The 144,179-nt window shown below is 43.6% G+C and overlaps 1 protein-coding gene and 1 non-coding gene across 3 annotated transcripts; one reads left to right on the forward strand and one right to left on the reverse strand.

Annotated features, from left to right (window-relative positions):
• The first annotated feature begins 7,751 nt into the window (after window positions 1-7,751).
• Window positions 7,752-81,323, forward strand: LOC124789736 (proton-coupled amino acid transporter-like protein pathetic). Of its 2 annotated transcripts, none has more exons than XM_047257188.1 (10): window positions 7,752-7,980; window positions 51,748-51,812; window positions 51,961-52,050; window positions 54,168-54,318; window positions 65,117-65,241; window positions 68,163-68,247; window positions 69,677-69,958; window positions 75,149-75,327; window positions 77,971-78,140; window positions 80,502-81,323. In XM_047257188.1, exons 2-10 carry the CDS (start codon window positions 51,748-51,750, stop codon window positions 80,744-80,746), a joined length of 1,392 nt encoding a protein of 463 aa, XP_047113144.1. In that variant the 5' UTR covers window positions 7,752-7,980; the 3' UTR covers window positions 80,747-81,323. The 2 variants fall into 2 exon arrangements, with proteins under 2 accessions (XP_047113144.1, XP_047113143.1); XM_047257187.1 differs by lacking the exon at window positions 7,752-7,980 and adding an exon at window positions 38,501-38,613.
• Window positions 60,139-60,213, reverse strand: Trnas-cga. Its single transcript has one exon. It is a non-coding gene; the product is annotated as a tRNA-Ser (tRNA).
• Window positions 81,324-144,179: the final 62,856 nt, after the last annotated feature.

The following is a 144,179-nucleotide window of genomic DNA, read 5'->3' on the forward strand; positions in this document are numbered from 1 at the left end:
AACTGGTTGCAACAAAATAAATAATATCATAAGGATGGCTGTAGGCGTTTCATTTTCTTCCAACAAAATATTTTCGCATGTGGAGGAGAAAGTAGGAGACTGAAATTTCATGATAAGATCTTGTGGCAACGAAAAAGCCTTTGTTCTCATGAGTGTCACCCCAATTCCTCTATCTCTCTCTCCCCTGTTACCCGATAATAGAAAACTAGCTGCCCTTCTTTGAACTTTTTCGATCTCTTCCGTGAATCCTACCTGATACTGATTCCACACCACTCAGCGGTACTCCAGAAGCGGATGGACAAGCATAGTGTATGTAGTCTCCTTAGTTGGCTCAAATGGCTCTGAGCACTATGGGACTTAACTACTGTGGTCATCAGTCCCCTAGAACTTAGAACTACTTAAACCTAACTAACCTAAGGACATCACACACATCCATGCCCGAGGCTGGATTCGAACCTGCGACCGTAGCAGCGGCGCGGTTCCGGACTGCGCGCCTAGAACCGCTAGACCACCGCGGCCGGCAGTCTCCTTAGTTGACCTATCGCATTTTGTAAGTGTTCTGCCAATAAATCGCACTCTTTGGTTCGCTTTCCAAAAATATAATCCATGTGATCTTTCCAATTTAAGTTACTCGTAACTGTAATCACTAAGTATTTAGTTGAATTCACAGCATTTAGATTTGTGTGATTTATCATATGCCCGAAATTTAGCGGATTCTTTTAGGTACTCAGTTGACGACTTCACACTTTTCATTATTTACAGTCAATTGCCACATTTTGCACCATACTGATATCATGTCTAAATAATTTTGCAGTTTGTTTTGATCATCTGATAGTTTTACAAGACGTTAAACGACAACAGTATCTGGAACACTATAATAGGACTGCTCAGGTTATGTCTTAAATGATTTATATGTATCAGAAACAGCAGAGCTCCTGTAACAAGTCTTCAGGGGAATGCCAGATATTACTTCTGTTCTTACTCGATAAGTTTACAGTGACAGGAAATCACTAATCCAGTCACACAACTCAGAAGGTAGTCCATATGAACGCTGTCCGATTAGAAGTCGCCTTTGAGTAAAGGTGTCACGAACAGTCAAGAAATCTGAAAGTATGTAATCAATTTGGTATTTCCTGTCTAAAAGATTGATTACTTAATGAAAATAAAGAGCTGGTTGTGTTTCACAAAAACGATATTTTTTGAATCCGCTTTGGCTATCTCTCAATACATCGTTTTCTTCGAGGTTATTCGTCGTGTTCTAACACACTGTATCACCCCGAATCCTACTGAGAATCAGCGTTGGTGATATCGGTCTGTAATTCAGTGGATTGTTACTATTTCCTTTCTTAGGTATTGATAGCGTGAGGGTACTGGTGTGTAGTATCTGTAAGTGGTTGCTCTTTGGAGGGCGACAATGCCCAGTGGCACGCAGAGTCACAAGCAGAGGCAGTTGTTGAGAGGCTGTGGAAGGCGTAGGCTGCGTAAGCCAAAGGCGGTTGCGTCGCGAAGGATTTATCTCTATGTTTAATAGGACTAGTAGTGCACACAGTATGAATAATAGTGTGTTTATGTTTGTGCAGTGTGATAAAGTCTCCATCAGTTAGTACCACACCATTGCAATTAACAATGAACGAAGTCTCGATATACAAGGTCAACTTCAACAAGAGGATTGTAACATAATAATCATTAATTAACCCATATAATCTCCAAGGAGACGGGAGCTTATAGTAGTCCGGATCATTCGACGAGAGAGTGGTAGTATATGATTGCTAAGTACGGAGCTATTTATCAGCATATTTGCAAAGGAACCTAACTGGTATACCACCTGGACCGGTGGCCTTGCCTTTATAAGTAGTTTAAACTGCTCCACTGCACCCATGATACCTACTTCTAAGTTAGTAAATGAAATGATTGTATGTCATTGAAGGCCGGGAGGCCCCATTCGGGAAAGTTCGGCCGCCGAGTGCAAGTCTTATTTCAGATGATGCCACATGATGATGAGGACAGCACAACATCCGGTCCACGAACGGAGACCATCTGCTGCCCGGCTGGGAATCGAACCCGGGCCCACTGTATGGAAGGCAAACACGTAACCAATCAGCTAACTAGGCGGACATTCTAAGTAAATGTGGAAATATAGGAAAATGTTTTACATCACTGTGACCTGGGTGTAGATTGGCAACGGTTCGGAGGCGATGTTCGTTTGTATCAACTTGACAGTGCATCCTGTTATGAAACATAATCTGTGAAGCAACGATTCTTTTACGGTAACATCCTGAAATGAACTGGCCTGAACCCAATGGAAAAAACTTTAGGCTGAAGAGCGTCGACTGCGCTCCTGATATCAGTATCAAACTTAAATACCTTTCCTGCTTTCGGTTTTTGAAGTAAGATGTCCTCCACACATTCAGACACATCATTGAATATGTTCTCAGGATAGTTCAAGCCTTCATAAACGCTAAGTTTGGGCGCACTCCCTGTTACTATCCACTGAGTTTTTGTCATCGGAAATGTGAGGCTCCTACCAGCAGAGTAGGCCTATACCACTAGTAGTCTACGAGCGTCTCATGTATTGTGGTACTCGATTTATTAAGTTGCACCATTAGGACAAAGTTCACTCTATGGGCTACTTAGGACTGTCAAATAGAAATCGTTAGACACAAAAAATATCATAATCCAGTGTTTACTGTAGAAAACTACACTGATAAGAGTTCTCTGCAGTCCTTAGCGCTTACAATGATCATGGCTAGTAAAGCACTGTGGGTTTTCAAAGAAACCCGTTGCTCGAGTGAGAGTTAATGCTGCCGCAGTCACAACTTCAAAGATAGAGCGTTGTAAGCTCATGAAATTCCCCTTTCTCCCGACAGATAAACATGCTCAGTGAAGCACATAAGTAACCAGCTCGCTATTCGTGGTTTTCTTTTTTCGGCAGTGTGGGCGCTGTACTGACACTTACATCACTCTCTGCGTAAGACACCGAGTGTTCCCCGCGTGGCTCGCGCTAAACATTGTGGCTGAGCGCCAGCCGGGTAGGAGGAAAGGAACTGACCGGTCGCCGGCGGAGCGGGTTGTCCGGCGCCGTGAGTCAGCGGCCGCGTGGCACTGTGCCAAAGCGCCTCTTTACAAGGGCAGGCAGCACCAGGCCGCACGTGCGCGCCGGTGTGGGCGGCCCACGGCGGCTCACGTGACGTGGCGGAAGACCGCTTCCGAGACGGACCGCAACTGTCAGCGCGCTCTCAAGGAAATTGTCTGCTCGTGTAATTAGGGAGTAGCGGGAGAGCAGGCTGCGTACACGCGTTGTGTGTCGTCTGGAATCGGACGTTTATTCTTAGAGCTCTGGCCCTAATTAGTGTTCAGCAGCCCTCATTTCGACCAGCTGCGTGACCGAGGCCGTCCGAAAGCGACGTCGCTCGACTTGGCAGTAGCCGGCTCGATTCCTGGAATTTCAGGAACTCCTCACCGCCAGCATTAGTCTGCAATGTCTACTAATCACAGTATTTTGATTCAACTTCCTGAGGGAACTCCGAATCTTTCTACGGTGGTCCATATGAGCGGCAGTCAAATGAAAACCGAACACCCACCGCATCGGTACCATGGAATGGTTCCATTCAAAAGCAATCACCCCACTGGGAGAAGAGACGATAAATTCCTGTTTGCAGAACGCTATCGACATCTGACGGATCGACAACCGCACTCACTCTTGCACTTCCTTGCTCGATTGGAAGTGACGTTCACGCATGTCTTTCTTTAGATCGCCGAAGACTTGGGAACCACATGAAGTATACGAGCTGCAGTGTTTCCCATCCAAATCGCTGAAGCTTAGCCTTCGTCAGCGGGCAACAGGGCGATTCTGTCCGACAGCAGCCAGCCAGCGCTAGGGCTGACGGCAGAGCCGACAGGGTAAACATTCCACATCTCCCCGCCAAAGCTGTTCACACGAGTCCCGGTAACGTCGTGATAACCTTCTTCTTTGACTGCAGAGGCGCTCTGCACATAGTTTCTCGAGCACGAAACCACAATCAATGCTGAGATCTATAAAGACACTATGTACAAGTCACGACGCGCCATAAAATCAAAACGCCAGAGAATGCAGTCGGATGGAATCATCCTGTTGCACTTTAACGCCTGCCGCTACACTGCCAATCGGACGAAGGCTACGCTTCAGCGATTCGGTTGGATTATACTGCAACAGCATCCGTATAGCCGGGATCATTCAAGGTATGATTTTCACCTGACGAAATACATGCGTGGGTGTCGGCTCCAGTCGGACGAGGAACTGCAGGAATGGGTGCAGTTGTGGATCCGTTAGCTGCCGACGGCATTCTACGAAACAGGAATTGATCACCTCGTCCCCCAGTCGGATAAATGTCTGAACAGATGTGATGATTACTTTTGAACGCAGCCATTGCATGGGCCCACTGTGGCGGGTATTCGATTTTCGTTTGACTGCCCGTGTGTGATGCAAATGCCCTATCGGATGGTGTGATATTGTCTGAAGGAAGCAAGTTAAGGCTTAAATATTTAACGGACTGAAACGTAAATACAAAAAGAAGACATCTATGTTGTTGATGATATCTCTCTACCTTCTAAATACTTATGTCTTTATGATTACCGTAAGACTGGGAAATGACAAACATCATCGAAACTAATGCCATGCTGATTTTTCTCGAAAAGAAACCATAAAGAAAACAGTGCATTAAAAAACAGGCTGGTATTTATGTTGCTCAGAGGATGGAAGGAGAGGTAAGACGAACGGAAAACGTAATGCTGTATTGAGGGGATTAATCCTCCATTTGATTTATGTGATGTCAGAAAAGCACGGAAAATAAAGACCTGGATGCGAATCTGAGCTCAGTTCCTACCTGATTCGAGTCTAATGCCTCAGCCATTGCTTCAACGTGTTTGTTGGCAATATAACTTAACGTACCGTTGGCTATAACTGAGTTCAGAAGTCTGTAGCTCAACACATGACTTCATCTTCTTTTTTGTTGTGGAATGCTTATCTAAGGGTGGGACACATTCCTCCCCTGTATTACCTTTGATTTAGGGCATTCAAACCTAGCTGACAGCAAACATAGTCATCAAACGAGGCGCCTGTTGATGGTGGAAGCGTTAAAAACAGACTGTTGGTCGCAACACGCGAAGACTTGGTCTAAGCAATAATTGACCAGATATGTATTCGCCCTCAGAGTGTATGCACAAGTCCCATAGTGCTCAGAGCCATTTGAACCATTTTTGAAGTTGAACTACTGTCCGTTGATAACAGCTCCAGTCTGTTATCAGTCTTCCTTGGATACAAAGTCCGAAAGCAGACATTGATCGTAGATGATAACGGGTGACACGTCACATTAATAATTCAGCTGAGTTTACACACACACACACACACACACACACACACACACACACACACACAAACGATGAGCACCAGATTATGTTCTTAACGATCAGATCGAAATGGCAAACAGCTTTTCCTGCTGAACTTCCGTGAATAAGCAATCAAACCACCTGATTATTTCTCCCGCTCTTTTTCTTAAATACACGAATAACATAATTAAAACTTGGAAGAATTTGTCTGGCGCTCTTAGCTAACAAGATTTCAAATAATGAAGCCTCTTGTTTACATAAGTGGTCTTAACATTCAATCGTAATACACACGTAGACATCACATATTCTGATCCTATCACGTATAAGGTACGTTCTTTCAACATTTTAACCCTCACAGCTATTACACGCTCTATATTCAGTCAAAACGTTGTATTTAAAGGTAGTTCTTTTTAGTTCACGTAAGTGTACAGGACATGTTCCATGCTTCCCCAACGCGACATTGTTTTATAAAACAGTAAATGTGATTTTCGACGAAATACATGATGCCTAGCTCTTTGACGAAGAGGCCATGCCAATGAAAGCTGTTAGTCAGATATTAGCATAAATGTCTTTCTCAGTAAGTATTTAACTTAAATATTTGTCAAACTTTTCACAGTAACAACCACTCAGGGTGAAACATTTGTCACGGTAAAGCAACGGTCACTACACTTTGAGAAACTATACGTAAACCTTCTGTATGCAAGATGTGAAGCTGACGATCCTAAGACGGTTCAAAACCGGTGATGAAAATCACGAAATATTCTAATAAAGTATTTTAATATTTGTAGTTATTATTCAGATTCAGACAATCATGAACAAAGGTATAGAGAAAAAAGGAGAAGTACTACAAATACAGTCAGGTAGCATAAAAAAAAACTTGGAACAACGATAGTCATGGTAAGTAAAATTTCGCCTCTCGAATTCTGAAACTTACGAGAAATAGTGACAAGGCTATTTCATGGACAGATTTGATAATTAACATTTTACTGTGCTGGTCTCGTATACAGCTGTCATTAATTGTAGACTACCTGAAATGTTTTTTTTTTTTCTTCTTTAGGCTATAATTCGTGTGCACAAAGAGGTGGCTGGCATTTGAAAACATTGTTGGGTTTATTAGACTTTCTACTTTAACAGCACATACTTTCGTATTGCTGGTGTTACATCTTGAATATGCAGATGAAACTTCAATTTAACAGTAACCATCACAAAAAAAAAAATTGAGAAGCAGTTCTAGCAAAAACAAATTATCTTTCAGTTTATATTTCTTTTACAGGCAGTCTAAATCTAAAGAAACACACAAAACACAAGATCAAAGCAAAATTTTGCATTCACAATGGAATACAATGTGATGCAAACTGAAACTTGGAGTGGTACACAGTCCAACTTCACATTCACTGGACTGTTATGCTCTCTTTCATTTCCTGATATATCTGAAGACGAATCCTCCATAACAACACAACCTGTGAAATTAATACGATAAATGTGTAATCTTAAACTTCATCAAATACTTAGTTTTATTCCCTGTAGAATTGTCAAGGGCTTTGTAAATCATTTTCTCCAAACGTTTCCCTCTTCGCTTCACATTTTGAACACGATATCAACACAAAAGCACACAAAACGCACGAAGCAGAGAGACATCGAATGTCACCTAATACCTGCGAAGTAAGAGACAATAACAAGGGTTTCAAAACCGATAAAATGTTGAGCTGATATCGCTACTTTCATCTATGAAGCCTGCAGACCTCACAGATGATCCCGGGAGCCGTAAAAATACTTTAGACACCTCGGAAGATCATCTTAACTTGCGTGGCGTACTAATATGAACATGACTGCAGCAAATACCCATTTCCCGCAAGTACCCTTAATATTACGTCAGCATCATTTGTTCTAACAAAATCCAACGGTGAAGCACTTCGAACAAAGGCAATGCGTGCCGAGAGAGACCTTTCAGAAGAGGGAAACAATGAACCGACAGCTTTAATACAGAAAGTATGGTTCTACAATTCCTTCCGGGACACGCTTATCTTCCCGGGAGCATATCACGCGACTCGCCAGAGACTTTGTTCGCGGAAACTCCTGTAACGCGGTGTGAATGGGAGCGCACAGCGCTGAGCAGCTGCGGGGAGTCACCGTGCCCCTGACACCATTGAACTGTCACCTGTCCCCGGCCAATGGCCTGCGAGCGTCGCCTGCTTTCGCTTGTAGCTGTGCGGCGTCACGGGCAGACGACGCGCCGTGCGTAGCCACTCTCCCCTCCGCCCCCCCCCCCCCCCGGGCCTACCCCCTCTACAACTTACTATCCGAAGGCTCCCCACTCCTCCGTGACCTACGTCACAGTCTCGCCTGCAAACCTGCGTGCACGCCGGTGGTGGGAGGAAGTTTGCTATAAAGCGCGCGGTCTGTGAGGTTTTCGTTATTGTTACCACAGACTCAGCAGTGGGAAAGGCTGGCGTACTCTGCTACTGGAATTGGTTGATGGCTGACTTGGGCCAACACAGCAGAGAAACCGTGCCAATTTCAGCACGCTAAAGTGACACACAGTAGCCGCCGTACTTCAAGGAGCTTCATCTGTCCATCTGCTGCTTTAGTTTGTGGAAGACATCAGCGAAAGCAAAGGTAGGACCTGCCAGCAAAACTCCACGAATAAATTTCTTAGCGTTCGCATAACTTGTGCTTATGTGCTCCAAAATTACGTCTTTCACTGAACGTCCACACTGACTTCATTAACGAATCTTCTTGCCTGTTTCTTTGTAAAAACTTATCCATAGTGTGAGGACAGATTTTGTCGAGGCGCACTGTATAATAATAATCGTTGGCTGGATAACATGAAATGGCCGAATATGTTGAAATTCTTAGTCTTGGAAATTACAGTTGAACCAACAACGTACTAAAATTTCAAAATTATTGGAATCGAAGAATTACGAAGAACGGATTGTTACCATTATGTACACTGCTCTCTTGTAATGGACATGGTCTGGCATCTGTTTTCTTCATAGTTCTTCTCAGTCGCTTGCCTCAGAGTGATTTTGAGAAAATAGTCTGCAGTAAATAACCTATAATTACGACTGCATAATTTTACATGTAAATCACACATAAATACTTCGGATGATAGTGCATCATATCAGTAGCATAATTTACTACGCTTGAGTCCAAAATAAATGCCCATTGATATGAACTATATATCAGAATCTAATCTCTGTCCACCCACAGGCAACAGCTGTCGTGTTCACGCTGTAGATACCGATTATCAGTTCCCGTGGTGGAAGTATAAACACAATGTTTTCCTCTGTAGATGCTTCTTTCCTATCACTGTGCATATATATCTGACATCCAAAGGCAGCGTCCTCAAAGTGGGGCATATTATACGAAGTTGAAAGCGGCACGATGAAAAACGACCGTACGAGACACAACTGTTGACAAGCCTGATAATCTACTCGGCTCTTGACACAGGTATGAGATTTCTGATGGATTTTCCAGCAAAGGAAACGAAATAGAAGTTCTACTCTGTCCAGTGATAGACAGTGCTAGAAACTGACGTAACTGAAGAAATCAGTAGCTAGACGTACCACAATCCCAAAAGGGGTATGAATTACTAAGGTGTACCGTAAATAAAAATGATTTTATCCCTTAAGGTGAATACTAAAAATTTGGTGTCAATCATTATACGAAAGCTAGAAGAAAATATCCACTACGCTGTAATCCTGTGTTTCATTTACGGAACGTTCAAAATGGTTCAAATGGCTCTGAGCACTATGGGACTTAACATCTGAGGTCATCAGTTCCCTAGAACTTAGGAACTACTTAAACCTAACTAACCTAAGGACATCACACACATCCATGCCCGATGCAGGATTCGAACCTGCGACCGTAGCAGTCACGCGGTTCCGGACCAAAGCGCCTAGAACCGCTCTGCCACCACGGCCGGCATTTACGGGACGTGAACGACTGTCCAAATATTAGAGTATTTATAGTCGTATGTCTTGTTTAAAGTGAAAAGGGCATTCATTAATATTGTCATGTGCCTTTTACGTTGCGTTTGCACCTTACTTACCCGAATTCCTGTAGAAATACTTCCACGTAAAACACATTTGTTTGGTGATAAAGGTATCAATTTCAAGGCTGCTGCAAATGTTCAAACTTGATTTCAGGATCGAGAGACTGGCAGGGATATGCTGTCTTCCAAAAACTGAAATCTACCATGAGTAGTTAGTTAATCTTGTAAACTGGTCATACCATCGTTTGAAAAATGCAAAAACAAACTAAAAAAAATACTGGATATTTCCCTACTGACTGCATTAATATGATGTAAAAATCTGAGACGCTGTGCAGACAGGCAAATGCTTCACGTCTTCTTCTTGATGCAGACGTCAAAATTCTGGCATGAAATCTGAGCGGTAACGGCAATAGGGAAAATTCGCCATATTAGAATTACTTATGCACTAGAGATTTATTGTACGATAAACCACTAGGGCTGCCATACTGCGATTAGCTGAACAATATCCTGTTGTTAGCTCACTGTCGTATCGACGATAAGCTGGCAAACATTCGCCGGTATTAGTGCAGAATTCCAGCGATAACAAAGCCCGGCGGCCGCTGATAGCGTCGAGATTCCCATGTCAAATCAGTTGGTGTAGTTACACTAATAAATCCAATAAGACTGCGTTCATAAGCAGACAAAAAAAGCCGACCTAGTATTGCATTCATAATTTTGGCACACAGTACGCGGCTCTTGAACAACAGATATGACAGCAGGTGCCCTCCTGACGAACGAGAGGTAGCGTAGTGACGCCTGTTTACTCACTCGGTTATTTTTCTGTGTGTTTCCTATAGTTACATGGGCTACTGTTGAGATATGGTTTTCACATTCAGGTGAAATCAATTTCAACCTAATTCGTCGTTTTCTTTGTGTTCATCGCAATTTCTTTCGCCAAATTTTGGCGAATGAGTACGTAAAGCCCACAACAGCCGTGTCCTTGCTTCGATCGGCGCAAAAAATAAAAAATAAATACAAAATAACTAGGAAAATGTACCGAAACAATCTTGGAAGAGAGTGGACCATGTAAATTAACAGGAAACGAACAGCTCCTGACATAAACCAATCCACCGGACGCGGTGGTTGGTGCACTGGCTGCACTATTCCAAGGAAGTGGATTTTTAAATCCCTGTCTAGCCTCCACACATTCTGCTTCTGTTTTATCCCCAATTTTCCAAAGATGGTTACTAGGTTGGCTCTCTCCATAAAACCAAGAACTTCTTCGACTAAGCTGGTGTTTGTTTCTAAAGATCTCCTTGTCAACCATATATTAATTCTAACTTTTCTTCATTCCAGTTACATACGCGTGTAACAGTGTTAACCACTTTTCCTTTTCTGTTATCTCGAATAAGGATACTAATATTTCTCTGAACTTTGTAGTACACAAACTCGTCGAAAACTGGGTACCTAAATGAATGAGGTGAGTCACGAAGTGCATCAATTCGAATGTAAAATGTAGCAAGTGTATAAATGAAATTTGCATTCAGCTGTCGTGGAAATTCGAACCTTACTCAAACAGGACGTTATTCAATCTTTCTCTCATTGAATAAAGAATCGTATTTACGCTACTGAAAAAACATCAAAATTTCCAATACCTGAAAATAAATTTGGTTCTTCACACCCCATTGCTGCATGTTAGATTTCATTGTCCATTTACTTCACTAAACGCTTCTATCGAGTTACCTCCCAGAAAGATAGCTGCACAACAGCCAGGTCGCGAATGACTACAAAGCCAACAAAATAATAATTCTTATTAACAAAAAAAAAAAAAAAAAAAAAAAAATTCTCGCAGGTACATGGCTGACCAGTGACGTCATAGACCTGATCATTACACAAAATACAAGAGGCACATACGGATACAAGGCAATGGCTTTGCCGCCGTGGATACACCGGTTCCAGTGAGATCACCGAAGTTAAGCGCTGTTGGGCGTGGTCGGCACTTGGATGGGTGACCAACCAGGCCGCCATGCACTGTTGCCATTTTTTCGGGGTGCACTCAGCCTCGTGATGTCAATTGAGGACCTACTCGACCGAATAGTAGCGGCTTCGGTCAAGAATACCATCATAACGACCAATAGAGTGGTGCGCTGACCACACGCCCCTCCTATCCGCATCCTCGACTGAGGATGACACGGCGGTCGGATGGTCCCGATGGGCAACTTGCGGCCAGAAGACGTATTACATACGGATACAGTACTTTGGGTTATTTCAGTACAGCCGTCAGATATCATATGTTAGTCAGTAATTTGTGGTTGCAAGAATCTTCGTGAAGAGTTTAATTCTGAAACTGTATCATGCTACAGAATAACTAACAGATGTGTAGGTTTCCTTTAACTTAAATATCTGCGCTTGCTCAAGAAGAAGTGGCCGTTTCATGAAAACATTTACAGCTTCACTTATCAGTTGACGACTTAACGATTGTTAATCCGTACTGGTTGTAAACATTGTACCTCACGTACATTCAGGGGTTACTCAACAGTTAAAACAACAACAAAAAAACAGAAATTATAATTATTTAATATTTTTACCTTGCTTACATGAAGACTTCTGCTTCCATGTTCAACAATATTGACATACCTAACTTAATCTAATTACTGGTTGCTTCACACGGCACACCACAAAAACTGCCTACTCAATCGTCTTTCCCTCACAGACAGCTACCTACGACTGTGAGGCCAGCGCTCTCTTACTCCAACAAAGCAGTACCTTTGGCTCTGCGGTCGCGCACAGTCAGCGGTACGCATTGTGGAGCCTCTCAGATACATTGATCGTTTTTAGTATCCTAGTTTCATTTTGATTTATTCATATTCTTATCTTATTCTGGTGTCACATACAAGTGTGCCCCAGTAGACGCCTTTCAACCATACACCAGAAAATGTCCCGCAGACGGCTCTTTTAAGGATACATGGGTTGAAACACTTTTAATTCTAGTACAGGATACTTTCGCCGGAGTTAGACTTTGCTATTAATTATGATACATCCTGTAAAAAGTGAAATGAAATGAGCGTGTGGCATTGATGGCCGGGAGGCACCAACCGGGGAAGTTCGAACGGCAGGTGTTATTTCAGGTGACGCCGTATTGGCGACTTGCGCTTCGGTGACGATGAGATGATGATGGGAACAACACAATAGCCAGTCCACGAGCAGAGAATCGAAGCGGGGCCGGCTGTATGGTAGGCAAATACGTTACCACTCAGCTAAGCAGAAAGACATATAACCTGTGTGTCTCGCCAAATGATCATGACAGGGTAATTAGATTCGAGCTGTCAGATACCGCTGTACGTCCCCAAACGCAACAGCAGGGAAAGAAAAAACCCCGGTTCACTGCAGAAACGCTGCCTTTCATCGAAGTCTAGTTTGCGAAGTACGAGAGTAGGTGCAGTATACCTGAAGTCTCAGAATAGATTTTCACTGTTTAAAATAAATCGGTAACAATTCTGGCCACGAGATGAAAGCTCGCCGCGCGTGGATGGACGCTTTCTTTCCACCGGTGCGCCCCCAGTAATTGTCTATCGCAGAACGCCTCCGCCTCCGCGCCGGTGTGCGCACGCCCGGCGTCAGGTTACCTCGGCCCGCCGCTCTTAAAGATCGGCGCCGCGAATAGTTGGCAGCGGGTGGCGCGCCCAAGTGCCAGGGCCCTGTCCGGCCGGGCGCCGCCGCAGGCTGCCTGCCACGGGCGGCTGTTACGACACGGCGCCGCCGGGCTCAGCGGCCGAGCGCCGGAGTTGCATCAGCCGCGGGGAGGCGGCGGCGCTCGCCGCCACGCCTTGCACCCGTCGCCGGAACTGCTGCCGCGGAAAGCCAGGTTCAGTTGAAGTTTACGGCGAAGTGACGTCAGAACGACGTGTGCTCGTCCAGCACATTTTTCCTCTGCTGTAGAGTTTCGTGATTGGATCGAGTGTTACCGGAGTAAGGTGTGTGAAGGACGGAAGTAAAGTTGGTTGAAGTGTGGGGGTCCTCCTCGAAGTAGACTCAGTAACGACGAGGTAGGTACTATGATCGTGTCGATACAGCCCCAGCACGCAACGAACTTTCTTCCAAAGTACGAAGGGCGCTTCAATAAGTAATGCAACATATTTTCTCTGCCTATCTCGGTTGAAAAATTCGAAATTTGTTGTGGGGGACATCGTGGAATATTCCCGCTTTGGACCCTGTATGTTTACTGCAAAGCAGAGAGCTGTCATTGACTTTTTTTTTTTGTTGCGGTAAACCAGCGCATCACAGATATTCATAGGCACTTGCAGAATGCCTACGGAGACCTGGCAGTGAGCAAAAGGCACGGTGAGTCGCAGGGCGAGCCGTTTCTCACTATAGCAACAAACTCGCCCAAACCTGTCCGGTCTCCCCTCTGCTGGCCTGTGGCACACAGTTGCGACTCCTACATCTTTGGAACGTACAGACACTCTCTCTCGAGGTGATCGTGCCTTTCTACACAAAGACGATGGACCGCCGATGGTATCCACAGGAGATGAGCTACCAACACCCCTTCTTCTGCATCAGAGCGGGAATATTAGCCCATGACTATGGCCCACCAATGGCAGCCATATGAATTTTAACCAATACTGTCACTTCTCCAGCGCGAACGCTAGAAAACTCCCCCTTTGTAAGTGGACGCGACACTCGTCTCAGACAGTGTTCTAGCAGTTCTGGACACCAAAAGATCCTGAGGAAGATCCCAGCAGAGGGGTCGAAACGTTGAACATTTTAGAAGGAACATGGCGTGGCCTAATAACCCAGAAGATTTTAACGTCACAAACACCTAGCTGCTCAGCTGGACGTCTGTTGGCGGTGCTGACACACTCGTTCACCAGCTGTGGTACTCAAAGGTGCGTGCCTGCTGGACTCCTCGCCGCCTAAGAAAAGACTACAAACAGCAACGAAGGACCGTGTACGCAAAATCGCTTGCGCGTTACGAGGCTGACTTTTTGTCTTACATCGTCAAAGGCGTTAAATCGTGGGTTCATCACTTCGAACCGGAAACAAAACGGTAATCCATATAATGGCGCCACACGACCTTTCCTCGGAAGAAAAAGTTCAAAGCCGCACTCACAGCCGGTAAAGTCATGAGACGGTCTTTGGGACTCTGAAGGGGTTAATTTGTTTGATGTCCTCCCTTATGCTGCAACTATTATCCCTGAAGTGCACAGAGTTTCTCTCAGGAAACTGAAGAAACGACTTCAGCATGTTCGTCATCACAGAATTGTAAACTTTTCATTCTCCATGACAACGCAAGGCCTCACAGAAGTCCGCGCCCGAGCGAGGTGGCACAGTGGTTAGCACACTGGACTCGCATTCGGGAGGACCACGGTTCAGTCCCGCCGCGTCCGGCCATTTTGATTTAGGTTTTCCGTGATTTTCCTAAATCGCTCCAGGCAAATGCCAGGATGGTCCCTTTGAAAGGGCATGGCCGGCTTCCTTCCCCGTCCTTCCCTAATCCATTGAGACCGATAACCTCGCAGTTTGATCTCTTCCACCAACACAACCCAACAAGTCTGCGCATCCGAGAGAAGCTCACAAGACTTCATTACACTTTTCTTTTTCATTCACCTTTCGATTTCTACCTGTTTAGACCAATGAAGGATGCACTCCATGACAAGCAGTACGTGGATGATGGGGAGGTTACTGATGCAACAAGACATTGGCTCCAACGTAGACTTGTAGAATGGTGCAATATGGGCATACAGACCCAGTAAGTTGGTACAAGGCCGTCGCATAGAACGGAGACTGTGTTGAAAGACAGGGTTTTCTAGCCAGAAGAGTGGGGAATAATATGGTGTACTGGAATTCTGAATAAAACAAACCTTATTTCAGAAAAAAAGATGCGTTGCGTTGTTTATGGAAAGCTCCTCGTATCAGTTAGTCCCACCTAAATTGACAGTTTATGACAAATCGGGTGCAAAATCCGTGACGAGATCTTAAGACGAATGACAATGGTCATAAGTTGTATGAATACACATGCTTCACTTTTAAGTCGAATCGGAAAGGAAAACGTCTAGTTAATACGTGGATGGAAAATTTACTCTTGTCGTATCCGTATTAATTACACTTTTTCTGATTCATTCGTGGTATAAAATCAATTTTATGAATGTCTTCACAGAATATTACGCGCCCTCCATACCCGAGAACTGAAATGTACTATTAGTACGCGTACCCTAGATACAGTGCATACAGAATCCAGAAACGCATGTAATTGCTTTGGTAGAAAAAAGGAACACGGCAATTTGTTACAAAAAATACTCTTCAATCTGATTAAGAAACCTAAGCTATTAGACATTTCTACTAGGTAAACGGACCCTACCAACCACATATCTGTAGTGCTTTATATGCACTGTGAGAAAAACGACCCACCATGAAGGAATTACCCGAATGTAACGGAAATTGGGAGATGAGATGTTCATGTACAGGCAAAGGAATGATTACAGTTCCAGAAAAATTGGATGCTACATTCAGGTGGAAGCGCTCCACGACTGAGGAAGTCAATAATGCGTTGGCCATCCTCTGGTGCCTTGGGCTTGGCGTAAATTGATAGAGTTGTTGGGTGTCTTCCTTAGGGTTATTGTGTCAAATTCTGTACAATCGCCGTGTTGAATCGTAAAAATCGCGAACTGGTCACAGGATCCTGCCCATAACACCACAAACTTTCTCAGCTGGTGAGAGATCTGGAGACCTTGCTGGCTGAGATAGGCTCTGGCAAGCACAAAATTAAGTAGTTAAAAGTCTGGCAGTATGTGGGCGGACATTATCTTGTTGAAACGAAAGCCCGGGATGGCTCGCCACGAAGGGCAATAAAACTGGGCCAAGAACACAGTCGACATACCACTGTACCGCAAAGGTGTAGCGGACGATAAATAAAAGGGCCCTGCTACGAGATGAAATGGCACCCCAGGCCATCACTCCTGGTCTTCTGGTTCTATGTTGGACAAGCGTCTTGTCCCACCGCTGCCGGGCCATCTCCAGTCACGTCTTCGGCCTGGAGTCTCATTGACTGGTGTAGAATTGTCTTTAGTAACGAGATCCGCTTCGAACTAAGCCCCGACGACCAACAAAGACATGTCTGGAGGCGCCCCAACAGCTAAGGGATACCAACCTGACCGTAGCCCGTCATACGGGTCGACAACCAGCAGTGATGGTCGTCAGTGCCATTTGTTTTCATAGCAGCACCAGTTTAATAGTCATACTCGGCACCTTGCAGGACAGTGGCACGTCCACTATGTTCTACTCATTCTACGCCCCGTTTTGTTGCCCTTCATGGCAAGGCACCCTGCGCTTACATTTCAACAAGATAATGCCCTACCCGCACACGGAGACGAGTTTTTACTGCTTATTTCCGTGCTTGCTAATGCCATCGGCAACAAGGTCACCGTATCTCTCGTCAATTAAGAGCATAAGGAGCATTACAGGCAAGGTCTCCCAGCCAGCTCGGGATTTTGACGCGCCAATTGGGCAGAATTTGGCATGATACCCGTCTGGAGGACACAAAACAACTGTTAGTCATCGCCAAGCCGAATTACTGTTCGGGTAAGGACCAGAGGTGGACCAACGCATTATTGACTTGTTCAGTTTGTGAAAACCTTTCTCTTGAATGAATCATCCAGTTTTTCTGAAATCTACCGACTTCCGTCCCATTCGGATAATTCCTTTGTCGTAAGTCTTTTTTTTCGTAATGTGTAAATTGGCAAGTAAATATATGACATTACTTGTATCAGCACGTGAAACTCATTCCTGACAGGGCTCTTTCACGTATGTAGTATAGGATATTACAGAACATAGTTCTATTAAAGAAATAAGAAAGTCGCAGCATCTTTAGCAAACGCGAAGAATTCTAAAGAATACAGTAGGACACGAACATTCTCATTCATAACGGCACATTTCTATCCAGTTCATTACAGTATACTCGTGGAAATTTCGAATTTCTTCTTTGATCTTACACTTTATCGTAGGATCTCCTAATACTTTTACCACCAATGTGTCATTAACTACCATTTAATTATAACAAATCGTGACAAGAGTGACGTTTTTGAGGCAGCATGTGTTCATAGGGCGTAAATGAAAACGATGAAATTGAATAAGACGTCTCGAAATTTCTTCCTTTATGGACTGGTATAGAGTTTCGCGGTCACATCGACACGTCATTTTGACTGCGTCCTTTCGCGAAAATGGCACACACGATTTTCCTGCTGTCTTTGTATATGCTAGTAGCAGCGGAAACTGCAAACACCGTACTGGGATTCCCAAGGACAAGAAACCACTGCAGTCCCGAAATACTGGTTACTGACGTCATCACTGCGATTGACGGCACACATGCAGATGTCCAAGTAAAAGTAGCACATTCTATCGTCCTGTGAAGTTGTGCACTAGTGTTGAGTTGTGAGAGAGTTGCTGAGCAGAAAACGCTAAATGAAAGTATGTCCTGTTCTTAACAATTTCCGATGAAACTAATGGAAACAATGGAGAACAGGACAAATGCACTTGATAGTAAATAAAACCTTGCGACCTTATTTTTTGTTTAATTGTGTACATTTCCTCACAAAAGCTTTTCGGAAAGACTACCATCAACTTCAGTACATTTTGCACAGTTTGTGTGCATCTGTTGCTGATCTGAGCTCATTCGTACGGTCTATTACCTGAGGACTGTACTACTTTTACGGGCGGGAAGTTGCTCCATTGAGTCCACTTTGCGCTTGTAGAATTCGCTCTTAACTCAAGTCCACGAACAGTAATCTAATGAAATAAGATCAGGTTACTTCGGTGGCGAAGAAATGACTCCACTGCGACTGATCCCACACCCAGGATATGTTTCAGTGAGTTAGTGTGTCATTGGCCATACGGAATGCGCTTTGACCTCAGTCGTGCTGAATGTACATAAGACATTTTGTTGCCAAAGGAATGTCCTCCAAGTATTCTATTAACACATTTTGAAGGAAATCGAGATAACGTACTCCATTAAGACGGTTATCTAAAACAACTGAACCTATGAGGTGGTCATCAGTAATACCGCACCACACGTTCGCTGAGAAACGTCGTTGAAAATTTGTGTCCAAGGTAGCGCATGGAGTTTCGTGTCCACACAGTTCAGAGTTGAGCGTGTTATTGATGCGGATGTAGGTAAATGTTGACTCATCAGTGAACAGAACACGTGGAATACAGCGTTCATTGGCAATGACTCATTGACAGAATTCCTTTCCTTTGGCATCATCTTCTATGAGCAGATGTTGCACACTCTGCCGACAATAGGGGTGCAGACCCTGCTCTGTACTGTGAGCATCACTCTTGTTTGTGGAATACCAAGCTGTGCAGCAGTTCTTCTGGAGATGTTTAATTGGGTTGCATTCTACCGTTTCAGGAATGTTCTCAACTTCTCTAAGGTCTTTACTGGACGGAACATTCAGATACAACATATGCGCTGTGAAGCGTATCGGACCCACGCATCTGTCAAACACTTTTTAGATACCCCAATATCCAGAACTCTGCGATTAGGAAATCTTCGTTCTCGAATAGCGGCTCCGGTATTCCCACTGCAAAACCCGTAGGCGAAGATCAGGCCAACCCCATTCCACATAAACCAAGGCCTCACTGTAGTAGTGAGACGTGAGACATGGAAAGAGTACAGTTGCAGGACCCGTGGCCCCACCAACCTCAAGTCAAGTGTGCATTGAAATGGTCAGCTAAGACACCACTAGGGATCCTAACGTCGCTTTAGTTGTATTCGGATGTGAGTGCTGTTGAAGGAGGACATGCAGTCGCACCCATGTTTTTCAAATAGCTGTTTATTTAATACGGTTAAGAAAGGGACATGTGTTCATTTAAAGGTTTTTTTTTTCAGAATCGCCAATATTATCACCCCTCAAAGCATGTGCCTCTCCTCTTGAGTCACCATGTACAGGACATGTCCTAAGTTGCAAAACAGTATGTCATTCAACCTTGGTACCCTTACCCGGTTGAATTAACGAAAGAAGATCCAATGGAGAAGCCTAAGGTTCGTTGTGGACTCGTTCAGTAAGTGCGAGAGCATTACGGAGACGCTGAACGAAATCGAACCGCAGACGCTGCAAGAGAGGCGTTGTGCGTCACGGAGAGGTGTACTGCTGAAATGCGAGAGCGCACGTTTCAAGAAGAGTGAAATAACATTTTACTTGCTCCCACATACGTCACGTGAAATTATTACGACGGTAAGTTCAAAGAGACTAGTGCTGGCACGAAGGTATCGACATTCATTGTCCTAGTAAACCATTCGTGACTGCATCAGGGAAGACGGTATTATTATAGTTGTAGTCAGAAGTACCCTCTACCACACACCTTGTGATCGCAAACGAAATGAGGATTTTGATGGAGGTTAGATCTATTTGTCGGACTAGGACTCGAACAAATATCTTTGTACTCCGCGCCGATCGCTTTTATTATTAAGAGCTAATAGAGCACGCGTCATTGTCCGAGTCGATCATACTGCACGCCCGTACCTCTCTCCCACTTTTACGATACTGCACAAAACCTACCTTGAGCTTGTTTGTGGACTAGCGCTCTTGGAAGACAAAGTGTGACAGATAAATGCTTTTACCTACAGCGTAGAGTTTGTTCCCAGATTGTAGCTTATATCCTCTATCTGAGTCAGTTAATAATGCTTCTGGCTATATTATTTGCTCCTCTGGGAGAGGGAATGCAGAGGAGAGTGCGTAAGCCCTTGACTGTTCCCGGAATGTGACAGTCTGCAGTCCTATGGTCTACAATGTACAATGCTCTCATTGTATTTTTTTTGTACGTATCTTCCGAAGAAGGATGACACAGTAAACTGAAATATGCCGCTGCTTCCAGTTTATTGTTGTAGTTGTTCTCCACAACAGAAAAACGGACGAAACGTGATTTTTTTGTTCTTCTCTTTTTTAAATTAAACAATGCAGATTTTTTCTGAATAAATCATTCAGAGTTTCCAAACTCGTGTTAGAATTCGTGACGACCAGGAAAGCCATAGCAACCAACCACATGTAAGAATGAAATGTATCAATTTAATCATTTAATTTTAATTATCAAGTACTGTTAGTATTTAAATTGGCTACTTGCATCTGTTGTCATTATCTTTATTACTGCGCTAAAAAAGCCACAGCGATTACATTATGCCAATAAATTTGCACCAGATGATCAGCATCAAGTCATTATTTTACTGTTATAAAGCCAACTGAAAATGAACACAGTGTGAAGATTCATTTGGAAATTCACGAGGCGATTCCCAAGTAATTTCCACGTTTGTAGTCGCATACGTTGTATTGAAATCAGCTAAATGCCTCATCGGATGGTTCGAATAAGACGTACAAGTACCTTATCGCTATTTTGAGATCTCCAATGAATAACTGCCATTTAATTGTGAACCTTGGGCATTACCTCAGTTGGAAAACCACAAAATCCCAATCAGATTATAAGCAACTGGTCATCATAGTGAACTACAAAGCGTGGGAGAAACGGGTTTCTGAAGTGTTGCTATCGCACGCGGTATCTTAAGAGTGTAACAGACGTCATCTCGTCATGGCAAACTGTATTAATATGTCAATTCGACAGTTCCGACGTAAACTTATCGTCGTCGGTTTAAGAGGATTAAAACGCACAACAGAGATATTTTCATCTAATCACGGTATTCGTTAGTAAGGCAACGAATTGTTAGTAATGAGGAATTTTAGTCACAAGTGGATTTTCCGAGGTTCTGAAGGATCTAATGATTCCAAGACGGTTGACCAGTTGTCATGAGTTTTGTTGTGACCCCAGATGAATGGTGCTATTGACAGCGACTGTTCTGTTCACTACATCTCGAGAAGTATCCACTTTCAGAATAGTGGAGTTTTTCTTTATTGACTGAGTCTGATGCGTTACTTTACAGTTTTCTTGTATTAGACGTTTCGAACTATGTAAGGTATAATTATTAGTAAACCAACGTTACTGTTCATACCACAGTTTGAAACTGAGGTGATAATCGAGAAAACCTCTTGTTAGCTACGATCATAAATTTCCGTTGATGGTCGTGTACACAGATGCGAAGGGCAGAGTGGAACTTAATAGGATTAACTGAAAACCATTCTAAGAATTCTGTAAACTGCGTTAATGTTAGAAACGCTAAACGATGTTTAGGCAGAGAAGAGAACTCGGGCCATTTCTCCATTACGTATGTCTGTTGACACTCTAACTTCACTGCACTCGAGATGTTGTTTTATTTGTTCATAGTATTGTGCACATTCTCTCGCGATCCACTGAGTGATGTTTTACCAGTGTCGGTCTCCGCCCTACAGAAACGTGCTTTCTTCTTTGCCCCTGAGTTCTTTACTGATTGACAGTACTCAGACTGCAGTTCTTCCATTCTTCTCGTTTTGGCGATATCTATACCTGTTTTGAGCTAGAAATCCTTTCCAAACCACTGAATTTTTTTAACATAACTGCTCACCAAGTGTCTCCCCGTATTTTAAGCTGTGCCTAGCAACAGTGCCGTCTTTAATGTCACGCAAAATATATTTTTCCTTTAGAGTACTGTGCAAGCATTTGTATAAGGAACGGAGGCTAGTGGTCGTTGAAAAAAGGAAGAAGAAAAAAAAAAAAACCCTGGGAATTTCAGAATTCAGACAGAGAGAGCAGTCAACTGATGGTAACCATAATACTTCTTCATTCATATTCAGACACCTGTTTGCTATGTGAGCCGGCGTACAGCCCTCACGGGCCGTGTGCCAGCCTTCTTTCGTAAGGTGTACCGACGATAAGTAAGGTGACTTCATATGCGAAACCCGTTTTTCGCGAAGCGGCCTTGTCACAGTGACCGCCTCAAAACTACTGCTGCAGTCTCGTTCACCTTAGCTAGCTAAATGGACGTAAGCTGCAGAATGACAAATAGATAAAAATAAACTCGTTTTCTACGAACGTGTGAACAAACTTAAGCCAAAGGAGGTTGCGCTGCTCCTCGTCGATGACTTTCAGACTGTTCACAGATACTGAAGACCGAAGAAGTCGGAGATAACTGATAACCTCAACTCTTTATTTGATTTCCCTTTCTTGAACAAAACATCCACTTTCAGAAATTTATGTAGGACAAAAGCCGCTCGGCGTCAACTATCCTAATGTACTAAAAGGTGATGTAACAAGGGACACTCCTTCTGAAGAAGATATTTTTAGAAATATCGAAACCTAGGTCAAGCGCTAGGAAATCTATGTTTTGCAACTGTTTTTTCAACCCTCTTTCAGAAATGAATTATCTTGTGTTTACTCTACAAAGCCGGCCGGTGTGACCGAACGGTTCTAGGCGCTACAGTCTGGAACCTCGCGACCGCAACGGTCGCAAGTTCGAATCCTGCCTCGGGCATGGATGTGTGTGATGTCCTTAGCTTAGTTAGGTTTAAGTAATTCTAAGTTCCAGGGACTGATGACCTCAGCAGTTAAGTCCCATAGTGCTCAGAGCCAGGGGACTGATGACCTCAGATGTTAAGTCCCATAGTGCTACAGAGCCATTTGAACCTCTTTTTTTTTTTTTTTTTTTTTTTCTCAGAGCCATTTGAACCATACTCTATAAAGCAGGCGACCAGAAACAGTGTGTTGGCCTTAAATTATGTTCGCAGGTATCACTGGAAAACGTCGTTTCCCCGTTTCCCATCAACGTAACATAACTGTGCGTAACATAACTGTCTTCCTGTTTGTAAAACTCTAGTAGCTATTCACATGGATATATTGCACAACCCTTAACAATCTGGTTAGTAAGATATGCTTCTGTAGATGATTGAAGACTAAAAGCTTCTGTACTTCAGGAATCATTAAAATGCAATTAATGATTTGAAGACGTAAACAATCTTGGCTGAAAAGCGGGCTTAATTATTTTATAATTTGCCAGTAACACTTTTCGCATCTTCAGATTGATTTATGCAACAGATGTTAAACGCAAAGGCTGCCGTACAAGCGAATGCCTTAGCAAGCAGGGGCAGACATGTACAACGACACTTCTTACATGTTTACATTTTACATTTTGTGATGCCCTTGTGCAGGGCTGATTCCATTTTTGGTGTATTTTGGACTGCGTTATATACTCTACAAGGGCACTGCGCGAAGTCTCTTAAAACTCGCTATGGGCAGCTATCTACTGAGGTCTTTAGTGCATTCGATACGTGACTTCCGGTGTACTCAACACTATTTTACATCAGGGCACCACGCAATGTACTTAAAATACTGATAGCGATGTTTGCCTGCTAAGACATTTGCATAGACGGTAGCCTATGTGTTTAACAACTGTTGTGCCAGCCAATCTGAAGATACCTTAAACTAGGCAAAAAGCGATATTGACATGTAATTAAGGTTTACAGCAGGATGTTAAACCTGGTGAGTCACAGACAACATTCTCCATACCAACTGTGACTATAGCAAAAATTTTGAAAATCGTTATGCTTTTAAAATGGTAAAAGAACTCTGTGTAGTTCCTTGCGTCACTGGGTAAGTGATGGACTACTAGGTTCAAAGTCCGGATTCAAGCCCCATTCGGTCCTAGGATTTTGTCTGTCATTTGGTGTCTGTTTCACTTCTAGTAATTTTATATATATATATATATATATATATATATATATATATATATATATATATATATATATATATATATGGAAACATCAAGTTCAGGCGTGGTTCGGAGTGCACGATAATTTGTAGGTCCCCATACAACTGGGTGCAAAAAGTTGGAGGAAGCCAACAGCCTAATTCCGCCTCAAGACAATACTTACTAAAACTGTGGTATTCTAACCAAGCATCAGGTTGATGACGACTTTTTCGTTATTAACAGAATGCAAACTAGAGCTCGACTTGCGTCTAGCTATCAGGAACGGTATAAAACACGAAAAATTTCTCGATTCTCTGAAATGACATGGGAGGAACTCAGATGATTTCTTCATTAAGGTAATAGCTGTTTTCTTTCCCTACGTCTTCCAAGAGTGGATTAATTCTAAATAGCTAAAGAAGTCGCTGTTGACTATCTCTACATGTAACGAAAATTCACCGAGTCAGTTTAGACATTACACAGGGGAAGAAGAATGGATTTTTCTTCGCAACAACGAAGATAGGTTTGTTCCGCTCAAGAAATGAACGTATTATTGACATTGTTTGAAAGAGGAAACTAGGCTGCTCGAATGAGTGCAGCAATGAAAGTGTTTCGGAGCGCAGGAGAATACTCGCCCAAACGCTGAAACCGAAAGGATACAGTGTGTGTGTGGGTGCGTCACGCGTGATTAGCACACAAGACCACTTAGCCAATACACACGAAGTGACAAAGGTATTTCGGGCAGGCTTCTGGCATAACGGAAGCTGCCAGGCGTTCCAAACTTACACGCCGCGTGGCAAATTCCTGCGAGCCACATGCAACAGCCCCACAGTTCACGCGCAGCCAACAGTTACCGTACCGGTTGTGCGCGTTACTGACTCATTCGTGGAAGTGCAGCGGTGACGCTGCCATGTGTACTTTAAAGCGATAGTGGGAGCTTGTTGTTACCTGAGTGCAGAACTTCGTTGAGAAATATGTCAAAGTCACTACAGTCACATCATTTAAAATGTCTATTTTGGGAAGAATCAGTAGCAACACACCTTCTCTTAACTGAGGAAACAAGACTAATTCTATGATAAAGTCATTCTCTTTTCTGCAAATAGTTATTCCAACAGTGGATGTCAGGTCGCTACACGCTGAAAACTTCAGACGGACCTTTAGATGCCCTAAGATGGATCATTTATTAAAATATGGCTAGCGTAATGCACTATCGTAGTCCTGCCAGCGACATAACTCTTGTCCACCACGAAAATTGAATTTTACTCTGATAAATAAGGAATTTTTGCTAGTTCATGTGATCTTAATAGAAATTTATTTTGAACTCAAATTAGTAATTTAACTGAATGTTTGTGACATGTAACTAAATAATGGGCCGAGCGCCAAAATACTTATTTAAAGATAATCAGCAAAATGTGTATAGCACTTCAACAAAAGCAGTGTAAAAGTTGGGGATCACTATGCAAACACACAAACTATACAGGTTTCTTGTCACATAGGTGTCTTTATTGTAATGGATTTAAGAACAAAATGATACAAAATTTGAAGAAAACGAAACGTTTGTTTGCAATGGGTTTAATATAAATAACGATACAAGTGCCATCATGTCCATTTTCACTCATTTCACAAGTTTCTCGTAAAGTCACTTATTCTCCTCTTTTACAAATGGTATCACTTTAGCTAAATCCCTTCTCTTTTCTTCAGACTCAGTGTAGTGTTTCCAGCCTCACTTGTTGAAGATCAGAAGGCTTCACATTTTTCTTCATGAGGTAATATTCCTTGTACGCTTCAATTTCACTAAGAGTTGACCGAACTTGCCGTACCCCAGGCCGTTCAGTAGTCAGTGTGATCCACTGTACTTTTGAAATATGCACATTGGTGAGAGTCATGTATTTTTCAGCAGCTGACTGAAAATCGTAAAAATCTGTTTCTTGCATAATAGTCGCTATGAATGGTGTTGTGTGCGTAGCTTCAGTGATGCGGGAACTACATCTTTTGGAACTTCACACACAGTTGGCCTCTTTCGTTTCTCAATGTGAGCAAAATCACGATCGTAAGACATAAAAGGGTGTCCTTTCACCAAAAACTTGTGTTCTGTTTCCGTAAAGTAATCCTTTGCTGTAAAGTAAGCCCACGGAAACATCGTCATCTTGTTTTTGTTCTGCCCACAGCAGTTGTCACACAAGTGTAGAAATAAAAGCTTTGTGCACACGGGAAGTAATTTCATTGCCACTCCTGCCACATACGGTCTCATGCCAGAGAAACATGTGATTATGACCAACATGAATGTAAAAGTTGTAATTTGAGAGCTGTCAATGAAGGAAGAGTAGTCACTTTTTACAAATCCATTGCCGCTGTACATAATTCCGAGTTGGGCCCTTGAGTCTTGATTGTGTAAGCTTTCATGGAATCCATAGCTTTCCTTGCTTTTCGGTGATGTGTTTCTAGCTGCAGTTTATTGTCTTTATTATTGGGATCACACCTCAATTTGGCTTTAAGAAGGTCACATGTAGAACAAGTGTCACTTGACAAAAGATGATATTTTAGCTTGGAGAATTTGTCTGTAAAGACTTTTGCATAGAATCTGTATGTGATATTGGTGTCTTCATGTTGCCTTTGAAATTCCTTAAATAAACGATAAACAGTCAGGTCTTCTCTTAAGTATTGTCCCCCTATTTTTCCCTTGAATAGTGGATTTCTTGTCTTGGTATGGCCTTAATATGAGCAACAACCAGCGCTTCATCTCCTTCTATATATTTCAGGTGTTTTGTCTTATTTCCTCGCTTTTCTTCATGTAAAATCTCACCACTCTGCTTCAACTGTGCTAATGCCTGAACTCTTCTTTTGGTCAAAGCGATAACCTCAATAAATGTTCCTTTACATACTCTTATTACATCTCCCTCTCATCATCAGGAAATGTGTAAAACATAGTTTCGTTTTCCTTCTTGGGTATGACCAGTTGTCCTGCACCTTCCTCAGTAGACAGCTGAGCAATTTCGTTACTATCATCATATATTTTTGACCTTCGCCTCTTCACTTTGCAAACATGTGAGACATTGTACAGTTATTTTGCTTCGTTGTATCGTTTAGTGAGTAGAATTCCTTAAACAACTTAAGTTTGTGGTCATATGAAAGATGCCTGCATTTAAACTGACATTCACAGGATACCTGAAAGAGTGAAGCAGTATATATAATAAGTTTAAATCAACATGCCTAGGTATTTGCAGGTAAGTAAATGATTTCATTGAAGTAGTTAACTGTAACCTCATAATCAGAACGATGATTTCTGTCGACACGGAATTCGTTTCAATAACAAATTAAACGCATTAAAGTACTAGAACATAACTTATGCAAATTCCAACCCTTGTAATAAAAATTAAAACGGCAATCAAGGCCTACCTGGTGCTTGGGATCCTCTTTAGCTGGAACCATAGTGCTGACTTTTCGGGAATTCCTATCCTTCGCTGTGTAATTTCTTTCTTTCACTTTGAGCACTACCTTCACCTCTCTTCCTCCGTTTTGGTGCAGTTTTCCTTTCCATTTTTCAATATCGTGTATTATGTGTCTGTAATAATTACTTCAGCAGTATCGTATTGTTGCAAACAAACCATAGAGCTACTTAAATTGTCAAAAATTCAGACAAGTACCGCCAAGACAATAACAAATAACAGAGGGGCATGGCTCGTTAATTGAACATCCATCTTGTAATTTGAGAGTGCCATCTTGTGACAGCTGCAAATACTGTTTCGCGCTGTTCTGGCGCTTGTACCGTTATATATGTTAGCGTTGGTGGTTACAGCGGAATTTCACCTATAACAAATTTTCTTTCTTTGGCTTGACCCGTTATTTACTTACATGCCTCATTTATTATAGCGCACTACTGAAAATGTATTCGCCCAGACATGAAGCCAACCGTTCAACATAAATTGCAGGCGCTTTATGCTTCAAGGAGCGATCAAAAAGTTTCCGTCTGAGGGCGTTGCTGCGGCGTGTATGCAACGTAGCGCGATTCCGACGCACCACATGTAGGCAAAAAATTAGGGTAGTGTTTACCTGCGTAGCTGACTGGTAACATAATTGCCTCCCATGCAGCGGGCCCGGGTTCGATTCCCGGCCGGTTCGGGGGTTTTCTCCGCTCGTGGACTGGGTGTTTTGTTGTCCTCATCATCATTCCATTCCATCACTGGCACCCAAGTCGACCAATGTGGCGTCGACTGAAATAATACTTGCACTCGGCGGCCGAACTTCCCCGGATGGGGCCTCCCGGTCAACAATACTACACACTAATTTCATTGGCGTTCGTGTCTTTCTGACGCGCGTGGGTAAATACGGAAACGTGAACTATGATAACGTTATATCGAAAACGTCCAAACAGGACCAACGCGCTGTTATTCGTTTCTTGGCTGCCGAAGGACAAACAGCGGGGAACGAAGAATGTGTATGGGGCTGCCTGTCTGTCGAAAATCATGAATGTGGAACGGTGCGCACAAGGGGTACTGTTCCTTCATGATAACGCACGTCCCCATATGGCAAACGTCCGTAACGCAGAAGTTACCCCAACTCAAGCAGCCGCTCTTTAGTTCTGATCTCTCCCCGTGCTGTTATCATGCCTCCGGTTCCTGAAAAAAGGCTTGTCGAACGAGAAGTCGCAGCAGGCAGTTACGGAATTCTTCACGCAACAGGACACGGTGCTTTACCTAGCGGGTATCTTCAACGTAGAGCGCCGGTGGGATTATTGCCTCAAAGCCCACGGGGATTTTGCCTGATTGGCATACTATTTCTCCACTGCACGGTCTTCGAACGGAAACATTTTGATCGCTCACTATACAAGAAATTTTACCAAACCATTGCTTCTTACTGCAGCACAGCGTTAATCACTTAAAATTTAAATCTTCAGTTTCATTCCGTGGGTTTAGAAGAAGGATACAGGGTACACCAAACATTTAGGGTTAAAAATACGAGTAAACACACGGTAGAAGATCCTTCAATGACTGTTTCGGGCTTAGAAACCAATAGCTGGAAATGAATGTTTCATGCGATGCGAGACACTGATTACTAATGTTCGTTGACATATTACTGACTGTTGCGTCGAAAACAGTGGCGCTATTTTCAGCAGAAATACAATCGCCTCTGCTGTTTCAGGGTGGAATTTACCATTGTTTCTGGTTCGTGCCTGGTTAGCACTATTCGTTACAGGAACATCCAGACGCTCATTTAATGTATGATGTAATAGGGAGTAGTGGCCAGAACGCCGAAGTAATGCCCATAACAGAGTTTCACTGTAGGAGTCACTATAGTTACAAGAATTTCATTACTGTGGAAAGAAATTGGATCATTCAAACGGCAAAGAGCTAGCCGAGGTTCTCAACAAAGTATAGATCGCACAACAGAATTTCTCGAGGTGGCGTCCAAGCGAGTGGAAGAAATTTCACCTTAAAGAAGTGGAGATTCGTGTAAAATTTTCCGAAGATGATTGAAAGATTAAAACCAGATCCAGATCTCGATTAGACGTTAGTGCTTGGCAAATTATATGTTTACGTGAAGTGAACTGTTACGCAACAGAGGACTAGAATATCTTTCCCGTCTCGAAGAGTAAACGGTATCGCATTAATCCCATTTATCCTTCAGAGATGGATATGAGTGTGCTGATTGTGCACTTGCCGAGTGATAGTGACGGTAGAAGACGTATACTGGAGGATCACGACAGTAAGTGGGGACACGAATCTTCCACAGTGAAAGAGGATCGGTGCGGTGAGTGTTTTCACAGCGAACAGCTGGCATCGAGTAACAGAGTGTAGAGCGGGGAGGGCAGCGGCCGGTTCGGCGCATAACTCGTGAAGTAGGCCGCTTTCTCTCTGCGTGGGACGCAGCAGTGTCACCGTAGCTGCTCACACAATCGCGAAAGGACCTAGTAGGACGGGTCGTTGACCATCTAATGTTTGCTAGTTCCATACCAATAACGGGCCGAGTAATCGAACTATTTTCTTTATGGTAGCCCGAGTCCCTGTGAATCTGTCGACTTTCAGATATCTTACTGCTTGCTATTCGTCTGGCAGAGAGTCTTTCTACCCGTGTTTAACGTCTTTCCGATGCGTAAAATAGTTATTTGCTTTTACTTTCCGTTTATATTTTTATGTAATTGATTTCATAATTGTAACAATGAATAGAAAGTTCTTTGTTTTCAAGTTGCGTCAAGTGATGAAAATTACACGATCTGTCGGTCAAGCACTCCTCGGCCTTTGCCAAGTTGTATGGCTGCATGTGGACCGCCGGTACGCCCCTATATATACTAGCTGCCCACTGTGACGCCACTGGTGATCGCCCCCTATTATGATTCTTGACTGAAATCACTTCATTTATTTGATGAACGTTATACCTGTTTCTTCCCGAAAAGACAATGCATTGCCCTTCCTCGGCGTCTTCATGCGCGGCAAACGAAATGGATGTCTTAGCCACAGCGTCTATAGAAAACGTACCCACACCAATCTGTACGCGCACGTAATCGGCCATCGTAAACGGCACAGTAGCGTACTGTGTTACAAACACTGGTGGATCGTGCATGAATGATATCAGACGCTGACAATCTGATCCGCGAGACAAACTACCTAAGCAAGGTCTTCAGCAACAACGGCAATAACGTTCATCAAACAAACTGAGAGATTTCAAGCAAGAATCACAAGACCACCGACGAACAGCAACAAAAAAACTCGCCTTCTTGTCGTTCTGTGGCTCCGTGTCGGGCAAGATAGCCGCCTGCTGAAAAGACAAAAGATCAAATTGATCTTCAGGCCTTCGACAAAAATTCGCCAACTACTGAGACCAGTTAAAAACGCAGCAGGCCTCAGGACACCTGCGTTCTACGAAGCACCTCGAGAACTGTCGCAGGTCTTAGGTTAGCAAACAGTTCTCACTTGGAACAACGCAGGAAGGAGCATGAGATGTTTTGTCGCATACGCTTCCTTGAGAATCGGCTTTCACTTGGTGTCCTTTAGAAAACAGTAGCCAGTTAAATTTGACGAAACCTGAGTCGTGTTTCGCACTAACGGCTTCTGAGACTGTGTAATTTAAAAAAAAAGCCATTCAAATAGAAATAATAGATAACACCTTTAATGGAGACGGCGGCCTGCATCTCAACGCGGCATGGGATGTAGCGATCGCAAAGTTAAAGCACGTACACTCCTGGAAATGGAAAAAAGAACACATTGACACCGGTGTGTCAGACCCACCATACTTGCTCCGGACACTGCGAGAGGGCTGTACAAGCAATGATCACACGCACGGCACAGCGGACACACCAGGAACCGCGGTGTTGGCCGTCGAATGGCGCTAGCTGCGCAGCATTTGTGCACCGCCGCCGTCAGTGTCAGCCAGTTTGCCGTGGCATACGGAGCTCCATCGCAGTCTTTAACACTGGTAGCATGCCGCGACAGCGTGGACGTGAACCGTATGTGCAGTTGACGGACTTTGAGCGAGGGCGTATAGTGGGCATGCGGGAGGCCGGGTGGACGTACCGCCGAATTGCTCAACACGTGGGGCGTGAGGTCTCCACAGTACATCGATGTTGTCGCCAGTGGTCGGCGGAAGGTGCACGTGCCCGTCGACCTGGGACCGGACCGCAGCGATGCACGGATGCACGCCAAGACCGTAGGATCCTACGCAGTGCCGTAGGGGACCGCACCGCCACTTCCCAGCAAATTAGGGACACTGTTGCTCCTGGGGTATCGGCGAGGACCATTCGCAACCATCTCCATGAAGCTGGGCTACGGTCCCGCACACCGTTAGGCCGTCTTCCGCTGATGCCCCAACATCGTGCAGCCCGCCTCCAGTGGTGTCGCGACAGGCGTGAATGGAGGGACGAATGGAGACGTGCCGTCTTCAGCGATGAGAGTCGCTTCTGCCTTGGTGCCAATGATGGTCGTATGCGTGTTTGGCGCCGTGCAGGTGAGCGCCACAATCAGGAATGCATACGGCCGAGGCACACAGGGCCAACACCCGGCATCATGGTGTGGGGAGCGATCTCCCACACTGGCCGTACACCACTGGTGATCGTCGAGGGGACACTGAATAGTGCACGGTACATCCAAACCGTCATCGAACCCATCGTTCTACCATTCCTAGACCGGCAAGGGAACTTGCTGTTCCAACAGGACAATGCACGTCCGCATGTATCCCGTGCCACTCAACGTGCTCTAGAAGGTGTAAGTCAACTACCCTGGCCAGCAAGATCTCCGGATCTGTCCCCCATTGAGCATGTTTGGGACTGGATGAAGCGTCGTCTCACGCGGTCTGCACGTCCAGCACGAACGCTGGTCCAACTGAGGCGCCAGGTGGAAATGGCATGGCAAGCCGTTCCACAGGACTACATCCAGCATCTCTACGATCGTCTCCATGGGAGAATAGCAGCCTGCATTGCTGCGAAAGGTGGATATACACTGTACTAGTGCCGACATTGTGCATGCTCTGTTGCCTGTGTCTATGTGCCTGTGGTTCTGTCAGTGTGATCATGTGATGTATCTGACCCCAGGAATGTGTCAATAAAGTTTCCCCTTCCTGGGACAATGAATTCACGGTGTTCTTTTTTCTATTTCCAGGAGTGTATTTCGAACGCAGGAACTAGTACTATAAGATAGTGGAATATGCTTGAGAGATTTGGTCATATTATAGTAATATATTAGCATTTTGTGCCGGAGGAACTCTCTTGTCCAAAGTTACCTATTTAAGATGACGAATCTTCCTTACTATACGGCGATGCCGCGAGCATCATTGAAGTCACAGCCGACAGCTAGTTTGCATAGGGGGCGTACCAGCAGCCCACTGGCAGTCATACCACTTTATAATGTCCAAGGTGTGTTTGGCAGAAATCTCGTGTAATTTTAATCACATGACGCGGCTGGAAACTCGACGACATTTTATTCACTGATTTCTTAATTGATTTTAAAAATATAAGCCTCTTTGACGTCTTTATGGAAGGAAAGCACCACGAATGAGGTTAACGGAAATACGGACGGTATATTAATTAATTAGTAAAATAGGACTACAAGAAAGTGGAAAATATGGAGAGATTTTCACAATACCACGTGAAAACAGCAGATAGGTTGACCAGAAGTAAAATACGTACCGTGATTCTAAATGCATGATTTTACAGATCTGCATAGGTCATGTTTTACAACAATAATTTATCCAAAACATTAGCTGCAACCACAACTTATAAAGAGGGTACTCTACTTGGATCTGTTTACTGTCATAAATTACCATGAAAAATTCTCAGGATGAGTCGTAGTTACTTTTCTAATATGACGCAGTTAATACCCTGGTTTGCTACCTACACCAGGCTGCAGTCGTACTCTAATGCTCGTTCACTTCCGAAAATCAGCTACTAAGTATATAAATCATTTAAGAAAACCTGTGATTTAGCTTGGGAAGTCATAGGAGTAACTTTTGACTGCATGATTGCTATTGAATTCAGCAACATCTTAGAAAATTCTAGATAAAAACATGCACGCAAATCAAATTAATAGTAAAAGATACTGAAGTTGATGCATATGCCGATGAAGGTAGTTTCCAATCCTGGTTTACCTGTTAGAAACACGAAAACACCTGTTTCTGTGCGACGGAAATGTTTACAGAACGCTTGTGTGGCGGTTGCTGGACTGTTTCACCCTACAGTAACGACTTAGCCGAAGTAATTTAACTTGCCCAGAAAAGGATGCTTGTACTGCCTCTCTTGTCTGCCATGCGCCTCACAAGTCTAGCCGCCATTTTACCTCCCGACTCTATCACACGAGGTAACGTTGCGTATTTACCATGACACAAATGAAGTATATAAAACAATTTATCTTACTATAACTTCCGAGACAAACAATATTTGAACTTTAGCTTCGTAATTTAGTCAAGAATATGTGCCGCACCTTTAAATAGTCAGTGCCCGCAGAGAATAGTAGAAAGATCTTAGCTGTCATGAAAAACCTTGGATTAGGAATTTTAACGAGGTAAATACGCCCGCTCATAAAGCTAGATGAACTATTACTGTAAGATAGTGGAATATGCTTGAGAGATTTGGTCATATTATAGTAATATATTAGCATTTTGTGCCGGAGGAGTTTTCTTGTCCAAAGTTACCTATTTAGCATGACGAATCTTCCTTACTATTAGAATTCATTTTTGAAGAAATCATATAGCTTTCAGGACTTCATTTGAATAAGCAGATAATAGGAATGTGGAGCATGCAGGTATTCCTTTACCGAGGAAGCTAGAGCTTTAATTTAAATGACGGGTGTGTATTCAACTGTGATGAAAGGCTCACATGTTCGTCCTGATTTATTTCTGTGGTGCGACACCCATATTCATGAACGATGTCAAGCCAGCCGTTTTATGGAAAACAAATTAAAACTCTAGTAGTTTCCAAGCGCTCACAATAGTATCTAAAGAAATCCAGTAGTGTGCCTCTGCATTAAATCATGACGGATAACCCCACAGCTCCTGGTGCCTGTCTGTACGACGGTGAGCTTCGTATCAGAGCCCATTGTCTGCAGACTAGCCTCTGCACATGTAAACATTCTCACATTATTATCCCTGCAGGTCTCGCATTTTGTCTCGGCTTTCGAGAGAAAGAAAGCGCATGTGCACAGACGTCTGACAACGGCTTTGTGTCATAAATCTTTCACACGATAATGAATGTTTGTAAGATAGTGCACCGTTTTCAGTGACGTAGAACATGTGTGCCTTTAAGACAGGATAATTTGTCGACCACCTATTCATTCGTTTATCAGAGGTTTACGGGAACACTTCTCCATATTTCGAAGAATTATTTTCGCGTTTAATAAGCATCTGAAATTAAAATGATCCTGATTAACCGTAGTTAATGTTAATAACATACTTTTATTTTGCTTTGTGATTCTTTCTTGAACAGTCTACATACGCTTTAGTAACTGTCTTTAAATAAAAACCGAAGGTTTGGAAGACTGGTTGATATATCCTCGTTTTTACCACACTTTGTTCCCTTACTTTGAAGACTTGCCATATTGTGTAACATGTCTCACCTGATTTTCAGCTATTGATCCTGTTACTGTTATTTCTGCAAGTATTCGCTAACTTGTCAGCTGCAATAACTCCTATTTAGCAAACTGAAATAACAGCTTATTGTTATTGCCGCTCTTCTCTACCTCACTTATTTTTACCTTTGCTATAATGAGCAAACCATATTTAGGGTTATGAAACCACTGCATTTCGTTTCACAACCCTTATACATCTCCTTTGCTTTTAACCACAAGACAAATGCATTGCTTTGTCACAACAATTGCATTTTTTATGTAGCTCTATGCCTAACAGACTAGTAACACTGAAGCATGTGGCTTTGGACGAATGAGATGTATAATGTTTTTATTATGGTGCTAATGGACACTAACAACTCAAATGTTTCTCCGCTTTATAAGTACATTAATAACACAATAAAAAGTCTTAAGATGAAATTCATTCTCGCCACTGCCTGTCGTCTATGAATATCTTTTGTAAAATTACTGTAATCAAATATTCGTATCAAAGCATATTAATCCTCTTGAAATTATTAAGGTTGACAACTACTGGGCACTTAAAAAGCAGGAAGTAACGTAAAACTGATACTATAGGTATCAAATACAACCAAGATCTTCCCGAGGATTTATTATAAAGTGCGTTCTGTAAAACAATATAGACTGCTCTGACTGACTGCACTTGAAAAATGATATTACCGCTCACAAATATAAGTATAATATAATACTTACAGTCACGAGACTCCTGGTGTACTTTTGTTATACTTTACTGCGATAACAGCGCTCCAAACGGATATAAAGCTACTTTTCTGAACACGATACCGGATGAGCGCGAGTAGTACTATCTATGTTGATTTATAGCACACTGACCAAAATAATGACACCACATTTCTCTCTCTTTAATTTCCTAAGAATTCTGAGAGGTATTCTCTTGTAACCTACAGATATTTGCTGAAGAATGTCGTTTCCTTTTAAGAACAAAAAAAGCTAGTAGACAGCAGAAGACCTGACCTGTTGCAGGAAGACGTCGTATTATCTACTCAACAACGTGAAGTGAATGTGGTACGTAGAAAACTTGTGTGGTGCGCAATACCTACATTTTTGAAGTACCAAACAAGCCACTACAACTGCAGCCGATGGGAAAACCACGCAGATGTGATGTAATACATCGAAGTCAGCAAAACTATTTCGCAACACAGAAGAAATCAGTTACACAATTGTCCCTACATTGGAGCCGGAAACGACAAGATTCCTTAACACATTCGCTTTTGAAGTAAAAGTAATTACATTTACAAAAATAGTCGTGTATTGGGGAGTCGAATGAAGCGTAAGAATGAAGGAACCATTAGACTCCATACAATTCGTTACATGTCAACAAAACTGCTTATCACAACAAGAACAGACAACAACGGAACTAAATGATTCTCTTGCATGAAATATGTGTTTAGATGCTCTTGTCTTCAGCGAAATAATCTGCAGTTATATACTAAAGAATAAGTTGTAGCTTATGTCACTGAATCAGGGAGACATGGCTGTTTTTAAACACACTTCAAAAGAAGTTTTCGATCACCTCGGTTCCGAGAGTTCCGGAACTTGTACAGAAAATTGGAATAGGGATCAACATAAACATCATTTCCGCCATTTTTATTGCTTTTGAAAACCACACATTGCATGTTGTACCACCATACAGCGAGACCATGAGAGGTGGTGGTGCTGTAGACACTGGTACCTCTAAAACGCAGTAGCACGTCCTCTTGCATGTGTACTATCCACAAGGCACTGTTGATCCAGATTGTCCCACTCCTCAACGGCGATTCAGCTTAGATCCCTCAGAGTGGTTGGTGGGTCACGTCGTCCATAAACAGCCCTTTTCATTCTATCCCAGGCATGTGATTCTTCAGTTTCTCCTGGTGTATTTCTTGTTCGAACAGTCCACGGGTGTACTGCTGGTCCATAGTATCCAATGGACACAATATTTCGGCGATCAGACATGTCGCCATCGTCAGATGCGCTGATGAACTGAGCTCCTGAGGGCGGGCTGCGCTCTTAAATCCCGTCCCACCTGGGAGGCGTTCTCTCCGCGGTCCGCGCCCGCGGCCGCGCGTTGGCGGGCGCTGAGACGCTTCTCACTTGGCACTATCACACCCGCTTGTTCAGAGAAGCTGCAGAAATAAAAAAAAAACCACGGGAACAGCTTCAACAAGAAAGAGGAAAGCATTAAGGTAACGGATCCTGGCTTCCCGTACTGCAGCGAACGACCGTCGCAGCTAGCAAGAGGAGAACCGCAGCGTAAATGACCGCGGAGAAGCCCTCGGACGTCGGCGCGCCAGGTACATAATATAATCTGCGGCCGCGAGCTCGGCTCCAGTTCACCACCAACAATGGAGGGTAAAGCTTTGATAATGCCAGCCACTCGTGCTGGCGAAACGTCAGTAAAATCATCAGATGAATGTCGCCCAAAGAACCCGAGACAGAAGCCAATAGGCAGTTTGTCAACAAGTGGCCACGAAAGCCTTAACAATTTTACACTGTTTGCTATCTTTTTACGAGTGTAGTAAATGGAATGAGAAGACAAAGGAAACAAGATACAAACAAAATGCCTTAATTCAACTCCAAAGTACTCTACATTTCTAACTGTATACTTTTGGGAAACCTATAAACTCGCTGTAAACTGTTAGCAGTGACTTATTTTACTATCCATCGCGACACTGATGCCACACGTACATGACCACACATTTTATACATCTTTTCACTTCTGCTATACTTTGGTTTCTTTGTCCTACTGCAGATCGACATGCAAGCAATAGGCATCATTCCCTAACGTGACGGTTTGCAGGAAAGGTGGATTTCGGTGACATATATCAATTAAATTATTTCCAACGTCATTAATTATCATCTCCTATCTATCGTTGTGTGATACAAATAGAGAATAGAACTATATTATACCAAATTATGCCTACGTTTAAATGACAGCGTCAGCAATATCCTTCACTATCGTCAATCCCTTCTATATCAACAACAGGGACATACTCCGATTTTAAATCAATGTCTGTTGCAGTTATCTCGATATCGCCGATCGTTATAAATCATTTCCTTGAGAAAACCTCTTGGACTTATCATAAACATATTTTTCCACTCATGCGCTATGTTCTTTACGCTTACACTTAAAACCCGTATGTCTCAGTCACCGTCAGAACCCTTCACACCTAGTACGTACCAAATGTGGTTCAGTGCCATGTGTTTGAAGTTTCTCTACCATTTTTTGTGATTTACGATCGAACCATTCATATAATCTTAGAGGCACCTTGCAGGTGGGAAATGTGTCCACTTTGGGGTTTTTCCATCCGAGAACAGATACCACTTAACATTCTTCGCTAAGCAATCCAGTGAAATCCGTAGAATTCATAATGACGGACGGAGTGCGTCACCGATGACGTGGTGGGGAGAGGGAGGAGGATGCGCGCAGAACCGGCTGTTGGACTGGTCGTCCTCCGGTAATAACCCGCCAGTGACTTTCACCGCTCGGCAGTCAGTCCCCAGGCATCGCGAGCGACGGTTCTTCTGCACACCTGCTGGCGCCTGCAGGAGACAACGTCCACATGTCGCCCTCCGCTCGCTCGTCGTCCCGGCACGCCGATAGTCCTTTACCTCTGGAGGTAGGAACCGCTCAGCAGAGTTAAGTCACTGTCGAAAGATAATTTAGAGCCACTCTCTCTCATATATTTTTAATACACTGCCGAAGTGGATTGAAGAGTCGTAGAACTCTTGCAGTACGTAAATCCAGCACTGCAATAGAAATTTGAGTTGAAGTACACGGTGTTTCATAAAAAGTACTTCTAACACATACATTTAATAAACTCTAGGACATAAAATTATGTAACTTGCGGCACATATTTAGGAATATATCAAGTTTAGGTTACAGATATTCAATATATCCTACACAAGCGACACGAGTCATATGACATCGATAATCGAATTCCTGCCATACTCGGGTACGCATGTCCACCGTTACTGATGGTATGGCAGTAGATCCGGTATTTCATATCTTGTAGTTTCTATGGTAGTGTTGGTGCATAAATGTTATCCTTAATAAAACTCCACAAGAAGAGATCACAGATGTCAAATCCATTGACCGTGAAGACCAACTGACAAGGGAATCTCCCCATCGCACTCCCTCAGATTTAGTTATAAGTTGGCACACTGGATAGGCCTTGAAAAACTGAACACAGATCAATCGAGAAAACAGGAAGAAGTTGTGAGGAACTATAAAAAAAAATAAGCAAAATATACAAACTGAGTAGTTCATGCGCAAGATAGCAACATCAAGGATAGCCTGAGTTCAGGAACGCCGTGGTCCCGTGGTTAGCGTGAACGGATGCGGAACGAAAGGTCCTTCGTTCAAGTCTTCCATCGAGTAAGAAGTTTATTTTATTTTATTTTATTTATGATTATCACATCCACAAGAAAACATAAATCGGACAAGGTAGAAGAATCTTTTTACCCATTCGCCAAGTGTACAAGTTAGGTGGGTCGACAACATGTTCCTGTCATGTGATGCACATGCCGTCACCAGTGTCGCATAGAATATATCAGACGTGTTTTCCTGTGGAGGAATCGGTTGACCTATGACCTTGCGATCAAATATTTTCGGTTCCCATTGGAGAGGCACGTCCTTTCGTTTACTAATCGCACGGTTTGGCGGTGCGGTCGCAAAACACAGACACTAAACTTATTACAGTGAACAGAGACGTCAATGAACGAACGGACACATCATAACTTTGCGAAAATAAAGAAAGTAAACTTTTCACTCAAGGGAAGATTTAACCAAGGACCTCTCCTTGCGCAGCTGCTCACGCTAACCACAGGACCACGGCACTCCTGAGTTCACATTATCCTTGATGTTGCCTATCTTGCGCATTGACTACTCAGTTTGTATATTTTTTTCGTAGTTCCACACAACTTCTTCCTGTTTTCTCGATTGATCTGTGTTCAGTTTTTCAAGGCCTATCCACTGTGCCAACTTATAACTAAATCTGAGGGGGTGCGATGGGGAGGTTCCCTTGTGAGAAGTGCCAAATCACTGGCTGTTTGACGACCAGTCCAACGGTTGGGTAGACTTTCAATCAGATATTCAAGCACTGGGCGACTCTCGCGAGGGAGTGCGCCATATTGTTGAAAAATAAAGTCGTCCCCGTTCAGCCCCGGGAACAACCAGTTTTCTAACATAGCAAAATATTACAGGCGGTTAACCGTGTTTCCATCAAAGGAGATGCGCCATAAATAAATGAGTGGGATACTACAAAACAAAACCAAAAATGACCTTTGGGTTTATCTCGTGCATCTTCAGTGTGTGCATCTGGGTTCCCTGCGCCCCAAATTCAAACTTTGTGTTTGTTTACTTACCCACTCATGTTGAAGGTCGCTTCATCACTGAACACGATATGTTGTTCGAAAGTGCTGTCAATAATTTTCTGAAGCACGTCCAAAAATTCCACACGTTTGCTTTTGTCGTCATGGCGTAGAGTCTGTAACAGCTCTGACTTGTACGACTTCATAACCGACCAATGTTTCAAAACAAGCCAAACCGTTGTTGTAGGCAGTTGTAACTCCAGATTGGCACGACGAGTTGATTTTGTGGGACTACCCTGAAAGTGGTTAGAATTCGTGCGACAGTGGCCGTGCGGTTAAAGGCGCTGCAGTCTGGAACCGCAAGACCGCTACGGTCGCAGGTTCGAATCCTGCCTCGGGCATGGATGTTTGTGATGTCCTTAGGTTAGTTAGGTTTAACTAGTTCTAAGTTCTAGGGGACTAATGACCTCAACAGTTGAGTCCCATAGTGCTCAGAGCCATTTGAACCATTTGAACCAATTCGTGCGACATTTTCGTCGGAAACATGAGTGCGGTCAGGACTCCTTGTTTCACATACACATCGTGTGTTTACAAGCTCCCTATACCAACTGCGAATGTTCCAACCATTCGGGGAATCGTTTCGACCTCAGTCTGAAACGTCTTTGCACTGTGATCAGGAAATAACACTTCACAAACTCGAGAACACAAAATGATTTTGGCTGTGGAGTAGCCACTTTGCGATATGTGATGCTAACCAAGAAAACAGAAGGTAACCACCATCCAGCGGTAATGAGTATAGACTACACTATGTATCCGTTCCTTTAACATAATCGAGCCATGGCGCAGCGATCGGTAGCTTGGCAACATAATACTTTACAATAAGCACCTAACTGTACTTCTACTATTGTTGTATAACTGTAATCATTTAACAATAAGGAAACCTGTAAGTACCTCTTCATTTGTGATATATTACTAGACAGCATACACTTAATACTCAAGTGTTTACTTTAAATGAAGATATTATGCTTTTTAGGGCCAAAGAGCTTATCCACATAAATGGCTGTGTGTGAATATTGTTACTGCACGATTTTTGTTGCAGTGATCGAAAATAAGGAAACTAATTATTTAACAACCCATCGACGACAAGATCACTAGATCGAAATGAATTAATCAAGCACACAGTCACTGATGAAACTGTAATAATGTAGATAGAGAGGTACAAATTGACACACTTGCTTTGAATGACATGGGGTTTTATTAGAACCAAAAAAATACAAACGTTCAAAAAATTTCCGACAGGTGGCACTTCATCTGATCAGAATAGCAATAAATAGCATAACAAAGTAAGACAAAGCAAAGATGATGTTCTTTACAGGAAATGCTCAATATGTCCACCATCATTCCTCAACAATAGCTGTAGTCGAGGAATAATGTTGTGAACAGCACTGTAAAGCATGTCCAGAGTTATGGTGAGGCACTGGCGTCGGATGTTGTCTTTCAGCATCCCTAGAGATGTCGGTCGATCACGACACTCTTGCGACTTCAGGTAACCCCAAAGCCAATAATCGCACGGACTGAGGCCTGGCGACTTGGGAGGCCAAGCATGACGAAAGTGGCGGCAGAGCACACGATCATCACCAAACGACGCGCGCAAGAGATCTTTCACGCGTCTATCAATACTTTTTTTTTTGTTCTAATAAAACCCCATGTCATTCCAAGGATGTGTGTCAATTTTTACCTCTCTATCTGCATTATTCGGTGGTTTATTAAGTGTTCAAATTTATACTGACTTTTTGATCACCCGGTATGTATGTCAGTTGTTTTGCGTAAATGCACATTTTAAAGCATGACGTAATACATGTGTTACATTGTCAAACAACAATGAGCCTTCCAGCGTGACTACAGACAGCCACGGTGCTCCTCTAACAATCAAGGGATTTGTTGAATAACGCAGTATGAAGCAGGATTTATAGTTAGATGAGCATAGGGTAATATCAGCAGCAGCAGAAAATGGTATAATGGCAGTAGGATTCGTCATGAATAAGAAGGTAGGGCAGAGGGTGTGTTACTGTGAACAGTTGAGTTCTTATCAGGATCGACAGCAAACGAACACCGACGACGATAGTTCAGGTATACATGCCGACGTCGCAAGAAGAACATGAAAAGAAAGAGAAAGTGTGTGTGGATACTGAAAGGCTAATTCAATACGTAAAGGAAGATGAAAATCTAAGTCATGGGGGACTGGGATGTGGTTGTAGGGCAAGGAGCAGAAGAAACGATCACAGGAGAATATGGACTTGGTAGTAGGAATGAGTTCTGTAATAAACTTCAGCTAGTAACAGACAATACTCTCTTCATGAATCATAAAAAAAATGTTCAAATGTGTGTGAAATCTTATGGGACTTAACTGCTAAGGTCATCAGTCTCTAAGCTTACACACTACTTAACCTAAATTATTTTATGGACAAACACACACACACACATCCCCAAGAGAGGACTCGAACCTCCGCCGGGACCATTAATCATAAAAGGAGGGGCTAAACTTGGAGTAGGTCGGGAGATACGACAAGATTTCAGTTAGATTACACCGTAGGCAAAGATACCAAAATCAGATGTTTGATTGTAAGCCGTACCCAGGAGCAGATATAGACTCAGATCACAATGTTAATGTGACAAAGAGTAGGTTGAAGTTTAAGAGACTAGTCAGGAAGGATGAATACGCAAAAAGTGGAATGCGGAAGTACTACGGAATGAAGAAATATGCTTGAAGTTCTCTAAAACTATGGAGTGTGCGATAATGAATTGCTCACTAGGAAGTTCAGTTGAAGAGGAATGGATATCTCTAAAAAGAGAAATCACGAAGCTTGGAAAGAAATAAATAAATACAAAGAAGGAACCTGCAAACAAATTATGGGTAACAGAAGAAATAGTTCAGCTGATCGATGAAAGAAAGATGTAAAAAAATTTTCATAGAAATTCAGGAATTCACAAATAGAAGTCGCTTAGGAACGAAGTAAATAGGAAGTGCGGAGAAGGTAACGAGAAATGGCTGCAACGAAAATGTGAAGAAATTGAAAAAGAAAATACTGTCGGAAGGTCTGACTTAGCATATAGAAAAGCCAAAACAACCTTCGCTGAAATTAAAAGCAAGGGTGGTAACATTAAGAGTGCAACCGGAATTCTGCTGTTAAATGCAAAGGAGAGAGCGGATAGGTGGAAAGAGTACACTGAAGGTCTCTATGAGTGGGAAGATTTGTCTGTCTCGTGTGATAGAAGAAGAAACAGGAGACGATACAGAAGAGATAGAGGATCCAGTATTAGAATCAGAATTTAAGAGATCTTTGGAGGACTTAAGGCAGAAGGGACAGATAACATTCCATCAGAATCATTAGGGGAAGTGGATACATGACGACTGTTCGCGATGGTATGTAGAATGTATGAGTATGGCGATATACTATCTGACTTTCGAAACAATGTCATCACAATTTCAAAGACTGCAAGAGCTGGTAAGTGCGATAATTATCGTACAATCAGCTTAACAGCTCATGCATCCAAGTTGCTGACAAGAATAATGTACAGAAGAATGGGAAAGAAAGTTGAAGATGTGTTAGATGTGATCAGTTTGGTTTTAGGATAGGTAAAGGCAACAGAGAGGCAGTTCTGACACCGATAATGGAGGCAGGACTAAAGAAAAATCGCCACGAAGGGTAGCCGCGTGGTCTAGGGCGCCTTGCCACCGTTCGCGCGGTTGCCCCAGTCGGAGGTGGGCGTGTGTGTGTTGTCCTTAACCTAAATTAGTTTAAGTTAGATTCAGTAGTGTGTAAGCCTAGGGATCAATGATTTCAGCAGTTTGGTCCCCTAGGAACTTACGACAAATTTACAAATTTTACCGCTAAAGAAAAATCAGAACACCTTTATAGGATTTGTCGACCTGCAAAAAGCATTCGACAATGTCAAATGGGGAAAGTTGTTCGAAATTCTGAGGAAAATATATATATTGGCCACGACATCTTGGTAGATGATTGTTGCAGTGTCTGTGTGTTTATGGGTTGCATTTTTTCATATGACTTGTCAAGCCAATGGCAGCATGGCATCTCTTGCCGCAATTGTCACAAGTGTATCTGACTGCTGAGGCAGGAGCAGTGGTAGCATTGCGAAGCTTTTTCTGCCTTAATCTGTCTGTCAAGCCTTCATCATGCTTCGACATTCCAGATGATATACATCATCACGCCACTCTGGTCTCATGCTAGCCCGTGCCTCCCATCTGTTTGTGTCAATTCCAGAGCTCTCCATATCTCGTTTACAGGAGTCCTTGAACCTCAGTACAGGACGTCCTACATGTCTTTTGGCTATAGAGATCTCTCCAAGCAACCCCTCACGTGGTAATCTGTCAGGATCCACCCGGTGGACGTGTCCCAGCCAGCGGAGTCGTCTCTGCTTCAAGATAGCTGAAATACTGTTGCAGTTCGTTTTAGATAGCACTGCTTCGTTGTTTACTCGATGATATAGATCTTGTACGAGAAACAGGAAGAAATAGTAAGATTGGAAGACAAAGACCGAAGTGCTCGGATTAAAAAGGGTGTAAGGCCCTATTGTTCAATTTACACAGCGAAGAAGTAATGACGAAAATAAAAGCAAGGTTAAAGTGTGGAATTAAGATTCAAGGTGAAATGATATTAGTGACAAGATTAGCTGATGATATTGCTATTCTCAGAGAAAGTGAAGAATTACAAAATCTGCTGAATGGAGTGAACAGTCCAATGAGTATAGAATATGGCTTGAGATTAAACAGAAGAAGACGCAACTAACGAGAAGCAAAAGGAATGAAAACTGTGAGAAATTTGACATCAAGATTGATGGTCACGAAGTAGATGAAGTTCAGGAACTCTGCTACTTAGGCCGCAAAATAACCCATGACTGGTGGAGTAAAGAGAAGTTCAAAAGCAAACTATCACTGCCAAGAGTGGCATTCCTGGCCAAGAGATGTCTACTGTTATCAGATATTTGTCTTAATTAGGGAAAGAAATTTCTGAGAATGTACGTTTGGAGCACAGAACTATACGGTAGTGAAACACGGACTGTGGGAAAACTGGAACAGAAGAGAATCTAAGCAATTCAGATGTGATGCTACGGATGAATGTTCAAAATTAGGTGGACTGATGAAGTAAGGAATGAGGAGATTCCGCGCAGAATCGGCGAGGAAAGGAATATATGGAAAACAAAACTGACAAGAAGAAGGGACGGGATTATGTTACTTTGTTAATACATCAGGGAATAACTTCCGAGGTACTAGAGGGAGCTGTAGAGGGTATAAACTGTAGAGGAAGACAGATATTGGGTTACATCCAGCGAATAATTGAGGACGTCAGTTGTAATTGCTACTCTGAGATGAAAAAGTTGGCACAGGAGACGAATTCGTGGCGGGCGTGTGGAACCAGTCAGAAGACGGATGAATCAATTAATGATAAGAGAGACAGTGTTTGGTACTGCAATATTATTTATTGGTTTTTAATCTCCGGCTATAATGTACAGATTACCATTACGTCTCAGAGATGATGAGATGATCTCGCTGGAGGCCCACCCCGTTTGCATACAGAGAACCTGAGGTAATGAAGCTAAACGAAACAAAATATGAAGTTCACTCCTCAAAAATACGTATCTGGAATGTTGGTCATAGTCGAATAGGCTGTCGTTAAAGAAGTACTCTATTAACAACTAGAAAACGTTGTGCTGTCTGAATGAAAGGGCCAACGAAATATTACAAAGGGTGAAACAGCTGTTAACTTTGTTTCACTGAAATCTAATATGCACTGTCATTAAATGATTACAGACCAACTTACCAGAGATCTGTACTAATCCGAATAGTTGCCTACAGAACAGGCCCTTACCAGAAATGCCCATCTAGAAACTACAATTTTAGTTTTCTGTGGGTTCCCTACATCACGTTAACCGAATGGCTGGATGGTTTCTTAAAAATGTCACGTTCACTTTTTTGTCCCTTTCTCGTTCAGTTGAGTCGTAACCACGTCCTTAACTAAGTGACGGAGCGATAGGAGGCGGTTTGTAAGAAGCTGGACTCGCATTCGGGAAAAGGCCAGTTCAAAACCCCGTCCAGCCATTCAGATTTAGCTTTCTCCTCGTTTCTCTGAATCACTCGAGGCAAATGTAGAGATTCCTCTGAAAGTGACGCGGTCGATTTCCCCCCCCCCCCCCCCTCCCCCGCCTACTCTGAGCGGCTTCTCCCTTTTAATACATAATCTTCCTACCCTCCGCATAGAGAAAGCCAGCATTGATGAAAAAAAGATCCAATCGCCTTCCTACATAAATTTATGAAGTCTGGTGATGCGACCAGGTTCTGTTTCATAGAATGATCATTCGGTTCATACGTCTCGTACTTTTAGCGAGTAGTATGTTTGCCGGTTAAAAGGAAGGACTGTGGAAGTGTCACATTTTGCCTACCTCTCTTTCGGATTGTAGTAACTACTACTTGATACAGCACATAGCCAGTAGGGTAAACAGTGCAAAGTTACACTACCACTGAAATGCACGAAAGAGAGAGACAGAGAGAAAGAGAGAGAGTTGTAATATTTTGATAGTACCACAAACTTTCCTCTTACTATTCTAACAGCCGCTACTGCCTCCACACTGTAGGTAAGTTGTGATATTGTCTCCATATAATTTGTCATATGTTGTCCCGGGTAACCGAACATTCACAGTGTACACGTAGGCAACACGTTCCCGCTTTGCAAGATTCACCAGTCACCTGAAAGGATCGCTCCCCTTCCCAATTATCAGCATCCCGCTTCATTTCTTGTGTCTATAATTTTATCTGGTCCTTTTCTACTACTGATCTTTACAGCTCTCGAAAAAAAAAGACCAAGTGCATCTCTTATAAATCAAAAATATAAATCAAAAATAAATTAGTCCTGCATTCAGACAGATGTCGTCTTTCTTCGTGCACTGGCATTAGTGTTTAGTCTTCAGTACTAGAACACAGCGCTGAGTTCGTTAACAACAAGAAACTGGTGCCGACATCTACCGTATGTCGATCACGTGTCGGCTGTTATGAAGCGAGCACAGCATTGAGCGTCGGACAAGTTCAGTGGCATCCGGCTGTTGGAACAGGTTCTCGCAGTGACGTAATGCGGAAGAGCTGATGACTTCTTGTAGCTGTACGCGGTTCCAAGTGTTCTGATGAGATTCCTCTGCAATTGTGGTTGCACGCTGATCTCTTTTCAGCACAGCGTCTTGATGTACATTTAAGCAGTGTGCGCAACGAAGTCGTAAGCTGGTGTGACAGTTACGTCTCTTCGCGAAGCAAGTAAACAGACATATGGATCCTTGAGTGAAAATGCACAAAATGTCTTCGACGAAAATGGAAAACGTTAATTTGTTCTGTTAATACTAGGATAGGCCTTTCCGTCCTTGCTTTCCCTCAATTGTAGGTGATCTACTACCACCTGCTTAATCGCTGGCGACAGAGTAAATACGTCACGACTATATAGTTATTTATTTATGCCATCGACGTGTCTCCCATTGCGACAGTTTGGGCCAGATATAATAGTCCTGAACCCATATAAGAGCGATGTTGGAAATTCCAGTACTGAAAAACTGAACATCAATGTTCCGCCAATACCGAGGTTATTACAGACGGAGCGTGAGCTTAGGAACGTAGAGATTTGGAATGGGAACGGTTGTGGGGTTGCTGGCGTACCAATATTTGAAGTAGTTTCAAGAAACAACAGAACAGAATGCATCATGAGATGAGCTGTTACTTTAAATACTTATTGTGCAGAAGTAAATACGCCGGAAGACGACGCAAACATGTACAGAGGGGAAGTTGATCATGTTAACGAAACTTCACAATCTTTAACAGGAGAGAGATGATACAAATAATAAGGAAAAAAAACACAGAGAAAAAAATAATTTCTTCATATTCCTAAGAAGCTGTCTGTTATGATGGAAGATGCGAACAATCATACCAAACTAAGGTGGAGTGCAATGCGATAATACTCTCATTGCATCAGCAAAATCATGGTACATTGACTGTCTAATAATTGAATCAACGCTGACACTAGATAATTTTTTATGCATACCACAGTGTTAGAGAATGTTGCCTCCACTGCGCGAATTTCATAATTAGCAGTCATTTCCTTAGAAGCTCTACGCAAACCAAATGAGAAGGTGATGTCACTTGCGTATTCGACCACTGTCTGATTTCATTATTTACTGTTCTCGCCACCTCATCGAAAGCCAGTGCCTTATTTGTTTTCCAAAAGACATCGTTCATAAAAAATGGTTCAAATGGTTCTGAGCACTATGGGACTTAACATCTGTGGTCATCAGTCCCCTAGAACTTAGAACTACTTAAACCTAACTAACCGAAGGACATCACACACATCCATGCCCGAGGCAGGATTCGAACCTGCGACCGTAGCAGTCGCGCGGTACATCGTTCATAGATAGGCAGCAAACACACGTTATCTGTTTTTCTGGTTTTCACAAGACCACCCCCAGGTAATTATCATGATATTCGTGTACAAAGTTCTCACAGGAGATAGCTTCCTTCATCCTAATCAAAAAGTGTGTACCTTTGGTCTTATAAACGTCGGTACACAATGGTATTACAGGCTGGAAGCACTCATGTCGTATCACGTTAACCGTGTCAGAAGATACAAATGGTTTGATTTGTCTATGTAAGCTGCATGTAATTTTCATTTCTTGATTCGATATGAACCACGAGACTGTTAAACAATGTATACCTAGTCACGCTAAATAACAACGTGTATGATAGAGAACTCATTCTTGCACCTTCAGCCAGAAGAAAGTGAATTTGTGGGAGTGATCAGCAGAAAGTGAAACAGAAAGACCAGAAAGGGGTACGAAGCGAGGTTGCAAACGTATTGTCACAAAATGTTCATGATTTAGTGGAACGAAACTATATTCATTTAACATATTCTTGTTACTAATAAAAGGTTTCTTGTGGTTGCATTAAAACAAGGGAGCTAAGTCTCCGAAAAATAACTCATCGCGTGTGTGGTCTGGTTAAAATTTTGTCATGAATTTCCTTCCTGTAACTCTTAAACGCCGTCTCGGTCGAGAATATTCGGAAATAGTTAAGAAGCTGGCTATATAGTTCCCTGAAGGTTATATTTACCTGCGTGTTCAAAGGAATGCTGTCAAAGAACCCAACAGAACTCGTAGCAAGCTTCCGATAAAGTCCAGAGTGTTGACCAAACAAGGCAGATAACGTACACTTCCACCATTGTGCACACAGCTGTGATCGCCGCGTGAAATGAAGAGGGCAATGGAGGGAGACGAACAATATTGGGACGTTGATAATGCAATTAAAGTAAGAATGCTGAGTAACGTACAGAGTTTGTCACCAGATTTGTAGGTAATACACATTCCACTGATAGCAAAGTAAGTATCCTACTTCTACAAACTGAGCTGATAGTGACACAGTTGTAGTTACGCAACAAATCAAAAATTTGCAATTGTTTTTCATTTCTGCAGATCACATGACACCTATGACGGAACTACACTTTCGCAAGACAATCGAGATAAGAAGCAGAACTAAATGGTCAAAACCAAAACTTGCGGGACCGGGAAATGAGCAATAGCTATCTAATTCGTTCTCTAGATTAGCAGACGCATTCTGGTATTCTGGACAGGCTATCAGTGATTTCGAGATTCTCTCCCTTACCTTACTGAGTGAATGAAGAGGAACAAGGGGTAGCAATATGATATGTATAGGAACAATTCATGGGCAAAATACGGACATATTGGTTTCTGAAAGCTCAGACTAAATGCTTTCGTCTCAAATCACAAGAACAAATGGATGTAGGTACGTATTCTGTTATTTCAGGGTAAATTATACTTCCCTTTTCAGTTTACTTTCTTTCTCCCTTCTTTATTGCACGTTGCCAGCCAGGAAACGTATAAAGCGACGGAGGTTGAACAGACTGTGTCATTCTTCGGATCATCTCCATTCAGTGTCCCACTTATTGATTAAGACAATTACGGTTACTCCAAGCACTAAGAAAATTTCGGATTTATAATTACACTGTTTGGAAAAGAACTTCTATAACAGGGCACTTCCCCATTCATCTGGCAATGAAACGATACACAGTTTTTGTAAAACTTCCTGGCAGTTTTTGTAACTAAGGAAATTGAGAGTCATTAGTCAGATGGATCCAGAAAGATGAAGAAATTTCCATCATCAGAAGTTCTCCGACAGTGAGAAACACTACTAACATACAAATCCAGATTACTACATTGTTAGTGTGTACCAAGGGATAAAATGGAATGAGGCCAATGACATTGCTGATAATGATTCTTACTCTTGATGACATTGTAAAGCTCGGATGGCGTCTTGGCGCTATTATAGGGGAGTAAACTGTCTGTATGAACAGTGTGCTATTCCTTACCACTCTTTTGTTCGGGAGTTCGTCAATAATAATGTACGACAACACATCACAGGTCAGGCACTCATTGTGCTATTGCTCAAGAGAGACTATTGTTCAGGAGAGAAGAAGGATACCCACCTCACAATGTCAAATATTAAGAACACCCATATAAGTCGGTCCAAAAGAAATATGTACTCGGATATGACGCTGTCCTATCTTAGTGGGAAGGTGTGAACTCCTTTCTGAGACGTAGCAAGGCGTTGGTATGCCCTTCTACAGTGGGAAATATGCTGTTTACTGTAAGCCAGAAAAATATCTCCAAACTTAAGACCTTACTTTTTTTTACTTGTTCTTTGTGTTGCAGGATTTGTACATGATGGACATTCAGTCATCCTCGATTTGGACATTTATGTACATGGCGCGCTTGTATACTTTGTGATTCAGGATCTTAACTGGAAATATCTTAAATGTCTAATCTCCGTTTCCATGTTGGGGAAATAAGGTAAACCACAGAACGAATCCAATTATTGCTAGTCTGGCCAGAGAACCACGCAGATTGGAGTGGTACCTAATTTGGTTCCATACGTCAGAAGCAAACGGCGTATGTGCTGTGCTGCATTATATAATAAAGATTGTCAAGCTGTACCCAAAAGTTAACGATCTAATTATTATGACGTACGAATAAATCGAGATAATTCGGTGATACCGAGAGATGGTGACCCAAAAACCCCACGCTCTACACGATTATCAATGTGGAATGTCGTGCTACATCTCGGAAAAATTGCGATTAAACAGGTACCGTTTTGGCATTTTCAGGTGTACTTGGACCAGAAGACCGCGTTAGAGATGGTGTGAATGATATGTAACCTTCTATTATGAATTTTGTACGATTTAATGTAATCTTGTCTTGGAGTGCTGCAGTACTGCGCGACGCTCAGTGATTAGAGAAATAAACCTTTCGGCTGATACATTTGTTCTACTTTCACAGTTATCCTTTAGAATTGCTAACCAAATTATGTTTCATTTTTGCAGATGACAGTGGAAAGGAAAGTACCCCTGGGTGATTCCATTATCACAATCAGCACCGTTTCTTCTACGTAAGCTACAATCCTTTTCGTTTCCACTGCAGTCTAATAAATTAAGCATAGCTATTCTAGGAAATGAAATATATGTATTCACTGAATGTAGTTACTTGCAATTCCACGCACTGAACCAAATTACTTAAGTAGCATTTCTATTTTTCAGAGCCAAACTCGCAGAAGACAAGAAGAAGGAAAAGAGCTTCGGCGACGAGTACGATCCTTTCGCCGAAAGAAATCTCGACAATGCCTACTCGTAAGTAGACAATCTTTCCATCTGTTTGTAAGATTGTAGGCCGTTAGCGGATATACAATACAAACTCACTATTTGAACAAAAGAAATGCCAAGTCTACATATTACCTATGGTAAATGGATAGAAACTTAACAGGAACTGGAAACGCAGTTACGAAAACAAAACTCATTTCACCAAACCGCTTTCAGGTTTGCTGCTCATGTTCACTCCCTTACACTGTTAGTTTTATAAGGTGCTATCAAAGAGTTCCTGTTTCACGGTGGTTCTGCAGCGTACATGCAACGCAGCGTGACTCCGCTGCGTGTATACAAGCACCGACGTGTAGGCAACGGATTAATATGGCATTCATGTCTTTCCGATGTGCATGTTATAAATGCGGGAATGTGAACTATGGCGAAGTTACTACCAACGAGCTGATATTCTTTTCTTGGCTCCCGAAAGATAGACACTGGTAGACATCCATCGGAGAATGAAGAATGCGTGTGGGGCAGCAAATCCGTCAGAATCCGCCCTTGCGGAATGGTGTGCCAAGGGGTGCTGCTGCTTCTTGATGGCGTACGCTCCCGTATCGCAAATGTCGTTATACAGAAGTTATGCCAACTCAACTGGGAGACATTCTTGGCAAGCACTCTGTAGTCCTGATCTCTCCCCATGCGACTATCACGCCATCTGTCCCTTGAAGGGCTGTCGGACGAGGATGTGCATCAGGCGGTTACAGACCTCTCAAAGCAGCAGCACACGGTTTTTTACCAAACGGGTATTGGTGCGTCGGTGGCATTATTGCCTCAATGCTTACGGCGATTTTGCCTGATTCGCCTACCGATTCTAGACTACACGGCCTTCGAACGGTAACATTTTGATGACACCCTTTATAGTAGACATTTCAGACCGTTGTTGTACGTTTAACAGTTTTCACAAATGTAAAAGGAAAAAAGGGAAAGAAAAACTTTGTAAGTGCCTGATGATCGGTTGCAAAGGTTTGGCGACGTGAAATCGCTAATAATAATTTTGTATTGCTCAAGATTCTGGTGCTGATCTTTCAGTTGGACTCCGGCGACTCGCCTTCTCCTGAGGCAAACGGCAGCCGATGTTCGCGGGCGGCCACCCTTCCTAGTCCATTAATGACTGGTTTCTGTCACCATAAAATGACCAAACATAGACCTTAAATACCCGTTAATGTCCTCAACAAATTTTAAGATTGATTCAAAGCTCTTGGGGCCGCCATTCGAGTGGAAGTATTTAACGGTCGCGACGTTTCAGTGATAACCATACTCGTCGTATCATGGCGAAGTCGCCAGAAGATGATAGTACGACACTTGCTGAGTCGTCGCTTCTTTCCAACACTGCCACACGGCAGGAGACACGAGAACTTTTCGTCATCTGTACACGCCGGGAACACATACTAACAAAACTTTTAGTTGCTGATACCGAGCAAGGTGGTACACTGGTCAGCACAAGCGATTCGATTCTGGTGTACGATGGTCGGCGTCCGACCATCCTGGTCTAGAGTTTCTGCCATTACCGTAAATCTCTCCGGGAAAATGCTGGGCTGGTCATTTTCCTTCCCCATCCTTGAAACAATTAAAGTTTATGCTCCGTCTATAAAGACCTTAATGTGGACGTGACGTTAAACTCTCGTTCTCCTCCTTTTTTATGTTACGCTATCGCATTACTTCTCCACCGCATGACATCCTTGCTTTCCTTAAAATTTATCATCCCCTAACCTTTCAATGTGCACCTAAAGTACTTGATCACATACCTCCCAACTAAATTGCTGAAATAGTACTGTAGATACAAAAGGATGTTATATACGGAGACTTGGTGAATAAACTCCCAGGGTTCTTTTGCAGGGTTTTATTTTGTTCCCCCAGACGTCTGAATGGTAATTCCGATTATATTTAACTACCTCAGCAATGTTTGCCGCAAAAGCTTCTCTCACAGCACGGAATAAGCGCGCTGCAGACGCCAAATAGTAAAGATAGATCAAAGCTGTGAATTTTTACCAGAGCCGTCATAAAACCGGTACTGAGGGATTCTCCGAAGCAGCTCTCGCGCGGGGCACATGACGAAACGTGAGGTGGCCAGCTGACGTCATCGTCTTTGTCTTCCTGTGTTGCAGCGACGTGGGCGCGCTGGCGCACCTGCTCAAGAGCAGCCTGGGCAGCGGCATCCTGGCCATGCCGAACGCCTTCCGGAATGCGGGGCTCGCCTTCGGGATGGTCGCGACCCTCTTCGTCGGGCTCATCTGCACGCACACCGTCCAGATACTGGTAAGACTTTCAGACACGACGTCACAGGGGGCGTCCATGCGTCGTCTGGTAGGTACTGGATGTCGGTGGCACCAAATGTGCAGTTATTGCGCTATTCTAAGGGTTCTATCCTCTAAAAAACTTGTTTTGGCAAATTTTTAAGCAACGTTACTTCTCGTTAATGCTGGAATGCCTCCCTAAACAAGACCACTGCAGCTGGTTCCTGAGCCGTGCGTTCGCTGCACTGAGCTCATTGTCGAGTACACGCGGCGTTTTGCATATTGGCCATTTGTTCATCAGGAGCAGGGTCCACCCATCCAGCGATTTTCCTGAATTATTCAGGCGAAGGCTGGACAGCTCCTTCAATAAGGCCACTGCCCATACATACCTCAGCCTTGTTCACTATGGGCCGCTCTGTTTTAAAGTTCCTTTCGAAGGGATGTTCAGTTATTATTCATCTCTACATTCAAGTGCTGTTTGTCAACCTAAATTTGTGAATTAAGGGAATAACTGCAAACTTTGAGCTCTACTTGTTTAATCTGTTTGTTGGAATAATAGCGAGGCAAATGGCCATAGTACCGTAAAATTATACTTTTTGTGCATGATCATCTGTTTCAAGCCGAAGAAGCGTAGTTTAAATCTCCTTCAAACGAAAATCAGTACCCAAATTTGTACGACCATTACGTAATTGGCACCAGTCGCTTTGCTGCTCTTCTCTGCTCTCAGGCTTAGTATGCTCCTCCATTTCAGTGTCTGGCGAACAGCTCGAATCCATCAAATTTTTGCACCCTCACTACATACGCTCGTCTTTTCGCCATGCTGTCTTTGATTTTCTACGCATGACTTTTCTGCAACTATATCAAACTATCTTACCATTCCTGTGTGGTTGCCTTGAATTCTTGACAAGATTTTTCTCAGCCATTTTAGTTGGCAGTCCATGCATTTTACTTTTATTCCTGTTTCTTCTCTGCCGCACAATGCGAAGTGGCGCGATTGTTAAGAGGAAGTATTTGAGAAGAGTGGAATTGAGATCTACGTCTGCAATTTTGGTTGGTTTTCATGGTTTTTCTGAGCAAGGCTAATCCTGGAATTATGCTAGGCCACAGCCGAGTTCCTTCTGGACCGAAGTCCACCTGACCTCCACACTCTGGGATGTTAAACTCGAACTTTTGTTTTTCTTATTTTCTACTTTATTGTTACGGATTTTGTTGAGATGTTTACGAAAGCTCAGTCGCGAATAGATTTCTTTTGGAGTCTCAGTCGTATATTAGCTTTTAACACATCGATTACATAAAACAGTGCTGCCTGTCATCAAGTCATATTGTGAGTTTGGCTTAAATATTACAGTGCGTTCTCAAGGACTTACAACAAAACAAACAACTCATCCAGTGAGGAGACATCTGCAACATGTTATGATTCTGAATTAAGGTGTGACTAGCCATTTTTCCAGTAAATGATTGTTGCCTTTCAAGTTCCGTTAAATACAAGAGGACCATCAAAGGTCGAGCACCTGCTTGAAGTTGTTGATCTGGCGTTGCATAGTTTTATTATCATTTATGAAGTCATAACGCTCTTATTTAGTTTTACAAACGTACACGATCGTAATAGTTGTTTTAACGGAATTAAGAGGGCATTCTTTCCATTAGACCTGTGTTAATCATCATCATCATCATCATCATCATCATCACCATCAGCCAATTCAATCAATAGAGGGTGTGGCCTCTTCGAGTCGTGGATTCAAGTAGGCGTTCAGAAGTCTTCTCCATGTGGGACGGTCTTGGGCAGTTCTCTGCCAGGTGTTGCTAGCGATCTTCTTGATGTCTTTGTCCCATCTGTCTGGTGGTCTTCCTCTAGGTCTCCGGTGCTCTCTTGGACTCCATTCCAGTACTAGCTTCGTCCATCTGTTGTCTTTTCTTCTTGCGACGTGGCCAGCCCACTGCCATTTCAAGGAACCTACTCTCTCTAACATGTCATTAACCTTCGTCACAGACCGGATGTCATCTGCCCTTTTCCTGTCCTTTCTTGTATAGCCCAGCATTGATCTCTGCATGGCTCTCTGTGCTGTCCTAAGTTTCCCTTTTGTAAATGAGTTCAGTGTCCATGTCTCGCAACCATACGTCATCACAGGAAGAATGCATTGATCAAATACTGCTTTCTTCAGATTTACTGGCATTATTGATCTGAATACTTTTGAATTCTTCCCAAATGCTTGCCAGCCAACCTTGATGCGTCGATAGATTTCTGACCTTATGTCTCCCTTCATATTTATAATCTGGCCAAGGTAGACATATTCACTGACCTCTTCTAGTAGACTGTCCTTGACTTTCACATCTCCAGCTGCGACCCATTTGTTGGATATTACTTTTGTTTTGGAAAGGTTCATGTTCCAGCCAACCAGCTGACATTCCAATGCAAGATCTGTAACTAAGTTTTGGAGCTCTGCGAAGTCTTTGGCCAGTAAGGCAATATCATCAGCTAATCTCAAGTTGGTAAGCCTTCTTCCATTAACTCTAATATTCTGTGTTAATATTGTCAGCCAAATGCAGAACACGCCCTTACACTGAGCGCAACAGAGGATTCGTGTTAAGTCATGCAGCGAGATACCATCTGTACAACCTTGTGCTCATAGCCGGGTGATATTTCCTTGAAATTCGAGCTAGCTGCAGAAATTTGGACCACAACGAATAAAAGGCTGCACACGTAATTTTCTTCAAAACTCTACTTAACTAGAGCATAAAAGAACACTTAACAGTCTGCATTTATCACCCAAAACATTGAACTGTATGCATTCCCAAGTAAATAGTCCTTTAATAAATATTTCACACAATACATCCAGATCATTTTAGTACACAACGAAATCAAAAGAGACAAGCCCAAGAAACGTTAAAAGGGGTGAAAATGACTATTCAAACTCTATGAGAAATAATGCTACTAGTGAAACATTGGAAGAAACCTTCGTAAATATAAATCTTTTTTTTTTTTAAATTCGACATTAATTAACACTTATTGTTCTAGTATCATTACTCTGAAAATGCGGAAGTTTGCTGTTGAACGTCCTATAATTGACATGTTGGAGAACGATGATAAGAATAGGAAAAAAAATCTGTCTTGTCATAAATAACCGACGAATCAGTAAACTTAGGTCTCAGGCAAATATAGAATTGGTAGATATTTCATAGATTTTTTACCCAGACGACATAAACAGCTGCATTTCTTCAGACCCAGGACCTACATACAGTTAAGCTACAGGGTGAATATAAACACTAAAGGCAAGATTTCAAAGATTATCAGGTGATGTATTTTTAGTGCTTTGGTATGAGGCGCCTATATAGCCACTAGCGTTAAGTAACCTGGGGATTTGTGAGCCATGTTACGTCTCTTGGAGTGTGATAAACATATTTCGGTATACCAAGTGGAATCAACCAAACCTCTTTAAGTTTTAACGATACAATGTGCATAAGTGTGTGTGTGTGTGTGTGTGTGTGTGTGTGGTTGGGGTAGGGGGTTGCGGGGGGGAGGGGGCGTGTTTTGCGGTGAGCAGGATTGGCGGGGGAGGGGGTTGGGTGGTGGGGATAGAAGGGGGCGCCGTTAGGGACGCTCGACAACTAATAGCGCCATTACGAATATTAGTAGAGACGAATGCGGTAACAGAAATCAAAAGCGATCTGAGATAAAATCGCACTCTCTCTCAATCTCACCTATGATCCTCCGAACACTCACACTAGTTCACATTAAAAATGGTCAGATGTTCTAAAACTGTTAATTAAAATCAAATAAGACCAGAGGAAAGTAAAATGGATTCACGAGATTATATGGCTGGCTGTTCAATTACAAGGAAAAGATTGAGCCAGCCATCCTGATAACACATTAAAAGTGTAGCCCTAAATTTTAGGAAACAAGTCGGGCATTGCACAAAAATTCGAAATACATACAACATTTATGTCATTGTCCTTTAAATAGAGGACAAAGTGGTGGACAAATGAGCTGATGCCCTCTTGCCTGAATACAAAATACAGTCTACTACAATGCGGCGTACCGTGATCTGCAAGTTACAAGGAAGACGGAGCAAGAAGGCATGCTATGCGAAGGCAAGTGAGTAGGACTTCATGCCCCCTGCGTGGCTAGAAGGAGAAACGCCACGGCCACGTTGTGGACTTCACTACACGTAGCTTATTGTCTGACACTTCCGCCACTCCTCTTCCAATATGCACATTAATCTGAACCTCAATAGCAATAGCTTGCAGGGGGATGGCACACTCTAGTATCCGAGGATCACGGCATGCCTCCTAGGCTGCTACATCCGGCATTTAGTTCCCCTTAATGCCCAGGTGCTCAGGCTTCCAGCGAAAGAACAACTCCTTCCCCTACCTTTGTAGATGGAGGAGGGCTTCCTGGATATTATGGATTTATCTGCTGGGCACAAGCGTTGGAGAGAAGATGGGCACTTAGCGAATCGGAAAAGACGAGGTATTCAGCACTCGCAAAACTTCCGTTCCGGTGCCCGCACGATTGCGTATAATTCCGTGGCGAAAATAATTAAGTCTTGAGGTACTCGGATCTTGACGACACGATACGGGAAAACGACAGAGCAATCCATATTTACATCGAACTGTAAACACAGCAACATAGTAGTGGTGCTCAGTTAAAACGCCAGCAAACAGATGCAGAAATGCAGCGTGTCCCGTACTGCACTAAATCTAAAGTCTCTCTGTGCCTCTGCAGTATCCAGAGCCACCCTCTGTTAAAACCCTAGATTTGGTCTTGTACTCGCCCCACGCAAAGTGAGAGGAGATTAGACGAATACTGCAACAGTTCTTAGGAGTAAAGGTGTAAACTCATGACCAGTTGAATCAGAGATGACAGCTGTGATGAAGAAAGAGGGATCCTTTCGATACGACATGAGGAATAGTTCGGTAAGCCGCGTGGCAGGCAATGTACTCGCTGTCAGTGTGACAGCTGACCAAAAAATGGATGATATGCATGGTATATTTCCATCTGATCGATGTCACATTGGTCATTCCGGATGCATGGAATAGTTCATCTCCAAAACAGTGCAGGCACTGGTTACCTCACTACCACACTGTCAAGTGTGTAGAGCGATTACATCGGTTCGTGGAACACCGCCGGAACAAGAGTGAAATCCTGAGTACAGCAACGCTATGACGCCAGAGATGGCAGTCAATATTCGAGGATAGTAAGAACCAATAAGAAAGCTACAGTGCGGCAGAACAGTCATTAGGCCATTGCTGCACATCTGCATTAGATGATCTGTCATACAAACACGTCTTAGCTACTTTTATAAGTGTACAAGATCCACTGCCCCACACCTGAACCTATGCTCACTACACTTCAGTCGGCACAGATTTTAGCATGGGCGCAACAACACCAGTACGTGCCCGAAACATGAAAAAAAGAACCGTCGATAGAGATGCGTCGCAATACTGGTTGGTGCACACCAATGGCAGGGTACGAACACCTGAAAACCGTCGTAATGCGATATGTTCCGCCGAATAAAGTGGCATATTTCCGGGTGATTGCAAAACTACTTTCATTTGGAGGATGTTTACATCGGACAGAAATGGGACTTCTAGTACATGCACTAATGCCCAACATAGGTGAATGACATGTGAATCTACCGCTTGTTCGCTGTGGTCCTGCTTGCCAACGGAACATCTTTCAGACAACTGATAGAGGTATTCTAGTGTGTGGAGTATTTATATGGGATGAAGCCCACAAGCACCTTATACCGTCGGTAAGATAACACACTTCGTTTTTAGAATGAAATTTTCACTCTACAGCGGAGTGTGCGCTGATATGAAACTTCGTGGCAGATTAAAACTGTGTGTCGGACCGAGACTCGAACTCGGGACCTTTGCCTTTCGCGGGCAAATGCTCTACCGACTGAGCTACCCAAGCACGACTCACGCCCCGCCCTCACAGCTTTAATTCCGCCAGTACCTCGTCTCCTACCTTCCAAACTTCACAGAAGCTCTCCTGCGAGAGCGGTAGAGCACTTGCCCGCGAAAGGCAGAAGTCCCGAGTTCGAGTCTCGGTCCGGCACACAGTTTTAATCTGCCAGGAAGTTTCACACTTCGTTTTGTTTCTCAGTTTTGTCAGAACGGTTTGGGGAATATGATTTTTGTATGGCTCCCAGGTCCCCTTACACCATTAACCACACACAATACGTCTGAGCCGCCATGTGAGAATACATGCGCACTTTGTATGCGATTCACACATCCGATTTACGGGCAAGAGCAATCACATCATGGCTCATCCCAAGTCTGTTTAGTGTGTAATGGGGTTCGTGGCATGACGCGTCTCTACCATCGTCATGCAAAAAGGCTGTGCTACACGCTACTAGGAAAGTAATTCAGTTTGTTTCAGTACCGATACCGTTGTGTATCCTCTTATCAATTTAAAAAGCTGATTCGTTAGATTTCGTGTTAAAACTTTTGCTATTATGGTCATCGACAGCAGCACACTCTCTAATGCTATAGTCAGCGTCGGGCGCAGTGATCAAAGACGATATCGAAGTAGAACCACCGTTGCTGAATATCTAGATCCAGGTGGAATGTGACGTTTATATTTCAAGCAGAATCACACTCCACATAAAAATAAAGACAGCTCGGCAACAAAGTTAAGGATATAATTATTGGTTAAGGCACCGCTGGACACGACGTGTTCTTTTCGCTACACTGCAAACATTCAAGAACAGACGATGAAAATTTCGTGGTAGTGTTAGTGCCCGTCAGATATTAGTGGCTACTGTATGTGGTGTTTTAGTTTCGGTTAGAATATTTTTGGTGACGACGTTAGGAAGGTGAGGATGACGTCTGCAAAAGAACTCCAATCCAATCCTTTAAAGTTTCGAAATTGTTTCATCCATTTTTAATGCAGTTTTCCTTTAATGCCACTTTCATGTAACAGCTGTCAAAGAATCTCCTGTCATGATTCAGTTTTCGTAGTCTAATGACACGTGTACAGATAGTAGTAGGTAATCTTAAGAGACTTTTAGATGAGTGTGCGGAGAAAGTTGATGGGAAAAAACAGAAATGTGCCCGAAGGAAATGGACAGACGGTTTGCTATGAATGTTTTAAAATGGCCTTTTACCAGGAGGAGGAACTGACGTTGCTGAGGATATCCTCCACATTTCCTGGAAAAGAACGTGGTTGGAGGCCCGCGGCCAGGTGTGTGACGGCGTTCTGCGCTCTGAGCACAAACAAAGGATACACCTCGACGTCTGCTCGCGAGCCGTAGCCTTGGCATTTAGTCCTTGCCTGCGCCATCTTCGCTTAACGTTCTCTTACCTGCCATGACGCCATAAGTTACGGCTCATTAAAAAAGGATTACCAGCAGTGGTATAACGGTAGGGCGATGTGCATAGGTCACTTAAGGTACAGTGCATTGCCAAAATAATTGATACGTGTTTCCCTTATAAACGTACGATAGTAAATAAATGCAGAAACGCTTAAATAAAATTTCCGCTTTGTGTAATGAATGGCAGCTCTCTATACAATAGGATACACTTAAGATAATACGGTGCTGGTTGTTGTGGTCTTCAGTCCGAAGACTGATCTGATGCAGCTCTCCACGCCTTCTAAGCCGTTTCGTCTCTACATTACTATTGCTGCTTACATTCTTTTAATCTTGCTTACTGTAGTCAGTTTTTGGTCTCCCTCTGCAGTTCTTCTGTCATCAAATTGATGATTTCTTGATCGCTAGCTTTGTGTTACTCCAGTGCTGAATAAGCATGTTCGGCATGCCAGCGACATACATAGGCCTATGGTACTTAATGAGACCTGTCGCATTATTATGGGTTGTTCAAGACCTACATCTGTAGATAAACTGCACTGTCTTGCTGGTATAGCCCCTCCTGAAATCCATCCTTTATATGGCGGTCAGCCAGCACGTCCTTGGCTGAAATCAAGGAAAAGCTCCTTTCCACTTACTGAAGTTCTTAAAGGAAGACCACAGCGAACAAGGATCTCAAAGTGGCAGGGGAAATGACACCATTTGGTGAACTTGATGGTTCCGGAAGAAGAGCTCCTTCCTGGTCATTCAGAGAAGTGGAGCAACATGGTAGGCCCTCAACAGACCACTCTCTATTAACACGAGATCAACCTGCAGAAATGGCGTTTTTTGCAAGTGTGGTGCTGTGCAGACTAACAACCATATATTGCAAAAAAAAGTGTTTGAAATCTTATGGGACTTAGTTGCTAAGGTCATCAGTCCCTAAGCCTACACACCACTTAACCTAAATTATCCTAAGGACAAACACACACACACATCCATGCCTGAGGGAGGACTCGACCATCTGCAGAGCTCATGACTGAGGCCCCATTAGACCGCTCGGCTAATCCCGCGCCATATATTACAGTGTTCTTCATCTACAGCCGCATGCACCATGAGAGACCAGACGAAGACGATAACGAATACACTCGACGTGGCCAGTTTCTCATCAACCAATGTATAAAATGATGCCAGCGATCGATTTCCTTTAGATGATTATGTTTTCTGTACTTCTGACACGATAATACAATAAATGTATCGTATAATGCCTGCAAGGAAGAGAAAGAATCGCAATTACAAACTTACAAGCGAACATCTTAAGCTTGACACATCGTACTTAGGTGTAATACTGAAAAGCGAAGAGAAGTTAGTATTAGGAAAGTCGAAAGTAAGATTATTTGGAAGGTTTATGTAAACCAAAGTGGATACAAGATGCCAGTGTGACCAATTATCGAATGTAGTTCCAGTGTTTGGAGTCCTTACCGAGCGTGCATGGTAACAGACATCAAAAGAGGCGCACTGGTAGGACCGTAAGAGATCGATATGACCCATTCGAAAGTAAAAAGATTTCTCCAACGAATTTAAACGGGCCTCCTTGGAAGAAAGGGTGACGTGTTCTAGTGAATACCGTTGGATAAATTTAGAACACAATTGCCTCGGAATTATGTTTGTAGAAGTACATGTAGGTAAAAGATTCTGAGCTTGTCTGCAAAAGACCTTACCATTTTCACGTAAATACATCTAATTTTCGACGTAGACCTCAGTTGTCCTTTCTCCAGTAATAAGCTTCTACCTTTCGGATACGATTCTAGAAGATCCGCCGTATTGGTTGTTCGGTGGAAGTCAAAAAGTGCGAAATCTGTTTAATGAGGTGTATTTGTCAACAATTCGTTCTTAAAATCCGTTACTTTCCCATGTGAAAGGACCTTTAATTGTATAGGTTTATATTTTTCCTCTAGCTATCCAGGCCTCTTCTTGCACATTATTTAGTACTGTTGTTCCAGAAGACTTGCATAATATGCTCCAGTTATTGTTGTAACGTTCGCAAGGTGATAATTAAGGGCATTCCCTTCGGTGGGAAACAGCGGAAGTAGCGATACGCCTCTTATGCTGGGAAAAGCGATTTCACACCAGCAGCAAAATACGACAGAAGTGTGTACCTAAATAATTTTCTGTATCAGGAACCCGACTTTGGAATAATGTTCCTCAAAATATTAGAGAAATTACATTCTTCCAAACTGAAAAAGACGGCTAATGGTCCACCTTCCGTCGCAACAGCCATCTCTCCCACATTCTGTGCAGCTCACTCTCGTTTCCTTCCCTCCCAAACCTTTCCCCTACTCGTTCTGTAATTATACTCTGTTCTAACAGCCACCATCATTGTAATTTCAATACTTTCCTTTATCCATTTTGCTTCTGATAGTACTAAAAATGGGTTCAAAAGAGCTAAGCTAATCTATGTCATTCTAAATTCCCTTTACTGTCATTATTATTATGATCATTATTAAAACCCGTTATTATTATTATTATTATTACTGTCGTTATTATTATTATTATCGTTATTATTATTATTTTTATTGTTATTATTATTACTAGGAAGATGTTACATTATCTTGGCAAATGTTGGTAAGGTATGAGAGAGGGCCTTAAGGCACTAATATGGTCAGGCCGAATAAACAATAAATAAGTAAATTAGGCAGACGTCTGTCATAGTTTTGCCATTATCAGCAGACATTGTAAATATATCGATGCCGATGTACACCAGCGGGTATTTAAGTAGTCTAAATGACATACAATGACATACTGAAATTTGAAAAAAAAAGAAATATATTAAACCATTGTTAAGAGGTAGATCACTGTTATTTCTGTGTATGTTTGTGTTTCTTATAATCATTAACGATTATAGGTAAGAGTATGTGTTTTTAAATATTTATTTTATGTATTCATTGTGAGACAAATTAATTATTACGTTCATTTGGGCTGTATATTTGCAACTCGGGACACTTTCTATCACATGTTTCATGCATTAAATATCAGAGAAGATACTGTCATATTGGCCAAATATGATCAGTACCGTTTCATCAGTAACAGATATAATTAATGTACAATAAGATTGAGGATTGGCATAGTGTCGAACCAAATAGCACGGACACTGGTTCCTTACTCGAACTGACTACTAGGTTAATACTATTTCAGATTCGAGAGACTCACAATAGCCGGCCGTGGTGGCCGAGCGGTTCTAGGTGCTTCAGTCCGGAACCGCGTGACTGCTACGGTCGCAGGTTCGAATCCGGCCTCGGGCATGGATGTGTGTGATGTCCTTAGGTTAGTTAGGTTTAAGTAGTTCTAATTTCTAGGGGACAGATGACTCATATGCTAAGTCCCATAGTGCTCAGAGCCATCGGAACCATTTAGACTCACAATATCACCCCTTTACAGAATTTAGACGTCATTAACGTCTCCTATTTTTGACCTATAGTATTTACCTACCACAGTGTATGGGGGCTTACGTCATCACTCTGCTTGCAGGTGAAGTGCTCGCAGGAGTTGTGCCGGAGGACCAAAGTGCCCTTCCTAGGCTTTGGGGAGACTGCCGAGGCTGCGTTCAAGACATCGTGCTTCGAGCGGCTTCGTTCTTACTCCAAGTTCGCCAGGTATGTTTCAGTAACACATCTGGCACCTGCTAATAGGTGTTACATTTTTGGTGCAGAAAGAAAATTTCATTACAACAGTTTTATTTACAAGGCTGCGGCTGGTAACTATAACGAAACAGGTCTTCTGTGGGATACTACACTAATATTCTGTACACTTAAATGTCTACAATACTATTCGGTACACTTAAATGTCGTTTAGAAAACCCGTAGATATTACTGTCCTTGATATTTAATCTCATAAGATTACATAATGTTCATTTTATACTATCGCGTATTAATAAAGGAAAATAATCCATCAGTAAAAATTGCGTTGATTCTGGAATGGTGTCTCATGTCTGGTACGGAAAAATTCAGAAAGGAGTTGCTTGTCAGGTGTCTTATGCAAGAGATTTGTTTGCAGTTCCAACCCGCAAAAAATAAAAAATAAATATTACGGAAACTGACGGCCTTTCTCAGTTTTCTTCGAGTGATTTCACATAATCTCTTATGTAAATTTTTATTAAGCTACTACTTTGAATCTGGAGATATTACCTACACATTTTCGACTTCAATGACATCAGCAAGAACAATGCTAAGTTTACTGTGCCCTCTACTTTTCTGGGGCGTAAAGTAATCTTGTTGTGTTGAATTCACAGCAGGCGTGAAAATTTCACCGACGTTTCGAGGAGAGGTCACAAACTGACTATTAATATTCGACAGGCTGTGAACGCATGCCCTGGGCTATTTCCAAGCCGCTACGCACGGAGATATGTGATACCGTTGATGATAATCACGGATTCTGAAGTTAAATTCGACGATTATTACACACCACCGTACATAAACACTCGCAGTGGTACATGTGGTGTAGACATACGAATGATATTTCTTGTGTGTTTGGAGTAAGACAATGGAAAATCGCCTTCACTAGATGCTTGTCAACGACAACAGTGCTCATTTCCTAATATTAAATGTAGATTGTAGGACTGACCTTCGGTTTCGTACCCAGAACCATCCATGCGTTCCTCATTTCTAATTCCTCAGGGTTTCGTTTCCAACTGAGTCCTGACTTTGCTGAAATATATTGCACAATATTCTGTCACTAACCCGTTAGACAAAATAAAACAGAAACTAATAAACCATTTTACTGGGCTCCTCGTTCCTCCTCGCACGTCGTTTGCCCACATTGACCAATAGTTCGAGCTGATCTCACACTTCCGTTTGCACTACCGTGAGTCAGGCCACAACATCACAACGTGCCATTTCTGAAGAACAGATTTCCGCTCATAGTTCCGAGAAGAGACCTACGCCTTGCCGTCCTTCAGTCTTCCGTAAGTGACTCATGCGTCGTGTTTTCCCGTTGTGGTAAACATCACAAGATTTACATTCCGAGATTCACGTCATCAGTTAACCGCATGCGTCGAATTATTTCAGATTAGTCAAATGCTGTAAACAAACACGTCTTGTACAATCTCTCTGCCTTTTTCAGTATGTCAGACACGCTTCTTTTTCTTTTTAAAAATAATTGAATATAAAGACAACTGTCGTTAAAACATTGAATCTAGGGCACGTACTATGCCCAGCAATGGTGTATATTCCTGTGGCTCATCAGGTTATCACTTCAATACACCAACGTATGTCGGGGTAAAAACCGTGTGCACCACGAATTTGCGGATTACATGAGCACTACTTTTCTATTTAATCAATTGGTTTGTTGTCTATATGAGGTGTAAAAGAAAATCCAGCTTAGAATTTGCACATGTGTACAAAATCGCACAACAACCATCAGTTGCTTCATTGGCGTGTATGCTAGTGTATTGATATTAATCTATTCCTGGTACATCTTGACATATCGAAATAGTCAGAAAGGAGGACTTCAATAGGAAAGAAACTTCACACGTATAGACATCGATATCATTACAGATGGAGTTGCAGCTCGAGTTGAACAAGGATGGCGGGAAGATATCGGTTACGTCCTCGTTGACGAATAGATGCCTGTTTTGCACGAAATGAGCAAGAGATGCAACGGGAAACGGTACTTGCTCGGAGTAACCGGACGGCTTTCTGCAATGTACTGTTGGAATATGTCTACCTGTGCAATATCTCATAGACTGGAAACTTGTGAAAAAGGAACCACACATCTCCACATCTCCTGAATGGGAGAATAGTCACCTATCTGCAGTCTGTATGCACAAGCTACTTTTTCCACTTATCATTTTTCTTCACTTATTGAGATACACGCCTAACTGTAAAAAGGACTTGTTAGAATGTGAAAATAATTTCAGGTTTACCCGTAGAGTAAAAAACATTTTCGTTTTCCCATACATGTTTCGATGTATTTGTACCCTCGTCATCGGTTTCTTTTAGTCTTATAACAAGTGTATTAATACATGTACATGCAGGCTTGAAAACAGAAAATTTACAAATTTTTGCCTTACTTCACTATTTCGTTGTATGATTTTATCTTTTTCTGACGTATACTAAAATGTCCTAGAAAAGCATTTTTTTTGCGATCGGACCTTAATAAGTCACAGAAAATTGATTTTCTAGTTTTTAACGTAGACTGCCATAACTCATCAACATGCATTCAGAGAGTGACAGAAGGGTTTACCTTTCGTCTACTTGGGTTCTCAAATTTCATATAAAGTTTCATACGTGTCAAAAAGAGAGACCAGAATTTGAGTTCGTAAGGGTTACAATTAACAGCTGACAATGCATCTTCAGTTCTTGCTGGATTGTTTTCCTGGTTTCTTTGCCGTTTCGTTGAATTTTTTTTTATCAGAGAACGGCACAAATATTATAAGTCAAAGTTTTAGAACATCTCGTTCACTTTTATACGTTCTTCAGCCAGAGGACGCTCAATGATAACTGTACTGCATAATAATCGTATTATGAAATTACTTTTATTGTCCAAAGACTTACGATATTCTTGCCCTCTGTTACAGGAATTTTGTCGTGCTAGCCATCTTGTCCACTTACTATGGATCATGCTGTGTCTACGTCGTATTCATTGGGGAATCTCTTCACAAGGTAAGAACATTTAATCTGGTATGTGGAAGCGATTCTTTGATGTTTTGATCCAGTGCATAGTCACGTATCGAAAGTCAGATCTTGGTTACGTTAACTGCAAAGTGTACAAAGATTACAGGAAACATTTTAGCCCCGAACTACACTTTATTAATAGCTCTAACGTCCGTGCTTATTATTCCTTCCTGAAAGTCATCGAGTCCTGGACTTGGCGTATAAAATTCGTTCTTTGTAATACTACATCAGTACTTTCAGGATTCCGAGCAGATAACTAACTATAGATAGTACCGATGATGTGGGTAACAAAAGGGGAAACACAGAAACCCTGCATGACGAAAAGCTGAGCCTCTTCCGCTGTGTGTGTGTCTTCTCTCACCTGTGATCTGATTGGTCAGTTACCCTCTATGTAAATAAATGCTATGTTTCGCAATTAAATATTGTGCTATTAATGTGTACAAACGTTGTCGCTCGGTAGTACCAGGCACATTTAGTGACTGCTTCTGTTCATTGCAATACATTCATTCCACTAGAAACGTTCCACATCAGCGTGTAGTTGATAGTCAGTCTTAACCTTTTCTTGTACTGTGTAATTAGTACCGAAAACTGAAGCTATCTTTAACCCAAATTTGTTTTGTACACCACATAAGCGTTCTAACATGGTTATATTAAATGTCGTACGTTCTTGCCCTTCGCTGATCAGTAACTGGCATAGCTAACTAGTTATGTGGGGATCTGAAGTTTAGCTTGGACTCCAAACCTGCACTGGCAATAATTTCCCAATTTTTGGTGATTATAGAGGCAGCAGGGCTCAGTACTTCTGCAGGTGACATCCTAGGAATTGTTGAGTCCATGCTACGTCGAGGTGCTGCACTTCGCTTTGGAAAAGGAGGTCCGACATGATGTTAGGACGTACCCCATGACCTTTGTCACCTCAGTGTAAGGTTTAATGTGGACTCCGAACCATACTGAAAATTTTATTTTCTCACATATACAAAACATTCACAGTAACACAAAAAAAGTTATTGGGCCTACTGAGAATTGAACCGCAAACTTTTGCAGTGCTACACTAACCGTCTTAGTCCCTGAGACACACAAGAGTTCTGTACAGAAGTTAGCAGTTTATTTATCTAGGGGTGCTGTATTAAGAAGTAACAGTTCCTGTATTGCGTTGCAGATCTCATAGATAATTGAAGAAGTAACAGAACAGCCAAAACATTGGGGGAAGCGAAATGTACTCGACTCGTAGCAGGATAGTTTCCACAGGCTACAGTTTTATCTTTTGGCTACAATGAGTCACACCTTTCTATATTTTTTCCTTCATACATTGTCACAGATTACCGGTGCCACTTGGTCGCTGGACGAAGCATCAGTTACGTAACTATTACACACGGGACCCACTGGTGGAGAGTAACTTTGTACATGTGGTTGTCAGGTATGCGGCTACTACGTGCCGTGGATGAACGACCTGGACGTGCGCGTGTACATGGTGGTGATGCTGCCGGTGTTCCTGGGCCTGGTGCTGGTGCGCCAGCTGAAGCACATGGTGCCGGTGTCCGTGGCGGCCGACGTGGCGCTGCTGGTGAGCCTGGTGATCACGCTCTACTACACGCTGTCCGGCGTGCCCAGCGCCAGCGAGCGAGACCTCATCGCGCCCGTCTCTCAGCTGCCGCTCTTCTTCAGCACCGTCATCTTCGCCATGGAGGGCATCGGCGTGGTGAGTCTCGATACCGCGTAGCAATTCACTGATACTGGGACCGTGATAGCCTTTTAACATGTCCGCCACCCTTCCGCAGAGTTATTGTAACTATAAGCTCACCAGATAAAATACACCCCCCCCCCTCCTACCACCACAAAAAAGACACACCACGAAGGAATAGTCCGAGTGAGAAATAAATCGGTAGCTGTGATGTACGTGTACAGACAAATAACTTATTATAATTTCAGAAAGAATTGGATGGTTTGTTCAACATAAAGTGTTTCACAAATTGAGCAAGTCAATAACCGTAGGTCCGCCTCTTTCCCTTACGTAAGCAGTTATTCGGCTTGGCATTTATTGATGGAGCTATTGGATGTCCTCCTGCATGTCGTGCTAAATTCTGCCCAATTGGCGCGTTAGATAGTCAAAATCCCAATCTGGTTGGAGGGCCCTGCCCATAATGCTCCAAACGTTCTCAGTTGGGGAGAGATTCAGTGACCTTGCTGGCCAAGGCAGAGTTTGGCTAAGACGAGCAATAGAAACTCTCGTCATCCCACGAAGGGCAACAAAATGGGGCGTAAAATATCGTTAATCTACCGTTGTGTTGTAAAGGTGCCGCAGGGACAACCAAACTTGTCTGGCTATGAAAAGAAATGGTACCCCAGACCATTACTCATGATTGAAGGGCCATATGATGGGCGATTGTCAGGATGGTACGCTAATCCTGACTGGGGCGTATCCAAATACGTCTACGCCAGTTGTCGGGGCACAGTTCGAAACAGGACTCTTCACTGAAGACAGTTCTACTCCATTCAATGAGATTCCAGGCCGAAGAAGTCTCTGAAAATGCCCAGACCTGACTGTCAGCCCCAAACGACCCAAAAACCACGATTAATGGTCTGCAGTGCAATTTCCTTTCATAGTAGGACCTCCTTGGTTGTCATCTACAGCACACTTACACCACTGAGGTACATCGACGATACTGTACACCCCGATTTGTTGCCCTTCATGGCAAGCCATCCTGTGGTTACATTTTAGCGACAGTCTCTGCTGCTCGCCTTCGTCCAAGCCGTATAACTATTTACGTAAGGCACAGAGGTGGATTAACGCATTATTGACTAGCTCAATTTGTGAAGCTCTTTCTCTTGAATAAATCGTCTAACCTCTCTGAAACTGTAATAATTTTTTTGTCTGTGTATACATCCAATTTGTATTATTCCCTCGTGGAGCGTTTTTTTTTTTGTCTTAGTGTATTAGACACCCCTTAAAAGAATGTAGTTGTGCTTTGAAGTGCTCTATATGGTGCAGAACTAGTACCAGGAGGTCATATGCACCCAAAAGTGATTTAAGTCATGGCAATGAAGTGGTGTATATATGCCAGCCCGTTGTCTGGAATCGGCGCCGTAGGATGGATCGATGTGGAAAAGTGACAGGATGGCAGAAGGAGCTATCGTGGCTATTATCACACTGCGGATGAATTTGCTCGATTTTTCGTATATCAACGAGGACTCGCGCTCGTACGAAGATTGGCGTACCACTCACAGCCATGTAACAGGGCGGACGGTTTTAAATGAAATAATTTTGGGTACTGGACCGTATCAGTATAAACTGAGCAACTAAATTTCCAACGTTTTGACAGTCTTGCTGCGGTTCTCTTCAGGGCGGTTCACTGCTGGAAACTGATGAAGGTCTTCCCTTATAGAGGGCCGTCAGCGAACTGGGGCAGCACACGCAATAGCCTCTCATACTGCCACCCCCTCCATAACAACCTCTCTTCATATTGTCCAGTGACATCTCAGATGTGTGATGCCGGTAGCCACCAGATAACCTAAACAGATAGTACATAAGACAAGACATTCACCAGTATCCAGCAGTGAACCGCCCTGAAGAGAACCGCAGCAAGTTGGTCGAAACGTCGGCAGTTTAATTGTTTTAGTAGTTTTTGATGAAACGCTCTAATGTCCAAAATTACTTTATTTAAAATGACACCGACTCTGCACGCCTACGAACCTGTAACAGTTAAAAGTGTTTACTCTATGACCCTTAGTATCTTGTCTGCTTGACCTCACTTTCCTTCGGGAATGTCACCAGCAGTTTCCATGGGTCACCTTTATATCCTTTTTCACTTGCTGTTTCAGTATTCTTTATCAACAGTATACGTCTTTATTCATCAATGGATCCCTTCTTACACAACCATTCACTCTTCTCAATACTCTCATCTCTCCTATTTATATGGTGTCGTCTTTCCATCCCTTCGTTGAGCTCTTATAGCCACAATAGAAACGGCGCCATCACAGCCTTATAAAATGTTTATTTTTTTAAAGTGAAGTCTGCTGATTGGGTCACACTGCTCGAAATATGTGCAGCTTTTCGTCTGTATCACGAGAGCAATTATACCTTTTGCCATAATCGAAATACGAGGGTTATTCGGAAAGTAAGGAACGACCGGTCGCGAAATGGAAAATACAGTGAAAATCTGATGAAGCTTTGCACAGATGCGTTGGGCACTATGTCTAGTACGCCAGTCGATCGCATCATGTCGCTCTTTTCAGTTATGAGCTCACAGTGAGAACGTAAAGATGGCTAGAAATTAGCGTCTCCCGCCAAGTATGAGGGCCTGGCGAAAAATTTCGCTTGAAGCTATGCATTCCACATAACATAACTGTCATATGGTTCGTTCTATACCACAATTTTCGGCCGCATTCTGCAGGGGCAATGAAGATGCTCCTGCATCTCTGCTCAAATGAACCGCTGGCTATGAAGACAATATTTTGACACAGACAACGAGCTGCTGTCCAGAGTAGAAAATTGTCGAAATGCACTGGCGGCTGTCTTCTATAACGAGGAATGGAAAAGTTGGTACAACGCTAAGACAGTTGTCTGAGAGTTGCGATGTGTAGAGAAGTAGCTGGAAGGTGTAGCTAATCGTTGTAAGTAAAACTCTTTCCTTACTTTCCGAATAGCCCTCGTATGTGAACTGACACCTTTTCGATTAATTTGTTATTAATTACAATCTTGACCGAACCTCAGTTTCTTCATCGAAACATTCATCTTTCCCATTATCATTTCGTTAGCACCATAGTTTTTGATGACGCCTAATCCATTGATCTTCCGAAATACTTGAAGTTATCTCCACAGTACTGCAACTGTTTCTTCTTAGACATAATTTGTGCTAAATATCGCTTCACAACTCCTACCCAGAGCGGTACAATTGGGTCTGCAGATTCATCGACAGGTCCTCGCCGCAGATACATGGTACAACTTAGTGAATACCAGGTTCACGGATTTCTTAGTGAAACAAATTGCAATGCTAGTTTCTGTTCGGACGACGTACTCATGCTTAGTCATTCACATTGTCCATCACTCCCAAACATGAAAGAAAAATGGTACATCTCAAAAATAAGCGGTGGGTCTGTGATGATAAGCCCGCTTTCCTGTTTCTAAAAATCCTGCAGAAAATTTTCTTTACGCTGGCGAATTTTATCACAGTTTTACATCGTCAGGTTGCAATAGCTCACACAAGCTAGAAAAGTGCGTTGCTCATTCAAGTGAAACGAAACTAAAACTGGAACTTTCGACCAGAAGCAGACATGTGGTGCCAAAATATCGGTGTGGTATACTTCGTCTAGGGCGATGTAGGACGTCAGGATGGAGAGGCACGTGGTTAATACAGGACTGTCCAGCCATTAACTTAGGCTCTAACTGGTGCCGCAACTTTCCCAAGTGCCCCTTCTCAATTCTCTACACTAGGCTGCTGTACTTGCTTCAATCATCGCAACAAGAAAAATCGGAAGCAGTTCAACAAAGTACTCTGCTTCAGTCAGAAAAGCTGACCGCTTTGCTACAAAGTTGAACACCAAAATTCTAAAAACCATCACGTAACACTCAACATCCTCCAATCATTTGGATCTCACGACACTTCTGACACCAACAAATTAGTAGCGCTGCTTATATTTACTGATGCACATTCTCGTCTGATCTCACGAGACGAAGTGGACCTTCATGTCGGAGGTGGACGTTGGAAGACGAATCTGGGGGACTCTGTCCTTTTCTTTTAGCGTTGATCTCGCTTAAACAGATGTACCTTTATATAGTCGGAATTTGTCGAGACAGAAATCGAAATTATTTTTCGTTACACACAGATACACACATTCACTTTTGTCTAACTGTTACGGTACTGGATCACGACGTACATATCATGTATTAGATCTTCTTTTCCAGTCAGAAACATTTGGTAAGTTTGAAGAGAGAGTAAGCGAAAATATTTTGCTACATATTCGCAACTGGGACTACCACTGACCTCTAACTTAGAGGACCCTGGGTGAATCAAAGACGAACTTCATCAACAGTTGGTTCTGCTTAGCTGAAGTATGGAGTGCAACGTGGCAAATAACAGATTCATTCTTTCGGGGCTGTAAGTTACTTGCCTTAGGTAGCTTCACTAATCCGAAAGACTGGCCAGTCTGTGTGTGCTTTTGGAGTAACGTACAACGCAGCGTTTCCTTTTGCACGTCTGTTGTCATATTCAGAGTATCCCTGGAGGAATGATTAATATTCAGGAGTATAGCATGAACGAACCTCCGAAGCAAAAAGTCTAGTAAATCTGGGATCTGAAATGCATACCTGATGAGTTATGAGCGCTTCTTCATCTTCGATATTGTGAAATAAATCTCGTCTGCTGCAAGCTCCTTGCTTTCTGTATTTTGAGGGGAGGTAGTAAGTACCAAAACAAGAAAAATTCTCCACTGAATATGGCATCTAAAATGCACATCTCACTGGTTACCAGCAGTTTTTCAGTAGAAGAGATGTTTTTCACTGTAGCGGAGATGAAAAAGTGCTCCTAGCTGTTAAGGTACGCACTTTAGAGGCCATATTTACCGGACTTTTTCGACTAGAATGTTAGTTTCTGTGAGATCCCTGAATACTGACCATATCTCCTGGTGCATTCTGTATACAGCGACAACCCTATAATCAACGTAGACTATTAGTCACTCTTACCTGTGAACTGATCAGAAAATTTACTGGGGTATTACAGTGTATTAAAGCGAACACTGAAGCAAGAGCAACTAAAATATGTTTACGGGACTATTGTGAAGGCACTTCAGAAGAAAGTTCTACTATCTCGCTCTTATGTGCGATCATCGTTTTTACTTTGTATTAGGGAGAGGCCTGAGTTGATCATTGTTATGACAACGGCTTTATTTACAGGTGATGCCTGTGGAGAACAGCATGAAGAACCCGCAGCGCTTTCTGGGCTGCCCAGGCGTGCTTAACATCACCATGTCCATTGTCGTGGGCCTGTACGCCATCATCGGATTTTGTGGTTACCTGAAGTATGGACCAGACACTGAAGGCAGCGTGACACTCAACCTGCCAAGCGACGAGCCGTAAGTTGATATTTAATGTTCTTTTATTAGTTTGTAAGACTACATATCACGAACATAAACTATGTTTTTCTTCTTAAAAGTTACAGAAGACGTTTGAAGAAATCATACATCCAAACCATATTCTACATTGTGATAGTGTATATCTGTATTTCGTTTCCTAACAGTGTTTCTTGACCCCACATTTAAAGCTACTATTGCTTCTGCCTTTCTCTTCTTCTTTTCTGTTATCTTCTGCGTTTGGGCGAATAAACAAAAGCAGAAGTGTGTTTAAGAACAATATTCTCCTTGAATCGAACGTCGACGCTAGCAGCCGGGGCACGTGTTATACCGGGAGACCAGCAGGAACACAGATAAGGAATTCCTGCTGTAGTTGAATGGTATGGTAAACAATGACCAGATATGCACCTGAGCACGTGTTGTGATCACAGTCTTCCTCTACTGAAACCATGCCAGCATTCGCCTTATTCTGTATAGGGAACCCACGTTGAACACTAATCTCGATGACCGAACGGAAGACGTCCTTCCTGCCACGAGGCCAGGGTCTCAACCACTCTCTCCGAGTAACATTCAAGACTACTGACAAACAGTGCCAGTCCTATGCATCTGGCTAGGGACGGTCGAATTGCGATGAGGTGTTGCTCAGATGTTCCTTATTCGGAAAAAAAGTCTACACCTATATCGGTTTCTCGCTGAATAATCCGTAGTTTCCGATAAATTGGACGTCGACGAAGTCTGAGTATTTCAAGTGACTCGTAAGACAGAGTGCGAGACGAATGATGAGGTTCCTCGTAATCGGAATGCGGACAAGAACATGAGTCCGCAAATCCGCCTTTTATCACATATCGACCACACTGGGTAGACATATATGCGCTAGTCCCTAGGACTAACGCTACGAAGAAAACATTTACGGAATTTTTCAAAAATTGGGACCGTCGGACTAGTGACAGAAGTAGGTCACTTTGTTTTTCATTGTAGATTGTATGTGATGACTTCCATCAAAATCCAAAACACAACTGTCGCTCTCCCCTAGCGAGACCAAGAGTAAAATGTTTGCCGCCACACTAGCTCTTCAGATTACATTTAGACCCTGGTCCTACTGAAACTAATTGGAATTGGTTAGGTCTGTGTCTTGTGACACAAAGGTAGTTTAAAAGCTTTTACATGGCTTACATTTGTGCTTTGGCTTACCCGAGTTTAATAAACCGGGTTACTGATGGCACTGACCGAAAACCACTGAGTACTGCAACTGGTAGAGTATTTAGCTGTTGCATCAAGAGAAAAATTTCGGCCTGCAGGTCTTACTGAAAATGTAATGAACTGAAATTTTCCTGTGTCATTCAAAGAAATAACGTATCTGCAACAGCAGCTGCTTCAGTTTGGAGTAAATATATGAGATATTTCTTTAGGTGTAGACTTCACACTGATTTTAATAAGTTAAAAGCAAGTAGTTTTTTAATGCGTCATGTGGCAAAAGGCCTAAGGAGTACAGGCGGAAGCGGGTCTATCGTCTAGACGTACGATTACCTCTTCCATTTGGGCGGTGCCCACAGAGGGCTGCGAGAACCAGGTCTGGGTTGTCAATCGTTCCCACTCCCACAAAAAAATAATTAACTAAATAAAATAAAATAAAACAAAAAATTAAGAACTCCGTTTCCCTGTCGTTGACAGTCACCCAACGGGGTGAAAGCCAAACGCGAATCCTTTCCCAACCACGAACAGATAACGATCTAATCCTTAACAAAGTCCATCTCACCCTCCGCCTCGTTTCGCTTCCATTTCTGGCCCCGAAGGACCACTTCATAGAGTCTTCGTCCCAATTACATATTTTATAAACTAAAAGGATTTCCATTTCAGTCTCTTCTAATTTAAAAAAAAAAATTTACACGAAGCCATTCAGTAGCACCTGTCCACCACACATCTGCGTGTTTCGTCGCGGATCGTTTACAAACTACAGTGTCAGACGCTACAGGAGAGGCGCTGTGCATTCCGTAGAGTTTTACTGCTGAAAATCCGACAGCTTACGTACCAACAAGAGTGAGACAACATACTGTGTCCTGCACGTATGCCTGGCTTGTTGTTGCACTTAGAAGCACTAACCAACCTAAAAACATAGTAATGCTAATGGCTATAATTATTAATCATGACCGCTGATATAATGTTATCCAGTACACCGTCCTCAATCACCAATAAATATATCTGCACCCGTTACACCTTACATAATAATTTTTTTTTTTTTAATACGGTCATTGTGTTTCCCATAAGGCACTATGTATAGTCTGTGTATTTTAAAGTGGGTTACGATAACTGAATTTTATAATAACATAAAGCTATCCTGATGAGACAAGTGATTATTTAATTATAATTGACACCACAGAGACAGTTTCCCGCAAAGTACAACCAAGATAGATTAGAAAAGTAATGAAAGGTCTCCTTGATCACTGGTAACCGGTTTTACACAGAAAAATTAGCAATCAGCGCTGTCGTATGTCTACAGACTATTCCGTCTCTTTGTGGTATATTCGTTTTATTCTTTTTAAATAAGCTATGTTCGGCCTTTATAACTTGCTAGAGTGCTGCTATTGACCACATGTGTATTTCACAATATTTTCCTGTAATCCTGAAGATCGCGACGTTTTCTTGTAGACTGGCGCAGTCCGTGAACATCCTGATCGCCTTGGCCATAGTGCTGACGTACGGACTGCAGATGTTCGTGCCTAACGACATCAGCCTGACGCTGGTCATGGAGAAGGTTCCGCCACACCGCGCAGAGCTGGTCCAGTACTGCTACCGCATCGGGACCTGCCTCGCTACCGGTGAGTTGACGCTTTCTGCGCCTAACTGCAGCTCCTGGGCTTTCAATAACTCATTATGGAATTAAATGTTTCAGAATACTACGGATTCAATTTCACTTTGGCTGTAACCTTTCGGTCGAAGACTAACACATTCATCTCGGTTTTGAAGCTGTAATAATAATAATAATAATAATAACAATAATAATAATAATAATAATAATAATAATAATAATAGTAGAAGTAGTAGTAGTAGCAGCAGTCGTGTTAGCAGACCAAATCAGAAGTCCACCTATTATCAAGACCGACGGTCTTGCAGCAGAGGTAACAACGGTTCCCTTCAGATCACAAAATTTAAGTGCTGTCGCGCTTGGCTTGCACTTAGATGGGTGACAGCCCAGGTCTGCCGAACGCTGTTGGCGAGCGGGATGCACTCAGCCCTTGTGAGGCCAATTGAGGAGCTCCTTGACTGTGAAGTAGCGCCTCCTGTCTTGTACACTGAGAGAGCTGTGTGCTGACCACATGCCCTTCCATATCCGCATCCAGTGACGCTTACCGTCTGAGGATGACACGGCGGTCGGTCGGATCCTCAGAGGCCTGGTCGCACGGCGTTTCTATTATGCATACGATTGTTGTTCATAAACGTCCAGACATATTTCAGCATCTTTGTGCCTCCATCAGGTGTTTCTCTTATTCAAAAAATAAAATAAGAACTGCATAGAAGTACCATCTGACAGTGGCACGAAGGTGCTAAAACATGTCCGCGTTTATAAAGAAAAGTTATTCACATAATACGTGGACCTGAATTCCTGAAAGTAACACATTCAATAGTGTTTTAGCGTAACAGTCATATGCTGGACATTGCAGCCCAGCAGGAACAATGGACAGCCAACCAGTTGGAAAAATGGCTTTCAAATAACCTTGACCCCGGTTTCAAGGGATCTAAAACCCTCTTCGGTAGGAGAGACAAAACATCACATTAGGTATTCACTTGAAAAAAATCTGTCTCCACATGATTTTAATCGGCAACGGTGTGCATGCCCACATGCCGGCATGGAACTACTAGCAAGGTCCGACATTCTAAGTGATTCTTTTTTACTAATGCGACAAGCCCTTGATCAGGGGTCTTAATTTTTGCTTATGGACGTACAGACCGTTGCCGATTTGTGTCATGTGAAGAGCACTTTTACTGAGTGAACTGCTAATGTGAACTTTGTCTGTCCTTCCGAAGAAGACGGGTTTAGATGCGTCGAAACCGTTGTCAAAGTTATTTGAAAACCACCATTTTTGCAACTGGTTGGTTATTCCTGCTGTTCCGTAACATCTGCTGTAGTGCAACCAAGTTCAAAATATTGTAGCCCATCTTGATATCCATACTTGATAAATAAAATTAGACAGAATTCCTGCCTTAGCAATTTCTTCATTTTTATTTCATTCAGACATCAATCAGCATTTTGTGCCAGCTTCAGTGTCATTTTTCTTTCCATTCTGCTTATGAACAAACATGACTGTATCGAAGAACTGAACATAACGAAGTGAACAGCACTGACATATGGACGTGATACTTACAAAATTCGTAAAATAAACAACAGACAACCCATGCATATTATAGAATGTGCGTGCGTACACGCGCGCACGCTCGCATCTGTGTGTGTGTGTTTTACATCTCCCCCTAAACGAGACACCCTCAACACAAGAGAGACCAGATCAACACATGGTAAGCAACAGATGGCTCACATTCACATACAAAAATAAAGCTACACGCAGACACTCAACTTACTGGAGTTACACGGTGGAAGATAAACAGCTATCACTGCTAATAATAGCCAGTTCCGTTTCTACCAATTTATTTCCAGCTGCCGTCAAACAGTATATTGGACCGAGAATGTAAGAGCTTTTAGGATCATATATGCAGCAACTCTCAGAGCATTTGAAGGTAATACAGCTCCAACTCATCATTTCCTGAACAAATAACAGCATAGAATCGTCACCCAACAAACACAGACATCGTTTTCAAAATTCTTAAGTGAGCAATAGCTCGAGACAGAAATTGGCAATACAAGAGTCTTACTATACACAATAACTGATCGGCGGGGGAAGAAACACACTATTTTACGACACATCACTATAATAAAACACAATTTGTCAGAACAAAAGCATTGTACAAATAAACTTAACCGCAAAAGCCGTCCATGGCAGCTTCACGGCTCCCGTGCGCATTTGGACGGTGTGGAACAATGGGGGGCAGAAGTTTAAGCCGCCGTATAGCTTTTCGTATTTCGGTTATGTACACGTAGCTTAGCAATGAAGTGTGAAGTGAGTGTAACGCCACAGTTTACCTCACTGTTTTTCTGAAGCTGATATCCAAATTGTTTGATGTTGCAGTTGCGGTGGCAGTAGCGATCCCCAAACTGGAGCCGATTATTTCGCTTGTGGGCTCGGTGTTCGTATCGACCCTGGGCCTCTTCTGCCCCGCTGTGCTGGAGACGGTCGTCTTCTGGGAAGACGGCATGGGGCGCCTCAACTGGCGACTCTGGAAGAACATCTTCATCGCTGCCTTCTCCATCTTCGGACTCGTCACCGGATCCTACGTTGCGGTACTGGAGATCATCCGCACCTACTCGGGGTAGAACGCCAGTTGTTCGGTGAAAGGCACTACGTGCGAGCTGTGACTACATCGGTGATGTGCGTTCTGACGGGAGACTGTCGGTGATATCGGGGTCTCCGGAACACTGTGTGCTTAACAAGTGCGTCGGAACGTCAGTACCGTGTCATTAGTTAGTGTGAAATTTATATTCACACTGTTATTTATTTCGGCACGTTGATCTTAGCGTGTTGGACACAATGCCCGTTCTATGGGCTCTCTAAAGAACTTTTGTCTTTCTGTATACTTTATTATTTTCTAAAATAAGATTGACACAGGGCACAAATGTTCGTAGCTTCTTGTTTATTATGAAGGTAATTCCGTGTGATGAAACTTTATTGTCTAGTCAGATACCTATGTAATAAGCGTAATAAGTACGTACACAACGATGTGACTCTCGCATTACTCCATCATCAGATTAACTGACATTACACTATTTGCTACACTTGTGTATGTCTGTATGTCTGTTCAGTGCCACATTGTCATTTTAAGAACATGTAAATAGTAGTGTATAAGTATTTAATTATTTTTCATATTCTCAAATAAATTTTGTTTTGCTGATATATATCTGTTATTATTTACAAAATAGAAAGCTCAAATTTTGGGATAAAGATTTATCCTCATATCACGCATGTGAAAGACACTATGATGTTTGCAGAATTGTGAGTAAAAAAAGCTTTTTGCTAGGAATGGAACCAAAATTAATTTTTATTTATTTGTATTTCTGGATACCTAAAATACGCCATACTATCCACATTTTAATGTACGTAGGTTGGAACTTAAATAGTGGCAACACTGCTGTGGAGACGCTATGCAATGGAATCTACTACTGTCGCTGATAGCACACGTTCCTGACACACCTACCTTACCTCCGAGCAAATGGACTCGCCCATCCCACGTCACCGGCGTGCGCACAATCGAGAGAAACACAGTCACTTGTAAGCGAGCGGTCTAACGTAACGGTGTTTCAATATGTTTTCGAAACAGGAACAACGGAGTTGGATCAAGATTGAGTGTGCCGGAGGTCGTACAACGCGACAGTGTCACCAAGGTCTTCAAGAGGCGTGCGGGGAATCGGCATTGCTGTACAGAACAGTGGCACTTTGGGTACAAGCCTTCAACGAAGGTCGGCAGACTGTGGCAGACATGCATAGGGAAGGTCGTCCTAGAGTCTCTGACGAAGAAGTGCATGCTGTTGCCGCGTTATGGGACAGTGATCGACGACATACGATTCGTGAGCTCGCCCACGAAACCGGATTAGCGCATGCGACTGTGTTCCGCATCCTGAGGGAACGCCTGCGCATACGAAAAATTGCATCACGATTGGTTCCGCATGACTTGACGGAGATGCAGGAATGGATTCGTCACGACGCTGGTGAGACGCACTTGGAACGCTATGAGCGCAAAGGAGAGGTTTTCTTACGCCGTATCGTAAGACTGGATGAGACATGGGCCACATCGTACGAGCCAAAACTGAAACGCCAATACATCGAATGGCGTCATTATGGGTCGCCGCGAAAGTCGAAAGTGCTTCAGAGCCCCAGTTTGGTGAAAGTTATGGCGGTTCTAGTGTACGACTGTGATGATGTTATCCTAACACATTAGTTCCTCCACGGCGCACCGTCAATGCACGGTATTACTGTTCGTTTTTGGAGCATCACCTGCGAACAGCTTTGCGAAAGAAGCGGCGACACTTTCTATGCAACCCACCGATCATTTTGCACGGCAATCCGCGGGCTCATACAGCGCAAGCTGTGGTTGCTCTGTTCGCTCGATGGGACTGGGAAGTACCGTACCATCCACCATACTCCCCGGACGTAAGTCCTTGCGACTTTGACTTCAATCCGAAGATGATGGAACCACTTCGTGGCATTCGCTACAGAACTGTTCTAGAGATTCGACGGGCAGTAGACCGCGCCATTCGCACCATCAACAGAACAGACTCTTCTAACGGTATCCTACGCCTTCCACATCGCTGGCAACGGGTTCTACACAACGCTGGTGACTACTTTGAAGACAGTAACAGGTGCAAACATGTAACTCTTTTGTATATATAAAAATATACAGCCTACAGTTGCAAGTTAACTTTATCGTTTACCTCGGTGTCAACCTTTTTTTTTTTTTTTTTGCACGGTTCCGGACTGAGCGCCCTTTTTTTAAGACGCTACCCCTTTTTTAATTTTTTAATTTTTTTGTTTTTTTTTAATTTTTTCTGTTTTTTTTTATAGTACGTTCTTAATGTGGTTTTACTTTATACCACAACAAAAATAAATGTATCTAGCACCGCATCGGGCTCTGAGAAAAAGAAAACAATATCTCGGCACGTTCCTACACCGAGGTAATGTATATGGGGAAAAACGAAAAAAAAAGTGCTTCATACAGGATGCAGAAGGGTGTGTCGCTACTCTCCTTACGCTTCATCATCCAGGTACGTATTCACGTATATCATGTTCCACTGAGAATCGAACTTAGTCATGTCAGCTCACTCAATGGGTATCTTCTCCTACCTGTTGATGATCCAGCTGCGTGGAGGGTCGCGTAGGGCACTCCCTAAGTAACTAGAAAAATACTGTCTGTATTTTGGATTCCGTACGATCTTGCAATGACGTTCTTGTAGGTAGTTCCAAAAGTCGAATACATCTTTAGGTACATCGTGAAATAAATAGTGGATCGCATGCGCACGGATCCACGTGACAGCGTTGGTCTTGGCGGGCGGGAAATACTGTTGATCCGGAAATAGTAGAAACCGAGGTGCAATGTGTTCCGGAGTCACTCGTAGAAAATACGACAAAATTTGTCGCACCAAGCGCCATACGTCTTCTGCCGCGCCACATATGAGACGGTGTTCGTCTGTGTCTGGTATCCCGCAGTCTACGCAGAGAGGCGATTCCGCCATGTTTATCTTGTGGAGGCGTGATCGGGTGATCTGTGATGTACCATGTGGATCGGACGGCTGTGTCCAGTGGAACCGCGTGAATCGTCTTCCACACCACCTTCCAATTAACCTGAGGGTTTTTGGTCTCCACGATGTTTGGTGGGCGCCTCTGCTGTAGGATATGATATATATCCCGCGCCGACGCCTGTTTCGTCGGTGGCACTGCGATACGGACATAGCTGTGTTCAATGTAAAAGTTCCCGAAGTAGTAGAAGGGTGGGGGTATGTCTTGCGTCGTCAGTGGGGGCATAAGGGAGGGCGGAGCTAAGGACTCCAACAGCAAACCTGTCAAACTTTCCGGGTGGTGGCGCCACAGCTTGATGTGTGAGCTGACATACAGGGCCACAGCTCTGTCGTGGACATGGACTAGACCAAGACCTCCCCTTTCTGGGGGAAGGGTCAGTGACTCATAACTGACTTTGAAGAGCATGTCTGTACTGACGTAGGCTCCGAATGCCTCTAATAGACGTCGAGCCATCAGTGACGGTATTGGGAGAACACGCGCTATGTTTGGAAGGCGCGATGCGAGGTAAACATTGATGAAGTGTGTCCTTTGGAGAATGTCGAGGGTCCGCAGACGAAGGTTGAAGATCTGGACCCGAATTTGTTGTAATAAGTGGCGGTAGTTAAGAGCCGCGGTGCGCCGTATGTCGTCGTGAAACTCTATTCCGAGACATTTGATAGTGCCACGAAGCTGTAGGGGTTCGACACACGCTGGGGTCAACCCGTCTCCTATGGCCATGGCGACCGATTTGGCGACGTTGAGACAGCTGCCGGAAGCCATACCGTACGTGGTAATCCATTCTAGTGCTCTGTTGACATCGTCGCGATTGCGGAACACGAGAACCAGGTCGTCTGCATATGCTGTACAGCGAAATGTGACGTCACGTAGGGTAAGACCGGTGAGGCGTTGACGGAGACCACAGAGGAGCGGTTCCAGTGCCAGAGCATATAGTAACGTCGACAAGGGGCAGCCTTGACTCACGGAGCGGAAAATCGGGAGGGACTGCGAGAGACGCCCGTTAACGAGCACTTTGGAAGTCGCCCCTCGGAGGAGGCGCATCACGACGTCTGTGAATTGCTGTAGGTACTGCATGTGCTGGAGAACGGACGTTAGGTACGCGTGATCCACTCGATCGAAAGCTTGGCTAAAATCTAGTGATGCCAGCGCTCCCGGGATGTGACGTGCCCTGGCTAGGGCTATTAAGTAACGGTATCGACACAGTGCTGTGTGGATGTTGTTGATACCCCCCAGGGAAGTCTGATCTGGCGAGATGACGTAAGGTAGGGTCGGTCGTAGACGGTTTGCTAATAGTCTGGTGAATATCTTCATGTCGCAGTTGACGAGTGTTAGCGGGCGGTAATCTTGTATTCGGGCCCCACCTTTAGGCTTGCGAACCGGTATAATGATTCCTTCTACGAAGGTCGCAGGGAGCGGCACCGCAGGGGACATAAGCTCCCGACAGATGTCTGTTAACTTGGGAGCCAGTAAATACTGGAAAGTTCTATAAAACTCCACAGGGAGCCCGTCGGGGCCAGGAGACTTATTCGCCGCTCCTTTACCGATGGCGTCGATAACTTCGTCTTCCGTAATGTCGTTCAATAATTCAGTTTGTAAATCCTGTGGGACAATCCCGTAAACCAGTTGTGAGACTGCTGTCACCGTCATCGGGTCGGAACATTGAGCAGAATAAAGTCGTGCGTAATGGTCGAAGAAGGCTGCAGCAATATCGCGTTGTGTGGTGTGATGATGGCCGTTCTCAGTGGTGATGGCATGTATCAGCGCCCGTCTTCGCAGTGTACGTTCTCGGATGACGTGGTACATGGTGGGTCGTTCCGTTGCGAGTCTGTCTTGTGTCCGCGCTCGGACGATCGTCCCTTCGAGATGTCGGCGCATATGGGCTACGATCTGTGCTTTCGCACGCTGAACTGTCAGCTGTCGTTCCAGTGTGGGTGGCAAGGAGGCGCATTCGCGAAGGACGGTGAAATAAAAATCAAGGGTCTGCCGCCTCCAAGCAGCAGTCTCACGACCATACGTAATAAATGTTCGCCGTATGGCCGGTTTGGCGCTGGTTAACCACCAACTAATCGACGTAGGATACGTTGGGAGGCGGCAGACGCACAAACTCCACGTGTCTTCGATGGCGCATCGACAATCCGGAGAAGCGAGATGAGCAAGATTTAATATCCAGGGATGTCGGCTGCGCCACACCCGTTGGCGACGAAGGGTGACGGCACATATATAGGCCTCGTGATCAGAAAAGGCTACTGGCCACGCCTCCGCGTCACTCACCGTTTCCGCGAGGGAACGGGAGACGTAAATCCTATCGATGCGACTAGACGAGTGACTCGTGAAATGGGTGTATCCCGGTCTATTTCCTCGGACATGTTCCCATGTATCTACCAGCTGGAGATCGCCGATGAGTGTCCCAAGTTCGGGGCACGGTGAATGGCATGGCAGCTGATCTTTAGGTGCTTGGGTGCAATTGAAATCGCCCCCTAATATCAAGTCATCGTGCCTGCCCTGAAAAAGCGGTGCTATTCCTTCTACGAAGAAGAGCAATCGGTCACGACGGCGATTCGTTCCGGAAGGGGCGTACACATTGATAAACCGGACGCCTTGCACCGTTACGGCCATTCCTCTAGCGTTGGGGAGATATCGGACTTCGTCCGCCTCGAGGCCCTCTCTGAGGAGAATGGCGACTCCACTGTTAGTCGGCGAGGCGTGGGACACATGAGCCGTATAACCATACATACCCGGGAAATCGGCGACGAAGACTTCCTGGAGAAAGACAATGTCAACGTCTGCTGCATTGAGCATGTCTTGGAGCAGCGACAACTTCGTATGTGTCCGAATGGTGTTAATGTTGATGGTCGTTAAGCGATAGGTCTGTAGATCGTCTCCTGCGGTGGGGGCTGCCGTCAGTGTCGCCGTAAAAGATGGGGCCCGTGATCTGCTGGCCGCGTCCGCGCCGTCATCTGTTGCTACTCGGGAGGGGCCGACGTGTGGGAGGAGAGACCTCTCTCCTCATCCACCACAGCGGCCGTAGAATCGTCTTCAATGTCATCCGCCCAAGGTCCGTAAGTTAACGGTGGCTGCGGTAGAACACTTGTGGGCTGAGTGACTAAGGGTGAATCCGTAGTTGTTTCCGGTTGTGTACCAACGGCGGGCGCTGTGCTGGCCATCAGTTTGTCCGAGAGAGCTGAATCGGGTTTGTCAAAATCAGACAAAGTGACAGGTGAGGGCGATCTCGTTTCATCCATTTTCCTCGTCGTTTCGTCGGCCGTCCGGTCGTCAACTGGAGAAGACGTCCGCTGGAGGCAATCGTCTGAGGGTGTGCGACGTCGCTTTTTATGTTTACTCGGTGACCTTTGTTTGCGGACGTGGGTTTCTGTGTCCGAAAGAGTTTGTGGTTCCCATATAGCATCCCCCTCAGGGAGAAAGGCAGAGGTCGGTACAACTCTAGCGTCGAGTTCCATTCTTTCGTCCGAATCTTCATGTGGAGTCGATGGGCGGCGTTCTTCAACCCCTGCAGACACCGTAATGGTGTTGGTCAATCCAGGCATTCTAACGCTTCCTGTCTTCCGGGGGGGTTGTCGTCTGTCATGACGGTCGATCGTGTCACCTCTGCGTAATTGAGGGGGAGGGCCGTGAGCGTAGGAGGTGATGTCATGTCATGCAATGGAAGTTGTGTAACCCGACGTTGAATACACGCCGAGCGCACATGACCCCCCTGGCCGCAACCAGAACAACTACGAGGTTGGCCGTCGTACATTATTATTGCTCGACAGCCACCTATGACTAAGTAGGACGGCACATGTTTCTTTAATTCAATTTTCACTTGTCGGACGCCGTTGAGGACTAGGTACGTCTCGAAGGTGTTCCATTTTTCGGCCACGTGGCTAATTACCGTCCCATAAGGGCGGAAAGCTGAGGTAACGACGTCCGGTGGTACTTCGAAAGGGAGTTCGAAGACTCTTAGTGTGCGTAATCCTAGTCCAGCATGGTCAACAGTAACCTCTCCGATGTGACCATCGGAGTGTTTGAACTTGAGAGTGTTCGCGCATCTGTTCACAACTGCGTGACATAACTCGTCATCGACCATCTTGACGTAAACGACGCTACTTGTGATGGATAGGTGGATACCGATGATGTGCTGTGTTGGTATTTGAACTTCGTCACGGATGAATCGTTCGACTTCAAAGGCTCATGGTCGTGCGTAGTCGGGCTGGAAGCTGATCTTGATGGTAGCTTTTCTGTACGAATGAGCCATGGCGACTCAGTGTTCACGGACGCGAGTATTAGCTGCGGCGAGGAAGTAAACAAACTGCGCGCGCTCGCGACTCTGCGGACGGGAACGCGACGCTGCGGACGGGACGTAAACAAGACGTCCTCGCCGCTCACCGGCCGAAAGCAGACTGACGTTAGTAATAACGTCTTCTTCAGCACCTGCTACAAGTTAATATTATAATGCGCTTGTATTATATTAGATATGGTCATCCTACAGGATGCAACGTATAGTACTTACATAAATTATTATTTAAATGCTTCGTCACGGATGAATCGTTCGACTTCAAAGGCTCATGGTCGTGCGTAGTCGTGCTGGAAGCTGACCTTGATGGTAGCTTCTCTGTACGAATGAGCCATGGCGACTCAGTGTTCACGGACGCGAGTATTAGCTGCGATGAGGAAGTAAACAAACTGCGCGCGCTCGCGACTCTGCGGACGGGACCGCGACTCTGCGGACGGGACGTAAACAAGACGTCCTCGCCGCTCACCGGCCGAAAGCAGACTGACGTTAGTAATAACGTCTTCTTCAGCACCTGCTACAAGTTAATATTATAATGCGCTTGTATTATATTAGATATGGTCATCCTACAGGATGCAACGTATAGTACTTACATAAATTATTATTTAAATGCTTCGTCACGGATGAATCGTTCGACTTCAAAGGCTCATGGTCGTGCGTAGTCGTGCTGGAAGCTGACCTTGATGGTAGCTTCTCTGTACGAATGAGCCATGGCGACTCAGTGTTCACGGACGCGAGTATTAGCTGCGATGAGGAAGTAAACAAACTGCGCGCGCTCGCGACTCTGCGGACGGGAACGCGACGCTGCGGACGGGACGTAAACAAGACGTCCTCGCCGCTCACCGGCCGAAAGCAGACTGACGTTAGTAATAACGTCTTCTTCAGCACCTGCTACAAGTTAATATTACAATGCGCTTGTATTATATTAGATATGGTCATCCTACAGGATGCAACGTATAGTACTTACATAAATTATTATTTAAATGTTTGCCTAAAACGGGCCATGTCCTAAGTCAACTTTATAAAACTTGATGCATAACCAAAAGGTTTGGTCACTTCTATTAAACCAACTGTAGAAATTCACTTTAAGCCCGTTGTATGGGCCTCGTCGTGTGACTAGAGACTGCGGACCGCGAGGGCTTCGCGGTCTGCCTCACAGAGGGCGGCGCACATGCGCGAGACGTATAGAGTCAAACTCTTATTACGCACGCGTCAGATAACCTTTTTGCTATGAATTAATTTTATATTTTGCTATTGTAAGTTAATTACAGTATCCAACATGACTACGTTTTACATTCTGCTACAGAGCTTTCTAAACTGACCAACAAATCTCGTATGAGCATCTGTAGGAAGGGATTTGTTATTACAGAAACTGTGAGGTCACATGCATTATGAATCATTATAAACCTAGTATAGGTTGGAAGCCTTCCAAGTATGTCCTATTTTTTAGATACAGTTGATCGTTCAGAAAATTGCTTCTATCTGTAATTAGGTGTGCATAAATTTGTAGTTCCTCAAGCGTGTTGAGTCTATATCCCTTAACTTCATGATGTAGTAGCTCTATGTCACGTAAAGGTTTAGGTGTATGAGACATTTGCACCAGATGTTCCGCAAAGGCTGACCCCCGTGTTCCTATGCCCTTTATTGGAAGATGTTCTTTAAACCTTACTGCTATAGCTCTGCCTGTTTGACCTATGTAATAACATGGGCAATCATCACACATAATCTTACACACGCCTGATTTCGCTGACTTGTCATCGTCTTTCTCAAGGAAATGAACCAAATTTTGCTTTAAACTATTACTCGTCGAGTAGGAAATTTTGAAACCTGAATTTTTCAACAGGCGCCCTATCTTGTAGGAGACATTACCTATATAAGGAACCGACAACCATTTCTTGGTTTGATCTTGGGTTTGAGTATTTGTGTTTACTAAAGTCGTTGTCCTTTTTCGCGTTTTCTTATGATATAACTGCCTCACTATCTTTGGATCATAGCCATTATTCTGTGCAATACTCTCGAGAATTTGTAATTCTTTTTCGAGGTTGATATCTGACAACGGAATAGAAGTCGCCCGATGGATACTAGAACAGAAAAACGCAATTTTATGCTCTTCGGGGTGGGTTGAATCGGCCGGGATGATATTGTCTGAATAAGTTGCCTTCCGGAATATGTTGAACTCTATTTTAGCATCTTTAATAGTCAACGTTAAATCAAGATGATTTAATGATCTGTCAGCTGATTCCAATTCTTGTGTGAATTTTATTTTTTCATGTAGACTGTTAAACGTTGCGAAAATTTGCTCTATTCCTTCTGGAGAATTATTAACCAGTAGAAGAATGTCATCCACGTATCTCGCATAAAATATGATGTTGTTCACTAATACCGGGTAATTTTGGAAAAAAACCAATTCGAGAGAATTTATAAAAATTTCGGACATGATACATGCATGTGGACTCCCCATAAATGGTTAAAATGGCTCTGAGCACTATGGGACTTAACATCGGAGGTCATCAGTTCCCTAGAACTTAGAACTACTTGAACCTAACTAACCTACAGACATCACACACATCCATGCCCGAGGCAGGATTCGAACCTGCGACCGTAGCGGTCGCGCGGTTCCAGACTGAAGCGCCTAGAACCGCTCGGCCACAATGGCCGGCGGACTCCCCATAGCTAAGCCACATGGCTGTGAATATAATTTTCTATTGAATGAAAAATAATTGTATTTAAGAGTCGTTCTAAGAAGTAACATTAGCTCATCAATTTCTATGGTGGATAATTTTTTGTGGTACCTTAAGTTTTGTTCTATAATGTTCAAGGTTTGATCTACTGGTACGTTTGTGTACAAGCTAATGATGGCAAATGACACCAATTTGGTGTTTTCGGAACATGTTACGGTTTTAAGTCTGTTGGCTAGTTCCACTAAATTTCTAATCGAAAAATTATTTTGAAACACGAAATATTCTTTAATTTTATAATGTAAATGTCTCGCTAATTTATGATAAGCACTATTGGTGCTATCGACAATAGGGCGGATCGGATGGGAAATTTTGTGGAGCTTAAATTGACTCCTTAGCGTCGGGTGCTTGGGGTTCATGTTTATCAATGCCTTTTTTCTATGTTCTCCGATCAACTTCTTAGTAGTGCTAAGACTCGCTCTAATATACCTCTGTATACCGGGCGTTGGGTCTGCCTCTAGTGGTACGATGCCATCCTCTTCAAAGAACATTTCCGTTTTCTGAATATATTCATTTTTTGTAGAAACGATAATCGTGTTCCCTTATCGGCCTTAGTTATTAGGGCTTCATTACTTCTTAGTTTTTCGTTAATGTTTTAACATTGCACATATCTTTCGTGAACGTATTACTACCTAGACACCGTTTCTGTATTATTTTACAAGCATCGTGAGCAAGCCTCGTTTGGATACTTTCATCTACTTTACCGCTATCAAGGCCAACCTTAAGATCCACTACCAACTTCCGAAGATTTTGAGGGGTCAAACAAGGTTCTATATTATATTTGAAGCCTTTACTTAACAATTTATTTTCGTTCTCTGCGAAAGTGATATCTGTTTTATTTACAACGTGTTGATGAAACACAGACTGGGCAGCCTCCCTTTTGCGCGCATATTGGGATACACCGGAATTAACTCGATTAATTAATTTCTTTAACTATTAAAGATGCTAAAATAGAGTTCAACGTATTCCGGAAGGCAACTTATTCAGACAATATCATCCCGGCCGATTCAACCCACCCCGAAGAGCATAAAATGGCGTTTTTCTATTCTAGTATCCATCGGGCGATTTCTATTCCGTTGTCAAATGTCAACCTCGAAAAAGAATTACAAATTCTCGAGAGTATTGCACAGAATAATGGCTATGATCCAAAGATAGTGAGGCAGTTATATCATAAGAAAACGCGAAAAAGAACAACGACTTTAGTAAATACAAATACTCAAACCCAAGATCAAACCAAGAAATGGTTGTCGGTTCCTTATATAGGTAATGTCTCCTACAAGATAGGGCGCCTGTTGAAAAATTCAGGTTTCAAAATTTCCTACTCGACGAGTAATAGTTTAAAGCAAAATTTGGTTCATTCCCTTGAGAAAGACAATGACAAGTCAGCGAAAGCAGGGGTATGTAAGATTATGTGTGATGATTGCCCATGTTATTACATGGGTCAAACAGGCAGAGCTATAGCAGTAAGGTTTAAAGAACATCTTCCAATAAAGGGCATAGGAACACGGGGGCCAGCCTTTGCGGAACATCTGGTGCAAATGTCTCATACACCTAAACCTTTACGTGACATAGAGCTACTACATCATGAAGTTAAGGGATATAGACTCAACACGCTTGAGGAACTACAAATTTATGCACACCTAATTACAGATAGAAGCAATTTACTGAACGATCAACTGTATCTAAAAAATAGGGCATACTTCGAAGGCTTCCAACCTATACTAGGTTTATAATGATTCATAATGATTCATAATACATGTGACCTCACAGTTTCTGTAATAACAGATCCTTTTCTACAGATGTTCATACGAGATTTGTTAGTCAGTTTAGAAAGCTCTGTAGCAGAATGTAAAACGTAGTCATGTTGGATACTGTAATTAACTTACAATAGCAAAATATAAAATTAATTCATAGCAAAAAGGTTATCTGACGCGTACGTAATAAGAGTTTGACTCTACACGTCTCGCGCATGCGCGCCGCCCTCTGTGAGGCAGACCGCGAAGCCCTCGCGGTCCGCAGCCTCTAGTCACACGACGAGGCCCATACAACGGGCTTAAAGTGAATTTCTACAGTTGGTTTAATAGAAGTGACCAAACCTTATGGTTATGCATCAAGTTTTATAAAGTTGACTTAGGACATGGCCCGTTTTAGGCAAACATTTAAATAATAATTTATGTAAGTACTATACGTTGCATCCTGTAGGATGGTTCAAATGGCTCTGAGCACTATGGGACTTAACATCTGTGTTCATCAGTCCCCTAGAACTACTTAAACCTAACTAACCTAAGGACATCACACACATCCATGCCCGAGGCAGGATTCGAACCTGCGACCGTAGCATTCGCGTGGTTCCGGACTGAGCGCCTAGAACCGCTAGACCACCGCAGCCGGCTCCTGTAGGATGACCATATCTAATGTAATAATAACGCATTATAATATTAACTTGTTGCAGGTTTCTGAAGAAGACGTTATTACTAACGTTGACACCTAGGTAAACGATAAAGTTAACCTGCAACTGTCGGTTGTATATTCTTACATAAACAATGTCAGTTGCTGTCGCTGCATTTTTTTTTTTTTTTTTTTTTTTTTGTCATCAGTCTACTGACTGGGTTGATGCGGCCCGCCACGAATTCCTTTCCTGTGCTAACCTCTTCATCTCAGAGTAGCACTTGCAACCTACGTCCTCAATTATTTGCTTGACGTATTCCACTCTCTGTCTTCCTTTGCAGTTTATGTCCTCTACAGCTCCCTCTAGTACCATGGAAGTCATTCCCTCATGTCTTATCATCCTGTCCCTTCTCCTTATCAGTGTTTTCCGGGTATTCCTTTCCTCTCCGATTCTGCGTAGAACTTCCTCATTCCTTACCTTATCAGTCCACCTAATTTTCAACATTCATCTGTAGCACCACATCTCAAAGGCTTCGATTCTCTTCTGTTCCGGTTTTCCCACAGCCCATGTTTCAGTACCATACAATGCTGTACTCCAGACGTACATCCTCAGAAATTTCTTCCTAAAATTAAGGCCGGTATTTGATATTAGTAGACTTCTCTTGGTCAGAAATGTCTTTTGCCATAGCGAGTCTGCTTTTGATGTCCTCCTTGCTCCGTCCGTCATTGGTTATTTTACTGCCTAGGTAGCAGAATTCTTTAACTTCATTGACTTCGTGACCATCAATCCTGATGTTAAGTTCCTCGCTGTTCTCATTTCTACTAGTTCTCATTACCTTCGTGTTTCTCCGATTTGCTCTCAAACCATACTGTGTACTCATTAGACTGTTCATTCCATTCAGCAGATCATTTAATTCTTCTTCACTTTCACTCAGGATAGCAATGTCATCAGTGAATCGTATCATTGATATCCTTTCACTTTGTATTTTAATTCCACTCCTGAACCTTTCTTTTATTTTTATCATTGCTTCCTCGATGTACAGATTGAAGAGTAGGGGCGAAAGGCTACAGCCTTGTCTTACACCCATCTTAATACGAGCACTTCGTTCTTGATCGTCCACTCTTATTATTCCCTCTTGGTTGTTGTACATATTGTATATGACCCGTCTCTGCCTATAGCTCACCCCTACTTTTTTCAGAATCTCGAACAGCTTGCACGATTTTATATTGTCGAACGCTTTTTCCAGGTCGACTAATCCTATGAAAGTGTCTTGATTTTTCTTTAGCCTTGCTGCCATTATTAGCCGTAACGTCAGAATTGCCTCTCTCGTCCCCTTACTTTTCCTAAAGCCAAACTGATCGTCACCTAGCGCATTCTCAATTTTCTTTTCCATTCTTCTGTATATTATTCTTGTAAGCAGCTTCGATGCATGAGCTGTTAAGCTGATTGTGCGATAATTCTCGCACTTGTCAGCTCTTGCCGTCTTCGGAATTGTGTGGATGATGCTTTTCCGAAAGTCAGTTGGTATGTCGCCAGACTCATATATTCTACACACCAACGTGAATAGTCGTTTTGTTGCCACTTCCCCCCATTAATTTTAGAAATTCTGATGGAATGTTGTCTATCCCTTCTGCCTTATTTGACCGTAAGTCCTCCAAAGCCCTTTTAAATTCCGATTCTAATACTGGATTCCCTATCTCTTCTAAATCGACTCCTGTTTCTTCTTCTATCACATCAGACAAATCTTCACCCTCATAGTGGCTTTCAATGCATTCTTTCCACCTGTCTGCTCTCTCCTCTGCATTTAACAGTGGAATTTCCGTTGCACTCTTAATGCTACCACCGTTGCTTTTAATGTCACCAAAGATTGTTTTGACTTTCCTGTATGCTGAGTCTGTCCTTCCAACAAAAATATCTTTTTCGATATCTTCACATTTTTCCTGCAGCCATTTCGTCTTAGCTTCCCTGCACTTTCTATTTATTTCATTCCTCAGCGACTTGTATTTCTGTATTCCTGATTTTCCCGGAACATGTTTGTACTTCCTCCTTTCATCAATCAACTGAAGTATTTCTTCTGTTACCCATGATTTCTTGGCAGCTACCTTCTTTGTACCTATGTTTTCCTTTCCAACTTCTGTGATGACCCTTTTTAGAGACGTCCATTCCTCTTCAACTGTACTGCCTGCTGCGCTATTCCTTATTGCTGTATCTATAGCGTTAGTGAACTTCAAACGTATCTCGTCATTCGTTAGTACTTCCGTATCCCACTTCTTTGCGTATTGATTCTTCTTGACTAATGTCTTGAACTTCAGCCTCCTCTTCATCACTACTATATTGTGATCTGAGTCTATATCTGCTCCTGGGTACGCCTTACAATCCGGTATCTGATTTCGGAATCTCTGTCTGACCATGATGTAATGTAATTGAAATCTTCCCGTATCTCCCGGCCTTTTCCAAGTATACCTCCTCCTCTTGTGATTCTTGAACAGGGTATTCGCTATTACTAGCTGAAACTTGTTACAGAACTCAATTAGTCTTTCTCCTCTTTCATTCCTCGACCCAAGCCCATATTGTCCTGTAACCTTTTCTTCTACTCCTTCCCCTACAACTGCTATTCCAGTCGTCCGTGACTATTAGATTTTCGTCCCCCTTTACATACTGCATTACCCTTTCAATATCCTCATACACTTTCTATATGTGTTCATCTTCAGCTTGCGACGTCGGCATGTATACCTTGACTATCGTTGTCGGTGTTGGTCTGCTGTCGATTCTGATTAGAACAACCCGGTCACTGAACTGTTCACAGTAACACACCCTTTGCCCTACCTTCCTTTTCATAACGAATCCTACACCTGTTATACCATTTTCTGCTGCTGTTGATATTACCCGATACTCATCTGACCAGAAATCCTTGTCTTCCTTCCACTTCACTTCACTGACCCCTACTATATCTAGATTGAGCCTTTGCATTTCCCTTTTCAGATTTTCTAGTTTCCCTACCACGTTCAAGCTTCTGACATTCCACGCCCCGACTCGTAGAACGTTATCCTTTCGTTGATTATTCAATCTTTTTCTCATGGTAACCTCCCCCTTGGCAGTCCCCTCCCGGAGATCCGAATGGGGGACTATTCCGGAATCTTTTGCCAATGGAGAAATCCTCATGACACTTCTTCAATTACAGGCCACATGTCCTGTGGATACACGTTACGTGTCTTTAATGCAGCGGTTTCCATTGCCTTCTGCATCCTCATGTCGTTGATCATTGCTGATTCTTCCGCCTTTAGGGGCAATTTCCCACCCCTAGGACAAGAGAGTGCCCTGAACCTCTATCAGCTCCTCCGCCCTCTTTGACAAGGCCGTTGGCAGAATGAGGCTGACTTCTTATGCCAGAAGTCTTCGGCAGCCAATGCTGATTATTTATCAAAATTTAGGTAGTGGCGTGGATCGAACCCGGGACCGAAGACGTTTTGATTATGAATGAAAGACGCTACCCCTAGACCACGAGTGCCCCCCCCCCCCCCCCCCCCGCTGCATAAAAATGTTAAAAATTATGTAACTCTTTTGTATCGGTCGCGAATGAATAGTTGCCACTATTTAAGTTCCAACCCTCTTATATATATTCTCTGATGTAGGTAAGTCTTAGTAGTCACTACATACACATACTAGGAGAAAATACGATAGTGAAGAATAAAATTACAAATGCAAAAAGAAAAAAGCACCGACAGTGAAAGAACTAGAAAAGGAAAAAGTACTTACCATCGCCACAAAACTACTAATGTCTCATTAACCAATTAACGAGTCAGTACTGCTACTGATATACGTAGTCCTCCATTGAGCAAGAATTACTGCTGTCTGCACTACTGCACAATTACCATTGTCATGAAAATTCTCTAATTTTTTGGTTCATCACAATCGCTACTCCTTCCTAAGGTAATACATCTGAGACCACTGAAAGTTGTTTCCCCATATGGATCCGTTCTGAAACTATCCTGGTCAATAACCATCATCCGCTGGGACGCGTCTGACACTGGACGATGCGGCAACAGCTTTCCGTTGAGGCAATCGTGTACACGATTCAGTGTACCATCTTCGAACACACATCTCTGTAATCGCTCTCGCTAGTGCGATGCAGAGGCTATAAGGCTTTCTTCTTCAGTGATAGTCAACGCCAGTTATCTTCTTTCCATCCATTGGAACCTTCCTTCCCAACAGTGAGAATCAACGCTCATAAAATAAAAATGTCATAAAATGAAAATTTATAATCTTGAAACTTCCTGGCAGATTAAAACTCTGTGCGGGACCGAGACTCCAACTCGGGTAGTAAAGTTGTGGGGACGGATCGTGAATCGTGCTTTGGTAACTCAGTCGGTAGCGCACTTGCCCGTGAAAGGCATAGATCGCGAGTTAGAGTCACACAGTTTTACTCTGCCAGGAAGTTTCCTTCAGCACACACTCCGCTGCAGAGTGAAAATTGCCTTCCGGTATATACATCTTGACTGAATCGTCCACCCTCATACATCGAATAGTGAGGTTTCTCTATTAAGGAAATTGCAAACGAGCAAAGGAATTCGTCTTTTTCTTCAAATAAATATATCGCAGGGAAGACAGGGTGAAAATGAAGCAGCCGGCCGCGGTGGTCTCGCGGTTCTAGGCGCGCAGTCCGGGACCGTGCGACTGCTACGGTCGCAGGTTCGAATCCTGCCTCGGGCATGGATGTGTGTGATGTCCTTAGGTTAGTTAGGTTTAAGTAGTTCTACGTTCTAGGGGACTGATGACCACAGCAGTTGAGTCCCATAGTGCTCAGAGCCATTTTGAAAATGAAGCACGCCTTCAGCGTTGTCTGAAAATGAGTAGCGAATAAATATTTAGAGTATCGATTTTTACAGACCAGCAATCTTTCATAGTCTGCTGGTGTAAAGAAATTACTTGCTTTTATCAGGTCTCCTAATGCCTCTCCGCTTTCCACAGCAAAGTCTACAGATTTTGTATTCAGTTCATATGTTAGGTGATGCTGTCAGTCACTCTTCACTAGAACCGCCTAGCACTGCCTCTGATGTCATCTAATGTTGCTCATTGACCTAGCTTCTTACGAGCATTGTAGTTTCCTCTAGCAGCGGCTGTTTGGCGCTTTAATATGGGGCTGGGGAGAGCGTTGATGGCAGAGGGCATGGGTCACATTTCAGTGGTGCCAGTTGGGTCCATCAGTAGATCAGGTTTCACTAGACATGGCCTGCACCTCAAAAGGTGTGGGAAGGGGAGGCTGGCAAAGCTTGTAGGTGACAGTGTAGTGGGTGGTGGTGGGATCACTCATGGAAAAATTCCTGTAGTAGTTGGTGTTAGAGGTGCACCTTTTCTAGATTCAAGTCAGCTAATAGCTATACCTGCTTAAAGGAAGTCCCTCTGACTAAGGGCTCACCTTCATGCTATATTTCCAAGAGAACGAATTAGAATATTCCATCAAAATATAAGAGGTATTAGAGATAGTGAACTGCTTGTAGATGTTGACTCCGAAATTATTGGTATGTCGGAGCATCACTTAAATAATTTGACAATTCAGAGGCTTCCTTTACCGAATATAGATTAGCTGGCTGTTTCTCAAGGAGTTCCTTGTGGGGTGGGGAAGTGGCTAAATACGTAAAAACCGTATTCATGATGTTTCAGTTATGTGTTGACTGTAGCAGAGGACACATGGCAGCCCCTAGTGGCTTGCATCTCTGTTGCATTTTAGCTTAATTCAGCCCATCTGACGCTGTCAGGTATGACTGCAGCTTTCGTATTTTCTGGTACGTTATGCTGTAACATTTAGTTTTAATTTTGTCCGAAGAAGGTGTCCCTTGTGACACCGAAACATAGGTTACAAATTAATGTGTTTTTTAAAATTTTGTATTATACAACATTCACTGATTGACAGCCATGTTAAAAACCTTATTATTCCTTGATACTTCTTTTTGTTTCAAGTTCATCCTTCAGACTGAAGGTCTTATTACCAACATATCTTATCCTAAAACTACAAAAGTATCAATGATATTGACACATGAACATAAAATTCCTTACTTACTAAAGTATTTTACTATGTACATTACAAGTCAAGAACAAATGTTCTCTTTCTCTAGTGTCTATCTTTGTCTGTATGTACAATTTTAAGTCATGTTGTTGGTATAACCCGTGTATTTCTCCTTAGTCGCGATACCCCAGAATATAGCATCTTTCATTTGGAATTCTTAATATTTTGTACGGCGCTGTGTAAATTCATTTCTCTCCGGATGGTCAAACATTAATTCCGCTGATATAAAACTTGTGGCATCATGAGGCAAGTTGTAAATATTTATTCAAAGATGTTGATGTACTCACTCCACTTCGTATGCTTAGTTGCAGCATATGTCCTCATGAATCTATTGTACTCCCAAAAAATTCTTTCCACAGGGCTTGTTTGTAGGTTAAAGCGGGATATCAATATGTTTTGATCCCCTGATCCCTTAAGAATTCTTTCGACTCCGTACTCTTAAAATACGAAGCATTATCTGACAAGATAGTAATAGGCTTGCTCAATTGCGGATCAAATTCCATTGCTATCCGTTTAATAATAGGGATAGATGTGGCACATTTTATAGCATGTAACTTCACATACTCTTTGAACAAGTCATATACATCGCCAAGACATACTTTACACCTCTGGGAGCAGTGGGTAAAGGTCCTGCGATATCGACTGATACCAGGCTTTGTGGTCTCTTCGGTATAATGGGGAGCAATTCCTCTCTTGTATCTATATTAGTGGCTTTAACATTTGACACGTGGTACATCTTCTTATTAATCTCTGTGCCTGTTTCTGTAGGTTTGGATAATAGCAATATGAAACTTCCTGGCAGATTAAAACTGTGTGCCCGACCGAGACTCGAACTCGGGACCTTTGCCTTTCGCGGGCAAGTGCTCTACCAACTGAGCTACCGAAGCACGACTCACGCACGGTACTCACAGCTTTACTTCTGCCAGTACCTCGCCTCCTACCCTCCAAACTTTACAGAAGCTCTCCTACGAACCTTGCAGAACTAGCACTCCTGAAAGAAAGGATATTGCGGAGACATGGCTTAGCCACAGCCTGGGGGATGTTTCCAGAATGAGATTTTCACTCTGCAGCGGAGTGTGCGCTGATATGAAACTTCCTGGCAGATTAAAACTGTGTGCCCGACCGAGACTCGAACTCGGGACCTTTGCCTTTCGCGGGCAAGTGCTCCACCAACTGAGCTACCGAAGCACGAGTCACGCCCGCTACTCACAGCTGTACTTCTGCCAGTACCTCGCCTCCTACCCTCCAAACTTTACAGAAGCTCTCCTACGAACCTTGCAGTTTTAATCTGCCAGGAAGTTTCATATCAGCGCACACTCCGCTGCAGAGTGAAAATCTCATTCTGGAAACATCCCCCTGGCTGTGGCTAAGCCATGTCTCCGCAATATCCTTTCTTTCAGGAGTGCTAGTTCTGCAAGGTTCATAGGAGAGCTTCTGTAAAGTTTGGAGGGTAGGAGGCGAGGTACTGGCAGAAGTAAAGCTGTGAGTACCAGGCGTAAGTCGTGCTTCGGTAGCTCAGTTGGTAGAGCACGTGCCCGCGAAAGGCAAAGGTCTCGAGTTCGAGTCTCGGTCGGACACATAGTTTTAATCTGCCAGGAAGTTTCATATCAGCGCACACTCCGCTGCAGAGTGAAAATCTCATTCTGGAATAGCGATATGTATTGATCTTTGTTGTACACCTTTTCATACCGAAATGTCCCCAGCAATGGTGTGTATACCAGATTAGATTTTCTAAACCTCCTTCTGCAATGCAAACAACCCATTGTTCACAATTACCAAGCGTTTAAACATGCCTGAAACAGCAGCTGTTGAAATTCTTCACGGTAAATGATGACAGTCAAAACAGTTGCAGGATAAATATTTATTAAAATTCGTGACCATGGTTTCGGTATATCTAAATATCCTTCATCAGAAGCAAAATACATCTGAACAGGAAGACACCATAAGCAAAAACTTAGCATCGAAACTGAGAAAGAAAAAAAAAACACTATAGCTTATGTAACTGTAAAATTACCTGAGTATTATCTGCACAAAAACTTTTAGTCACTTACTAAAATCACATCCTGGAATGGATATTCATGAAACAATTGTGCCAAAGGCTTCGTCAGTAGTTAAAACATCATCTCCATTTATACAACACAATTATGGACAGAGGTCGACGCGAACACAGCTTAGCATCAGTACTTCGCCTATGAACTAACGTGAAGAGGTTGTGAAAGCCCTAGGGCAGACAGTTTCACCAAGAGAGGGCACTTGCGGCATGCGCGAGACATTCGCGCGCCCTAAAATGCGTGGATACATACACACGCGCATCAAAATTGTTATAAGTTGTGCTGATTCAAACCTTCTGTATTAATAAATAAAACATATCAGAACCATTTAAAAACATCTACGTAAAATAGAAAATATGAAACTAATTTACCTGTGTCCTAGTGTCAAGCAGATGAATCTTGCGCTACGGAACACATGAAACGAGAGAGGACACTAGCGGTATGCACGAGAATCTCGCGTAACTTGAACGGTAAAATACATACTAGCGAAAACAACCAATTATGTTAAAATAAAACGTAACCATCTGTCGTTGTGAATAAAAACATAACAGTCAATTAACCACACATACACATAAAAAACCACAAACAGCAAACATCAAAAATACGTAAAATCCCAACAAGACAGGAAAAGCGCATCTCACCGGCATCAAGAGGCAAGAAAACTAACTTCTAGTCAGCCAGACTATATTACATTAAAGCAAGGAGGGGTTTGAAACTGTCTAAAAAACTTTTGTTTCTAAGCTGCACTTGTTCATCAAGAATAAAACCATCTTTTTGAGACATGCTTGAAAATCTCTAACTCTTTGAGCAGGTCTGGTTTGTAACCCTTACTCGCTTCGTGAAGCAATTCTACGTCATCCAGTTTACGTGGCGTATGCTGTAAGAGCCATAGATGTTCGGCAAACGTGGAATTATATACGTTTTTCCCATTTTTACCTAGCATATGCTCTTTATTCTATACTTTAATGGGTCTACTTGTCTGTCCTATGTAATAGTTTGGGCAGTCGTTACAAGTAATTTTGTAAACTCATCCACTTGGGTTAAGCACGCCACCAGGCTTGTAGCGGAAGCATCCGCCGTAATACAAAAATCTCTCGACATATCAGGATGGTGAAGTACTATAGAATTTAACAAGGCCTTTCTAATTTGATCAAAGTCGTGCTTGTATTGATCAGTAAACATCAACTGACTATTCTTTTTTAACAGTGACAATAACGCTGTTCTGTTCATCAACTATACTGGTATGAACCATCTCAAAAAGGAAGCTAACCCCAGATATGCCTTTAGTTGTTTACGATTAATAGGGTACGACAAATTCTTTATTGCTTCTAGTTTTCCTGGTTCTGGAGAAATACCCTTGGGTGATGTTGTGTCCCAGGTACTTGAACTGGTGCCACCCAAATTTCAATTTCCTTAAATTAACTGTAACACCAGCCTGTGAGAATTTACCTAACACTCGCTTTATGAGTTCCACGTTCTCCTCCCACGTATTTGTGGCGATCAATAAATCGTCCACATAGTTTTACTAGATCCAACAATTCTGGACCTAGCACAGTGTCCAATGCAGAGATAAATACACCTGCGCTGACATTCAAGCCGAGTGGAAGCACGCGAAATTGGTACGTCCTCCCACCAAAAATAAAGGCGGTATATATCCTGCATTGTTCTGTTAAAGGGACCTGCCAATATGACATTTTCAAATCGATACTTGATAGGAACTTTACTCCATGAAACTTCTGTATTTGTTCGTCCAGGTTTTCTGGCCTTGTCCTTACTGGTATTATAATTTTGTTGATGTCTCTAGCATCAGGTACGAACCTGATACTCCCATCCGCTTTTCCCACAGCTAGGAAGTCACTACTATGTGGAGAAAGGGACGGTTCAATGATTCCCCAATCCAACATTTTCTTTATTTCCTTCCACACAGCTTCACGTTTACTCCACGGCACGCAATAAGAAGCATGACAAAACGTCTGATGCGGATATACTTGCATATCATATACGTAGCCTTGAATTATTCCGGGTTTTTCAGAAAATGTGACAGCGTAATCACTCTATAATTTAGAGAGCTCATGCTGCTGCTAATCGGTTAAATATCCTGTCTCCTTAACCTTGGATTGAATCTCCTGTCGTATCTGAATGACTTATTCGTCATATTGATCATTTGTTTCAGGATACGCCTTTAGTGGTACATTATCCTGAATATTGAGTATGAAGGGTTCTACTTCTATCTTTTCGAACAACCGACAATACCTATTGTGCCTTGCCATTGTTTTAACAAATGGTAATTGCAAATCCTTGGTAGGCATTCGCAGGAAGCACAAGTCCTGAGGGATGCCGATTATACCACTCCTTTCCCTCAGGATGTCCCATCCCAGGATGCAAGTTGCAGTTAAATTTTTAACAATGAGGAACGTGCATAATATCGCATCATTTCCTGTTTCTATTCCTGCCTGCACCTGGGCCTTGACACTTTGTGCCTTTGCCTTTAGCGCCCCCGTAATTTTACAATTTTGAACCGGCAACGTAGACAGTCTTTTAGTGTCGTTAATAACTTTAAATAACTCTTTAGACATGGCTGACAGAGCCGCTTCTGTGTCAATGAAAACCTTAGCAAGTACACCGTTTACTTTCATGTGTCCTGCGGCCTGCACAATCTCTGTTTGCTGGTCAGAACATTTACGCGGTTCGGTGATTAACTCCTCCCGCAAATCCTGGCCGTCATTATAGCGCAGCATAACAATCCGATTATTGTTATTTTGGAGTGTGCCTTCGCTTCTATTCCTAGTGATCGAGTGCCGAAGGCTTACATCGACCGCCTGTGGTTTGTTGGCTGGTTCTCCTCGGTAACTTCCACTATTTGCACATTGTGCTGTCTATTCGCACTATTTTGTGTGATACTTGGTTTATTAACCCATGTTGGCGTCGCAGTATACCCCGGCATGGGAATAGCCTCGAACTATTAATCGGGACTCCCTGCTCCGGTCTATTTGACTGCGCCGACCAGTTATCAGTCACATCCTGACGCCACTGGCCACCTTGTTTCATATTTTTAGGTTGAAAATTACTTCCGTAATTCTCATCGTTTCTCCTTTTTCGATTCATCGTGTCATTTTTGTCCTTATTGGTTGAGCTGTTACCGCTCGACATATCGCTTCCTCTAATCCCATTACCTCCTTTCTGCCCATTCGCTCTCTCATAACTATTGCCGCCACATTCATGTCCCCAATTATTATTTCTGTTTTGATTTCCATAACCGTTGTTTCTTGGTTTATGGTTATTATTCATCCCCTCACCGTTATTGATTTGTTGTCGTGCATCCTCTTGTATCAAATCTAGAGAATCCACAACCGACATGAATGTCTGTAAATCGTTATCAGGTTGAGATCGGCAACTTAGATTTCAATATCCTAAGCACGTCGGGTGGAGCGTGTAATCTCCCCACGGAAAATTACCCTCTACCACGCAATAATTAATAATGGTCAACCAAATCATCCACATGTATTTACGTTTGAAAAGTATCTGATCAGATTTTCTAGTAATATATGTGCCGACAGCTCGTCGACGCCAAAGTATTTTTCTAGTACGTTTATTCTTTGGAACAACACAGGTACAGAAATGTATGCTCCATGGTTATTATAGTGGGAGAAAGGAACAGCTTCGGAAGTATCGGTTGGAGGATTTTCGGATTGCTAAAAGAGATTTATTTACTCGTCTTCGCGCTAAAGCGAGCTAGGAAGTTTGTGCCGCTAGCGTGATAGGTAAAGAAAAAAAAAAACCCTGTAAAAGCAAATTACATGAGACTTGGAACCAACACAAAACGGAACATGTACGGAAATGGATTCAATATACCATTTTCCTCAGAAATAAGGTTTGTGACCATTTTATTCTAGAGTGAATGACGAATGAGTTCTCTGTCTGAACCATTGATGATTGTCTGGGCCCTGTAATTAATTGGGAAGTTTCAGGTGTGACGAAGAGAGCCTGCAATCTCTGAGTTTTTATAAATAGTCCAAAAAGGCTTCGTCCGCATCTGAAATTTTAGATCTGTCGTAAACTGAACGAATTGTTCAAACGATCGATTTTCCCAACTGAATGCAGCGCTTAATAATAATAACAAATGTAAAGATCTTTTCCAGCAAGCCAGCCGCTGAACATTAAGACGAAGGGCTCCACCAAAGATTCTACTAGGCTGATTTCACGTAAATAATATAGTTAAACTGTACATAAATAAAGGAGAGAGAGAGAGAGAGAGAGAGAGAGAGAGAGAGCGAATGAAATTCGAGAAATTACTCAGAATCCTCCATTAGCATAATTGTTTGTCTTTTCACGGATCAGCCTAATAAGAAAACACGAAGCCCTAACTTTATTGTACCGATTTATGCGTGAGGGTGAAAGAGCGATAAAGGCGACAGATACACTTCTGTACAGACAAAACATTACACCAAGTTAGCGGCAAGCTGCATTCACATAGACTTTCATCATTTACAGAGTAGAAATCATTATAATGGCCAATCCGTGACAGGACACGTTTTTGGACGTTGTTAAAATAATTTTGTTCTCTGTTTCATGTGAACTACGACGAGACAACTTAACTTGGAAAAGAGAAGAAATACTCGCAGGCAAATTGATCTACAAATAAAAGCAGCACTCTGGGCGCAGAAAAAAGGCCAGATCTATAATTTTTTATTAAAGCTTGCTAGTATTGAGGAAGTAGACGTAGATTTGAACATTTACTAATTGTGTTCATGCCAGACGTAGTTTGATTGACCTGTCCTAGTTGCATTTACCTGTGTAAGTACTATAAGAGCGTAGCCACAGAAGTATTCTTGTGTGAAGGGAGATACATACATATTGACTGTAGAACATTTATATGGTTTTAACTAGGGCAATGTTTAAGATGAGTCAAGCAGAGCAGAGCAACACGCAACAGCCTTCAGCTGTGAGCACGGATAATAGTGATGTAGTAAGAAGTGTTGTAGAACCGATCGCTACAGATAGTGCAATAGAACGCCCTGTAGATACGGCTGGAGATGTAACAGCAGGTATGCAACATGGATTAGATCCATTAGTAATTATCATGAGACAGATGCAAATGATAACCGAGAGTATGAATAATATGAAAACCGACATTAACGTGAAATTAGCCTCAGTTACTGAAGGGCAAAATCATTTGAATACAAAATTAGCCTCAGTTACTGAGGGCCAAAATGATTTGAACGCGAAATTAGCCTCAGTTACGGAGGGGCAGGAAAATCTGAAAGCTGAGATTAAGCAGCAGTTACATGACAGGTTTTCCGAATTAGAGCAGCGGATAGAGGCGAAGACAAAGGAACTTAAAGATCAGGCCGAAGAGACGGAACGAAAATTAACTGCACAAATAGAATTGGTTAAAGCTCAATGTGAGGAATCTACTCAACGCGTACGTGTAGAAATGAAGGAGTATGTGGCTATTAAGATAGATACCGTACGGGAACAGGTGGAAATGGTTCCGCAATTAGTACAAAAGCAAGATGCCATGTCATGTGCAATTGCGCAACTTCCTGAATTGGCACGTACGCAGACGAACCTAAAGGAAAGTGTTGAACATCTGACCGAACGTCAAGACGTTATAGACCACCAAATTAATGTATTAACGGGTAAATTATCCGAAATCACATTAGAAAACAAAAGGCTAATGTGTGAAAACGTTGAGCAAAATGTTAAAGCAGCATTCCAGAGTCTATGCGGCAAACAGGAAGAGAATTTGTTTGCGAAAGGACTTGAGGAAGTGCGACAGCAGTTAGGTGCTGATTTAGAGCATTGGAAACAAGCGATAGAAGAGTCGATACGCGTTTCACAACAAGGCTCAGAACAAATGAATACCGGCCAGCAGCAGAAGTTGGCAGCGTCTGTAGAGCCAGTTACTGCACATTCGCACACGATAGCGACTTGTGTGAGTAACTCGAATATTAAATTGCCACGAGCTAGTTGTTCGCGTGAAGTTTTATCTGACGGAGATTACGAAAGCCTTTGCCATGCCGAAGAAAAAATGATAAAGCATCGGCAATTCCAGATTTTTAACACTGACAAAAGGGGGGTCCATCCGATTGTTTTTATTAGAAGTTTTAGAGGAGTGCTACCCAGAAATTGGTCGGAGTGGCAGAAGATCAGTTTCGTTACGGGGTATATACAAGGTTCGGGGGCGATCTGGGCCTCCGACATGACTTCTGTTTGCTCGACCTATGACGATTTTGAGAAAGCGTTTTTAGCAAAATTCTGGTCAGAAGGGGTACAGGAACGCCTAAGGCAGGAGGTGCTCTACCCAGAGCCTTTCTCTTTTTCAAAAGGAAGCCTTAGGAAGTATTTTGAAAAATATATAAACAAAACTAGATATAGGGACAGACCTATGCCTTTGCCAGACATAATAAACATACTTAAGGCAAGATTACCAACTAACATCCGGAGTCAATTAATTTACGGGAACGATAAAGACCTGGAGTCGTTCCTCACGACGTTAGATCATATAGACATTATAGAAGAGAGCAACCAGAAAGCCCGTAACAACAGATTCCAATATGGGGAGATAGAACCTCCGCCAAATGGTAGGCAAGGGAACGCACAGAGATCGATAAATAGTGGAGAAACCCCTCAAAATCTCAATAATAATACCGGCAATAGTCTTGCGAGGGGCTATCCAAGGAACAACAGGAATGGGAAACGATACAATCCCGTATGGGGGAACGAAAGGAATTTCAGACCGCAAGCCTGGAACAATAACAGTAATAGAAAGTGGAATCAACCGGGGGGAATAGATTCAAATAACCAACATCAGTGGGGACGGACATCTACGAATCAACCGGTAATTACCGAAGTGACGGACGATGTCAACCACCAGGCGAATCAAAATCCAACAAACTTGTAGGGACCCACTCGTGCCCCGGAGGAGCGGTCAACAATTGGTTGAGGGGCAACAGGATATGTGTACCAATGCTAACGTATAATGATGGACGATTACTGGCAGATGAATTGACCGAGGACTTAGAACTCTAAGATGAGGATAAGGAACAGGTGGCAGTAGCCGAAGTGCAAGTCATTTTGGAGACTGTACCTATAGCAGCGGTTTTGGACACAGCGGCAACCACGAATGTTATTTCGGAGGCTCTATTCAACAAGATCAGAAATATAAGACGAGTACCAATTTTTCCAGTTCAAAATTGCAGAATAATAGGCGCCGTTGGAGCTAGATCGGCTAATGTAAGAGAGTAGAAGTCGGAAATGTAGCAATATTAAGCACATTCCTTGTTGTAAAAAATTTGGTGGTAGACTGCATTATCGGAGTCGACAGCCTACGTCAATACGGATGCAGAATAGATTTTAAAACAGGAAAAATTTGGTTAAATGTAAATAAACAAGAAATTGAGTTGGACTTGTTGAAAAAGGAAAGCCTTACCAGAAAATATAATAGTGGGATCAGTGTGCAAGTAATCAGGACTGCAAAAAAGTCTAAACAGCACGTAAATAATGAGTTCCAAGTCAAAGGAGATTTCGGTCAATTAGTGTATGAGAAGTTAAATGAATCCGACTGCATTATTGAAGAGCAGAAGAAGCAGCTCAAAGAATTATTATTAGTGTATGAAAACGTGTTTGACGAAAGGCCAGGAGTTATTAAGGGATACATATGCCATCTCTACGTTAAGCCACACGAAACGTATTGTAGAACTTTCTATCCTGTTCCCTGGAGGTTAAAGGCTCAAGTTCAAAAAGAAATAGATCGCATGTTGAAATGGGGTTTGATCGAACCCTCTACAAGCCCATACTGCTCCCCATTGTTGGTCGTGCCAAAAGCAAATGGAACTGTGAGACTGGTACTCGACGCCAGGGAAATAAATAAAATCATAATTCCAGTGAGAACACATCCAGAAAACATAGACGAACTGATACAACGGTTCCAGGATGTCCAATATTTGACGAGCATCGATTTGCGGAGTTCGTATTGGCAGGTCAATCTGGATGAGTTATCAAGGAAATATACAGCTTTCATTTATGCCGGAAGAAGTTACCAATTTACTGTAGTTCCTTTCGGACTCAACATCAGTGCTGGGATCTTTATAGCAGCTCTAGATTATGCTCTAGGCCCAGAACTAAGAAGCAGGATAACAGTATTTGTTGATGATATGCTTATTGCATCGAAGACCTGGGAGGAGCATATTACCTTACTGAGTCGGGTGTTGGACGTGTTCAAAACCATGGGAATAACTGCTAACCTACAGAAATCCCATTTTGCACTAAACAGAATCAAGTTCCTGGGGCATATAGTTGACGCAAAGGGAATTTTACCGACCACGGAGAAGCTAATTGCAATTAGTAAGTTTCCAACACCGAGAAATAGGAGGCAATTAAAAGGGTTTATGGGTCTTGCCGCATTTTTTAGAAGATTTATAACGAATCAGGCCATGAATGCAGCAGCTCTAAATAGTTTGCTCAAGAAGGATGTGCCCTGGCTCTGGACATTAGAGTGTCAAGAAGCATTTGAAGAGATAAAGAAGCAATTAGTAAATGCACCGCTTTTGTACCATCCGGACATGCAAGAGGAATTCTACTTGTCAACAGATTCGTCAAATGTGGGTCTTGGAGTGTGCCTTTTCCAAGTACGCAAGATAAATGGACAGCTTACCTTTTGTCCTATTGCGTTTGCTAGTCGTGTTTTGTCCAACTGTGAACGAACGTACACGACGACAGAATTAGAGGCTCTTGCGGTCGTCTGGGGATTTAAAAAATTTCATTATTATTTATATGGGTCGAAGACTATCGTATATTGCGATCACCAATCATTAACGTTTTTACAAACGTGTAAACTGTTACACCCCAGGCTGGCTAGATGGACGCTCGCTCTGCAACAATACCAGTTTAAGATCGTACATGTCTCAGGGCAGCAAAACATTATTGCTGACGCTCTATCAAGGTCATCGCAGGGTTTAACAAAAGAGATTGAAGTAAATAATTCCTCAGAATTCCCTGTATTGCTGCTGCAGGAAAATCCATTTAAGACGTACTACGTCAATTTGTGTGTGCATATGGCCCAGTTACAGAAAAAGGATGCTCAATGGGGAAGTGTCATTCAAAGGTTACAACAGCAACCTTCGGATCAGATGGCAAACTATTACAAGCTGGTAAATGACGTATTATTTTTCCGCTGTGGAAGGCCAAACAAAGTCCGTTGGTGTGTTTGTATACCTGAGGCACAAATAGAGAAACTTGTATGGTTCACTCATTTAACCTGGGGACATTTCGGTGCGACAAAATGTGCAGACAAAATAAGTGGGTACTGTTATTTTCCCAACATAAAGCGCAGAGTGCATGAGGTCTTAAAGAGATGCACAATATGTCAAAAAACAAAGCCGGATTCAAAAGGGACTAAGCACCCATTATGCTCAATATTAGTACAAGAACCAAAAGAATTAATTTCATGCGATCTGTGTGGACCGTTACCTACTTCAAGAGGTGGTGTTAAATATGTGTTGGCATTTCTCGATGTGTGTACGAAATACGTAAAGCTATACCCGATAAAGGCGGCTACAGCCAAAGTAATTGTATTAAGATTGATAAGGGATTATCTTCCACATGTTGGTACACCTAAGGCGATCATAACAGACAATGCTAAAATATTCACGGGACTCCGATGGAAGCAGACTTTGTCTCAAGTCGGTGTGAAACATATACTAACATCATTTTACCACCCACAAGGCAATTTGGTTGAGAGGATTTTTAGAGAATTCAATCGATTTATGAGGACGTATTGCCATAATAAGCAAACTGCGTGGGCAAATTATGTGGAAGAGTTTGAGCAGATATACAATAACATGCCCTACTCCTCAACTGGATATACACCTTGTGAACTGATGTTCGGAGCAAAAGAGGAAAACTTCTGGACTGACCATATCCCCAAAACTCAGGAAACTGAGATGCCTTGGGAAGAAAAGATAAGACAAGCTATCATAAATATGACGAAAAAGGCTGATCAAAGAAAACAACGATATGACAGATTAATCAAAAGGGTACAGACATACCATGTCGGAGAGAAGGTACTAGTTAAACGACATACCAAATCATCCGTAATAAAGAAAAGTATAAAGAAATGGGAGTTACTATATACTGGACCATACATTATCCTACAAATTCCGAATCCGCGGGCTTATCTGTTAGCATACCCGGGATCGAATAAAATAAAAGGGTTATTTTCTCATAACGACTTAAAAAAATATAATGAAGATTAGAAGATAGTGAGGAATGGTGTTCCGAGTGACAGAAATGAACGCTCGTAAAAAACGTAATAATAAACTGTGTGTGTGTAGTGATAGAAACCTTTAAATTGAAATAGTTAATCAGTGACATAGAGTATAGAAATAGTGACTAACTATTATTATCGAGTGTTGTAAAGAAGATAGTGGAGATAGGCTTCACCTGTGTTGGGGTGAATATAGAACTTTAGCATTGCTAATGTCATCAAGAATGATAAAGGATCTAACTGACCTTCAAGAAGAATGAAATGTTTCCCGCAAATGGCGCTGAATAATCAAAAGAGGTTCCGAGTGAATATTCATATATAATCTCATGTGAACGCTTAGATGTGTAAACGTGTGAAGGGATGTGTTGTGGCAGTGAATTGTGAGTGACGGTTAACGCCGCAAAGATTATTTCCCGCGCAAAACAGTTGACGTCGGCGCGAGAGTTAAAATCGATATAGACGATACAGATATGCTTTGTAAGAGACTCGCACCAAACGCGAGGATAAACTGATTCATGTTGAACTTTAAAAGGAATAGGTGCTATAATTAGAAGTTAAGAGTTTTTAATTTATTAATGAATGATTAAAGAAAGTAATATTCATAGATTCAGTAGTAATTTAATGGTTCGTGTTCGTTTGGGAAATTTGTGTGAAAAATCCATTTCCATATATGAGCATGGATGAACACCGTATGAATCAGAGAGTAATTGAAAGAAGCGAATCCGCATTCCTCAATGCTAATAAATTTTACATTTCAGCGCTCAAGCGAAGAAATATATGTATTTAGAATAAAAAGTTTTGAGTATAGCTAAATTATATCACTTATCAAGGAAATATGGATGATGTCTTGGTATAAATTGAACTACACTTTCCATTATTCGATGATTTGAATCCAAAATCTATAGTAAGTTACATGAATCCTTTAAATTACGAAGAACAAATCAGTGATAGAAAATGTGTTAGAACTTTTGGACTTATAAGCACAAGTGGGGAGGCAAAGTCAAAAGGAGTATTCAAAAGGGAGTAAATCGGATGATGCTTTTGGCAACATCATTAGTTAATGGTTGAATTCCTTGAAGTACGTCGTAACAAAAAGGATCCATGAGGCCATAAGGATTTTGCTTTCAAAAAGGAGAATCTTGGACGGTGCAACCTAATCAGTTCTCTTACAGGAAGAGTTTTCCTTTTGGTCATTGCTAATTCTTTTGGAATGAATGTTGCATGTGAATTCGAGTATCCCTGTTCCTTCTACTCTTCCCATTGTGGGCCGCGTAGAAGATCAACTACAGAGGGGGCCGCGTAGAAGACCGACTACAAATGTGGACGTCGGGGACATGCAAGACCCGGGGGAGTTTAGCACCGCAAGATATTGTACCAGGAGCAAGATTGTAAAACGAGAATTCACGTTATTTATTGTAAAACGTTTTTTTTTTTTTTTTTTTTTGCTAGAGGCACAAACCACTCTTCTCCAAATCGTGATACAAATTGATCCCTGTCTTTCCTTTAGAAATCTATTTCAAAATTATATTTTTTTTCTTCTATAGGCTTTCCTATCTTCTATGTACCGTAGGCTGGGGGTCTAGGCTTAAGAGGTTTTCCAAGGTTTCCCTGCTTAAGAAAGTTCCCGAATGGGTAGACCCTGACATCAGTTCATGAAAGATCATCTTCCTTGGTTGTGCACAGCAAATATAACACCTAGATGCACGTAAAAGCAATACAGCCGCGGTACCGGTCTCTTCATTTCTTCTGTCTTCAACATTTCTTTTCTTCGTCTGTCTCAAATATAATATTCTTTTCCAGTCGGAGGACTGACAATCATCACTTCCGGGTTATCCACGCTAATAGATAGCTCGCGAAGTGTGTTCGGTGAATCAAAATTGAGCTCACAAACTTCGCTCGCTGCGAGGGGCATTGTAATCTCCCCACGGAAAATTACCCTCTACCACGCAATAATTAATAATGGTCAACCAAATCATCCACATGTATTTACGTTTGAAAAGTATCTGATCAGATTTTCTAGTAATATATGCGCCGACAGCTCGTCGACGCCAAAGTATTTTTCTAGTACGTTTATTCTTTGGAACAACACAGGTACAGAAATGTATGCTCCATGGTTATTATAGTGGGAGAAAGGAACAGCTTCGGAAGTATCGGTTGGAGGATTTTCGGATTGCTAAAAGAGATTTATTTACTCGTCTTCGCGCTAAAGCGAGCTAGGAAGTTTGTGCCGCTAGCGTGATAGGTAAAGAAAAAAAAACCTGTAAAAGCAAATTACATGAGACTTGGAACCAACACAAAACGGAACATGTACGGAAATGGATTCAATATACCATTTTCCTCAGAAATAAGGTTTGTGACCATTTTATTCTAGAGTGAATGACGAATGAGTTCTCTGTCTGAACCATTGATGATTGTCTGGGCCCTGTAATTAATTGGGAAGTTTCAGCTGTGACGAAGAGAGCCTGCAATCTCTGAGTTTTTATAAATAGTCCAAAAAGGCTTCGTCCGCATCTGAAATTTTAGATCTGTCGTAAACTGAACGAATTGTTCAAACGATCGATTATCCCAACTGAATGCAGCCCTTAATAATAATAACAAATGTAAAGATCTTTTCCAGCAAGCCAGCCGCTGAACATTAAGACGAAGGGCTCCACCAGAGATTCTACTAGGCTGATTTCACGTAAATAATATAGTTAAACTGTACATAGATAAAGGAGAGAGAGAGAGAGAGAGAGAGAGAGAGAGCGAATGAAATTCGAGAAATTACTCAGAATCCTCCATTAGCATAATTGTTTGTCTTTTCACGGATCAGCCTAATAAGAAAACACGAAGCCCTAACTTTATTGTACCGATTTATGCGTGAGGGTGAAAGAGCGATAAAGGCGACAGATACACTTCTGTACAGACAAAACATTACACCAAGTTAGCGGCAAGCTGCATTCACATAGACTTTCATCATTTACAGAGTAGAATTCATTATAAGCGATCGGCTCGGACCAGTACCTTGTTTTGTTAATATACTTTTCAAAGTATTTTCTAAGTGTTCCTTGCTTGAAATTGTACATCTCCGGATTGTATAACTGTTTCCGCAATCTCTCTTGAATACTAGCCGACCAAAATTTGGCCAAAAATTGTTGCTCGAACTCACAAAAAGAATGAAGTTCTATGCAACTTCAGATGCCCATACTGCGGCATCTCCGGTAATATGAGATAACAAACTGTATCTTTTGCCTTTCCTACCACGATGCAGGTAACACATTCTTAAAACATTTTATAAATATTACTGGCTAACAGGATTTTTTGTCTTCGGAAAATACCTGAAATTGTGTATGTTTCAGTACTGACTCTTCCTGTTTCATTGTGGTCAGAGTGTGTGCTTCATTGCGGACAATTATCGGGTTCTTTTTACCTGTATTCGCTGCATATGGACTGACAGTTACACTGTTTGCTAGTGGGTTTCCGTACGCACCTCGATTTGAAGTGTAATTTTCGCCCTGCTGTGCATTACGTGAACGACTGCAACATGGACTAGATGCGGCACAGTTCATGATTCGATTATCATAATCATTCACTGGTTTTTCTGTAATCTCGGGTCTTACGGGTTCGTGGTTCATGGAGGTACCTTTCTAACTCTTGTGTTGAACATGGTCAAGCATAACAAGCTTCACTTCACTTTCTACCTTTCGCTCAATAGTTAGAGAGATTTCCTCGACGACTTTGGTTAATTGCTTAACTTTGGCATCGAGGGATTCCTTCACCTCTTTGACCTCTGATACCCCTCCGGCCAAAGTATTTACTTTATCGGGTAATTCCTGTAAATTTTTCTTCACTTCCGATACCTCAGATTCAACCTTTTCTATCTCGCTGTTAACATGTTCTAATATGCGTTGATCCCTATCGTCAAGAGCACGATTCAGTTTTTGTATCAACTCTTGTTCGCGTTTGACTAACAGCTCGTCCACTGTGGCGATTAGACTAGTCTCAACTTTTTCGAAAACCTCATTCTGGCGTTGGATATCCTCGCGCTCGTTTCCTCTACGGTTCCATTAATTCCTGTTCTTTCTTTCTTTCTTTGCTGTTCCATTAATTCTAATTTCCGGAATAGCTGTGCAAGCATATCACTTGGATTTACAAAGTCGATCTGCGCGCGTACACTTTTGTCTGCTTTCTCGCAGTTGATTTCTCTCGCGGTCTCGACATTCTCTTGTCCGCCCAGGGATTGTATACTCGGTTGAGAAATATCAATCTGCTATACTACACTATCATGTGGGATCGTAGCTTGCTCATTGTCATTAGCTCTCGACCCTACTGCCAGTGATCCAGGTGTATTCTCTAATTGATCATCACTTTCATAATTCTCAACCTCCACACGTTTACGTCTAGTTTTTGGCCTAACGATGTTGCTAGCTGATACTAATCAGTTCACACAAAAATTCAGACTATAACTACCCATCACTCCCTACACTAATAGTCACAATTGAAAACTAGAAGAAAGCTATGTGCATAGATTGTTTTAGTTGCATGCGCCCAGGTGCTACTGACTAGTTTTAATTATAAATCTGGTCGAGTGCATTCTGCTCCTTACCTTATGGTCTACGTCAGATGTAAGAAAGAGTGTCGGTCTGCAATCCCTCATTCAGTTTTCTATCAGCTTGCCGTAGTTCCCGTGCGTATGGTACATGAAACGGAAACGTTTTATGCATTAATTACAATTCACTATTTCTGGTATATATACAGGAAATCAATTACAACGATGGAGATAGGTCGTAGAATACCAGTTTCGATTTTGGCCCCACCAGTAAGTGTTCTGTGAATTCAGTTATTGGTGGATATGCACCGGTCTGTTTAAACACAAAAAAATGTACTGATAAGAATTCTTTAGATATTCAGTCATAGATGCTGCAGAACACATACTACCGGCGCAAAGTGTAATGTAATAAAATAATTATTATTTTGTGACGCTTTTTCTTTGCTATCAGCGTAATGTAATGAATATGAGCCGTGACTTACATAAAAAAGAAACACACATTAATGCAATGGCTCAGCATAAAAGAGAAATAACTAATGTAGGAATATTAACAGTGTAGTACGTTGTTTAATTTAGCCCGACGTGTATAGACACTCAGTAAACTAGTTCAGTTCTCAGGGTAGTTACGTAATCGTCGATAATTAAGTGTCCTTTTCTTATTTACCCAACACTACAGGTATTATTCCAGGCTCGTGAAAAGTCGTGTGCTTATTGCACCAGAGAATATTTGCCAAATCTGTGTGATGTACACTACTGCAATACGTAACTTAACATCGTGGTTTCGTCTCAATTCCCCAGTATAAGATAAAAAGAGCAGCATCTGCAAATGGAATCCTGTAATGGAACTGGAATCCTGTGACCAGACCTATTCTGCCTGGGATGTTATCTCGTTATATAAAGAAAATCTGTAAGTAAAATTGTTAAATTATTAGTAGCTGCCTTCGGTCTCGTGGGATCTGCAATAAGGTTAATTGTCCGAACCGACGGCACGTCCCGTAGATGAGCTAAAAGAAAAATGTTAAAGATTTTTCTGAGGTGGCACCTAACAATGAAAATTCTTTGTTAACGCCCATATCTACTTAAGACAATCCAGGTATCGGACTACCAATTGATTGACCACATACACAAATTCTTTTGACAAAATAACCATTATATTTTTCGGATTCTACGTACAACTTACATTATCAGCTGGTATAGCAAGATGAGCTTTACACAAGAACGTCCTCTTAGGTCCGAATCCAAGCAGATAAGAGAAAGACAAAGGAAAGATAGTTCATGCATATAAGCGCAAGAGTCGATGGAATAACGTGTCCATTGTAGTTCTATCTCTTCTTCTTTGGCGTACTTGTCGATTATTTATAAAATTTATCGTAATATTTAGTTCGCATTTTTTAAACCCAAGTCCACCCAGTAGAAACAGTACATAATTCACAGGATAAAATTAAAACCATATGTTCAGTTGTGAAGGAAGTGTCTAGTCAGGAGCACAAGGTCGACGATATAAAGTTAGTTCGCAGTAAAAACATTTCTGTTACTGATAAATCAGTTATATGTACAGTATTTAACCATCATTTGCTGAACATTGCTGGTGAATTAAATAAAATTTTAGTTTCTACAGGGAGTAACTTTCATGGCAAATGCTTTTCCGAGATTGATGTCTGAAATACTCTGTGATACAGGCAAGAGGGAGATTTAGTCAATAATTAAGTCACTGAAGACAAAGAACTCTCATAGCTATGCTATAGTGCCTATCAGAATATTTAAGTACGGTGCTGCATATGTTAAAGCTGTATTTAGCTATATTTGTAATTTTTCCTTTAGAAATGGTCAGTTTCCTGAACGATTAAAGCACTCAGTATTGAAGCTACTTTATAAAAAGGGAGAAAGCGATAATGCAGACAATTTTAGACCTATTTCTATGCCATCAGTGTTTGTAGAAGTTATTGAAAAGAATGTGTATGTAAGGATAATTGATCATTTTATATCACACGATTTGCTATCAAATATACAGTTCGGCCTTAGAAGTCGTTCAACAACTGAAAATGCAACATTCTCTTTTCTCTGTGAGGAACTGATTGGGTTAAACAAAAGGTTTCGACCATTTGGCATATTTTTTGATTTAATTAAGGCATTTGATTGTCTTAATCACAAAATATTGCTCCAGAAGTTGGACCATTACGTAATACGTGGAGTAGCTCACAATTGGTTCACCTCTTACATTAGCATCAGACAGAAAAAGGTCATTAATCACAATGTTGAGAATGGCTGTGATCTGGGGTCTGAGTGGCATACGGTCAAGTGGGGTGTGCTCCAGGGATCAGTGTTGGGGCCACTCCTGTTCCGTATTTATTTGAATGATATGCCCTCTAGTGTTACGGGTAACTCTAAAATATTTCTGTTTGCTGATGACACAAGCGTTGTAGTAAAGGATGTTGTGTGCAACTTTTGCTCCGTTTCAAGCGGTGCAGTTCATGACCTAAGTTCACGGCTTGTAGAAAATAAACTAACGCTAAATCACAATCAGACTCAATTTTGACAGTTTCTAACACACAATTCAACAAAACCTGACTTTTAATTTCAGTGAATGGGCATATGATTAGTCAAACTGACCAGTTCAAATTTCTAGGTGTTCAGATAGATAGTAAACTGTCATGGAACTCCCACGTTAGGATCTTGTTCACAGAATCAATGCTGCCATTTCTACTATTCGAATGGTATCTGAAGTGAGTGATCGTTTAACATGAAAATTAGTCTACTTGGCTTATTTCCATTCGCTTATGTCGTATGGTATTATATTCTGGAGTAACTCTTCCCATTATAAAAGAATATTTTTGGCTCAGAAACATGCGGTTTGGACAATTACTCCTTCTCTTCTGTAGATGAGATAGTTGAAAAAATAAGTGTATTGTTGATTGCGTTTGTTTAAACCTACGGACTGACTGTTTCGGGTTCATAAACATTTTATTTTTATCTGTTGTTACTTTTATGTTGTAATTTCATGTGCTGACACGTTCCAAGACCTTGGAGATTTGCTCCTCAATTTTGTCCTACGGAACATGAAGTGTAAATAAATGAATAATGCTTCAGGTACCTTTTACGTCCTCAGATTATTGTAATTTCGTTTGCAGTACTCAGATTCTATTTTTAGCTTCCTTTTAGACATCTTATTTGGTATGTTTTCTGTCAATGTCGTCCATAGCGTCCTTCCTCAAATTAAAGTTGTAACACACACATTTCTTCTTTTACCATCACAGATTAGTATAAGACGAAAGCCTCTGCCCGTTACTTTTCGGTATGTAGAATAAATATCATACAAATTAGTTTTAAATAAACCAATGCGAGACATTACGTTTCTTATTTTCATTTCTTAAAAATTCCAGAAAATCATTAACTGGGAAACAGCCTGTTTCCATTTCGTGGTTTTGGCGTTCCTGTTTGAGACATGGACTATATAAATCGTGGAGCTTCTGGAGAGGTGACTGCTTAATTGCAATATGGAAGTCACATTCGCTATTGCTGTAATGAAATTACAATGCCAACCAACAGCTCTGTCCTTCGTGTAAACTAAAAATATATTTATGATTTCCTCCTTTTATGAATTAAACCGAAATGTTTAGGAACGAAATAAAGCAATTATGGAACAGATTTATCAAGTCTTGTGAGTCACTAATAGCTTTGATGAAGGAAATTTTCGTTCGACAGATAACAAAAATAAACTAATGTGAAATCAAAATATGATACCCTTTTTGTATGGAATAAGATAATGCCATTTTCTCAAAAACTGACGTGGTAAAAAGGTGACTGTCTCATAATAAGGGAAAATTCTTTGAATAACGCAGAAAAAGCTAATAATACTATTTATTGAAAAGAAAAGCACCGTTGACGATTTGGAACCGACAGGTTCATGATAAGAATCAGCCTCTAAAATAAGATACGTCATGTTACATCAAAGCAATTAAAGCTTCAGTTTACGATATATATATATATATATATATATATATATATATATATATATATATATATATATATATGGTGCCTTACGCACTACACTTTGTAATGCTTGCTTCGTAGACAGTTCAGTTATTGTGACTGGGCGGCATTTCAATTGTTCAGCGTTCCTTTGACATTCCTTAGAGACTAAGAAAATTTCAGAATTCCGTTTCCTGACTCAGGCTTTCGATCTCCTTGTGAATATTTCAATTCATCCTCTGAGGCCAACTTTGGCCATTGCGACGTTTGGTCATATGGCATTGACTTTAGACATGATTTTCAATACGCACGCATTACGAAGGAAGGGTGCCAACGCGAGCGGAGGGACATCTTTGTAGCTACCCTCCAGAAACTACCATCGAACAGTGAAAGACTCAACTTCACTTCGATCAGATGAAAGACTCAACTTCACTTCGATCAGACAAAATGAGGCTATTGTACTGGTCAGAATTGTAACAGTGTACTAGATATTTTGACCGTGGATGTCGATATTTACGACCCGTGCCAACGTACGTGAAACTCTTAAATAGTACGTTAAGTAGCAGAGGAAGTGATCGTGCCACCTTAAAGTAGAAAAGGGTCTTCACATATGTCGCTCCACAGTGGGAACAATGGCGTGAAATAAAGACAGATGTTGGTCTACTCTCTATTCCATTCCATTAACATCTCAGCCAGAGTCTTTCGTTACTGTCTGAAAGTTGGGCCCACAGAGAGTAGTTATCTCTCTCTCTCTCTCCCCCTCTCTCTTCCTCTTTTTCACTTTTCTCTCGGTATGAGTCACTGTCTGATTAATGTTTAATATCACATACACACGCCAAGTGCTTTTCGCTTTCGACCGGGTGACGCCCAACCGGTCATGGTGTCACAGATTTTTTAAAGATTTCTTATTTCGCAGCTCAGTCCCCTTTTTCCTCCATGATTTTTCAATATGTTGACTTATTGGTGAAGACGAGGATACATAGTTCGACCGCGAAAAATAAGTTGCATCACTGGACGTTGTTATGAATAAAATGGTACTTTACGTACACTTTCTTCAGAAGCAATAGAGCGTGACAGCATCGTTCCTGTTCATGATGTGTACATAAATGATCACGTAGATAGCGTGGGAAACTTTTTGAGGCTGTTCACAGATGGTACAGTTGTATATAATAAAGTCACGAGTCCAGAAAACTGTAGCAGAATGCAGGACGAACTGCAAAGAACCTACTCATAGTGCACACGTAAAACATTGAGAACAAATATGCGGACCCCCTGCGGGTTCGGGAGTTAGAATAGGCCCGCGGTATTCCTGCCTGTCGTAAGAGGCGATTAAACGGAGTCTCAACTGTTTCGGCCTTTAATGTGATGGTCCCCTAAGGGGTTTGACCAGTACCTTTCCAAATTTTCGGTTAGTGCGTACCATTTGGGGAAGGACGCCTTACGTGGTGCATTCTATATCTATCTTGCCCTAAGATCTGGCACACCCGATATTGTCATGGAGTTGGATTTACACCAAGCTTCCGGCTACATCAGCTGCAGTGTGTTCCAGGTAGCATACCTTCCCTCCATTGTGCACTTCCATCTTTGCCCTCGTTACATACATGGATATTAGACACCCGACATCCAGCACGGTAGCCAGTCCATTGTGGTGAGGTCGTCATGTACCCTCTTGGTGGTAGCCCCCTGACTACACAGGGATCACACTGCTGACGCCTGAGCTGCTACCTCCCCACATATGCCGAGGAGTAGATGCCTATCCCTCTGGGGCATCAGGACTCCTGGCAAAGGCCATCCTGCCAGGTGGCCTTTGCTGTGGCTGGGTGGCGCCTGTGGGGAGAGCCGCTGGTCGGAGTGGGTGGCATCAGGGTAGATGACCTGTAATGAAGCGTGGTACATCATCTCTCGCTGGTGGGCCTCCACCAGCAGTCTCTAAGCGATCGAGGTCTAACCTCAATGGCAAGAAATATGATCCGAGATCATTTCCCTCCCTGGCCACTCCATGGGAGGAATGTATGGCTAAAGACAGCAGTGCAGATTATTCACCCCGGTACCTCGTCTGTAGGTGAGTTAATGGTGAATCATTTATGACGACGAAGCCTCAGTTTTTTGTGGAGCACATAGAGGCCAAGTTCGGGGAGGTGGAGGGCTTGTCCAATATGCGCTCTGGTTCAGTTCTTATCAAAATAGCATCCTCTGCCCAGTTACGGAGGTTGCTCGCTTGTGACAAGCTCGGGGATGTTTCAGTTAGCATCACGCCCCATAAGAGTCTAAACATGGTCCAGGGTATTATATTCCACAGGGATCTTTTCTGCAGTCCGATGATGAACTATGCGCCAACCTAGAACGACGAGGTGTTCACTTCGTCTGGCATGTCCATCAGGGTCCAAGGGATTATCAGGTAGCCACCGGTGCCTTCATCTTGGCCATCGAGGGTGATGTCTTACCCGAAAAGATCAAGGTGATGGTTTAACGTTGTGATGTGAAGCCATATATCCCTCCTCCAATGCGGTGTTTAAATGCTGGAAGTTCAGGCATATGTCATTCCGATGTCCTACCGGCATCACGTGTCGAGATGTCGCATCCCAATACTCCATGCGCCCCACCTCCCATCTGTGTTAACTGTGGAGAACACCATTCTCCCTGCTCGCCGGAATGTCGGGTATTCCAGAAAGAGCGGAAGATCATGGAATATAAGACCCTGGACCACCTGACCTACACTGAGGCCAAGCAGAATTATGAGAGGCTACATCCTGTGCCAATGACGTCAACCTACACTGCTGCTGCAATGACAGTTCTCCCATCTCCCGTGTCGTCACATACGGTTGGCTGTATGATCTATCAGAATCCACCGGCCCCCTTGGATGTGAGGGGGGGGGGGCACTTCACTCCCTGTTGCTCCTGCTCCATCTACTTAAGGACTAACGCCCCCCCCCCACCATCGGGAACATCAGTTCCCACTTCCCGGCCGGAGAAGCATAAGACTTCTTCGGCTCATCTCGCCAGGAACGGGTCCCTTGGGGACCTACCTTCGGAAGTTCCGACCAGCGGAAAAGTGGACACCCGCAAGTGGCTGAAACAACCACCAGTCGCTGGTCGTAGGGCCTTACGGTCGTCATCCATCCCTGAGACTGATCCAGTGAAGCCCTCCCAGCCTGAACCACCGAAGGCACAGCGCAAGAAAGAGAAAAGGAGGTTCCCAAGAATCCCGACATTGCGGTGGCACCTGTCCCACCGCTTCCTACAAGCTCAACATCTGAGGATGAGGTCGAGATTCTGGCGTCTGCTGAAGACCTGGATATCGCCTGACCCTCTGACGCAATGGATGTCACTCGCGTGGTTACTGAACTAGTGGCAGCAAGTGACCCAGTGGTGTAATCTGCCTCCCCAGTCCCTTCACGCCTTTCTCAGCCAAGGACAGTGTCATCCTCCAGTGGAACTGCAGCGGTTTCTTCCACCATCTTGCTGAGCTCCGACAACTTCTCAGCCTTTACCCTTTCTTCTGCATTGCCCTTCAAGAAACTTGGTTTCCAGTGATGCGAACTCCTGCCCTCCATGGCTATCGGGGCTATTATAAGAACCGGGCACCTTATGAAAGGGTATCTGGTGGCTTCTGCGTCTATGTCCTTCACTCTCTTCACAGCGAGTCTGTCCCTCTACAAACGCCTTTAGAGGCTGTCGCTGTTTGGGTGTGGACGCCACGGACTGTTACTGTCTGCAGTCTGTATCTTCCACTGCATGGTGATGTCCCGCAGCATTTCCTGGCTGTGCTGATAGCCCAATTGCCGCCACCTTTCCTGTTACTGGGCGACTTCAGCGCCCATAACCCTCTGTGGGGTGGGTCAGTGGCAACAGGTCGAGGCGCCACTGTTGAGAATGCATTGGCACAGCTCGACCTCTCCCTTTTAAACGATGGTGCATTCACACATTTCAGTGTGGCGCATGGCATGTACTCCACCATAAACCTTTCGATCTGCAGCCCTAGCCTCTTACCGTCTGTCCAATGGAGTGTGCATGACGACCTGTGTGATAGTGACCACTTTCCGATCTTTCTGTCACTGCCACAGCGTCACTCTTCTGGGCGCCCTTGCAGATGGGCTATGAATAAGGCTGACTGAGACTTGTTCTCCTCCATTGCCGCTATTGAGCCTCTTTCTAATGACGCCATTGATGCGGTGGTTCACTTGGTCACCACCGGCATCATTACTGCCGCAGGATCTGCCATTCCACATTCTTCTGGGTCCCCTCGGCGGAGAACTGTGCCTGCGATCGCCGAGGCGATTAAAGATCGCAGGCAGGCGCTCCAGCGTGACAAGCGGCATCCATCTTTAGAAAACCTCGTCGCCTTTAAACGGCTCCGTGCGTGGGCCTGCCGCATCATTCGCCAACACAAGCAGGAGTGCTGGGAAAGGTATGTCTCCACCATTGGCCCCCATGTCACTCCATCGCAGGTCTGGGCCAAGATTAGACACCTCTATGGCTATCGGACCCCTGTCAGCGTCCCTGCGCTGTCACTGATTGGGGCAATTTGTACTGACTCTGACATAATTGCAAACCGCTTAGCAGACCATTTTGCTCTCAGTTCCACATCTGTGAATTACCCACTGGCCTTCTGCTCCATTAAAGAGCGGTTGGAACATTGGAGCCTTTCATTTCACTCGCTCCATCCTGAATCCTACAATGTCCCATTCACTGAGTTGGAATTCCACAGTGCACTAGCCACTTGCCCTGATACAGCTCCTGGGCCAGGTCACATCCACTGTCAGATGCTGAAACACCCCTCCTCGACCTTTACAACCGTATCTGGGTCGAGGATGAGTTTCCGTCGCAATGGCGGGAAAGCATTGTTATCCCCATTTTGAAACCTGGCAAGAACCTATTGGAGGTGGACAGCTACCGCCCCATTAGCCTCACCAACGTTCTTTGCAAGTTTCTCGAACGCATGGTGAGCCGGCGGTTGAGTTGGGTACTCGAGTCTCAGGGCCTTCTAGCTCCGTCTCAGGGTGGGTTCCGTAAGGCCGCTCTGCCGCCGACCATCTGGTGAGCCTGGAGTCAGCCATCTGTACGGCCTTTGCCCGCCGTCAGCACCTCGTCGCTGTCTTTTTTGACATGCAGAAGGCGTACAATAAGACATGGCGCCATCACATCCTCTCTATGCTTCATGGTTGGGGTCTTCGGGGTCCGCTGCCGATTTTCATACGAAATTTTCTGCCGCATCGTACCTTCCACGTGCAAGTCGCGGCCTCCCGTAGTTCCTCCCGAGTTCAGGGGAATGGGGTACTGCAGGGGTCTGATTTAAGTGTCTGCTTGTTTTTAATTGCAATTAGCGGGCTCACTGTGGCGGTGGGAACGTCTGTATCAGCGTCCTTATATGCTGACGACTTCTCCCTTTACTATAGCTCCATTGGCATTACAGCTGCTGAACGTCAGGTGCAGGGCGCTATCCGCAAGGTGACGTCTTTGGCTGTAGCGCATGGCTTCCAGTTTTCGGCTGGACCTGTGTTATGCATTTCTGCTGGCGACGAAGAGTTCACCCTGAGCCGCGGCTTTATCTTGGCGGCGAACTTAATGTTATGGTGGAGACACATCGGTTTTTGGGTGTGGTTTTCGATGTCCGGTTGACTTTGCTCCCACATTTTCGGCAGCTTAAACAGATGTGTTGGCGGCATCTCAATGCTCTGCGATGCTTGAGCCATACCAGCTGGGGCGCCGAGCGATCTACCCTCTTACGGCTCTTCCAGGCGTTAATCCAGTCCCATCTGGATCATGGGAACCTGGCTTATGGTTCAGCATCCCCATCTGCGTTGCGGCTGCTGGACCCAATCCTTCACAGCGGGATCCGACTTGCCACTGGTGCTTTCCGGACCAGCCCTGCGGACAGCATAATAGTGGAGGCAGGTGTCCCTCCACTGCGGTTACGGCACCAACGTTTACTGGCAGCTTATGCTACGCATGTTTGTAGCTTGCCCGGGCATCCTAATTATCGTCTCCTGTTCTCGCAGTCGGTCGTCCATCTCCCAGAACGTCGGCCTCGGTCGGGTTGTACGATCGCGGTCCGCGTCAGAGAGCTTCTCTCCGGGCTTGGGGTTTTCCCTCTTCCACCTCTTTTCCGGGCCCCTCTGCGTACACCCTCGTGGTGTGTGCCCCGCCCTTGCCTTCGGCTCGAATTGGCACAGGGCCCGAAGGACTCAGTCCCTCCAGAGGCCTTCCGCCACTGCTTTCATTCCATCCTTGCCACGTATCACGGCTCTGGCGTTGTTTACACTGACGATTCAATGGTTGCTGGTCGTGTCGGTTATGCTCTCACTCTAGGGGACCATTACGAACAACGTTAATTGCCAGCTGGCTGCAGCGTTTTCAATGCTGAGCCAGTTGCCATCTTTCGTGCCCTAGAGTATATCCGCTCCTGCTCAGATGAGTCCTTCGTTATCTGTAGCGACTCCCTGAGCGGTTTACGAGCTATCGACCAGTGTTTCCCTCGCTTTCGTCTGGTGCTAGCTATCCAGGAGTCTCTCCATACTCTTGCCCATTGCGGCCGCTCTGTCGTCTTTGTGTGGACCCCAGGCCATGTTGGCCGGCCGCGGTGGTCTAGCGGTTCAGGCGCTCAGTCCGGAACCGCGGTACTGCAACGGTCGCAGGTTCGAATTCTGCCTCGGGCATGGATGTGTGTGATGTCCTTAGGTTAGTTAGGTTTACGTAGTTCTAAGTTCTAGGGGACTGATGACCACAGATGTTAAGTCCCGTAGTGCTCAGAGCCATTTGAACCATTTGAACCAGGCCATGTTGGGATACCTGGCAATGAAAATGTTGACCGCCTGGCGAGAGAGGCCACCATTTCATGACATTAGTCTTCCGGCGACTGATTTGCGAGCAATCTTACGCCACAACATTTTCGAACTTTGGGACACTGAATGGCGCAACCTGACTACACCAAACAAACTCCGTCCTATCAGGGAGACGACGGATGTGTGGCGGTCGTCCATGCGAGCCACTCGCAGGAACTCAGTAGTCCTTTGTCGACTCCGCATTGGCCACACCCACTTGACACACAGCCATTTACTGCGCCATGCGGACCCGCCTCTATGTCGCTGCGGGTCGGCTTTGACGGTGGTCCACATTTAGTTGGCCTGTCCACTTTTAACTGTGCTCAGGCAGATGTTTGCACTGCCTGATATGCTCCCTGCCCTTTTAAAGGAAGACACTGCTATGGCAGGCTTAGTTTTGTGTTTTATTCGGGCAGGTTTTTTTTTTATCACTTAATCTGAGTTTTTTTTTTTTAGTCTGGCCTTTGGCCTACGAGTTTAGACTGAGTTTTAGTGTGTCTCTCGGTGGTTGGCTTTTCCTTTTTTGTCTCTATGGTCGGCCAATCACTGTCACACTCTGTGCGATTTTAATTCCTTTTGTCTGGTCTCTGTCTAAGTGTTTCTTGTCCCGTGCCGTCTGCTGTCTCTTCCATTGTTCGTTTTTATTCTGTGTGGGTGTTTTTAAGTTTTGGAAAAAGGGACCGATGACCGTAGCAGTCTGGTCCCTTCAATCCCACAAACCAACCAAATAGGCGGAAAAACCTATAGCCATTCGATTACAAGATCGGAGATAAGTCGCTGGAAACAAAAACAACAATAATAACGTTGGAGTATAGATTCAAAGGAACGATAAATGGAAGTATCACAAAAATAAATTACAGAGAAAGCAAATACTACACAGATTACTACATTCATTGATGAATCTTAAGAAAATATACTTCATCACCGAAATAACGGTTCTTCAGTATTGCTCATCAGTCTGGGGCCTACATCAGATAACAAAAAGAGAGACAGAGAAGATCCTAAGAAGAGCGGCGCGGTTCGTCAGGTGTGCTTTTACTAAGCGCCAGAGCGTCATAGACGTAGTCAACTAATTACAGTGACAGACCCTACTGGAGAGACCTTGTGAATCAAGGTGAAATTTGCTGCTAAACTTCAGAGAGCCTGCGTCCTGAGAAGATGCAGTTAACCTCCTCCCACATACATCTCGTGAAATGACCTTGAGGGGAAAATGGGTGGAATTCAACTTCAGACAGGCATTCTCCCTTGGCACAATTGGCAAGTGGAAGAGGAAATGACAGTAGCACCCAAAGTGCACTTTGCCCAGCATCGAAAGGTGGCTTGCACAGCATATATATACACACTCCTGGAAATGGAAAAAAGAACACATTGACACCGGTGTGTCAGACCCACCATACTTGCTCCGGACACTGCGAGAGGGCTATACAAGCAATGATCACACGCACGGCACAGCGGACACACCAGGAACCGCGGTGTTGGCCGTCGAATGGCGCTAGCTGCGCAGCATTTGTGCACCGCCGCCGTCAGTGTCAGCCAGTTTGCCGTGGCATACGGAGCTCCATCGCAGTCTTTAACACTGGTAGCATGCCGCGACAGCGTGGACGTGAACCGTATGTGCAGTTGACGGACTTTGAGCGAGGGCTTATAGTGGGCATGCGGGAGGCCGGGTGGACGTACCGCCGAATTGCTCAACACGTGGGGCGTGAGGTCTCCACAGTACATCGATGTTGTCGCCAGTGGTCGGCGGAAGGTGCACGTGCCCGTCGACCTGGGACCGGACCGCAGCGACGCACGGATGCACGCCAAGACCGTAGGATCCTACGCAGTGCCGTAGGGGACCGCACCGCCACTTCCCAGCAAATTAGGGACACTGTTGCTCCTGGGGTATCGGCGAGGACCATTCGCAACCGTCTCCATGAAGCTGGGCTACGGTCCCGCACACCGTTAGGCCGTCTTCCGCTCACGCCCCAACATCGTGCAGCCCGCCTCCAGTGGTGTCGCGACAGGCGTGAATAGAGGGACGAATGGAGACGTGTCGTCTTCAGCGATGAGAATCGCTTCTGCCTTGGTGCCAATGATGGTCGTATGCGTGTTTGGCGCCGTGCAGGTGAGCGCCACAATCGGGACTGCATACGACCGAGGCACACAGGGCCAACACCCGGCATCATGGTGTGGGTAGCGATCTCCTACACTGGCCGTACACCACTGGTGATTGTCGAGGAGACACTGAATAGTGCACGGTACATCCAAACCGTCATCGAACCCATCGTTCTACCATTCCTACACCGGCAAGGGAACTTGCTGTTCCAACACGACAATGCACGTCCGCATGTATCCCGTGCCACCCAACGTGCTCTAGAAGGTGTAAGTCAACTACCTGGCCAGCAAGATCTCCAGATCTGTCCCCCATTGAGCATGTTTGGGACTGGATGAAGCGTTGTCTCACGCGGTCTGCACGTCCAGCACGAACGCTGGTCCAACTGAGGCGCCAGGTGGAAATGGCATGGCAAGCCGCTCCACAGGACTACATCCAGCATCTCTACGATCGTCTCCATGGGAGAATAGCAGTCTGCATTGCTGCGAAAGGTGGATATACACTGTACTAGTGCCGACATTGTGCATGCTCTGTTGCCTGTGACTATGTGCCTGTGGTTCTGTCAGTGTGATCATGTGATGTATCTGACCCCAGGAATGTGTCAATAAAGTTTCCCCTTCCTGGGACAATGAATTCACGGTGTTCTTATTTCAATTTCCAGGAGTGTATATATAGATGCAGAATAAACTGGAGTGAGGCTACTAAGTACATATATCTTCTCTATTCTTATTATTCCCCAGACTAGAGGAGGAGTAAAAGTCATATAGAGTATATAAACGTAGTTAAAATCCTTCTGTCTCGTCGCTTTCCAAACGAATTTAGAAGACATTGCGACGAAGTACTCTTCGGCGTAAAGCAGATGCTGGAACTCTGGAAGGAACACAGTGTCGGGTGGAAGAAAACCAGGATGGCCTCACCGCGCAAGCAGGGTAGGACACAAGAAAACGAAGTGTAAAGAAATAGTAAATCTAGAAATATTTCATTGCAACAGTGGGATACAGTCTACGAAAATATGCAATACTGTGTTGGACAATTATCTAACCACGGTGTTGTATGTTAAATTGCAACACCTACATTATACCTCTTGCACAGCCAGCAGCCAACGTGATCCCCTAGTCCCCTAGCGGGCCAACAGACTTCTTCACTAAGATGTGCAATGTTGAAGGTGATGATGATCAAGATCAAACAGCTGTCTAAATGCTTACTGGATAAACAAAAATATTATGATAGAATGCAGACAATGTAATTTCCTAGTATCGCTTATAAAATCTTATTCTTACACGAACACGTCTTTAAATTCCATTCAGGGTGTGGGAAGGCAATCGCACCAGAAGCAGCCACAGCTTATAGCCAAAAAAATATATCCACGTGATAAGTAATGGTTCTTGAGCACCAGATACAACTGATCAGTTATACTGCTTCTTATAGTTCATTTTTCTATTTTCATAGAGAGATAACAAAAGTTACATGTGCTAAGGTAACTGAACACTTGCCGCTATACGTCAAGCAACTAAATGCAACGGTTTACTCAATCTTACCTAAAATACACTCCTGGAAATTGAAATAAGAACACCGTGAATTCATTGTCCCAGGAAGGGGAAACTTTATTGACACATTCCTGGGGTCAGATACATCACATGATCACAGTGACAGAACCACAGGCACATAGACACAGGCAACAGAGCATGCACAATGTCGGCACTAGTACAGTGTATATCCACCTTTCGCAGCAATGCAGGCTGCTATTCTCCCATGGAGACGATCGTAGAGATGCTAGATGTAGTCCTGTGGAACGGCTTGCCATGCCATTTCCACCTGGCGCCTCAGTTGGACCAGCGTTCGTGCTGGACGTGCAGACCGCGTGAGACGACGCATCATCCAATCCCAAACATGCTCAATGGGGGACAGATCCGGAGATCTTGCTGGCCAGGGTAGTTGACTTACACCTTCTAGAGCACGTTGGGTGGCACGGGGTACATGCGGACGTGCATTGTCCTGTTGGAACAGCAAGTTCCCTTGCCGGTCTAGGAATGGTAGAACGATGGGTTCGATGACGGTTTGGATGTACCGTGCACTATTCAGTGTCCCCTCGACGATCACCAGTGGTGTACGGCCAGTGTAGGAGATCGCTCCCCACACCATGATGCCGGGTGTTGGCCCTGTGTGCCTCGGTCGTATGCAGTCCCGATTGTGGCGCTCACCTGCACGGCGCCAAACACGCATACGACCATCATTGGCACCAAGGCAGAAGCGACTCTCATCGCTGAAGACGACACGTCTCCATTCGTCCCTCCATTCACGCCTGTCGCGACACCACTGGAGGCGGGCTGCACGATGTTGGGGCGTGAGCGGAAGACGGCCTAACGGTGTGCGGGACCGTAGCCCAGCTTCATGGAGACGGTTGCGAATGGTCCTCGCCGATACCCCAGGAGCAACAGTGTCCCTAATTTGCTGGGAAGTGGCGGTGCGGACCCCTACGGCACTGCGTAGGATCCTACGGTCTTGGCGTGCATCCGTGCGTCGCTGCGGTCCGGTCCCAGGTCGACGGGCACGTGCACCTTCCGCCGACCACTGGCGACAACATCGATGTACTGTGGAGACCTCACGCCCCACGTGTTGAGCAATTCGGCGGTACGTCCACCCGGCCTCCCGCATGCCCACTATACGCCCTCACTCAAAGTCCGTCAACTGCACATACGGTTCACGTCCACGCTGTCGCGGCATGCTACCAGTGTTAAAGACTGTGATGGAGCTCCGTATGCCACGGCAAACTGGCTGACACTGACGGCGGCGGTGCACAAATGCTGCGCAGCTAGCGCCATTCGACGGCCAACACCGCGGTTCCTGGTGTGTCCGCTGTGCCGTGCGTGTGATCATTGCTTGTACAGCCCTCTCGCAGTGTCCGGAGCAAGTATGGTGGGTCTGACACACCGGTGTCAATGTGTTCTTTTTTCTATTTCCAGGAGTGTAGAAACAATTCATCAGACCTCTTAGTACCATACATTATGCAACAGCTGAGCGGAATACCGAAGCTTAACCATTAAACAAATAAGAAATCATCAAGGGTCATCAGAAACCACCAAGGATAACACAATGAATTAGCATGGAATTATTTCACCGTTCTTTAACAAACAAACAAAAGACCCATGGATGAAGTCAGTAAATACGTGAAACTGTCTAACTACCTGTGCTCTAATAAGACCGTATGTAGCCACTTCCGACACTTAGTCATGCCCATCTGGAACAAGAGAACAATTTTTCACTTGAACTATTGTTAGATAAGCGCCATCTTCTGAACCAGCAAAGAAAGAGAAACTGAGAATGCAGTACTTTCTAGTAAGTGGTCGCTCTACGGGCAAGCTCCATCCTGACCACATCTAGCACACGCCGCAAATAAGTCATTCAGGGGCAAGGGAGTTCTCATAGAAGAAACAAATTCCACCCAGTACCTTCTGATGATCGGTCTACTTCCAATTTCTGTATAACACAAAAAACATATTAACTATATGCAAAGGTAACTAAACCAAAATCACAATGAGTCATTAATAATACTGAGTCATATGTCTCCATATTTTCTGTTCAACAGAAACACAATAACGGTATGTTTGTAATAAGATTCATAATTACAGTAAAAACATGTAATGGATACACAAGTAGTTTAGGTACACAGCCGCCTATCCTAAATTCAGGTTCCAGTACATACGTGGATGATGAACAGATTATGTTTCCCCACGATTAGTCTGTTAAATTATTCAGAGACTGACTTAAAAGTAACGAGAAATCCTTATGTATTCTGAAGAAGCATCCTTTTCAAGGTTTCGTGCCTCAATCGTTAAAAACGTAACCTTATAGGATCACTTTACTTTCAGTGTCTCTGTCTGTCCGACTGTTAGAAAACATTTTTTCTCAGGAACATCAAGTCGAAATTTATGCAACGTAGTAAGGTAATCGGTCCCTTGGCGGTCTAAAAAGTTGGAGCTTCTAAGTCAGTGCATGTCAGAAGATATGTCCATTTATGTCACACTTTTTGATGCTCGCAAACTCACTCATCAAAAACTTTACTCACTGTTGACCTAGAACCATGAAATTTGGCAAGCAGCTAGCTTTCACAGTTAAAGTAAAGTAAAAGTTCCAAAAATTGTTAATTTAGAATTATGTCAGACGAAAATAAATATTTTTTTGTCATTTGCTATCCCAATTCAAACTTAAAATAACGTTCACGAAAGTCTTGGAAATACCGGGACCAAAAATGGTTCAAATGGCTCTGACCACTATGTGACTCAACATCTGAGGTCATCAGTCCCCTAGAACTTAGAACTATTTAAACATAACTAACCTAAGGACATCACGCACAATCATGCCCGTGGCAGGATTCGAACCTGCGACCGTAGCGGTCGCGCGGTTCCAGACTGAAGCGCCTAGAACCGCTCGGCCACACCGGCCGGCCAAATACCGGGACTAATGTCTTGCCAATATCAATGTCGATAACAGGCAAAAATCATCGAGATTATTGATTCTCAGGATGGTTGAACTGTCTACATACACAACTACGTTTGTGCAGTACCCCCAGAAAGGTTTTCTTTCTGTTGATATTTCTTTTGTCTAGGCCTCTTCACACGTAAAACGATAAGGCGAAGGACTTTTCACGGTACTCATTAACGACCAACAGGTGCTCAATATAATTAATTAGAAAACAAATTAATTTCCAAAACGTCACAACATAGATAATATTTCAACTAGTCGATTACGTTGTCATTTATGCGACGAATGGCAGAAATACGGTCACAATACTGCTACGTGTGTTTACATAAGCGAACAAAGAAAGGAGTTCCTATCATTGACATGATGCCTCTATTTAGAAACCATTTTTTAAACAATTCTGCAGTGCGGAGTGTTAGCAAGAAGAATGAGCAAGAGAGAGTGAAATAAAAACCTGCTCGAAGCTAACGAGGACTGAGAAGAAACACCACCAAGACAATGGATTCTAAGCATTCATTTTATGTATGGGCAAGCAAGCATACTAAAAGGGTTTCTAAGAGAGGAGTTTGCTAACTGAAAAGCGATGTGCCGATATCATCAAAACCTCCACGCCGCAAGAAGATGCAGACAGCACGCTGATGCCGCAACCATCAAATAAGTGTACCACCAGCTTCTGTATGACTTTCGCTCGGTACCTGCCTGGTAGTGATGGGTGATCATAGTCGTCGCTGATCATGTTACTTTTCGGTAATTGGTATTAATGGTTGCGATTCGTCATAATCTTAATTAAAATTCCAGCATCAAAACACTGTATGAAGAGAACTACTGCTCAGAATCACGTTTTGAGCAGCATATTATTGATGCAGGGGGAAACTTCATGGAATAAAAAAAATTTTAACCACAATTTGATCGATAGATGGTGCCCTAAGCGCAAGATAGCATACCAAAAGGCTGTTCCGCAGTTTTCGTCTCAGACTGGGCGTCTCCTTGAAGGATCGCGCGCTGCTGGTAATGCCCTTTAACAAGAAGCTCTGCACACTTAGAGGGTATGAAAAAGGGCCTTGGTCCCATGTCTGCTGTCTGGAGAAAATGATTACCAAATCCGAAAATACCGGTTCTTTTGAAGTGCAATATGGCAGAGGGAGGAAAGCAGTCGAAGATGTGGCCACAGCACTGTAGGAGGGGTCGAACGGTTACATGCAAAGGCAATTGCCCCAGCGTTGGACATGCCTGTGAGCATGGAGCACAAAATTCTACGAAACATTCTGCATTGCTATCCATATAGAATCACCCACGTTCAGGAATTGCTTGCTGTTGATCTGCTGGTAAGACAAACGTTCGCGCTGGAATTTTTTATTCACATGGAAGTGGACAGTGAATGGGCATGGAACAATCTGTGGACAGACGAGGCCAGTTTACGTATCCATGTCAGTATTCAAGATCCCAAAGTCTGTCTCCAATAGAACATGTGTGGGTCCAGCTCGGACGTCAATTCCGTCCCTGTGTCAGCATTCAGGATACCAAGGACCAGTTACAACAGTTTTGGGCCCCCTTGCCTCAGGAGATGACACCACGGCTTTTGAGACGCTTCCTAACCACTTTAATCCATGTATCCAGGCCGGAGAGGCATCAGGGTCATACTAATAAGTGGCTTCTTAGTGAAAGTTCTCAGTAAATTTGATTCGATTTTATAATAACTGCAGTAACATCACGTGTCCTGATGTGATTCTTGAAGTTTTCCTGGCGTACTGAATGTTCGATGTTTCGGGATTGCAGCCGGATCATGTTGACTTCTTCCCACAATATTTCAGCAGGCAAACGTCCAGCCATCTTCAGGCGAGTGTCCGCCACTAAAGACTGCATTGTTTATGAAAGGTTGAAATACACCTTCACCGGTGGCTTAGGATCTTACTGTATTGGTGGACGGTAAAACTGTTCCATTCGACAATGACGCCATTCCAAAGACATCACTAGAGTGCACTTTCAAGGTGTGGCGGTGGGACTTGAAGTCCCAACTCACCCTCCGACGGAGGAAGTTAAGGTTGGAGGTAAGAGGTAACAGAACTACGAACAACATGCATCAACAGTGGTGGTTTAGGTTAGTCAACACCCATCAAGTGGTCAAGTGAATACCAACGCTTCATGAGTGGCCGTAAGGAGGCTATCGTTAACTGTGGTCGGAATCGGAGTCCTCAACGATGATGAGAGGAACAGGGCGTCGGTGCCAGTGCAGGGATGTCCTGGAGACAATATTTTGTAAACCAGCGATCGTGTCGCGTAGGGCTTCTACTTTGGCATAGAAACGCCTTGCCTTCCCTCGCATGGATGTCTTGAGAGTGGCCATGTCCTTTTCTTCGTGGAGGGTAACTACTCTCGTGAGGGGAGGGGCATGCAGGCTCCACCAAAGCATCTTATTCTGCCGGTGCTGGAGCGTCTGCATCCGGGAGGCACTAATCGTAGCCCATGCAGTGGAGCCATAAGTGAGAGAAGGGTGGACAACTATCCGGTACAGCCAGAGCTTGGTTTCAAGGTTCAGTTCCCTGCTTGTGAAGATTGAGTACAATGCTTTCATCAGATTGAGTCCTTTTAGGGTTACACATTCTGCATGGCGATGGAAGAGCAGTTTTTTATCCATCAGCCGGCCGGTGTGGACGAGCGGTACTAGACGCTTCAGTCTGGAACCGCGAGACCGCTATGGTCGCAGGTTCGAATCCTGCCTCAGGCATGGATGTGTGTGGTGTCCTTAGGTTAGTTAATTTTAAGTAGTTGTAAGTTCTAGGGGACTGATGACCACAGATGTTGAATCCCATTGTGCTCAGAGCCATTTATTTTTATCCATCCGGACACCTAGGTATTTGGTATCAGGGGACAATGGGACCTGGATGCCTGCAATAGTGATGTTGTGGCGGACGATGGGGCGTTGTTTAGGGAAGTAGTTTTGGCAGCATTGAGGGTAATCTTGTTGGTACGATACCATATCACTGTCGCTTCCACCTACCACTGGAGGCGAGCAATGAGTTGATCTGTGTTGCAGCGGGTGGTATAGAGTGCTGTATCATCGGCGTATGGGGGCCAAGTGGCAGCGTGGGAGGACCGGCATATCATTAACATTAATGTTAAAAAGGATGGGAGACAACACAGAGCCCTGAGGTGTACCCATCGACATGTGACGTAAGCTGGAGCATTGACCTTGTTGAGTAACCAAGAAAGCCCTATCGTGGAGGAATTTATCCAAGATCTTCACATACTCATAGATGCCTGGGCTGGTCGTCTGTATCAGCATTTTATACACAATATTGTCCTAGTAGATCTTGTCATACACGTTTTGAAGGTCCAGGAAAACCTCTGGCTTCGACATGGTGGAGTTAAAGCCCTTGCTGACATGTTCTGTGATCCTAAGGACTTGGAGTTTGGCTGACAGGTAGGAAGCGAATCTAGTCTTTGCTGCATGGATTGTCACAGTCGCCACCGAGGCTGGGAAATGCTGTGGAGGATCAAAGATTATAGGACCTTGGCCATTGTATTCAGAAGGCTAGTGTGTCTGTTGTTAGCAGGGACCATAGGATACTTCAAGGGCTTGGGGATGGCAATCATTTTGGCCTGTTTCCACTGTGGGAGAAAAACGCCAGTTATGAGACATTGGTTCAGGATTATGGGAAACAAGACCAGATGCTTGCGTGGGAGCCAGCAGAGATGTTTGTTTAAGATATCATCCAAACTGGGAGCCGACTGCCCACGTTTCCACTGGAGGATCCGTTGGTTTTCCATAGGGAACATAAGGTGAGGGGCATGAGAGGTGGTCCTTGTCGGAAAGCGGCAATGGCCGCTAGAATATCTTGTTCATCTTGGAGTTCATCAGGCGTGGGATCCTGGATGAGCAATTGGTTTTGGACCTCAAATGCATCAGCCAGAGTTTCTACCACATGGAGGGCTTCATAAGTGTGGATGGGATGATTGGTCTTCACTGCATAGCACTGCAGGACTCAGACAAAAGCCCATTCGGATTTATGTTGGAGGAGGAAGGTGGACATCATGTCCTCCCATTGTTCCGTTTTTCAGTTGGGGGGTGGTGGCAGAATTCACCACTTGCAGTAGCAGTTCTTCTGGATTTTGATTTCGCACAAGAGAGCAGGCAAGTCACTGAGTGGGGTTAAGGCCCTTGGGACAATGGAAGTAGAGGCCTTCATTGCCTGTTGGATTTGTGTGGTGCAACAGTATTAACCAGATTGGCAGACGTTTGTCAGGTCGAGATGTTGCTGAGTGGTGTTATTAAGGATCCTGGAAAATTTGTCCTAGTCTGTGATGGTGAGGGTGGAACAGACGTTTAAAGACAGAGAGACATCAGTAAGGTGCGGAGCACAGGGTCGTAGTCAGAGGACAGTTGGTGGAGTGTTTCCAACGACAACTGCGCCGTAATATTCCAGAAAATGGCCACGTCCAGAAAGTTCGGCTGGCAGTCAGAGCAGACTAGTGTATGGGTGGGAGTGTGGGGGCCATAGACCGACAGTACAAGAGGGTCTTCTAGATCAAGGAGGGGTCTGCCCTTATGTTTAGCAACAGGAGAATGCCAAGTGGGATGCTTGGCTTTTGCCCCAACAATGACTTTGTCGAAAGATGTCAAGGTAGAGAGATCAGCTTCAAAAAGATGTGGGTTAGGGCTCAAATGTGCCGCTGCAAAAGTTATATCTCCAAGGCATGTAGGAGCAATGGCTGCTGTAGCTTCTATATCTGCGAGTGGTTGGAAAACCTCGTGATTATGGACGAGTGACTTACGCAGAAACATTGCTGTGCCCCCACCTCGGCGAAGGAGCCGGTCAGTGCGATAGAAAACCGTGTTGTGGAGACGAAAATCGTCGACTGGTTTCAGGTGGGTTTCGGAGAAAAGTAAAATGTCCACGTGGTGGTCAGAGAGGAAAGTGTTCAGTTCAGTCTTCATACCTTACAACCATTAGCATTAAAAATACAGACAACTAGATCCCAAGGGGGCTGATTGTTATGTGGTGGGCTATTCGACATTATAACAAAATCTCGCCGAGCCCTTCAACAAGGGCGATGACCTTAGTGAGCCCGTCCTCTGACCAACGGATCTTTTGAGCTATTTCACGAATGACATCCCTAATGTGGGGCCACATGAACAGAGAGATGACCTGGAGGATCTCCCACATGTTATCGTGGAAAGAAGCACCTGTCTCTATCACTGGAGGAACATCCCCAGTGGGCTGCTTGACCCTGCGATGGGCAGGTGTGGGCATGGCGGCTGGTGGAGAAGGCGCCTCAATGCAGGCTTGTGGCACTTCAGCAGGTGGGTGGGAGGAGGCTGTAGATGGTCTTTCAGCTTGGTAGGCGTTAGAATGCGTCACAGAAGACGGAAATTCATGAGGAGACTGAGCTGCAGCAGCGAATGTGGTCGTAGGGAGTGGAGCTGGAGGGGGCTCCTGTGTTGCAGATGCGTCAGGCGCCTGAGCATTAGTGGGGGATGGACGTTCGATTTACCTTGTATGATGGGGAAATGGGTGCAGTCCCATGAAGGCGGTGGTGGCCGATTTGTCGTTGGTTTCCATAGTGGAGGGCGGGAAGACTTCTTCCGGTATATAGGGCAACCCTTCCAGAAGCCAGATGGTGTGGATCATGAGAGGTGCCCAAACAGTGGGCACACGTGGGTTTTTCTGAGGCCAGGAGTTTGCAGTCCTCTGACGGATGTGAGCCAATACACTTGACACACCGAAAAGGCAGTGAACAGTAATTGCCAGTGTGACGCAAATGTTGGTACCGTCGGCAGATGGAGGGGCCGTTACGGCCTTCATATGATTCAATACGCACCTTGCTGCACAGGAGATACCTGATTTGGTAAATGCGTTCGACGTCCTCTCTCCTAAGAAGGGAGACTATGGGTGGGCAAAGGGATTAATTTTCGGGTCCCTCTGGTTGTATTGGTGGACCAAAGGGTCCAGGAACTTAAGACCGAGTAATTCATCCCTGGCGTCTGTTTCTGTAACTTCGCAAATATGATTTTTGTTCTTCTGTCGCCCGAAGCCTGAGGAGTGTAGTAGTCCATAGCCCTGGACTTCACTAAGTTTAGGATTTGGAGACAATCATCAACGGTGTCAAGCACGTACTTGATGTGATCTGTCTACTATAGTGCTCGCAGTTGACCCAGATTAAGGCGTTGCAGTTCAATGTTCAGTTTAATGTAGTTTGTGGGATTGTAAACAACGATAGGAGGGATCTTCTTCTTCTTCGTAGATGGTGCTGGCAGTGCAGTGGATATTCTGAGAAGTGGGACCTGGGCGGGGGGGGGGGGGGGGGGGGGAGGACCCGCGTCCTGGTCCATAGCAGCAACAGGTGCTGCTGCGCCAGGGGCAATCCGAAACGTGGCTGCTGTGATGGGCGCGATGGAAGACCATTTATATTGTCGATAACGGGGGGGGGGGGGGGGGGTGAGGGGGGGGGGACCGACAGAAGGCCCGCTGGGCCGACAAGCTGGTGTAGACGAAGCAGCACCCGACGGGGCGTCAGCGTAGCGGTCAGTTGTAGTAAAGTAATGCTGAGGGCCCATATGGCTTGACTGTCATTAGGTGAGAGGTCTATCATGAGGCGGCGATGGGAATCGTCAGAGGACGAAGAGAAAGATCGGTCCCTCACGCTGTGCACAGTGTGCACGTGAATCGGTATCACTCTCAGTGGTTATCGGTGGCTCGTGGCAGGAGGCACGAAGCGCTCGAACCTTAGCCCGTTGGGTGGTGTCAGTATCAGCGAAGCCCGCAGCTTGCTGGGACGGCCGCCGAGCGGCAGAAGAGTCGCTTAGCCGTGGATTCCTGTCCTTGGCCCTGTTCATGTGTAGCACCGGCCCGACTGAGGTAGTCACGGCGCTGGTAGGCTATAGGGACGAACGCCTGTCGCCTATATATACCCGGTACGGCGGGACGCGTACGAAATAACGACGCTGCCTCACAAGGCGAAAAACATATCAACGTCGACCCAGACACTACGACTACACAAAGATGAGCAACATTCGTGACACTAATGAACAACGCGCATGTACTCATCAGTAAACACTGTCAGGGCTCCAACCTGACTGACGTAGAGACTGCAAGTTTTTTTTCCCCTCATTGAGTTTCGATTCCCCCCCCCCCCCCCCCCAGAGGGGGCGGGCTGGCAGCAGCTTACAGCTTAGTACGCCGCTCTTCATAGTTATAAACGTAATACGAAGATAATAAACAATAAAAACAGGCAATTCAAATGGTGACTTTTTAAAACTGTAAAATGGCGTGAAGTTGTGGAAGTTAAAATGTAAAAAAAAGGATTGGTGATGTTAATTAAGACACAATAAGTAGGTAGGTACAATAGTAGACAGACAATTAAAACAAACACGGCGACAGTCTGGTTTCTGTTCGCAAGAGAGAAAAAATCACACCTAGCGACAGTATGGTTACTGTTCGCAACACTTAAAAAAAAAGGTCTCTCAACGCTTAACAGTCACTTAAACACAGTAAAGAGTGGATACGAAGGTAGCACACCACAGACTACGGCTGATGGGGCGGGGAGGGGGGGGGGGATGCGGACATATGAGGGGGAAAAAGTGGGGAGGAGAGGAAAAAGCAAAGGAGGGAGGTGTCGGATTATTACGAAAAATTGACGCGGAAACGGATGTGCATTGGCGGCCGTCACAGGAGCGTCCTCTGCCGAAATCCACGCCCTCTGCAAATACTGTTCTATTTGTGGCGCGCAGGCGCAAGCGGAAAGGTGAAACTACACGTTCACTCCTTCTAGGAATGCGCGCTCGCGTCCCTAGAAACCAGACGTCAGATGTCGCCAGACGGGTCATTATGAATAGACTGTCTTCTCTCAGAAGAAATTACAGAGATCACCGAGTCTCAAGCCTTGTCCAGTGGAAAACTATCGTCACGATTTATAAGATTTTCTACTAAACGTATTTCCACGGATTCTTTAATTACTGAGTACCAAAAATTCTCGCTGGAGACAAGATTTTTGTGGCAGAAAAATCCATAGTGTGTCCTCTGGTAATGCAATGTGGAGCTACGGCCGACTTACTGGGGTGTGAAAGGCGAGTGCGGCGATCATGTGTCAACGCACCTTTCATGCACTGTGCGTATCGTCTGACCTATGTAAGCTCTGCTACAGTGGCAAGGAATTTCGTAGATCCGCAGACCCAGATCGTCCTTCACCTAACCGAGAAGGGCACTAACCTTCGCCGGTGGCCGGAAGATTACTTTAACTTCGTGTTTCCTTAGGATCCCGCCTACCTTACCTGGAAGGTTGCCGACGTATGGAATGAACGCCCTGGACTTGAACAGCACCTTACCTTCTTGATGCTGCAGGTGGTCACGTTTCTTCCTTCTTAGCGCTGTGCTAATCTGCTGTGAAGACTAACCATTATCTTTAAACACCGACTGCAGATGTTCTGTCTCCCTTGTAAGGCTGTCTGCATTAGAAAAAAATGCAAGCCCGGTGCACCAACGTTGTAAGGACGCCGGTAGATCGTGTGGGTTGATGGCAACTCGACGTTTGCTGGTAAAGGTCCGCATGTGTGGGCTTAAGGTAGATACAGTGCCCTAATGACTCAGCCGCTCCTCTAGTAACCAAGACGACCAAAAACTGCAAGCAACCATCGTTCACTATTTACATTGTAAACTGGATGTTCTTGTGGATTGCATTCAGATGTTGCAAGAAACGTGACTGTTCTTCTTCACCATGGGGCCTCACTACAAAAGTGTCATCTACATATCGCCAGAAGACTCTCGGTTTAAGTTCTGCCGAATCAAGTGCCCTTTGCTCAAAGTCTTCCATAAAAATGTTTGCTTTCAAATGCGAGAGAGGACTGCCCATGACAACATGGTCAGTCTGCTCAAAATATTCGTTATTACATAGTAAGTATGCTGAGGAAAGGACATGATGAAAAAGTGCTGTTAGATCGGCCGTGAACTTATTGCTGATAAGCGACAGTGTGTCCATAAAAGGAACCTTAGTGAAAAGTGAGATGACATCGAACTTCACTTGTAAGTCAGTTTCACTGAGTTGAAGTGATAAAGTCAGCCGAGTTGCGAACATGATGCGTATCGTCTTCCATCTCTGAATAATTCACTTTTTTTGTCAAGCAGTGTATTTGTCTTTGTAGACTAGAGCACAGTACATCAACCCATAAGTGAAGCATGGGCGACAATAAGACATCAACAGAATCGAATACAGGGTTATTCAATGCACAAGAGAAGATCGTAAAAGAAATAAGCAATAATTTAGGATTTTAAAACCTAACCAAAAAAATAAAAGTAGGAGAAAACTGAAGGAACATATAGAACGTATGGATAGAGAAAGATTCCGGTAAAGGGTTATTCAATGCACAAGAGAAGATCGTAAAAGAAATAAGCAATAATTTAGGATTTTAAAACCTAACCAAAAAAATAAAAGTAGGAGAAAACTGAAGGAACATATAGAACGTATGGATAGAGAAAGATTCCGGTAAAGGTTCTGTTATAAATACACTGGAAGAAGAAATGTAAGAAGGCCTCACAAAACATGGAGTAGCGTAAGAGGCAGTTTGCCAAATACATGAAATGAACAAGAGGAAGATGAAGAGTGATCTTGTGATCAGTAGATGTTAGAATGTTACTTTTAGGTGTTACCTATTGTATTGTTCTTGACAACATCCGGAATGATATAACAGTTGATATCATGACACAAGGTTCTTAACACAAGTACGAACTTCGGACAACAGAAGGCATGCAGCGTTAAATGTTATTGTCTTACTAAAATTGCTATAATCCTACCTGTTTAACTATATTCTAAATGGCTCTGAGCACTATGCGACTTAACTTCTGAGGTCATCAGTCGCCTAGAACTTAGAACTAATTAAATCTAACTAACCTAAGGACATCACACACATCCATGCCCGAGGCAGGATTCGAACTTGCGACAGTAGCGGTCGCCCGGATCCAGACTGTAGCGCCTAGAACCGCACAGCCACTCCGGCCGGCTTAACCATAGTCTATATAACATGTAACTTCCATTGTAGTATGAACGCCATGAGGCAAATGGCGTACACTCTTGGTTGTAACTAAAATCACAGCCAAGTACTGATAGTTAACTTACAGTTACGGTAACGGAATTCTCAAGCACTTGCGTGTTGTAACAGTTACACTATTTCTCATCTACCACTACTTTCTAAATATGTGAGGCATTTCCCTCAACCCATTGTGCTCCTTAGCGGACCATATCTTATTTTGACAAACCACTGGTCTACTGTTAGAGTTACACTATCTTCAGCCAAAACCACTTCCGTTATATGCGCGAGAATTAAAAGTTCTTTAGGTAAAACTGAAGCTCTTTCTGTTTAAGCTGTCAATTTGACATGAAGGAAGGGTGTCCAGTGGACGTTACTGCGGTGCCCACGTGTGATAAGGACACGGTGTGGTTCTAGGCGCGCAGTCCGGAACCGCGCGACTGCTACGGTCGCAGGTTCGAATCCTGCCTCGGGCATGGATGTGTGTGATGTCCTTAGGTTAGTTAGGTTTAAGTAGTTCTAAGTTCTAGGGGACTGATGACCACAGCTGTTAAGTCCCATAGTGCTCAGAGCCATTTGAACCATTTTTTTGACACGGTGTGATGCGTGGTTGCAGTATGTGAGTGGTATTCTATTTTATTTCATCAGAGTTTTTAGTTTCTTATTCATCTGTGACGGCTATGGACAACTTAATAAAGAGAACATAGTCTCTCGAATTCGTTGCTGAATTGCATTAAGGGTATGATTAAAATTTT

Source organism: Schistocerca piceifrons, chromosome 3 (genome assembly GCF_021461385.2).
Source record: "Schistocerca piceifrons isolate TAMUIC-IGC-003096 chromosome 3, iqSchPice1.1, whole genome shotgun sequence".
Taxonomy (NCBI): Eukaryota; Metazoa; Arthropoda; class Insecta; order Orthoptera; family Acrididae; genus Schistocerca; species Schistocerca piceifrons.

Bases quoted from the DNA above. Each gene is read 5' to 3' on its own strand.
- LOC124789736 (XM_047257187.1), top strand. From the start codon at position 38,557: ATGTCGCCCTCCGCTCGCTCGTCGTCCCGGCACGCCGATAGTCCTTTA. The intron at 38,614-51,747 runs GTAGGAACCGCT...TCATTTTTGCAG, and splicing joins ATAGTCCTTTACCTCTGGAG to ATGACAGTGGAAAGGAAAGT. The intron at 69,959-75,148 runs GTGAGTCTCGAT...CTTTATTTACAG, and splicing joins CCATGGAGGGCATCGGCGTG to GTGATGCCTGTGGAGAACAG.